Source organism: Chlorocebus sabaeus, chromosome 12 (genome assembly GCF_047675955.1).
Source record: "Chlorocebus sabaeus isolate Y175 chromosome 12, mChlSab1.0.hap1, whole genome shotgun sequence".
Classification (NCBI taxonomy): domain Eukaryota; kingdom Metazoa; phylum Chordata; class Mammalia; order Primates; family Cercopithecidae; genus Chlorocebus; species Chlorocebus sabaeus.
Window position 1 is genome coordinate 89,473,584 of NC_132915.1, and position 144,179 is coordinate 89,617,762.

The following is a 144,179-nucleotide window of genomic DNA, read 5'->3' on the forward strand; positions in this document are numbered from 1 at the left end:
AAACCATGTTAGCTTTGAAAAGCATGTTTTCACTGGCTATAAAGAAGGAAGTCTGAGAGATGTGCTCCAGGAAAGGAAGCAAACACTCAGCTCGTAAACTGCCTATGGAAGATATGTAGCAAGGATCCATGAGTGGCTTCTAGATGGTGACAGGTGTCCCTGCTGACAACTAGCAGGAATGACCACAAGAAAAGAAATTCTGCCAACAGCCAATGAACTCAGAAGAGAACACCGAGCCCCAAATGACAACCACAGCCCTAGAGGACCCCTTAATTTCAGTCTGATGAGATCCTGAGTGAAGTATCCAGTCACTCCACTTCTGGACATCTACAGAAGCAGTGAGACAATAAATATGCATATTTTAAGCAATTAAATGTGTGGGAATTTGTTGCATAGCAATAGAAAACTAATATACTCTATAAATAAAGTAGTTTTATCAAAATGTCTCTATAGTCTTCCCTTTCAATTCCAATATCACTTTCTCCGGTGGCAATAACTGCTGGTGCTAAACTATCTGGGGATTCCCATAATACATCCCAATCACTGATAATCCGTCTCATGTCTATTCATAAACACTTTCCAAACTAGAGAGGGAAAAAACACCCTCCCACCCGACTTGCAAAGCTCTTCCATCCAGCGACTTATTTTCTATATAAAGCCTTATCCTGTTGATGCAGTACATTCCATCTGGATAAACATAATTATTGGGGGTGGGGATGTGAAAATGAGTTTCCTTTGCCCCCACAGCTTGCTCCCAGTACAATGGTCTTCTGATCCAGTGACATCATTTTTTGAAGTGTGAATATACACTAATTATTTTCAAGACAGTGAGCTTAGTGAATATGAAAAATAGACTTTGGAGTCAAATAAGTTTGAGCCCAAACCTGTCATCACACATTTTGGGAAGATACACAGTAAGCCTTACTAGGAACCTCACATGCACCATTCTCAGTGTCCAAGTCTCAGTGTCCTTATTTGGCAAATGAGGAACCAACAATTTACCCAGAACTTATGTTTTGAGCATCTTCTCTGAACCAAATATCTAGTCTAATGGCAATGAATAGGTTACTCTCTTTTGGAGCATATAAGCTCATTAGGAAGTAATACTTACACTAAAAAGGTTGTTGTAATGATTAAATGAGATAAGCATTTAGCGTGGAGCCTGACAGCCTCATTCAGTGGGAGCCATGCTTGGAGGGGTTATACCTCCCAAAAGGAGCTATATGATTATTAATAACAGTATTTATTGAGTACTTACATCAGGTCAGGCATTTCTCAAACTTCTTTTCTGTGTATTAATTCATATAACCACCACAAAACATCCCAAGAGGTAGATATGATTATCATCCCCAGTAAGAAAAGAATTGATAAGTATCAGACTGAGGTATAAATACAGATCATTGGGCTCACAGGTCAATGCGTGTTACTATGATTTCTTAGTAATTCTCATTAGATGCCTTTAAAGAAAAAGGGATGACACAGGGTAGAGAGTTTTTGACTGTTTTTTGAATGTGAAAGTTTCCCAATACCCCAAATGCATATGCTTCTTGCATACCATGAATACCCCACACACAACAAATTCTAACCAAGTTACCACTATTGATCAAGGGTTACACAAAATGACATTAGTAGTAGTGCTTTTGGTTCTCATTGTTTTATTTGCATTTTTCATGCTTATAATGTTCCAGAAAGTTTGGTAAATTTTTCACAAATAGTATTTAGTTTAATAAATTAAACTGCACTCCAGCTTGGGTAACAGAGCAAGACTGTATCAAAACAAACAAACAAAAAAGGCACAGGGCTAGGTGTGGTGGCTCACGCCTGTAATCCTAGCACTTTGGGAGACCAAGGCAGGCAAATCACCTGAGGGTGGGAGTTCAAGACCAGCCTGGCCAACATGGAAAAACCCCATCTCTACTAATAATACAAAATTAGCTGAGCATGGTGGCAGATGCCTGTAATACCAGCTACTCGGGAGGCTGAGACAGGAGAACCCCTTGAACCTAGGAGGCAAAGGTTGCAGTGAGCCAAGATCGCGCCATTGCACTCCAGCCTGGGCAAAAAGAGCAAAACTCCATCTCAAAAAAATTAAATGAATAAAAGATAAAAAGCACAGAAGCAGAATGCTTGCAGCTTCATTAAAAACAAAACAAAACAAAACAAACAAAAAAAACCCTATAGTCTGTGTTAATTGTTGTGCTCTTCTGTGCTTAGCTAGTTTGCACTTTCTCAAACTATCCTGTGTAACACAGAGACCGCAGTCTCTTCCATTTGAGTGCTAAGTGACACTACACTGGCATATAAACACATTTTCTTTACACTTTCATTTTCAGGTTCACTATTTTGAGGAGGTATGGTTGGGATGTTATTTTAAAACAAGTATATATTTTTATCATTGTTTTAATTTACTTCTATTTTAATTAGCTTGAATTTAGCTGGTTAGTCTTTGTTTCAAACTATCACATGTTCATCAGTTTTTAATATCTCTTGGTTTCTCCCTAGTACTACCTCTTGTACACCTCTTGCCTGGGCCATTACTAATCCATCATGGAACTCTCCCTTGCAAAACGCAAAACAAAATCCTCAAGCAAAAACTACCAATCAATTAGATACGGCAAAGGAGATGAAACCTAAGTTTCAATCTCTACATAAGATGGTTGAAAGCCTTTTGTAGATTTTAGAGATAAAAGCATGTCTGTCCAATAGCAAGATGAAATAGAAAGAATTATCTAAATTCCAAATTAAGAATATCTTTACCTTTCTATGTTGAAGGTCAAGTGCTGCATATCCTGTATCATAATCTGTGTTTTATTACAGATGTCAGCAAAGAAAATTATGTACAGAGCCTGAGACCCTGCTGCTGCTTGTGTGAAATACATTTATGCAATTCAGACATTGTAGCTATCAAATCCTCTTTCGATAATATGTGGTCACTGAAAGCTTTACTAGGGACAGGTATACCAAGAATGTCTGTTTGATTTAACAATGAGAGGGTAAACAAAGCCATGGTTAATGAATTTAGTCATTGTTCTTCTGTGCTAGGACATTTGTTTGTATTAGATCTTGCTGATAATGACACTATTAAATAATCAGATCGGCCAGGTGCAGTGGCTCATGCCTGTAATCCCAGCACTTTGGGAGTCCAAGATGGGTGAATCATGAGGTCAGGAGTTCAAGACCAGCTTGACCAATATGATGAAACCCTGTCTCTACTAAAAATACAAAAAGTAGCTGCGTGTGGTGGTGCACACCTGTAGCCCCAGCTAGTTGGGAGGCTGAGGCAGGAGAATCAGTTGAAACTGGTAGGCAGAGGTTGCAGTCAGCCAAGATCACACTACTACACTCCAACCTGGGCAACAGAATGAGACTCTATCTAAAAAAAATCAATCAATCAATAAAAAATAATCAGATGATGATACAACCCAGCCATATACTTTTCCATGCTAATAATCTTGCAGGATCACTACACACTCCAGGGGGCTACAGCAACTTCAGACAGATTTTGAGAGGGAGTAATCAGACTTGTTATATCAATTAGCACTCTCTTGCCTGTAAATGACAGAAAACTCTTATGAAACTGAATGAAGCAAAAAAAGAAAAAAAAAAAAAGGCATTTCTTGCTTGATGGAACTGAAAAGTCAGAAGGTAGAACATTCTTCAGGTTTGTCTCCATGTCACATCCTGCCAGGACACATCCTGCCTCTCTTGGCTGTTTCTTTCTCTGGCTTGGCTTGCTCCTCAGGCCGACTTTCTCCATGCATAGCTCAAATGCCAATCTTAACTGCTCCCTAGAGTCCCAAACGAAATATTACGATTGTGTCCTACTGGCTGCGATAATGTTGTGTTCCCATCAATGGTTGCCCCTTATATTTCTCTCACACTTTGAACCCAGGGAATATCTCAACATTATCTCAACCAGAATAACTAAGAAAAAAAATGACCCTTCTGGAAAAAAGTGGCGTGATATTACCAGAAATATGAAAAAGAGATAAGTGCTATACATATCTACATCAATATCACACAACAAATGTCCACATCACCAGCCTCTTTGACCCTAATCAAATTTTTCCATTAGTTGCTCCTAGGCAAAGATATAAACAAATAATTTGAAATTTTAAATATGTTCTTTTAAATTTTCACCTTAAAAACATTAGGTGAAACTTGGGACAGTCATCTTCACCACTAGTTGGGTGATCCTCAGCAACATCTTAAACCAGTATCTTCATCTTCAACATGGAGATAATATTTTTCTTACATCTTTTTCAAGGTTGTTTTAGAATCCCAGAACACTTTATCAGAAAGATTCTTAAATACTGCTGAACCTTACACATTTTACAATTCAATGGTCACAGTTAATCTTGAAATGTTTTAATGATGTTATTAAACATTAGCAAAGATAGTGAAAAAAATGATTCTATTTTTTTAACTTTACTTGTGTAAATTCAAAAGCATCACAAATAACAGGAGAAAGTGAAAGTGATTAGGAAGGGAATGCTTAAAATGTTTTTTAACTACCTCTTTTCCTTGGATCAAGTAAACTACAGAGCATACTTCAGGTATCTATCTTTCAAAATACCAGTAAAACACTTAGCAGTAATCTGTATATGCCATTTTCCAACTCCTCCATTTAGAGATCAATTGGTTTTGTTAATGTACACAAATGGCTATTTTTAATCAATACATCATGGAATCTATGAAATCAGTGTGTAAAAGAAAAGAATCCAAAAATGCAGTCCAAAGGCTTGTGTTCTCTTCATGGCTTTTCCCCCTATTCAATAGTGTGACTCCATGATGGCTAGTTTTATGCATCAACTTGACTGGGCTATGGGGTGCCCAGATATTTGCTCAAATATTACTCTGGGTATTTCTATAAGAGTATTTTTGAACAAGATTATACTAAAATCATTAGACTGAATAAAATAGATTGTTGTCCCTAATATGGATACCCTCACCTAATCTGTTGAATGCCAAAATAGAACTAAAAGGCTGACCCTTTCTCCCCGTCTTTTCTTAGCAGGAAATAATTCCTCCCGCCTGACTGCTTTACAACTGAAACATTGACTTCTTCTTGCCTTCAGACTTGAACTGAAACATTAGCTCTCCTAGTTCTCAGCCTTTAGACTCAGTCTGCAGCTACATTTTCAGCCCAGTTTGTCAAATTATTCTACGGAATCTTGGGACTTCTTAGCTTCCATAATCACATGAGCCAATTCTTTATAATATCTATCTATCCATCTATCTATCAGTAATAGCTCTAGCTATTCTATTAGCTCTGTTTCTCTGGAGAACTCTCATACAGACCTAAGAAAGCTGTTTAATCTCTGTAGGCCTCTGTTTTGAGAAAATTTAGTGAAAGCATCTTGAAAGTACCTTTCATCTCTGATGACTGATGACTCCATGAGCTCTCGTGTGTACTTAGGACATAATTGCAGCATAGCTACCTGGTCTATTACACCCATGAGGTATAGATTCAGGACCCAATCCAGCACCAACTCTGCTGCTCAGGTCTCAGCTAAAGCAACAAAATCCCAGCTGAAATGTTGATCTATCTGATGCACTGCACCTAAGAAGCACAATGATCCACTTTCTGTCCTGCCAGGTTATCTCCCACCTTCTAAAATCTGATGGGTAAAAGCAATCACAAAGCTCCTAAGAGTCTATAGAGATAGTGGAGTTAGTACATGAAATTAGCTATATCGTAACAAAACATTACAAAATAGTTCAGTGTGGTTAGAAGACTTTCATATTTATAAAGCATAATCTTTGAAGCCAGATGAACTTGGATTTAAATCCCTCCTCTGCCATTATTCAATTGGTCTAGGTTATTTCACTTCTCCAAGTTGTATATGTAAAATCGGCCTCATATGTAAAATTGGCCCAATAATACTTAGCTTAGAGAACTGAGTAAGGATTTAAAATATTACTGCTTGGCATAGCATCTGACACACTTAATTCTTCATCCAGTGTATGACCAAAGCAGATGGTGTATTATGTCATTGTCAAGGAGATAAGGGTTCAGAAAGTGCCCTAGACCTCATGGTTTATATGTGGTAGATTTAGGATTGAAACCTAGAACCTAAGGCATTATTTAGCATGGGGTATGGATTCGGTCAATGTCTGCTGAGTGAAGGAAAGAAAAAAAAAATCAACACACCTAAGCTCACAAATACCTAATCTACATTTTTATCTCTTTGTTCCTACAGGCAGAGATATTAGTAAACTGTAACATATAGTGAGCAACCAGAATATACTTTCTGCTTGCTGAAACTACTCAAACAATGGAAAACATTCCCCTATTATATACAATGTTGTAATTTTTATCATATGCTATACCAGTGATTTTTATCATATACTATATAAAGAAAGTCAAGGAGGCACTTTTAAAAAAAAAGTTCACTCTACAAACAACAACAACAATAAAACTGGTAGCAGAAATGCACCTAGGAGCTAGAAAAAGCCCCAACAAGTGCTTTCTCTCTGGCTGTTTTCCCAAGCCCTTAATAAGTTTTCCAGGGTGGGACAACAGAGATCCCACTTGCTCTTCAAAGTCAAGGGGTTTCCTGAGAAAGGGATCCTTCATTTCCCATTGATATTCCATAGACAAGACTTGCTGCAAAATCCCGTGATCAATGAACTAAGATCGGTACTGGTTCCTTGCTCCTCTTACTGTTCTCACAAAAACGCGGCTTGTGAGCTGGGAAAAGGTAGAGAGATGCTTTTTTTCAACCCATTTTCAAGTGCTGGCCGCATGCATTATTTCCAAGACAGAATAGTTACGCTTGTTCATTGCTGGCTTAAACCTGGTTGAATATACTCCTGGAGAGCTGTGTTGATATTCTGCTGCTCTCTAGGTCTCTTGTGGAATGCAAACTGCATTTCTCTTCTGCAAACAAATACCTCTCAAGTTGTGAGCCTATTTAACCGTGCCCAAAATTCATTGCACAAACATCTGTCTCCTGGGAAAGTGCCGTCTATCTTAGATAAGACCAGTGGGTCTCAACTGCCTAATAAATGTTCACAGGTCTAGAACTTCACACAGGCCTCTACCAAAATGTAGGGGAAACTAAACCCCTCCTGGGGCTTCTGTGCTTTTAGAAATACAAGAAAACCTTTCCACATAATTGCCTTAAAATTTCAGGATTAACAGATTCAGTTGGGACTGTCTGGTTCTAGATCTTTGGTCTAGTCTAAAGACTTGGAATACAATGTTATTTTATTAGTAAATGAGGGGTCTCTGTTTTATTTTTATTTTTTTTTTTTGATTTTTGTTGTGGTTGACATTATTTTTTAACAGTGATCACCATTCTTCTTCAATTTAAACTGAATAATCCTCCATGCTTTAGTGAGCTTGCCAAATTTAGGATATGGTAGACTGAGCAAGGGTCTCTGCATTCATGCTGCACAAACTGAATGTCTTGGAATCCAGTGGCATTCTAACTCTTAAACATTGTTGATGGAAAAAGAAGGGCACTGGGCTTTTAATCTGGTCTGGCCCACTCTCTTCTCAGCTTTATTTATCTGAACAACCGGAGAAGTATTTGTGGGGCACTGAATCAGGAATTAGAGCTAAAATGATGTTTAGAGATGGGTTCTAAAATCTATTCCATCCCAATTTCAATCTGATGGTTGAATCTCAAGTATCAGAAATAAAATGGTTAAACTGATTAAAACTCTAAAACCGAGCTGGTATTACAGAGTATTCCCCAGGACACTGACATGGTTTTTGCCAGCCATGAGTAACCTTAGGAAAGTAACCCATCCACAGAAATGGAGAAAGCTGTCTCCTCTTGGACCAGCTCTTAGAAGTGGCAGCACCTAGCCCCACGTGGCTGTTGAACAACTGAAATGTGATAAGTCTGAATTGAGATATGCTGTATGTGTGAAACACACAACTTGTATTGCAGACAGAGTGTGGAAAGGAATGTTAAATGTCTATAATAATTTTTATATTGGTGATATGTTATAGTGATGTATTTTTGATATATGGGATTTAATAAAATGTGACTACAATTAATTTCATCTATTTCATTTTACTTTTTGTAATGTGGCTAAGACAAGCTCTTTGAACAGATTTGGGAAAAGGAATGGTCACATACATAAAAGTCGTTGAGAGTGGAAGGGAAGAGTCACTTAGTCATGACAATACAGAATGAGTAGAAGGCAAATAATAAACACTAAATAAACACTCTTATGTTTACTCTCACATTAATATCCAGAACGACTCTATGGTGGCATCAAAAATTGCATTCCCATGTGAAATACCATCTCACTGAGGCCAGTAACGTAGAGGTGCTGTGCTATAAGTATAGCCACAGAAGATGGTAAAATGGGGAGCATAAACACAGTTCTTTCCACTGTCAAACCTATGTTCTTTCTCCGATACCAAGCTGCACCTCTCTAAAATGTATTTACTTTACTGTAGCCAGTGGGCTGAAGATTTTCAGTCTGATTTTTCATCTTCTCTTCTTATCTCCTTTTACCTATCACTCTCAGGACTGCAAACAGGATTTAATATTGTTATTTTATTTGCAACAACCATTTCTGGTCCCTGCACTCCGCTTCATGCAGTACAAAAATAGTTTGCCCTTTGGGAAGAGAATGCTTGGGTCTGTTCACCTCCATGCCTATATCTGTGTTTATGAACCAGACAGGGTGGAGGGAGATAGCAAGTTGGCTAAATATGGCTCCAGGGGGAGTAAATTTCTGGCTGAGTTGATAATGGAAAATGGAGAATTTCATGTCCAGGTCAGTGACTGAATCTGGTCCACTCTTTCACTCTCTACTGTATGTGATTACTTGGTGGATAACAGCTGGGATTTGGGACTTCCCCCAAAGATTCCTTTATTCTCCAAGTGCTCTGCCTCCCTCCTTCTAGCCCATTTCCATGCCATTTTTTAGGCCTACTTTTCTCCAAAAGTCTCACCTCATTAATTGGAAATGAAAAGTTAATTCCCACTGACCTCACTTCTTCCCATACCTGAAATAAGAGAAAGAATGAAAAGCAAATGATGTAGAAACATGGGATTAAATGTCATCTCCTGTATTTTATAATATGATTACTAATATCATCATTAAATTGTATTAACTTAATAAAATATCTTTTGTGATTTGTTTTGCAAATGAAGACTCTAATCATATCTTGAGGATTTTTCTTTCTTTTTTTTTTTTTTTGAGATGGGGTTCTATTGCCAGGCTGGAGTGCAGTGGCGCGATCTCAGCTTACTGCAACCTCTGCTTCCCTGGTTCAAGTGATTCTGCCTCAGCCTCCTGAGTAGCTGGGACTACAGGCATGCACCACCGTGCCCAGCTGATTTTCGTATTTTTAGTAGAGACAAAATTTCACCATATTGGCCAGGATGGTCTCAATCTCTTGACCTCAGCCTCCCAAAGTGCTGGGATTACAAGCATGAGCCACTGAGCCTGGCCTATCTTGAAGGATTTTTTTAGTTAATGGTAGTAGATTGATTGGATACATTGTCCTTATATATCAGGCACGAAGTAACATTTTTCAAAGAGTGGGGACACAGTTGTACAAAGGCAAGTTAATTGAATCAGAATGAGGAGACTTGCATTTATACTGAACTCTCCTGTTTACCTTATATACAATTTTAGGTGTTTCTAGCCCATCTCAACCTCAGGTTCCTTATGTATAAAATCTGAATAATAGCTTGTGCTTTATTGAATTGTCATATGTCAACTTAAGAAGTCAGTTACCTATCCTGGTCTTCATTTATTTTATTCTACTTTATATTTGAGGAAAAAGGGTCTCCAAGGTGGGTAAACACACATTGTAGGGATGGAAAGATGATCTATTATGAATTTTGAGGAGAAAATATTAGAATTCTATTTCTGTATGCTTTTCATCCTTCAAAGTTTATTTTTCTTATGTATGTAGGTGATGACAAACATACTGTATGGATATAACAACACATAACATTTATGCATAAATTACATGTATAGAAAATATAGACTTACGATATTTTTAGTTCTAGGGATGCACTATCAGGAGTACCACCAAGATCACTGTTTTAAAATGACCCTCCACAATTTTTCTAACTTACAGTAGTTGAAGATGAGGAAGATGAAGAAAATTGAACTAAATTAATTATAATGCAAGGGCCTGCCTTAGAAGATAAATTTGAAAATTAACTAATCATATGGTTACTATGCATCTCTCTCTTTCTTACAGCATGAAAGACAGAAATATACTCTCTTTGCTCAAGATTCTGATCAAAGGAGGCTAGGAGATAAAATTCCAACTTCAGAGGCATTTTTGCAACTGTATATTAAATGTCTCTGTCCCTAATCTCTTGATCAAACCAGTCAAATAATCTAGGTTTTCGTAAACAACCCTCTGATGAAGATTCTATGACTTTTTTAACTAGTTCTGTACTCTGACTAGAGGCAGTGAAAGTTTAGTTTTTTAATTTTAAAATTTTGTTTTTAAGGTATACAAATATCAATGACATCGTGTTTGGTAATGAAATGACTTATATGTACAACTATAGAGTATTGATTAAATGAACTCATATACTACTCAACAGCATTTAAAATTGAGTTGCTGAAGAACATTTAATGTTTTAGGAAAAATTTTATAGTAAGTGGATAAACAAAACAATCTATAAGACAGCAGGTGTAATATGATCCCTTTCACAATGTATGAGATCTCCACATCTGCCCATGAGGGATTAACTGCTATGGGAATTCGCTTTTATAACTAGAAACCTAGACAACATTAAAGAAAAACAAATTGAAGACAACACTGAACAACAGGCAGTACAGGATTATAAGGTGTACACTGACTACCTCTGATTACTCTGAGAGGCACTTTTGAGGTAGTAGCACAACGAGATAGAACAGAATTGAAACCCAGAAATTTCCCAACTTGAGACAAAGATTGTAGTTTAGGGAGGCCAAGATAGCTAGAGTTTTCAGGGCAGAGTACAAGAGATAAAGAGGCCACACAAATATATCTAGAGATCTGTATAGAACTACTCTCAGGTGTGTAACTGAGTATGACCTATATAAGTGTGAGATAAAGTTAAATAAGACCAAAGAAAGGATTTCCAGGAGCAGTAGGCTGATTAATTTCTAGAGCTTATAGAGGGCTAGAAATAGTGCCTGTTTTTGCAAGCCAGAGCATAAAGAACTGCTAATATGTGAGGCAGTGGGCCAAATTCTGAGAATAGTATTGCCTTAAGAGTAGGATTAAATTAGTCTCAGCATAAATGCTGCTCTGGACCAGTCATAACAAAACTTTTTAAAAGCAAATCTTGAAATAAACTGTTTCCCAAGTATAGTAATGTATGGTATAGTATAGTAACGTGGGCCAGAACAAAGAAACATACTATATGAATACAAAATATTCAGCATACAATGATACATATTTACAATATCTAACATCCAATAAAAAAATTACTGGCATCCAAAAAAGCTAGCAACTATGATAACAACCAGAAAATAAAACAAATTAATAGAACCAGATTCATAATGTAAATAAGGAAATTTGAATGCAAGGGAACTTAAAACAACTCCTATAAATATATTCAATATGTTCAGAAAAATAGAAGAAACATGAACATGATGAGAGGAGAAATGGAATTTAAAAAGATGAAAATGGAAGTTATAGATACAAAAATACAGCATCTAAAATTTAAAAAATTGATAGTCACTGCCAAAGAAAAGATCAATGAACTTGAGACTCAGTAATGGGAATTCTCTAAAATGATGCAGAGGTGGGATAAAAGCAGGAAAAAAGTTAAATAGACTTCAGTAAGATCTGGAAAAAAATCAAGCAGATGAATGTGTGCATAATCAGAATATAAGCAGCAGGGTGATAGAAAAGTAAAAGAAATTTTTAAAAGTAGCTCATTTTTCCAAATGTGTATAAAACAGTACACTCAATAACCCCAAAGCATTGACAAACCCAAAGCAGAAGCAATTAAGGAACACTGCACCTAAGCCTATCATAATTCAACTGCTGAAAACCAGTGATAAAGAGTGTTCAGAGAAAAAGTCACATTTCTTCTAAAGGAACAAAGGTAAAAATTACAATACATAGCTTGTGAGAAACCATGAGGGTCAGAAGACAATGGAACCACATTTTTTAAAGTGCTGGAACCAAACTACCTTCAAGCAGGAATTCTATACCCAATAATAACATACTTTAAGACAAATTAAGTATTTTCAAATCAAGGAAAACTGAGATAATTTTTGTCAACAGATCTGCATTATGAGGAATGTTAAAGGAAATCTTTCCAATGTGAGGAGCACAATATCAAATAAAAATTTTGATACCCATAAAGGAATTAATTAAGAATATCCAAAAAATTATGTCTAGCCCCCTAAAAATATAAATAAAGTTAAAATGATAGAAAGTGTACAGAATATGTTCTCTGACACAATTGAATTGAATTAGAGCCAGAAAACACAAATGTACTTGAAAAAACTCTAATATTTGATATTAAACAACACACTTCTTAATAACTCATGGGTGTGAGAAGAAATAACAAAGGAGTTTAGAAAACTATTCGAATTGAATGAAGATAAAAAGGCAACATGAAAAAACTGTAAGATGTAGGTAAACCAGTGTTGAAAGAGAAATTTATAGTATTATATACTGACACTTAAATCTATGCTCTAATTTCTGTATGAAAATTAGAAAAAGAAAAGAAAATGAAATCTAAAATAAGTAGCAAAAAAAATACTTATGATAAAAATAGGGACTGAAAACCAGAAAGCAAGAAAACAATTGAGAAATTCAGTGAAATAAAAATCTGATTATTGGAAACGATCAATACAATTAAAGAAAGCTCGAATCAGATTTAACAAGAGGAAAAAGACACCACCATGAATAACAAAGACACTCTTATCAATCAAGAAATTACAAGAGTTTAGAAGATCCATCCCAGGAACCAAGGGTAAAGACGAGGCAATTATCATTTAGCAATATTCAACATCTATCAATGTTATTCACGATATTATTAGACTAATAAGAAAGCCCATGTGAGTATCTCAATCTATGTAGAATGCATGTTTGGAAAAGTTCAATACTTGTTCATAAAAGACTTTCAGTAAACTAAAAAAAAAAAAAGGAAAGGAAGAAGAAACTTTAATCTGATAAAGAGCGTTTATTCGAAAAACCTATTAGCTTATTTAATGGTAAAACAAACAAACAGACAGAATAAATTCCTCATAAGGCCAAAAATAGGGCAAGAATAATTTTTATTAGTCATTATTGCACTGGCAATCTTACAGTAATAAGACAAGAGCAAGAGTAATAAGAGCAACAACCCGAAACAGAAAAAAAAGATATACAGATTAGAAAACATTAATTACAATTGCCTTTATTTGTGGATAACAAGATTACTTATGTCCAAATTCCCCCCAAAATTTATTTCAAAGCTAGTAGAACTAAGAAGTGAGTTTAGCAAGACTGTGTGATACCAGATCAATGTATAAAAATAGATCTATTTCCCCATATACTATCAATGAACAATTAATAATTCAAATTTTAAAAAATATTATTTACCATGGCGCAAAAAAGCATGAACACGTAAAGGCAATGTAAAAAAACATGCTAGATCTGCATAATGAACACTAAAAAATATTGCCAAAAGAAAAAAAGGTGAGTAAATGGAGATATATACCATATTCACGAATCACAAAACTTAATATATTTAAGGTGTCAGTTCTCCCCAAACTAATCTGTACATTCACATAAATACCATTCAATATCCTTATAAGCATTCTTTGTGGAAATTTAAAAGTTGATTGTAAAATGCACATGAAAATGCAAACAACCTAAAATAACCAAAATAATTTTTTTAAATGACAAGTTGGAGGATTCAAATTACCTGACTGGAAGACTTTATTATTATATAAAGCTGTGGAATTATGACATAGTTATTTTGGCTTAAGAATAACTTACAGATCAACAAAACATAATAGACTATTAGAAATGGATTCAAACATAATTGGTCAATTGATTTGTGGCAAAGGATCCAAGGTAATCCAAGATAGAAAGGTATTATTCCTTTGAACAAATGGTGCTGGCACAATGATATAGCCACATATGTAGAAATGGATCTCAACCTTTAGCTTACACGAGCCACAGAAATTAAACTCCAGGTAGATCATATAATTAAATATAAAAGCTACAAACAATTCTAGAAGATAATATATAAGCAAGTCCTTGTAACCTTGGGTTAGGGAAAGAAGATTCCATTCATAGGATACCTAAAGCACCAACTATAAAGAATTTTCAAATAGGACCTCATCAATACTAAAATACTTTGTTCCTCAAAGGCATTGTAATTAAAATGAAAAGGCAAATTACAGATTAGGGAAATGTAAATGACAAGTATATATCTGATAAAGATCTTGTAAATAGCACATACACATAACCCATTATAAACTCCCTAACAAAACGATAAGCATCTAGATTATTTTAAAGCAAAAAAGGAGGGGAAAAAAGGGGAAGAATTCAAAGAGACACTTCACCAAAGAAGAGTATATAGATGGTAAATCAATAGAGGGAAAAAAAGATGGTCAACAACATTAATCATTAAGTACATACTAATTACAACCACAATGATGTACTTCTACTCACCCATTTAGAATGGCTACAATTGGAAAGAATGACAACAGCAAGTGTTGTTGAGAACATGGAGCAAATAGAACTCTCCTACATTGCTATTAGGAATGCAAAATAATACAATCACTTCGGAAAACAGTTGGCAATTTCTTATAAAGTTAAAATTTAACTCAGCATTTCTATTCCCAGATATTTACTCAAAAGAAAGAAAATCATAGGTCCACAGAAAGACTTGTAAAGGAATGTTAATAATAGCTTCATAACAATAACCAAAACTGGAAACAACCTAACTATCTAAGCGGTGAATGAATAAACAAATTGTATAACCATAAAGAAATGATCAGGAACCAACTACTGATATGTAATGACATGAATACATATCAAAAGCTTTTTGCTATGTGATAGAAGCCAGACACAAATAAGAACACACTGTTTGATTTCATTAACTCAAAATTCAGAAAACTGCAAACTCATGATAAAAGAAATCAGATTAGTGATTGCTTGGGGTCAGGGATGAGGAGAGATTTACTACAAAGGGTCACAAGGAATATTGGGGTAAAGAAAATGTTCTGTATCTTGATTGTGGTGGTTATGTGTACATATATTTGTCAAAACTCATTGAACTGCATACTTAAAACTGATGACAATTATTGTGTATAAATTACACCTCAACGAAGCTGGTTTTAAAAGATAAACATGTATATGTTTGCCCAGTGAAAGTCTAGGTGGAGATATACTACTTGTTAATACTAGTTATCTCTGTGTTTCAGGATTAGCTGTGATTTTTTTTTTTTTTTACTTCTTGCTGTTATTCATTTACTTATTTATATATTCAGAATATATTTGTTATTAGCTGTGATTTCGTTTTACTTCTTGCTGTTATTCATTTACTTATTTATATATTCAGAATATATCTGTTAATTAGTTCCAGACACTCTACAAATCATTGACGACACAATGGTTGGTGAGATAAACATAATTCCTGCTATCAAGTACTATATACACAAGCTATTTTCTCTTCTGTATTCCCTAATCTTTCTATAATGAACATGTTTTATATTGTCGTAGAAAGGAAGAAAATTCCTCATGACTATATGAATTATAGTGTCTTTTGATCCCCTTTTCCTACAAGTTTGCTTCTCTGATTCTCTACTCAGTGACTTTCATGATCAACAGCATATGTTCAGTGAACAGAGTGTATTCTGTAGGTCAAGCGCTGTCACCATGAAAAATAAGAAGAAATGAGAGTCTGACTGCTTCCCAATATGTGCTAGAGTAAACACATGACATACTTTAAATTTAACACTATATGAGTCGATGTGAATATTTTAAATAGTTACATTATTTATATAAGTAAACATCCTGTATACATAATCTATTTGAGTGAAAAAGAGAAGAAAAAAATGTGCTGGTATATTAGAATAAAATGTGCTACTATGTGAGTATGCTTGTTCTACTAATACAGTCATTATAAACTTCTCATAAAATCATAGACTATTTCAGCTAGATAAAGCCTTATCAATCATCTACTCTAATATTCTGATTTTATAGACTCATAATAATCTTTGAGAAGGAAGTGTAAAATTAGAATAATTGAGAATTATCTAAATCTATTGTGTCAGGCTTTAAAGGCCTTTGAAGACCACACTACTCATTATTGGAAAAGTCAGAAATAGAATCCAGGTATCTCAGGGACTCAAAATTTAGATTGCATCGATGGCTCAGGCTTTGGAATTTTGGATTTACCAAGGTTCTAAAGTACATGGCATGCACACTACCCCATAACCGCAACTGCTCCCATTGTCTCTGAAAGACATAATTCATCAATCATCATGCTTTCTGGCTAAATTCTGACACAACTTCAGAATCCTTCCTAGCAGTTCTTCTTCCACATACTACCAAGAGAGATCAAATACCTAAATTGAAACCCAAGTGAAACACATAAACACACAAGGAAACACACTCCTTTTGATACATACACAACCCATCATTTTGCCCAAGCAAGTCGTTCTTTTCCTGTCTGCATCTTACAGTCTTTACATGGAAAATGCAGGTGATAACTCCTACTCTAGCCTTGTTTAAAGACTAGATGAGACAATGTATGTGAAAGGACTTTGGAAGTTCTGACATTAAACAAGGGTAAATTTTCTCCTCTCTTCCCTGTCCTCCATTTCCCTCTACTCCAAAGTCTGTGTGGCTGTAGTGTAGTACAAGCTCATTTCTTCTGCCAAAAATCAGCTTGAGTTTTGATTTAGGACTAAAGGACAGTGAAAGGAATTTATTTTGGTTCCTTTTCATTTTAGGGCTCCCTTCCATTACATACCATTAAAAAAAGTAGCTATAAATATGGGAGCTGAATAAGATGCTCCCAGAGAGAATACTAATTGGAAAAAATAATGTCAGGTAGTTGGATGAAAAAGGTAGTAATTCCAAATCTCCCTGGCCATATTCCCTTACCAGTCTGACCAGGTGAACAATGATTTCCTCCAGCCACGAGCTGGGAGACACAAGGATCGAGTTGCTACTCTTTAAGTTACTCTCCTCCAACATAGATGATAGATATAAAAATCACTCTTGGATCCTGCGCACTGATATTTGTTGTAATTAAAGACTACTGAGTGAGTGTATCTCCAACCCCTCTTTTTCGCAAAGGTGATGCATTTGAGAATAATAGACTCCTGGGGCTACTGCTACGCACTCAGTTTTATGACTAAAATTGAACCTCGATGGGGAGGACCAAACACCAAACAACTGAACAAATTAACAAAACAACACAAGAGGCATATAGTGAAGAGTTGAAAGAGGAACAGTACTGCTGTAAAATATGACAAAAATAGAGAGGTAGGCAGAGCAGGCCCATTTGAGAAGATCCTTTTGAGCCAGGACAGGGGAGATTTGAAGGAGCCAGCTGACAGAAGAGCCTAAGAACAGGTTCTGGAAGCTGGAAGGAGCTGGATCCAGACAAAATCCCCAATGTGACTGAGGGCAGAGAGCACAGGCAGCAAAGGGGGTTGGCTGGGCAGTGTGAATGACAGATATCCACTATTTGAGATGAGGCGGAGCTATTATTTAAGTAGAGCCTCATACAAGATGGTAGGCATTTGGGTTTTATTCTTCTAAATTGTTATAGGCAGATTTAACACAGTTTCTAAAAGGTACGTGGACTTCACAGTCTTGGAAAGAAGGGATAGGAGAAGTGAGCTTTACAATAGATGCAAACTCTTGGTTCATATGGGAAACTGTAGTGAGAGTACAAACTCCTCTTCCAACATTGCTGGTTTGAACCCAACAGAGCTTCATGGGCTCCCAGTAATCACATGAAAATGTAGACATATAAATAAACATCATTCTCCTTCTCTTAACAAGGTCTGTGCTAGCTTTAGCAAGAGGCTTGGCTTAGCTTGGTGACGATTAATTGTAGCTGTTCAGAGGACGAGGCATGTTGTGAGTGAATTAATGTGCTTCAAGGGCCCTGTGTGTCTGACTTTTCATGTTGTCTAAATTTGTAACCTGTAAGACTGCATTTCCATAAGTTTTGAAATGCAATGTGTTCTGTGGTGCTCGGAATTCAATCAGGATGAAAAGAGCTTTAGAAAGTAAGATGTTATTATTGTATTTGCCTTCACATGAGAAAACAGTCAAAGGAAGACAAACAGAGGAGGGGAAAAAAAGATCCTGTATAGATTAGCACTCCCACACACCCTGCAACCCGGGGCAGGGGAGGGATGGGGGTGGGAGAGAAAAGAAGAAAAATCAGAAAATCTGGCATAAGAATAAACCTTATCAAAGACTGAACATGACAATCAGGCCTCTATGTGGAAAAAGTTTTACCTTTATGAACCCCAGAGAAGAAAATTATACTCACTAGAGGAAGAAAAAGAGTTATTAACAAATCAGTTATCTGATGCTTAAATAATACAGCTGCTAAAATGAGCCTTCCAAGTAAACCTACAGTGAAGCTAATTAGTTCAGCATTTTGCCAATAACCTCATCTCCCTTCCTTTCAGTTTAAAAAAATGATGGACTCAAACTATTAACACATAACACCAAGTATGTGATAAAATGAGTATTTTAAAGGAATAAATTTGACATGTTAGTCTTCAAATCTAACTGCTCTTTAAATGGTAGGTAAACTAAAAATTTTCATTAAGGATGCTGAGCAAATCCTTGTTCAGGAAATGACCCCAGAGTTCTAGGTCTGCCTCTACCATTTACTACCTGTGTGACCCTAGGCTAGTTATTTAACCTCCCTAAGCACTGGTTTTGCCATCTCTACTATGAGGATATTAATTTCTATCCAGCTTGTCTCATGGGATCTTGTGATGACCAGGATAATCAAAGGTGCAAATATTTTAAAGATGTTTAAGTTCAACATATATTCAATGACTATTTTACAAGACAGGAAATATAAAAACAAACGAGGTTAGATGCTAGACTTACGTTGTCAAATATGGTAGCCGCACGTCTCACGTAGTTATTGAGAGCTTGAAATATAGCCAGTGTGATAAGGAATTTGATGTTTAATTTTATTTGACTTTAAATATAGTTGCCCCTCAGTATCTGAAGGGGATTCCACCCTGAGGTACCAAAGTCCTCGGATGCTCACGTCACTTATATGGAATGGTGTAGTATTTACATATAACCTACACACATCCTCCAGTACACTTTAAATCACCTCTAGATTACTTATACCTAATACAATGCAAATGCTGTGGAAATAGTACTTGTACTGTATTATGTTTGTATTTTTATTGTTGAATTTTTATATCTTTTTCAAATATTTTGATCTGAATATTTTTAAAGTTAAAAGCTGATAATTAAGTTAATGGAACAATTTTAAGTATGTTTGGAAATCTTGGGTATATGAATCTATATTTTCAATTGTATAAGCTTTATAAAATCTAAATTCTGATCCAGTTATTTGATGGAAATTCAGCTTGAATTGACATATGTTTTAAGTATAAAATACACACTGGATTTTGCAAATTTAGTGTAACAAAAGGAAACTATTTTATTCATAATTTTTATTTTCATTACATATTAAAATAAGAGTATTTGGGATATAAAAGGTTAAATAAAATATTGTATAATAATTAATTTCACCTTTTTTCACTCCTTTTTAAAATGTTGTCACTATAAAATTTAGATGACCTATGTGGCTTATTTCATGTTTCTATTGGACAGCTCCTGGCTAGTCTATGGGATGAGACACTTAGTGAGCCAGGTTAAAATTGTAAATGTTTTCACAACCCCAGATAATACATCATCCCCACTGCCTGAAAGGAAATAGACTGGAGAGGATTAAGCATAAACTTGGCAGAAACTTGTATAGCGACAACATACTGCTGGAGTTTGAACCTATGACTTGAAAGCCCCTGTTTTCTTGTAACATCAGATCAATGCATGGAGCACACGATTGACTGATGCAAATGGAGAAGAATATGCTGATAGAGTTGTGGTCTGAGAACCACAGGACTGAGTGCCAAACCAGCCTTGCCACCAAATCTCTATTAATACCAGCCTGGGAACAGAACCTGCCTCTCCCTGAGCCTCAGTTCAAAGCTCTGTCTAATAAAGGTGATGCCCTGGAAAAATGTTTTACAAGCAAGATATATGCATCACTGGTAGAAACATAGTTGGTTTTAGGAGGTGCACAGAGAGGCTGTTTAACTATATATAGCTATTTATAAATAATAAGAATGTTATGATTTTAGCCAAATAGCTATATGCTTATTTTATATGGAGACAATATATAACATACACATCATGCTCACGTTTTCAAAGATATTGCTTTCCTTTGGAAATACACTGATTTAACTTTAGAAAGCAGAAAGATTGAAAGCAAATGATTCACTATGAATGTAACAATAGCTACCACAAAGATTGTGAACAGGGCATGGTGGCTCATTTTAGGAGGCCAAGGAAGGAGGATCACTTGAGGTCAGGAGTTCAAGGCCAGTCTGGGCAACATGGCAAGACCCCATCTCTACAAAAATTAAAGATTAACTGGGTATGGTGGCATGCACCTGTAGTCCCAGCTACTCAGGAGGCTGAGGTCGGAGGATCACTTGAGCCCCGGAGAAGGGAGAGGCTGCAGTGAGCTGTGTACAAGCCACTGTACTCTAGCCTGGATGACACAGCGAGACCTTTCTCAAAAAATGAAGAAAAAATATTGTGAGATAGTATGCAAGCACCTGAAATTTGGGAAACTGCTTTAGGAGATGTGCAAGACTTCTTTAAGCTCAGATATTTTAAAGTTACTTGATTCTCAGAGACAACTTCTCCCTTGGAAAGCAGTGTCTGTGAGACAAGGTGAAAAGCAATAGAAACTTTGCTTTATCAGTTGAAGGAGCAAAAAGTGTTACTGGATGCACCAGCTGATACAGGAAGGCATCCTGGATGTTACTTTTGGTTGGGCCCTGAAGAACGAGTAGAACCTAGACATATCAAGATGAAGCAGAAGAGAATGTTGGAAGTATGCTTTCCCAGCTCTGACACCCTGTGGCTTAAGAGCAAAGGTTCCGAGTCCAGTGAGCTCCAGGCACTTCCGAAAGCATATGTTTGTTTAAAAAGAACCAGGGTAACCAGTGCTGGTCTTCTGCTATTTAAATAACATCCAGCATTCCTACTGCAGGCAGATTCAGATCCCGGCACGATGAGTTCCAACTGTGCCTACTGGACACCTATTTACAAAGAAATTTAAACAGTAATCAGTGCCTCAGTGTCTGCACCCCACTAGCATGTCCTTGATGCAATTGTTATGCACTTTTCCAGGTCCTGAGTATAAATCAATTTTCATGACAGCAGGGTATAGTGAAAAGAGCCCTGGGCAGGAGGCAAGAATCCCAGGTCTTCTACTCTGCTCTCTTATCAATTAATGAAGTGACCTTTCCCTCCACACATATTCACTGGGCACCTGTTATGTGTCAAGTGTTGTGTTGAGCCCTGGATTAATCATGGTGAAGGGTAGGCTGGACCTGGTCCCTGGCTGGGTGCTGTACTTAATTTCTAGTCCGGAAGGAAAGCAATTTATTGGACCACTACAGAGTAAGTCACTGTCATTCCCTGGCTTGTTTCCCTTCCTCTGATACTGACAAGCTGTATTAGGTGTTCGATGAAGTGGACTCTTAGTCCAGTCATTCATTCATAAATACTTTTTTGGAGGTCGTACTATGTGCTAGACATTTTTCCAAGTTCTAGAGTTGAATTGTCCAATAAGGTAGCCACTAGCCACTGTAGCCACAGTTTGGTACACTGATATAAAGCTACTCTAAACTGAATTGTGCTGTAACTGGATTTCAAAAACTTTTTATGAACAAAGTAATATAAAATAGTTCATTAATACTGTTTACTATTGATTGGATGTTGAAAGGATAAAATTTTGATATATTTGTTCAAATAAAATGTTCAAATTTATGTACATGTATTTCTTTTTACTTTTTTAATGTGGCTACTAGAAAACTTAAAATTAAATGTATGACTCGCATTCTATGTCTATTGGACAGAGATGCTATAGAGATGTAGCAGTGAACAACAACAACAACAAAAAATCCCTCAAGGATGGAAGCCCATATATGCAGATGAGAAAAGGTACTGGGAATCATAGCTCCAATTATGCTTATAAAGTTATGCTGAATTTAAGCCCTTTGAGGCCAAGAGCAGTGCTTTGCTCATTTTGGTGTGTCCAGCCATTTGAGAAACACTGAAGTTGTCCCTGGCAGGGCCTCTTGTCAACAAACACACAATTACATCTGAGGGTCATGGAAAGACGTGAGAGTCCAGAAACTTGATTTTTGTTTCCTCTGAGACACTAACTGCCTTTGTGGCCTTGACAAAGTCACCCCAGCTCTGGGCAATATCCGTCTATCCATACATTAAAGGGATTCAACAACAGTGACTTCTAAGACACTTCATAAGTCTGGAATTCCGACACGGGAATGATGAAGCTCAGGCCTAAACTTTTCCATCAACTACAGATCAGGAGTTTGAGACCAGCCTAGCCAACCCCATTCTCTACTAAAAATACAAAAACTAGCCGGGTATGGTGACACACACCTCCAGTCCCAGTTACTTGGGAGGCTGAGGCAGAAGGATCCCTTGAACCTGGGAAGTAGAAGTTACAGTGACCTGAGATCGTGCAACTGCACTCCAGTCTAGGCTACAGAGTGCGACTTCACTTCAAAAAATGAAAAATAAATACCAGCCTTGAATTGCCTTCTGATTTATTAGACATTATTAGGCAACATTTCAAAAACCCCTTTTCCTGCCCAGAAGGGTATTTTCAGGAAAATTAGAATAATTGAGAATTATCTAAATCTATTGTGTCAGACTTTAAATTATGAACTCCCAGAGAAGGGAGAAAGATGCATTCTTCAAGTAAGGGCAAGAATTGCTGGTCTGCCATCAAAGCTTTCTGGTGGTCTCCTACTGACATTCTTTACGATATTTTAATTAGGATGATATCTCAGAGATCACAGAGAAAAGACAAGCAAAAATGCAGTCCTCAAGAAAATAACATTGGGTATGAACTGCAACTGAAGTACGGCTTTGGCAAACCAGGTGGCCGCCTGCAAGGCATGGTGTAGGGACTCCCAGGCAGGGCCAATTTCTGGGGCCAAATGGGCCATTCAGCAAGTGGCTTCATGTTCTTGGAAGGCCTCCTGTTTTGACATTTTCTACAAATAAAATTATACATTAAGGTGTGTGTGTGTGTGTGTGTGTGTGTGTGTAAAGAATTAATTTTGCCAGCCAGTAAGTAAGTTTACACATCCTAGATAGGTTATGATTTCAGTTTAGCACCATGTGAACCTTTATAACTTTGGAATATGGTCTCGGTCCCCTAGTATATCTCAGAGGTGCTAGTCCTAGAAGGATGACTTTTTCCACTTTTTTGGGGTACCCACAGGCTCACAGCTGACAGAGTCCTTCCAGGTGTGATCAAGACAATTAAACGCAAATAACATTGAAGGAGGAGCACAATGGTAATCCTGTATGAATGACATTTGAGTAGGCTGCAAAGAAGAGATTGAGAAATGATAAGAATCCAGGAACCTGGGTTGATTTTTTTGTGACCCTAAATGAGTCTGACTTTGAGACTTGGTTTAGTCATTTAAAAAATAGGGTTGGATTAAGTCTAAATTCCTTTTTAGTATCTTCAACCTTGAATACACATTAGAGTCACTGCAGGTAAAGTATTTAAAGCAGAACCAATTAGGGTTAGGTCACCAGTTCCTCTGGTGATTCAAATGTTAGGAACCCCTGCTCCAGGCAAACCAACATTTTCTGATGAATTAGTTGACTAGTATTAATAGCTAGGAGGTCATTCTAAGAAGGGGAAGCAGTGAACATAGGTTTCAGAGTAGGAAAGTGCCCTGTCTTAAAGAAACAGTGAACAAATTAACCGTGGCAGAGAGACAGTTCAAGGAAGGGCGATTTGGTAGAGAGATAATGAGAGCCACATATGTAATTTTACCTTTTCTAGCATCCACATTTTAAAAAGTAGAAACAAGCATGTAGAATTAATTATAATAATATATTTCATTTAAACCAATATACAGGTAAGCACATAATCAATAGATGTGATTTAATTTCGTGGGCATATTCAAAAAGTGAAAACAGGTTAACTTCATTTTAATGCTATATTATATTTAATCCAATATATCCAAAATAGTATCATTTCAACATACAAACAATTAAAAACTAATGAGACATTTTTACATTTTTTTTTTTCTATTTAGGTCTTCAGAATCAAATGTGTACTTTACACTCACATTACATTTCAATTTGAACCAACTACATATCAATTGCTGGATTAGTCACATGCACCTAGTGGTGACCACATTGGACAGCACAGATCTAGACCTTGTTATTCAAGTGTGGTTTGTGGACCACACCTTGGGTATCACCTGAGAGCTTGTTAGAAAGTCAGAATTTCAGTCTCCATCCCATACCTATTGAATCAGAATCTGCATTTTAACAAGATCTCTAGGTGTAATTTGTTTACACATTAAAGCTTGAAAAAGTCCTATCCTTTCCCATAGCAACTCTCAACTTTCACCTGTATTAGCATAACAGCCTCTTAACTCAATGCCTTAACCCCTTGGAGATCTGGCCACTGCCTACTTTACTGGCCAATTTACAACCAATTTACCCTCTAGTCATAATAAACCGCTCTCAGTGACTCAAGTCAGCATGTCCTCTTATACTTCTGAGCATTTGTACATGTTGTTTCTTCTAGGAATTCCCTCCATCTGCACACTCCCCCCCCTTCTCATGACTGAGTCCTAACTGAATTTCGGCTTTGATGTCATTGTCTGAGGGCAATTTCCATAACCCATCCTTCTTGATCCTCTCAACTTTTCCATTCCCTTGCATTTCTCGGTTTCATCATTTTCTGTTATGATTTAGAAATGTTAGTCCATTCTTTCTGCTAGAGGGAAGATCCATGATGATAGGGACATCATATGTCCTAGTCACTGCTCCATCCCAAGCACTCAGCACAGAGTTGGCACATAGGAGGTGGTGGGTTTCAATATGTTTTTGTTGGAAGGGATTGAGGAAAGAAGAAAGGCAGGAGGGCAAGAAGTGAGCAAAGGAAGGAAGATAGTTTCTTCCCAAATGTGAAGCCAAAATCATAGTTTCATTTAGAAAATTGTCTATTTAACACCGAGCATCTGAACCAAAGGATGCAGAAGAAAAGGGAATCAACATGGATCAAAAACTACTGCACCATGTACCTTAGAGACCACATCTGCTTGGGAGTCAGGCCATGCGGATTTAAGGGCCAATCATCTGGACAAGTCACTTCATATCTCCAAGCTTCAGTTCTCCCACCTATGAATAGGGATGATAATGCTTACATCAGGTAGCAGTTGTGAAAATTAAGTGAAAAGATGCATCTACAAGGCATCGTAAACCTCAAGTGCTATAAAACAAGAAAGAATTGTGGTTCTCTTCCCAGACATTGCAACCCCTCACCAGCTCCTCTCCAGGCACTGAGTTTCATTTTCCACTTGAGTTTAGAAGTCAAATATTTAGCTGTGCTAATGGGGTATTGGATCTTTTTATTATGGCCCCACCACTCAGTGTGTGCAGCTTTGCCGAGATAATAAAAGATGTTAGACCTGGTCTCGCAGCTGCTTAATGCAGAAATGCTATGGGAACACACCTGGGGTGCGGCTTCGAATGGAATCAATGGTGAAGTCAGCCATGTCCCCAGCAGAGATAAAAGCATTAATATGCTATTTCACCCTCAGCCTGCACTAGCATGATGTTGATTAAAATTATTTTCTGCAGTTTGACTTCTTGTTTTAATGAGAAAATTTGTAAAGGGGTGTGTGTGTGAGTCTGTGTGTGTCTGTGAGAGAGAGAGGTTTTAATAGGAGTTGGATTTGATACTTCTGCTTGATGTCTGGTCTCAGATCTAGTTTTGATGGCACACATTTTACAGTCCCATGGCTAGGATGGACCACAGGGAGGTAAAGTCCACTGCCGCTACCTCCCCGCATCACCTTCTGTGCTAGTACGTGTGTGCATTTGTGTGTGTGCATACCTGTTGTATTTCAGCCTGTTTTATTTGCAATAAAACAGAAATCCTCTGCTGCCCAGTTGATGTGTGTGCTAAGAAGAGGTACAGGTACAAGTGAGTGTGCCAGACCTCTATGTGGGTGCACATACACATAAAAACACATGTGAGAGGGTGTTGGATGCAAATGGGCATGGGTAGTAACTACTAAGGAGACTTATTTGATGAGGAAGAGGTGAATTATATACTACCTAATAGGAGGTGTGTGCATATATGGCATACCTTTATGTGTGAATCACAGTTCTAGGGTGGGAGGTCCTGTATGTGAAAAAAGTGGCCACTGGAAGGGAGGGGTGCATAAACATGGATTTACGCACAAGACTATGACCAGATTCTTCTCAAACATCACCCATAAATCAAACAAGGTGCTTGTGGCCCAATGCAGGACATAAGGCTATGAACAAGACAGCCAAGATCTCTGCCCATATAAAGCTTACAGTCTATGACAGGGTTTTCCGACAGTGGCACTATTGAATTTTTGACCAAATAATTGTTTGTTGAGGAGACTATTCTGTGTATCATAGGGTATTTAGCAATATCCTTGGTCTCTACCTAGGAATAGCATCTCTCAGTTGTGACTACCAAAAATGTCTCCAGACATTGCCAAATGTCCCTTGCAAGCAAAATTACACCATATGTTGACAATCACTGGTCTATGGGGAAAGATAGATATTAAACAAAAACAATCACAAGATATATTATATAAGCAACTTTGTGTGGTGAGAGAGGTGTGCAGGGAGCTATCACAGTGTATAACTAGGATAAGCTAGTCAGACCATCAGGGGTGAGGGGTTAGGAAAGGCCTCTGGGAGGATGGGATAAACAAATGGGGCATCAAAGATGAGTATGACTCAGCTGGGTGAAGTGAACGAGAACAAATGTTCCAGAAAGAGGGAACAGTAAGTGAAGAAAGGCCCTGACGGAGGAAGGAAGGAGCATGTCATTCAAAACAAAACCAGACAAACCACTAGGGGAGCCCTGTGTGGGTGGGGTGAATAGGAGCAGGGAAGGGAGAGAGATGAGACAAGCTCTTGGGGTGGGACCTAAGCTCTCTGTCACCAGAATAAGCCAGCAGAAAGTGGGTCAGAAGATGTGGGCATTGGATGGTGGCATGCTGCAGGTTACGGCGGTTCTGAGGAGACTCGGTCTCTGAAAAAATGTTGCGACTGTAGGAACAGAAATGCCAATGAAGCCTACAGGCCCTGCTTACACCTGAGGCCCCTGCTTAATGAGGGGAACTTAGGGCAGAATGGAGTCAGCCCCAGCTGGTCTTTGAGATCTTTTTGTGAGAGCAGGTGGTTGCAGTTTTACAGTAGAGAGCATTGCCACTTACCTTTGAGACACACCTGGGGCTCCAGCCATTACTCAGGCTCACCCACAGAACTGCACAACCCCCCACCATCTACACACATGCACTCAGTTACCCAACGTCACCTGCTTACAATTAACCAATAAATAATGGACAGCATAAAATACATCAAGGCCTTTCGCAATTGATATTCCCAAGGCTGCTTATTTGACTTACAGGTGATGCAGTGGAAGCTCTGAGACATGACAAACCCTGCCCATAGCGACAGAGTCAGGCCATGGGCATGGTGGAGATTTTAACAAAGGACTGGCTGACCTCAAGGTCACATGAGGTCATATGCCTCTCCCTCCCTGGGAAGAAGTGTGCATGTGCCATCTGCCATCAAGTCAGTCCCTTCTTTGTAAACTTGCAGCTGTTTCACAGAGCTTTACCACGATACTCACCCCAGTCCAGGCTCCATGACACCACAAGACTAGCCAGCAGCTTCCCTGCTTAAAATCAGTCCTCCTTCCATAGTGTTCAGGAAAATAAGGTTCCCTTAAGGCTCTCTTCTGCCATCTTTGCAGCCTCATTTCTGCAGCCTCATCTTGGCTGCTCTCAGAGAAACCATGCTGTCTTGCAACTTCCAGTCTTTGTATATGCTGTTTTCATCTCTAGGAATGCCCTGGCCCCCTTTCATCCTTTTCTTTAAAAACTCTTTCTTCTCTTTAAAAATTTAGCTCATCTATCACGTCCTGCAGAGCTTTCCTTGACCAACTCTGAGACATGCACACATACACACTATCCTTCTCTCCTTCCTCCCCAAGCCAAGTGAGTAGACTCTTACTGCCTGCCCAGTACCTGGTGCTTCCTCTACCCAAGCCCCTTGCATCCCAGATTGGAACTGTCCATTTATAAGGCTGTTTCTGTCATAACTCTAGTAGGTCCCCCAGGGCAACCTTTCTTCTCTGTATCCATAGCCTACAGTAGATGTTCAAGGTATACTTTTGTGTTCTGCTGCTACACATCCCTCTGAAAAGTGCCTTTACTGTCTTTATAAGCATGAACCTCCAAAGTAAATCACGCCAGGTCAGTAAATCATGCCTTGCTGAAATCATTAGGCCCCATTCAACAGAAAGCATGGCATGGCAGGTGAGGATTGGGGCAACAGGAGAAGGTATGAAGTGTGTGTTGCATTGGGGACCAGTGTTCATCGATACGTGATTAACAAAGCTTATCAGGAGGAGTCTGCTGACATTTGCTTCCTTTGATTTGTCCTCACACACTAGTACAGGAAGGTGTATAAGCCCATCCATCAGTTATGATTTCCAGGGAGAGGGAGCCACTGGAGCTTATGCAAGCCTGGGGACTTTCTTCAGGAATCCACAGTGGGGCCCCAGGGACTGTTGACTATCCCAGCTCAGAGATGGCAGAAAATATGGTGATGCGGACAACTCAGCCTTCTGAGGAGCACTCAAGTACTCTTCTATTAACCTGTTTAGTTAGTTTCTCTGTTTGCTTCCAATGAACCAAATTATTTCTGTCCTTCTGGTTTCAATTCTCAAAGGAGAAATCTGATGGATTCAGGTCACCCTACCAGGACAAGCTATTTCATGCTTCACTACCAGCCAATGAACTGATTCTTCTTATATCAAGTGACTATGCATAGTCCAATTAGTAAGTACATCTACCTACAAACAGAAGGGCACTATTCATGGGGCAGTTTTGTTTAGAAGGGGAGATTGGGCATAGCAGATACAATAACCAATGTGTTCCATAGCAGCCTGGTTAACCACATCAGATAAGGCAAGTTCAGTGAGTTGGAACCTAGAGTAGTCCCAACTATTGGAGTAGACACTGAGGACAAGAATTCCCATTTGGAAGGACATTTCTTCTAAAAGATAAAGTCACTAGAGGTTGTGGTGATATGCAATAGGATCAATGTAGGGGGCTTCGGGTTTATATTGTGAGGAATTTAGTGTTAAATGATCATGCGGCACTTGGTATGTTTGTTTTAAAACTGCTGTGGCCTGATAATATCTGAGTATCTTGAAAGTATAGATTATGTCTTATCCATTTTTACTTACCAAGGACCTAGAACAGAATCAATGGTAAAAATGAGTTTATTAAACTGAAATAAATTCCTTAATATCTGTTTAGGTCTACCCCCCAACTTTTATTTTGGGGGGGGCAGGGACAGAGTTTCCCCTGTCACCCACACTGGAGTGCAGTGGCGCACTCTTGGCTCTCTGCAACCTCTACCTCCCAGGTTCAAGCGATTCTCATTTCTCAGACTCCTGAGTAGCCGGGATTACAGGCATGTAACACCATGCCCAGCTAATTTTTGTATATTTAGTAGAGACGGAGTTTCACCATGTTGGCTAGGCTAGTCTCGAATTCCTGACCTCAAGTGATTGGCCCACCTTGGTCTCCCAAAGTGCTGGGATTACAGACATGAGCCACTGTGCCCAGCCTTGGTCTATCCTTTCTTTCACCAGCTGGCAAGCTCCTTGAAAGAGTGCTATGTCCTATTTATCCTGTTATCCCCCAATTAACCTAGCACAGGGCGTGACAAGTAGTGAGTGCTCAATAAATGCCTGTTGAGTATGTTTTTATAAAGCACACCACATACACAAGTCTCTCAGTTATTTCTTTTATTTTCTTTGAAGCTCCGTTTCTTTGTCTCTCTTTTTTTTAACTTTTAAGTTCAGGGGTACAAGTGCTTGTGAAATAGGTAAACTTGTGTCCTGGGGGTTTGTTGTACAGATTATTTCATCACCCAGGTATTAAGCCTAGTACCCATTACTTTTCCTCATCCTCTCCCTACACCCTCTGAAAGGCCCAGTGTGTTCTCAGTTATTTTTAACACCCCCAGATCTCCTATATATTCATGACAATATCAATTCTGATATCTGGAAATCATAACTGATGGATGGGCTTATACACCTTTCTGTACTAGTGTGTGAGGACAAATCAAAGGAGGTAAATGTCAACGGACTCCTCCTGATAAGCTTTGCCGATCACTTATCAATGAACACCGGTCCCCAATGCAACACACACTTCATACCTTCTGCTGCTTCCCCAACCCTCACCTGCCATGCCATGTTTTCTGTCAAATGGGGCCGAATGACATCAGCAAGGGACTGACCTGGCATTGACTCCAGAATTGATATTTTTGCTACACTTAAGAGTTTAGGTTTTATACTGTATAAGGTACAAATCCAGGTCTACTACTTACTAGCCATGTGACCTTGAACAAGTTATTCACTGTATCTGAGTCTCATTTTTAAAGTGGGAATAATAATATCTACCTTATAGGGTTGTGGTGTGTATTGAGAGGGTTAATACATAGTAAAGTGTTTACCCCAGTGCCTTACAGATAATAAATGCACACTAAATTTGTATCACACATATTTTGTTTCATGTACAAACACAATCTACAAATAGTTCCAAATATACATGCACAAATCCAGTAGTTATTTTTAACTCCAGATTTGTTTATCTGGAGTGGTTTCAAAACTTAATTCTTTGTTTCAAAACTCTCAGTCAATTGATAGCTTCCTCAGAAGAACCAACAAGTCCCAAGATATTGCTCATGAGCTGACACAGACCTTCTCACTCATGAGTAAAGGTCTTCTCTGCTTTCTTAATTCTTTTACAGCTTCTCCTGAATATTGATTGCCTGTGGCCGCCAGTGGACAATCTTCCAGGGACTCCTGCTCCACACTGCAAGTGTATATGTCATTTGGGCACTAAATCCAGCCACATGACTGCCCCTGCATCTGGCATGCCCTTCGTCCATCCTGACCCTAATGATATCCCAAATATTGGCCACCCTGGGAATAGTGATAGTGAAGAGAAGAAAAAGAATGACGACAGAGAAGAAAAATAACCTATGTTGAATTTTAAGCCAAGTTCTAAGCCCTGTGCTAATGGTTTCATAGAGATTAATAAGACATGGAGCTTTCCGTGTGGACCTCACAATGGGATCATGACATGGTAAGGATTTTGGAAAAAAGCCATGACACAGAAGACAGGACATTTTGTTCTACTGATAGGATCAGCTAAGACTTCCCAGGACGGCTGACACTTGATCTGGGCCTTCAAGGGTGATCCATGCATGTGATTAATCATTCATTTTGTCATTCATTAATTCATCCATCGATCAAGTATGAATTTTGTGTTGGGCTTTTGACTAAGCCCTGGGCATACAGAGATAACCAAACTTGATTCTATGCACCCATTCACACAGCCTGATGGTGGGGAGGGGAACACACAAATGACTATTGCGTACAGTATGACATAATGATGGCAGAAATTAGTCATATTCTAGGCGAAATTGGATAATTCATGGAAAACATACCTAAGTTTTCATGTGATGATTAAGGGAGATGTCATAGTAAAATATGAGTTAAATTAATAATAAAATAAGTCATTCACCAAGTACGTTTTTGTGCCAGGCATTGTGCTCCATACTTCACATGTATTAACTGACTGAATCCCCATAATAACCACAAAAGGTAGGGGACATTCTCTCCTTCATAAAAAGAAGACAACTGGAAACTCACAGAGGAGTTAAGCAATTTGTCGAAGACAGTAGGCAGGATGTGGGAAGTCAGTATACAGTGTATATCAAGAAGTCAGTATCAGATCTACTTGATACCAAAATTTTCCCTCTTAGCTGTTACTGATACTGCCTGTGTTTCCCTGAAACCCGGGGGAGATCCAAAGTAAAAGGAATTCTAGGGAGAAGGAATTTCACATACAAGGCAGAGACAGGTGGAGGAGTCCGCAGATTTGGAAACCCACTAATGAATGTTGCTGGTCGAGAAGGGGTTGGGTGGGAGTGAAAGCTGAAGGACATGACTCTGGAGACGGGGGGACAATGTAATAGGAGGCATTTTTTGCTACACTTAAGAGTTTAGGTTTTACACTGTATACCAGGTGGCATGGAAAGATTTTGAGTGAGAGCAAGATAAAACCAGATCTGGCCATGGAAATATGGACTGGGGCAGAGGCTAGGACCTTTGAATGCCAAGCATAGAAATGTTTGCAGTTATGTGTAAAAGTATTGGCAAGAGTTAAAAGAAACCCTCTTTTGCCTTTCTCTCTCTGCCTGTCAATCTAATCCATTGGAATGGAAGGTTTTTGAGTTTATTTGATTTCAGGAAATGATATATTCTTTATGTTTTTTTTTTTTCCTCTCTCTATCTTCATTCTCCCCCTGGACTGCATATCATTGCATGCAGTGGCCTGCAGGTTCTCGGTTTTCACTGAGAAATGTAAGTTTGGGTTGTTGGGCCTGTAAAACATGAAATTAACCAGTGTCATATCTTTCACGCCCTCCTCCCTGCTCACCCAGGAGCCCAAATTAAATTTCACACTGAACAATCTGAGCAGCTGCCATACTCCACAGACAACCAGCACAAGGTTTTGATGGCCTCAAGGTGGACGTCTCTGTCACCAGGCTCTGTATCAACTCTGGTGCCTCTGTCTTGATGGCAACATATAGCTGATTGTTGACTTGGTTTAAAGCTGCACGATCCATCCCTGAGTACCTGAGTGTTTGCATAGCCATTTACAGCTTGCAAAGCAGCATCCATGCCAGCCCTCAGAGCAGGGAATGTTATACACATCTTGAAGACTGGGAAACAAAGGCTTTGAGAGATAGCCAAGGCCACATAGTGAAGCCAACACACTCTCCACCAGGCCACTGGTCCTTTGAAGATGTGCGGTGACATCTTCAAATAGGAGGTTTGCAAAGCTAGCAAGGAAAAGCCTAATAAAAAGTCTGTCCCTTGGTAATTTCCTAAAAAGGGAAATTGTCACTATTTTCTCCTTCAACTTCTCGCTTGTTTTGGTCCCCATCATCTTTTCCAATTTTCTAAAAACCATGTAATCATTATTCCAATGGCCTTTGTAATCTCTCTCTTTCACTGGCTCTCCTGGGCTGGTGTTGCATGCTGGTGGCTGCACGGTTCTGAGGTCTCTGGGGCAGCCTCGCTTTCACAACTTTAGACATAACCCTGGTAAAAGCTCTCTGTTGCAGCCTGCCCCTTTGGTAGTTCTCTGTCTAGCCCCTGAGGCTTTCTGAGGAATCCTTTGAAATCTAGGTGGGGACAGCCATGCCTCTGAGCATACTGAACTCCTGAAGAGTTAGCACCATGTGGGCATCACCCCCATGTCTAGGTCTGGCTTAACAACACTTCTGAGACCCTGACTCTACCAATCTGTACTCTTCATCCTTAATCCTTTATCCAGAACATCCATCTGTTCAAGTCGTTTCCATCTCAGCCTCTGCTCAAATTTCCCATCTAAAAAATTGTATTTTCTTATCTTCATCATAATTAATCTCTCCCTATGCCACAGTCCTGTAATCTTCTTTTAATACATCTACTAAAAGTTTCCATGTATTTCACTCTGTAACCATGCAGCCCAAGGCCAGGGGCTTTCCTAGTTCATATTGGATCTCTATACAAAGCAATGTTTTGCATACAACAGTTACCGGTGTATGCTTTACTTGACACACCAAATAAAAACATATTACTGTGCTTCATCTTTCAGTGTCAGCTGAGTGAAAGGATCTAAACTGATTTAAGAGATTACCTTGGTATGGACAGTTAATCTCATGAATAAATCTGGCAAATGCATCTGATAGGCGCTAATTAGTAATATTACTCCCAGGCTTTGCTTACATTTTATGTTGCCTACAGCACAGTAAGTTGACAAACTTTGGGTGAAAGGAGGTTCCAGAGGGAGAAAAGAAGACAAACCTTTCTAGTGGTGAAGAATAATGATACTAAAAGGGATTTTTTAGTTTATCTAGTTTAAAATGTAATGCCTTCTACATTGTTCTTCCCCAAATAAATTTGTTTTCAACTGCTGTTTGAACTTCTTCTGAGGCAAGGAGGTCAGTGTATAATAAAGTATGCCCTTTCATAATGGAATCTCATTGTGAGACAAACTTCCTTAATCAAGACTAAATTTCCTTTTTTTTTTTTTTTTTTTTTTTTGAGATGGAGTATCGTTCTGTTGCCTAAGCTGGAGTGCAGTGGCAAGATCTCGGCTCACTGCAACCTCCACTTCCCAGGTTCAAGAGATTCTCCTCCCTCACCCTCCTGAGTAGCTGGGATTACAGGTTCCTGCCACCACACCTGGCTAATTTTTGTATTTTTTGATGGAGAGAGGGTTCCACCATGTTGGCCAGGCTGGTCTTGAACTCCTGACCTCAAGGGATCCACCCGCCTCGGCCTCCCAAAGCGCTGGGATTACAGGTGTGAGCCACCGTGCCCAGCTTGAATTTTTTCTTCCATACAATGGTCCTGGTTCTGCCCTCAGAAATTCCGTAGAACAAGCCTAAGTATTCCTTCCAGGACACACACTTCAAAATAGCTAAAGACAACTCTCAGGTTTTTCTCATTTTTTACTTTCTTTACTCCACCTATTCTACAGAAGTTTACATTGAGTTTCAGAGAGAAGAAAGAACTTCCCCAAGTGCTATGGTCTGAATGTCAATGTCTCCCCCAAATTCATACGTTGGAACCTAATATCTGGTATGATAGAGTTAAGAGGTAGGACCTTTGGGAAAAGATTAAGTCATGATGACTCTCCCCTCATGAGTGGGCTTAGTGCCCTTATAAAACAGGATTGAGCAAACTCCCTTGCTCTCTTGTCACATGAGGATTCAGTGAAAAGGTGCCATGTATGAGGAATAGGCCCTCACCAGACACTGAATCTATGGATACCTTGATCTTGGACTTCTCAGTCTCTGAACTGTGAGCAATATATTTATGTTGTTTTTAAATTACCCAGTCTCAGGTATATTGTTGTAGCCAGAGAAACAGATTAAGACACCAAGATAACAGAAAGTTTGAGCCAGAACCATTATTCTGGTAGCCTTTCCATTATACTATGAAGAGTGTGATGTTTTATGTGCCAAGTGCTCATTTGGCTAGGCTATATGATCAAGTACAGAATTAAACATTAATGTAAGTGCTTCTATGAAGGTATTTACTAGACGTGGTTAACATGTGCAATCAGTTGATTTCAAAGGAGAGTATTCTTCATAACCTGAGCCTCATGCAATTAGTTGAGAACTTTAAGAGCAAGACTAAGGTTTTTCAGAGAGAGGAAATCCAACAGTGAACTGAAGTTTCTATACAAGCATTTCCAGTCTGCTGGCTTTTCCTATGGTGGGGTGGGGGTGGGGGTGGGGGTGGAGAGAGAGAGAGATACGTGTGTGCGTGTGTGCATGTGTCTGTGTGAGAATGTGTGTCCTAGTGATTCGGCTTCTTTAGTCTGCTTTTGCTACTTCTGTACTTGAAGCCTGACTGATACAAGGAGCTTTACCTAAACACTTTGGTATATGGGGGAGGATTCCAGACCCCAAGACAGGACTGAAAGTGAAGACATTTATGGAAAGGGAGCCTTTGACTCCTCTCACCTGCTGCTATGGAAGAAGCTGCTCCTTCTAAGCCCAGGGCTGGCCATAGCCACACTGCTGGGACAGTGGCTGCCTTACATCAGAACAGAGTCCATGCACTCAAGAGGGTGCGCATAGGGGGAGCCAGGCCCTTCCCATGCTCTCAGGAGCCACTCTGGCTCCCTCACAAGCAGGCTTTTGGCTCTTCCTTCTGGCGCACCAGACTGCATCTGGGAGAAAGAGCAGGCCAGACTGCGTTTCTCCCCTAGGCTAATGAGATATATCAGATGCAGGTGACACTTGGGTCAGGCAAGCACCTGCTCTTCTGTGCCCTGAGGCTTTCTACTAACCTGGGAAGGAATTTGCTGCTGCAGCTTATGCTGGAAAGGTTAGCTGAGAATTCCTTGTAGTGGTGAAGACTTGGAATGCTTTTAAAACTGCCCCAGGACACCAGTAAGTGCAGAATTCACTGGGGATGGGGGTAGAGAGAGGAGGGAATCAGGATTCTGGAACCAGCTCTCTTGTTGTTGGGAGGAAGTTTAGTGGAGTAATAAGAATATTTTTGTATGTGTGTTGGGCTGCATAAGATATAATTTTGGATCTCTTACTCATTACTTTTGTGACTTCTCTGAAACTCAGTTTCCTTATTTGTGAAACAGGGATAAAAAAATGCAGCTTCTTCATAGGATTTCTGTAAGGGTTAATTAACGCAAGCAAACAAGCAAACTACCTCTAAACATGTATAACATGTAAATTTCCTGGCACATAAGTGCTCAATAAATGAGCAGATTGTTATTGCTGTCTTTTCATTCCCAAAACATTTGACTGAGGTTTCATTTGTTCCCAGCCATGATTAGAAATGATTGCCTTTAGCAGACAGGATAGTAATGAAGATCATAAGCGTTATCATCAAGCAAACTAGGGTCTCTCCCTCTGTATTAGGCCATTTGTGCACTGCTGAAAAGAAACACCTAAAGTGTTTCATTTATAAGAAAAGAGGTTTGTTAGGTTCATGGTTCTGCAGGCTATACAGAAAGCATAGCAACATCTACTTCTGGGGAGGCCTCAGGAGTCTTCCTTTTGCAGTGGAAGGCAAAGAGGGAGCAGGCATGTTACATGATGAAAGCGGGAGCAAGAGAGAGTGGGGTAGGTGCCATGCACTTTTAAACAACCAGATCTCACAGGAACTCAATCACTATCTTGAGTACAGCATCAAGGAGATGGTGCTTGTGATGGTTAATACTGAGTGTCAACTTGATTGGATTGAAAGGTGCAAAGTATTGATTGATCCTGGGTGTGTCTGTGAGAGTGTTGCCAAAGGAGATTAACATTTGAGTGAGTTGGCTGGGAAAGGCAGACCCACCCTTAATCTGGATGGGCACCATCTAATCAGCTGCCAGCACGGCCAGAATAAAAAGCAGTAAAAAGACTAGACTGGTTTAGCCTCCCAGTCTACATCTTTCTCCTGTGCTGGATGCTTCCTGCCCTCAAACATCAGACTCCAAGTTCTTCAGCTTTGGGACTCAGACTGGATTCCTTGCTCCTGAGCTTGCAGATGGCCCATGTGGGACCTTGTGATCATGTGAATGTAATACTCCTTAACCAACTCCTCTTTATATATACATCTATCCTATTAGTTCTGTCCCTCTAGAGAACCCTGACTAATACAGTGCTAAACTATTTATAAGAAATCCATCCCCATAATCCAATTGCCTCCCACCAGGCCCCACTTCCAACACTGGGGACTATATTTCAACATGAGGTATGAGTGGGGAAAATATCCAAACTATATCACCCTCTTTGTGACTCTGAGTAAGTAATCTTACTGTTGTCTCTGTTAGTCCCTAAGAATATAAGCATAATGATACCTAGGATGTTGACATAACATAATAGGCATAAGGATGGGCGCTAGAGTTGAGCTGCCAGAATTTGAATCCCAGTTCTGTTTCTCGATAGCAGTATGGCCTTAGAATCTCTCTTCACTGCAGTATCCTCATTTATAAACTGGAGATAATGATAGTGACTGTCTCACTGGGCTGTCATAGCGACTAAATGCGTTAACACACATAAAATACTTAGAAGAGTGCCTAGCTCTTAGTAAGAACCTGGTAAATGCCAACTATTCCCCCTTGTGCTTTGAGTAAGGATTAGATGAGATAGTACCTTTAAATATCTGGTACCCAGCAGGTGCACACTAAAATAATAGCGATTGCAGTGGTTGTTATTTCTTATAATATTGATAATAATAACAAGAACATCATCATATTTTGACTTCTGCAGGCCTGACACACTTTCTATAAGGTAAAGTTTATCCCCAAGTCTTCTGTTTTAAAGTCTTTTAACTTTCTAGAAGACTGATCTGGCTGAGTTTCAGCTCCATGTGACTTCTCTGTTAAAACATAAAGTCTTCAGTAACTTCCATCTACAAAATAAAATCCAACTTCTGAGCTTTTTGAACCTCAATGATCTCTTCCTCAATTGAGCGTTTCCAGCTTTATTTTCTAGTCTTATGCTACTCCTCATCTCTTCTCTGCTTTCATTGCACAGTCTGGGGGCCCCCGTCTGCATGCAGGGAGTTTGCGTCTTTTGATGGACCTGAGACTACAGTCGACATCAGATCATCCAGTCTGAAATGGTGTCAGCCTGGACAATGGAAGGATCATAATCATAACAGCAGCCAGGCATTGGGTTCCTGCTGTGTATCAGACCCTGTGCTAAGTACTTTACATGTAGTTGTTCCTTTCAATTTAATAGTCCCAGTGACTCTGTGAGGCAAGGATCGTTAGTATCTTTTCACAGATAAGGCATCCAGCACTCAGCCTGGTAAAATGACTTGCCCAAGGTGCTATGACTAGTTCGGGGCTGAGTTGCTGATGAGCTTGATTGTCTTATATCCCTTGCTGCTTATGCATTTTTTAAAACTTTTTATGTAAATACAACATATATAGAAAAGTGGAAATCTCATAAATGTGTAGCTTGATGGATTTTTATAAACTGAATAGATCTGTGCACTGAAATCAAGAAAGAGAACATGAACAGCACCCCAAAAATCTGTGTTATGATCCCTTCTAGTCACTATTTTTCTGATGGTGACCACTATTGCAATGTCCAATGATGGGCTATTTTTTCTGTTTTTATACTTCTCTGTATTTATTTTTCATTTTTGTACATTACACTTATGTAATTGAATCATTCTGTATGTATTCTTTTGTGCCTGAATTCTTTAGCACAACGTATATGTGTAAGACTTATCCATACTTTTGCTTTCAGTTTTAGGTCATTTATTCTCATTCTTATAAAATGTTTCACGTAGGGTGACTACAAATTCAGTGTTGGATGGATCTGACCATGTACAAAGCATCAACAGAGAAAATCTCTGAATCTGAGTAAAGGTCATAACACTTAACAAGTGAAAAAATAGGATGGATACTATGAATATAAGCAAGCTATAGATGTGTTAAAAAGTAAAAAGGGATGGGTCAAGCTAACACCCTTCAAGTTCAACACTTGATACATGTAGCATCATTTTTAAATTTTATGACATGATGTGAGATCTATGATCTTAACAAATTTTCAACTGCACAATACGTTCGTGTTAACATTAGGAGCTACCATGTTGTGAAGCAGATCTCTAGAGCTTATGCATCTTGCTTAACTGAAACTTTGTGTCTATCAATTGGTGACTGCCATTTCCCTGGAAATCACCACGCCGCTCTTTGATTCTATGAGTTTGACTATTTTAGATATATCATATCAATGTATTATATTAAAGACTGTGTCTAATTTGGAGCCCAGCAGCTCCTGCACATGAACATGAATTCTAAAATATTTCAGAGAACTTCTTTAGAAAGATATAGGCCCCAAATCAGGCAGGGAGTAAATCATTTACGCCCAAGAGTCAAAGATCCCCAACCCTGCTTACTACTCTGGTCTCACTGACTTTCTAACCTCCATGATCTGGACACTACCTATTTCCTTCTGAGCTGGACATGAGACCATGGGCCGCCTAAACACGTAGCTCATTCTACAAACATCCTGTTCAGTGGATTTTAAGTATCCCTTTAACTGTTTTGTTGTGTTAGTGTAGTTTCCAGTGTTCCAGATAGTGCTACCACAAACATCCTAGTACCCAGGAATGTATTTCTGACCTTACACGAACTATATCTCTGTATTCCATTTGATCTGAATATTGGAGCTTATGGAGACCAAGCTGCGTGCACATTCTCCTTCTAGCAAGCGGGAAAATGGGCATACACTTGCATGCAAGTTGTATTCCTTTATTGCGTCTGAGAAGGAGCAATCTCTGGAAGAAGTTAAACCTGGTGGCTAATTACTATCACAAGGATTCCCCTCAGTGTCAATTAGATTAAGCAGAAAAAGCCTGTTATGGCATTTGCCTACCTCTTAGACAGAGTCCTAAATTATCCCCATTTAACAGGTAAATTATGGTATCTTTTTTTACTGTTCACTCAACTGTAGGCCTATCAGAATGTACTTTTATTCAATAATGGGGACATTTCTCATTTGCAGAGTAGTTTATAATTTAGGAGACAGTGGTTACAAGGGTTTATATATGTAATATGCACACCCTTGCATGTTTTTATCCCTACCCCCTATGCTGATTTTACAGACTAGAAAACAGACTCAGAGGTGCACCTGTTGCCCAAGATTACAAGTCAGGCATTTTATGTAGTTCCAGTGGCCATAAGTGTCCTTTTAAAGACTAAAGCAAGGTACTTCAGCTTGCCTTTTGCCTACAACGAGATATTTATCTAGGTGCCTACATAATTCTGTGAACAAGGAGATTATCTGGTGATTCTTACCCTAAAGAAAAAAAAATGGGGCTCAAATCGTCTCTCTCATGCTACACAGAAATGTGGGTACGTCACCAGCCACCCAATTATCTCTCAGCAGCTATTTGTACACCAGGATGGCCCTATGACATCCTTAAAGAGCAAGTTAAAGGGAAACTCCAGGTATACAAACTACAGTCCATCAAAATTAGGCTGAACTACCTGATCCTACATCCTTGATTCCCCAAGTCCCATTACTTCTGGCACTTAGTTTTAGAAGCCACATTTCTCAACTTGAGCTTTCTTTCTTTTCTGAATCTTAGTAATTAATTGAGCTTTACTCTTGACTGTGCCCATGTCTCCCAAGTGATGTTCCACTACTCTGGTAAGCATCCAGGTTTGAGCTTTGCCATCCTCTACTCTTCTGCCTGTTAAGAGACTGGGGAATACTTTTTCTTTCTTTCTTTCTTTTCTTTTTTTTTCTTTTTTTTTTTTTTTTTTTTTTTTGGAGAGACAGAGTCTCACTCTGTCACCCAGGCTGGAGTGTAGTGGCACGATCTCGGCTCACTGCAAGCTTCACCTCCCGGGTTCACGCCATTCTCCTGCCAAGAGGCTGGGGAAGATTTGAGTCTCTTCCCTGTGAGAAAATTTCGGTTCTGCTTTCAACTATCACTTCTGTCTACACCTTTGGTGAAGTGTGTTGCCTTTCTGTTTGATGAGAGCAAAGGTTGATTTTCTAATTTTTCCAGTGGGATGACTGTGGTCTCCTTTCCATTTGGTATCTAAAACAGAAGATTTGCTCTTTGACCAAAAACTGGATTATTGACATCAAGGACTGGCAAACTTTTAAAATAAAAGGCCCAGATAGTAAATGTTTTAGGGTTTTTTGAGCCATTTGGTATCTGTTTCAGCAACACAACTCTGCTATTGTAGCATAAAAGCAATCATACAAAATATGTAAATGAATGAGTATGTTTGTGTCCCAATGAGATTTACAAAAACAGGCAGTAGACCAGACTTGGCTTGCATTGTTTTCAGACCCCTACTCTATAGGACCAATTCTGTTTAGAGAATCCTACTACCAATTTACCGCAAGCCAGAATAATCCAAAGCTTAGTTAGGACATCTGATATTTGACAGCAGGGTCACATGGCCATGTTAATGTCTCTTCACCTCACTCTCTCACATGATAGGTAGCAGACTGGGTCAATAAAACTTCAGTATGATTTTTCTACATTGATTTTAAAGGGAAAGAAATGCTTAAGGGCAATATAGGGTAAGGAGAAACTTAAGATGCTTTGAGCTGCAATGAGATATCTTGACTAAGTGGTTTACCCAAAAAGATTTCTATGATTCATATAATTAGACTAGAATCAGTTGACCTCAGGAATGTTAGGGTAGCTCTAAGCTTGTCTTCAAGGACACAGGGATTTATTTGCTCTGCCACCCTCACCATACTGGCTTCTCATTGGCTTCTCATCTGTCACCTCCTAGTTGCAAGATTGAGGTAGAACCTCCAAGTGTCACATAATCACAGGTCTGTGTCCAAAGTGTGAAGGGAGGGAATTGAGCAAAGGACTGTCCCCCTATGTAGATTTATATTTTATGATAAATTAAAATGTTCCCCCAAGAGTCCTCCGAAAAGACTTTGCCTCATAATAGCCAGAATTAGATGACATTCTCACCCCTAACCAGTCACTGGAAAAAAGAATAAGGATGGCTCAATGGTCTAGAACAATTACGATTCATCCTCTATGACTAAGTACATTCTTCTGGATGAAACTGGGTGTTGTATTCAAGGAAGCAGGGCAGGAGGAGGAAGCGGTATGGGGATGGCTGATGGGTAGACACCTAAGAGTTCAGACTACAAAGAATGAGAAAAATGCCAAAACCCTCTGTGAGGGTTGTGGCAATCAGGGTCTGCTGGGTGGTATGAGGGTGAGGTATTACCTTGAATTTGAGCTCTGGATAAAACATGATTCTCAGTCATAGTGGTTCTCAAACATTAGTATTCCCAGGAATCACCAGGGGCCTTTGTTGAAATGCAGTGTCCTAGACCCCTTCTCTAAGAATTTGGATTAAATAGTGCTAGAGTGGGCCAGGAATATGTTTTTGAACAAGTCCCCCAGGAGACGCTGATCTCCAGGAGATGAAGTAGGTAGCCTGCTGCTCACATTGTGGAAATCAATCACTGAATGATCTTGAAGCCTTGAGAGTGATGCACAGGATAGAAACAACAGTCAATTTAAACTTCCAGTTTTTCTTAAGAGCAAAGATGCAAATATGTAAATACTAGTGGCACAGAGCTTCCCTTTGTGCTAAGACAGAAGTAGGATTGGGCCTCTTTGACCACAAGACTATGAAGCCAAGATGCCTCCTATCAAGTTTATCTCCTAGTATGCATATATAGAGCTGCAAGGCTTCATATGAAATCAAGAGAATGTATGTAAACATAGTTTCTAAGCTATCTGATATTTCACATAGACTCCAGAGAAGCTTGAGTTTGATTCTTAATATTATGAATTTGGACAAGAGCCTAAACTTCTGAGCTTCAGTGTCTACTTAAGTGAAATAGAGAAAAATATTTTCTATGTCTTATAGGATGATATCTTAAAAATTAGTGAGAAAAAAGTATTCATGTAAGTAATTTATCATGGTGCTGGAAACCTCTAAATATTCAATAAATGCTAGCACTCATTACCATCTTTGTCTTCATTGTATTGGTAGTAGGGGTGATGGTTTTATTACTATTTACACATGTTTGTAGTTATTAAGGTTACCTTAGCAATTTTCTCATTTACAGATGTGAAATGGGTCCCAGCTATGCAAAATAACTTGCTAAATTTACTAAATTAGTTGGCTGAATTGAGTCTTGAGCCCAACTTGATTCTTGATTTTGTAATCAAGTTTTCTAATAATCTACATGCTAAATTCATAATGAGCAAATGTGACCCAGTTTCCTGGCACAAGTTAAGAAAGCACCCAACTCTAGGGAAGGCTGTTTTATTTCAGCCCCCACATTTTCCTCCTCTCTCTTCTCTCTCTCTCTCTCTCTCTCTCTCTCTCTCTCTCTCTCTCTGTCTCCCTCATCAGCTTGTGCCCTGACCATTATGCAGAGGCTTACTAGGGTAATTAAAGATGGGAGTCAAGGTGCTTATTGGTGGGACCAGGAGACAAGTCGATGTGGCTCAATCTGCTGGGAATTGACTGCAATCAATTTCTCCAATGACCTGTCCAAAGCTGTAGCTGTAAAACATTCAGTGGGCTGATCAATGGGGGCCTTGAGTGCAGCTGGAGGGAGAGACAAAGCAGTGGCAGCAGCCCAGGCAGTCTGCAATCAGTAGGCCAGCCCAAGTCCAAGGTCAGCCTCTGGATCCTCTTTCCATCTCTATACAGCTCCTGTCAGAAGTGTCAAAACAAGATGGGGCAGCTGAAAACACATGAGAAACATTCCTGGAAGCTCTGGAGAAAAGAAAGAAAACTCATTTGCTAAAGATAATAAAAATAATAATAATCTCATATTCATCATCATAACCATAATGGCAGTGGTTGTAATAATGACAGGGCACCTGATTTTATCTTCTGCTCTCTGAATGTGAAAGTACATCTCTATATCCAAATGAAAGTCATTTAAGGGCCATAGTTTTGCAGCAAATGGAATTCATCACATTTAATAAAATGCTAACTGATGCAGAGGAAGGAAGCCTGGTCTTTCTAGTTTTGTACATTTGTTCATTCAATAAAGAAATAGTCAAGCATTATGATGTTATAGCAACTAGTATGAATTGCATCTTGCACATAGTAGGTGCTAGTTTTTTAAATGTGTAAGGCACTGTGTTATACATTGTTTATAAACGAGAAATAAATAAAATGTTCTCCTTGCTCCCAAGAAGTTCACATTCTAAAAGTAGCATGAGTTTAAATGGGGTGTTATGGTGATAAAGATATGAATCAATTTATTAAGGAGGAAGAGGAAGGATGGATTAATTCTGATGGGGTTAAGAAGCGAAATGGATGGGGGGGTACCTTGAGCTCTGATTTGAAAATTCGGTATCATTTCTCTTGGTAGAAGAAAAAATTCAAAGCAGAGAGAAATGCACAAAGCTAAGAGGGTATACAGCAAATTTTCTGGGTGGCAAGTAGTCTATTGTGCTTACAATACTGGGTGCTTGAATAAAAAGTTACCAAAAAAATCTGGAAAAGTGGGTAGGAGCTTAGAAGATAAGGGTTCTTGTTTTATGCAAAAAAAATTATGTATTATCTTTGTTCATCCATTGACCAATAGAAACAGCTAAAATTTCTTCATAGAAGAATGTCCAGTTCTTTTCTGAAGTTGTATCTTTACAACAGAAGAGAGAGAAGTGAACAAATTATGAAGAACAGACAATAAGACAGAGGCTCAAAGAGCTTAACTAAAATGCTTAGAACATAGCAGGAAATGGTAGATTTTGTACCCAAGCATTTTGACTCAAATTCCATTGTTCTTTCTAATGCTTTATATCAGGGTGGTAGACAAGAGCACTGATTTTGGAATCAGAGAGATCTGGCTTAAATCCTGGTTCTGTCACTTTCAAGCTAAGTGACAATGGCAGGTCAATTAACCTTCTTGAGGTTCAATTTCTTCATCTATAAAATGGGAACAAAATGCCTCTCTAAAGGGTAGCTGTGAGAGTTGAATAAAATAATATATATATAAAGATTTTAGCAGATTTCCTTGGCATAGTATAAGATTTTGATAGATGTTACATGCCATTATTATTAATACTAACTTCAAATACCTTCTCCATGTTTCCTTTCTGAACCTTTCTTCCACTTCTTTTGACATCTCTTTGAATACTTTAGTACCTTGAATTAATTTTAGACATCATGATGGACTGTTATAAGAGTTATTTTGGTTTGGAGGGACTTTCCCCTTACCTTTCTGAATACACCACCAGCTGAATATCATATATCATATGAAGAAAGGTTAAGGGAGATGAGAAAATGTGGAAGAGCATGCAAATTGTCTTCGTGTATTTTAAAAGCTGCCATTCTTCAAACGAATGAGACTTAATACTGTTTGGCTTCAACTGTAAACATTTGGCTAGTAGGAAAAGTCACAGAGAAGTTTACTTTATTTTAATAAAGATAAGTTTAATGACTGAGGCTGCCTGCCAATCAAATGTGCTAAATTCTATGACAGTGAGTTCCCCATCACTGGAAAGATTCAAGTTGAGATTGATGACCGCAAATGATACTTTTTAGCTGAAGACTAAGTTAAAGTCCCTATGGCTCTTTTATTAAAACCATGGAATCATCAACTCAATGTAAATAATGTAACCCATCTATAAATGTGTTCGAGTTTATAAATGAGAGGTTTGATATAGTAGGGCATGCATACGGAAAGCTAGGGACCAAATTCAGTCTGAAGATGTATGTGTGTTTTCCAGACTAGTGGCAGACCATGTTATTTCCAGTTCACTCCAGTTCAAACCATTCCCTATTGTCTTACCCTGGTGAATATTATCTATTTGCTTTAACTGCCTGAGCTTGTATGATAAGAACCTAAAGTCAAGAGACTCAATTTTGTTCCCTGGCTCTGCCAGTGTTTTGCTCTGTTACTTTGGAAGTTGTTAACACAACTTCCCCATCTAAGCCTCAGCACCTCGTCTGTAAAATATGGGAGTTGGACTCAGTATCTAAGGTCTTTTTCTGCTCCACATTCTGAGATTTATTATCATCAGAGGAAAAGCTCACTCTAAAGACCTTTTTTTTTCTTCTGAAAAAAGCAGTGACTTTCTCTGAACTCCTAGAGAGCTGTGAATGCATGTTGTCATTTCTAAGAAATGTAATTTGTAATCATTAATAAAAACAGATAAATCTGCCATCAGTCTTCTTGGATTTTCCTGGTTTCCCAAGTTATTCCAAATAATTAAAATGAGGTGAAAATATCCAAATATTGCCAATGTGTTCTCTGTTGAGATAAATGCTTTGTGACATTTGGACTCAAAATAGCAAAAGTCCCCCTTTTTTTTTAACTGAAGCAATTTAACCAGTCAAGATTGGTTTGTTGGCATTACCACTTTTGTTACTGTTGTTCCCCTAGAGATACTAATAGTTAAAAATATGAGGGAAATGACCAAAAAAAGAAAAAAAAAAAAAAAGACAAATCTCAAAGACTAATAAAAAATTTGGGGCAGGGGAATGCAGTAACTGCCTGGGAACATGGGGCATGGATTCTGAAGCTTTATGTGTGAGGTTCTTTTGCTTTGAAGAGCAACTCAACTGTGTCGATGCAGTCTGTTTACTAATTGTTTGACTTTGGGTGCTCACCCTGCCCTCATTACAACAAAGTCCTTCTTATCTGATGAGATTGTGATCGGTAATTGTAGGTTAATGAAAAGTCAGTTAAAGCTGAAGTGGGCTAGAACACTCAAGACCAGTATACCAACTAAGAGTCTAACTTACAGAGGACATTACTCATATTTCCAAAGGAAATGGAAAGCATCCAGAAATTGATTCATTGAGGAGCCAAAGATGATTATGTTAAAGCAATTTAAAAACATAGAAACTCAAATAAATAAAGATACATGCCTAAATCCATTCAGAGACAATTAGTATTTTGGTATAAATCTATACATGTTGGTATAAATACTTTTGGTACAAATACAGACCTTTTTATTTGCAGATATTTTTGCTTATATAGTTTACATATGTAATACATAATATATTTTGTAATATATGTAAAGTAATGTAACGTATATAATATGACTGATATTTGAACAACGTGGGGGTTGGGGCACCTCACCACTGTGAAGTCAAAAATCCATGTATAACTTTGACTTTATCAAGACTTAACTACTAATAGCCTACTGTTGACCAGAAGCCTTACCAATAACAAAAACAGTCAATTTACACATATTTTGTATGTTATATGTATTATATATTATATTCTTACAATAAAGTAAGCTACAGAAAAGCAATGTTATTAAGAAAATCATAAAGAAAAGCAAATATGTTTACTACTCACTATGTGGCAGTGGATCATCATAAAAGTCTTCATTCTTGTATTCTTCACATTAAGTAGGCTACAGAGGAGGAAGAGGCAGAGTTGGTCTTGCTATCTCAGTGGTGCCAGAGATGGAACAGGTGGAGGAGTTGGAAGGGGAAGCAGAAGCAAGCACATTCAATGTAACTTTAATTGAAAAACATCCATGTAAAAGTGGACCCAGACAGTTCAAACTCATGACCCTACAGTTGAAGGGTCAACTGTATATGTAAACAGCTAATACAATTCAACTGCTTTATAACCTAAATTTCATTGTCATAAGTATCCTTTAATAGTACTAAATACAAATACATATTATAATTTTATCAGCAATTTTGTTTCCCCATTTCAAACCCCGGTTATTCCCAGTGTCACCTATGGCACACTTCTATTTTTTCAACATTTCTACAAAGGACCTACATTAATTTTATACTTTTAAGTACATAATTAATTACATAATTATATGCTTAAAATACAAAAACAGAAAAACTAAAAACACAAATGCACTAGTAAAAGAAAAGCATAATTAGAGATTAACAGTGTGTATTTGGAAATCAACCATTCCTGGCTTTCAAATTTCAAACTGCTCCTATGGACTGTGTGATATTGGACAAGTTAACTAACCCATCTGACTGAGCTTCAATCGCTCCATCAAAAATAAGGGAAACAAAATAAATCTCTGAGGGTTGTTGGAAGGATTACAGAAACTAACGTTTGTGCAGTGCTTTGCATAGACTGGGCACATAATGAGTAGTTAAATATATGGTAACATCATCATCAAGTTCAATGCTTTATCTGATTTTGAAAAAAAATATATGTTAAAGCAATTTTTTATATGGAAAAAAATTTCACTTTGTTTTCTGAAATTCCTATTAACAATACTTAGGAATGCCCCTTCACTCTTAGATGTAATGTGTAGGGATATTCCCTTCCATTTGGAGACTATACTTTTTCACAAATATAAGTAGCTATGACACTTTGAGTCCATGGTTGGTTAAGAACTATTTAGGATGACTTACAATAATATAAATTCAAACAAATAGCTGGGGACCCAATTTTGCTAATGTTCCTGCAAGGGAAGAATTGTTGCCCCTATATTTTATTTTTAACAAAATATATTTATATTTATTGACATATTATTAACAATATTATTCCACAATTCACCCAATTTAAGTACAAAATTTAATGGATTTTAATATATGCACAGGGTTGTGTAACCATTACCATGATCAATTTAAGAACATTTTCATCACCCCCAAAGAAAGCCCATACCTATTAGAAGTCACTCCTCATTTCCTCCATCATTTTGAGGAGCGGTTAGACTATTTTCCAAAGTGACTGTACCACTGTATATTTCCAACAGCAGTGTGTGAGGATTTCAATTTCTCCACATATTTGCCAGTATTTATTATATTTTAAAACTATAAACATCCTAGACTGTGTGAAGTGATATCTCATTTTGGTTTTAATTTGCACTTATTTAATGGTTAATGATGTTGAGCATCTTTTCTTGTGCTTATTGGCCATTTGTATATTTTCAATGGAGAAATGTAGATTTATATATTTCACCCACTTTTAAATTGGATTGTCTTTTAATAATTGAGTTGTAAGAGTTCCTTATGTATTCCAGATACAAACCCCTTATCAAACGTATGATTTGCAAGTATTTTCTCCATTCTGCAAATTGTCTCTTCACATTCTTCATGGTGTCCTCGGAAGCACAAAAAGTTTTAGTTTTGATGAAGTACAATTTATTTTGTCACTTGTGCCTTTAATGTTGTGTTTAAGACATTATTGACTAATCTAAGGTCACAAAGATTTACTCCTATGTTTTTTTCTAAGAGTTTTGTGGTTTCAGTTCTTATATTATGGCTATGATCTATTTTGGTTAATTTTTGTGTATGGTGAGAGGAAGGGGTCCAACTTCATTCCTTTCAATGTAGATATTCAGTCATCTTTGCATCATTTGTTGAAAGAAGTATTGTTTTCCCCTACTGAATTGTCTTGGCACCTTTGTCAAACATCAACTATCTAAAAATATGATGGTTTATTTCTGGGCTCTCTATCCATTTATCTATATTTTTATCCTTATGCCTGATAACTGTCAGTTTGTGTTAAGTTTTAATTTAGAACATTGAGTTCTCTAGTTTTTGTTTTTGTTTTTGTTTTTTTAATCTTTCAAGATTTTTTGCTATGCTGAGTCCCTTGCATTTCGGTATGTATGTTAAGATCAGCTTGTCAATTTCTGTTAAAAAGTCCAATGACATTTTGATAAGGATTGCCTTAAATCTTGATCAATAGATCAGCCTTAACACTACTAAGTCTTTGAACTGAAAGCATGTTTTGTCTTTTCATTTGTTTTTTTTTTAATTTGTTAATGTGTCATTATGTACTTATTTATGTACATATGGGTTTTGTTTTCATGGCTTAGTTTGGTCTTTTTATTCTCCCATTAAAATACAAGATCTATGAAATCAGAAATGGACCCATATTGTTCATTGCTTTTTCCTCAGCTTTCATCATAGATCCTGGTTCATAAAACATGTTCAATAAGTATTTGTGAATTCAATTATTTGGTAAGACAAGAGATACCTAAACTTTGCTCAGATAAAAAGTTATGAAATTCTCTTGTAGTTGTTTTCCAGGAATAGGAAGGCAGAAACTCTCATGAACTCAACTTCCAGACCTCATAGGAACTAAAATATTATCAGATGTTTGCTTCCTCTCTCTTGCTCTTTAGGGTTGCATAGCCTCCCATTCCTGCTTCTGCATATCCGTATGTGCTAGTTTCTTGTCTAAGAACCAGTTTCTTTAGATTAACCATAGTCCATCATAGCTACTCCAAAATGGTTGTTTTGATCATTGGCTTTTATAGCTTCAATGCCTATGGCTGAGTCCCTTTTTCAGGTTAGTGATTTTAAATTCTAGAGAGAGGAAGTTTGATTGCTCCAAATAGTCAGTGGTGCTTCTCTGGGCCAGTTCTGACCAACAGGGCAGGGCTAAACAATATGTAGAGAGGCTCTTTCTCTACTCTTGGTCTATAAACAGCTGAAGTTGAGAGATGACTGGCAGTTATATGACACGTTTTAAATTGGGGGTTTAAAATTTCAGTTTTTTATTTAAATAATCCATGTGAGTGAATGAATTCACATTCACAATTGCTACAAAGAGAATAAAATACCTAGGAATATGGCTAACAAGGGAAGTGAAGAACCTCTTCAAGGAAAACTATAACCCACTGCTCAAGGAAATAAGAGAGGACACAAACAAATGGAAAAACATTCCACCCTCTTAGATAGAAACAATCAATATTGTGAAATGGCCATACTGCTCAAAGTAATTTATAAATTCAATGCTATTCCCATCAAACTATCATTGACACTCTTCACAGAATTAGAAACAACAACAACAAAAACACTTTAAAATTCATATGGAACCAAAAAGCCCACATAGCCAAGACAATCCTAAACAAAAAGAACAAAGCTGAAGGCATCATGCTACCTGACTTCAAACTATACTACAAGGCTACAGTAACCAAAACAGCATGGCACTGGTATCAATACAGGCATATAGACCAATGGAACAGAAATAGAGACCTCAGAAATAAGACCACACATCTACAACCATTTGATCTTCAACAAACCTGACAAAAACAAGCAATGGGGAAAGGATTCCCTACTTAATACATGATGCTGGGAAAACTGGCTAGCCATATGCAGAAAACTAAAACTGGACCCCTTCCTTACATCTTATACAAAAATTCACTCAAGATGGATTAAAGACTTAAATGTAAAACTCAAAACCATAAAAACCCTAGAAGAAAACCTAGGTAATACCATTCACGACATAGGCATGGACAAAGATTTTATGATGAAATCACCAAAAGCAATTGCAACAAAAGCTAAAATTGACAAATGGGATCTGATTAAACTAAAGAGTTTCTGCACAGCAAAAGAAACTATCATCAGAGTGAACAGGCAGCCTACAAAATGGAAGGAAATTTTTACAATCTACCCTTCTGACAAAGGTCTTATATCCAGAATTTACAAGGAACTTAAACACATTTACAAGAAAAAAAACAGACAACCTCATCAAAAAGTGGGCAAAGGAGATGAACAGACACTTCTCAAAAGAAAACATTTGCACAGCCAACAAACATATCCAAAAAAGCTCAACATCACTGATTATTAGAGAAATGTAAATCAAAATCACAATGAGATACCATCTCATGCCAGTCAGAATGGCAATTATTAAAAAGTTAAGAAACAACAGATTCTGACGAGGCTGTGGAGAAATAGGAACACTTTTACACTGCTGGTGAGAATGTAAATTAGTTTGACCATTGTGGAAGACAATGTGGCGATTCCTCAAGGATCAAGAACCAGAAATACCATTTGACCTAACAATTTCATTACTGGGTATATACTCAAAGGATATAAATCATTCTATTATAAAGACACATGCACACATATGTTTATTGCAGCACTATTCACAATAGCAAAGACATGGAACCAACCCAAATGCCATCAATGATAGACTAAATAAAGAAAATGTTGTACATATACACCATGGAATACTACACAGCCATAAAAAGGAATGAGATCATGTCCTTTGCAGGGACATGGATGAAACTGGAAGCCATCATCCTCAGCAAACAAACAGAGGAACAGAAAACCAAACACTGCATGTTCTCACTCATAAGTGGGGGTTGAAGAATGAGAACACATGGACACAGGGAGGGCAACAACACATTTGAGAAACTGTTGGGAGATGGTGAGGAGAGAGGGAGCATCAGGACAAACAGCTAATGTGTGGGGGGTTTAAAACCTAGGTGACAAGTTGATAGGTGCAGCAAACCACCATGACCCATGTATACCTATGTAACAAACCAGCACATTCTGCACATGCATCCCCGGACTTAAAGTAAAAAAATCAAAAACAAATTAATAATAAAATAAATAAATAAATAAATAATCCATGTGAATGGCCAAGTTCACATGGATAGCAAGTGAGATTGGATTGCCAGGTCTTCTTGCTCCCAATATACATAGTTATTTTGGGCAGAAATGGCAATCAGAATATCCTGTCATTTGCCCTCAAGGTAGTACCCCTTTTAAAAAGGGGTTTAATGTACTGGGAATGTGTTTCTGTTTCATGGACTTCTGTTTCACGTACTGGGAATCTGGCTACCATCCAGTTATGGGACATTCAGCTCAGAGAAGGTCTCTTGCCTCCTGCTGCTAAGGAAATTGCATTATTGGATTTTTAAATAAACCATTGGCCAGAATATCTAAGAGCCTTTCTTGCAGACCTTGACAGGTTTATTTTTTTTTTAAATTAAAAATCCTGGGCCAGGGCTAAATGAAAATGTCTTCAGATTTGCAATCAGTGTTTATGTTTCATATTTGAAATGCACATTGAAAGCTGGAGTTTGATGTGACCTGATCCCGGGACTCCATTCAACAGACTGCTGACTTCTTTGAATTTAGGTGTTTTTGATGGGAACCGTCCTTGGTCATCACCAGGAGGCAGGGAAGACACCCAATTACCCCAGTGTGTGACGGTCATGGTCATTTTCTTTCTTCTTTCTCACAGACTGATTGCAGCTAGCCAGTCAAAATCCCCTACATAATTGAGAACACAAAGAGCATATGAAAGATCCGTAACTGTGTGTAAGACCTTCTTGCCCACTGATCTAAATCAGAGGAGAATATGAATGGGTCCACACACACTCCTATCACCAAGGGCATCAAAAAATGTCAGCACCAAAGCAGCATCTTCAGAAAATGCATGAATAAGGGGTCCAGTTTATATTTTCAAATGTGATAAATTGTTAGAATAAGGCTGTTAGTTCACATTAAAATAACAGGCACACACAGCAATGCTGTTAGGATTTTTCATAAAAACGTTTTGATTTTACACACGTACCTCACCAGCTGTCAAGAAGGTAATGCCTTAGGGCTTGAACTAACAAATGATTATCTTCCACTGTAGGAGGGTAAATAAAACCTAATGCATGTATTTACTTTATTTACTTGTTTATTAATACCAACAAGGATTAACACAGGATTCTGAACAGTATTATTTTTCTTTCCAGGTAAAAATTCAGTTTTTCATTTAAACTTAAGTTAGAATGTTAAAGCATGGTAAAAGTTTTGGAGGTTTCTCTCCACATATACTCCAATCTCAAACTTCATCACTGTACAAATTTGGGAAGTGAGACTCAGAATGAAGCAACTTACCTAAATCCCTCCAATTAGTAAATAACCAAGCTAATACCCAAATTCTCATCCTCTACCTCCATATCCATTCCTGTTTTTATTATCTGTGCCATCTCTGATTTAAATCATTTCCACTCAACAGAACTCAAGGGCTTGCTCAAGGCCAGGCCCAGGGCTGGAAACTGGCCACAAACAGATAGATGAAACATGGTTCTGGCTGTCCAGGAGATCATGATCTAGTAAAGACATAGAGAAATACTCATGACCTGATTGGAACAATAATTACAGGAGAAATTGAAAGCGTCATCAAAGAATTACTTCCCTGAAAACTGCTGGATCCAAACAATGTTTTTTTTCTTCTAGGTAATGTCTTTCCAACTTTCAAGGAAAAGATAACTCTTATACTTTATAAAGTCCTCCAGGAACAGAGAAGTGGAATAGCTATTTCATTTATGGTATGAACCCATCAAGAGTTGCCAAAAACAGTAGCAATAGACCTGAAGAGAAAGACTTTACAGGCTGTGTTTCCATCACGTAAACCAGCCCCAATCTGGGCAGTGCTGAACAGACAAGATGTGGAGCCCTGAACCAAGGTCAGCCAATCCATCGCCTGGGAGTAATGATCAGTCTCTCTTTTGAGCAGTTAGATATAAAACCAGAGAGAAGATAGTGGGTGTATATTGGATGTTAGCACTAAGAGGACAGGTATATGTTCAGCAGTCATTTGGCAGAAGAAAAATTCTTTTAAGAAAAAGAGGATGGAGACAAGGAGAGATTAGAGATTCAAGAAATGGAGGGAAACAAAATATCATATAGTATCACATGGCTCCTAAGAGCCAGAAAGTGGCTTTGGTTTCTCGTGGCTTCCTAGCTCCAGTTCTCATTAAACTGGGCTGTATCAGATTCCTGCTTCTACAGCATTGCCTGATGGTGTGCTTTCAGCAACAGCCTCTCTGCCACCCCGACCAGATGCATTCATTATTACTGTGCCATATTACAGAAGTCTCTATTCTTTGCAATAAAGATGGCTTTGCTTGAATTATAATGGCTGCAAATAAGAAAACAAAATTATCATTCTTTATAAAAATATATATTTTGATATCTAGAACACTCAATAGAATCAACTGAACAACTATTAAAACTAATAAGAGAGTGCAGCAAAGAGACTGGTTACAGGATAAATACACCAAAATAATAGCATTTTTCTTCACTGGCAATGACTAGTTGGGAAGTATGATTTTAAAATATCTTATTCACAATAGCAACAGAAAACATAAAATGCCTATAAATAGCTTTAACAAGAAATATGTAAGATGCTTATGAAGAAAACCACGAAACTTTACAGTGAAATATAAAAAATACTTGGCTAAATGGGAAGATAAACAGTGTTCCTGGGCAGAAGGCCCAATTATGTAAAGAGAGTAGTTTCTTCTAAATTAACTTACAGATTTATCAGATTTTCCACCTATCTTAACAGGACTTTTGAAAAACTTAACGAGGTAATTCTGAAATTCATCCACAATAATAACAGGTAAAAATAGCTGTCAGTTATAAAAATAATTATTAGAAATATTTACTGTCATATATTATACAGCAAAAATAATTTTAAAATAACATTATGTTTTTGGTGTAAAAATAGAAATTTAATACAACATTGAAATAATAACACAAATCTATTGAAGAAATATTATTAGATTGTTTTATTTATTTATTTTGAGACAGAGTCTTGCTGCGTTGCATAGGCTGGAGTGCAGTAGTGTGATCTTGGCTCACTGCAACCTTCGCCTCCTGGACTCAAGCAATCCTCCTGCCTCAGCCTCCTGAGTAGCTGAAACCCATCACCATGTCTGGCTAATTTTTGTATTTTTTCTAGAGATGGGGTTTCGTCATGTTGCCCAGGCTAGAAATATTATTTTAATACATGGTTATGAGCCCTTTTACCCAAAGATGAAGCCTTGGTTTGCAGAGAAACATTCCCCAATACTGTCTACTTGAAAGAATTACAGATTTATAAAAGAATTAAATGTAATATTTAAAAGCAAGAAGTAATATTGATAATTGATTATATTGAGGGGTAATTGGAAAGAGGGTACTTTTAATTTTAAAAAGTAAGAAATTATATAAAAAGAAAGATTAGATTTTACTATATGAAAATGTAAAGTAGCTTTACCTAAGCATCGAAGGTAAAATTGAAATACTATGGGGGAAAACTGGAAAATTTTTAAACAAATGTAACAGAATAAGAGTTATTCTTAACATATAACGAAAATTTATGCAACACATTCAGATTCCAACTGATAAACGGGCTATAAAATGCCATGCAGAGGCATTTACAAAAGAGGAAATACAAATGCTGAATAAACATATGTTTTAAAAAGGCAACCTCGCTAGCAATTAAATAAATGCAAATTAAAACAATGAGCTATTATCCTCACCTCTCAAATTAGCAAAACTAGAAAAAAAAATCTCCACACAGGGATCTCTGAGATAAGCACACTTCTCTGCTGCTGGGAATATAAATTTCTGCATCATTTGAAATAGCAGCTTACCAATTGTGTCTAAAGACAAATGCATTCAAATATTTTAAAGCAGTATTTCTATTTATAAGATGCAAAGAGGCCGGGTGCGGTGACTCACACCTGTAATCCCAGCACTTTGGGAGGCTGAGGTGGGCGGATATCACCTAAGGCCAGGAGTTCGAGACCAGCCTGGCCAACATAGTGGAACCCTGTCTCTAATAAAAACACAAAAATTAGTTGGGCATGGTGGCACATGCCTGTAATCCCAGCTACTCAGGAGACTGAGGTGGGAGAATAGTTTGAACCCGTGAGGCAGAGGTTGCAGTGAGCTGCGATTGCATCACACCACTGCACTCCAGCCTGGGCGACAGAGCAAGACTAGTCTCAAAAAAAGAAACAGAAACAAAAGGTGCAAAAATAATTTGTAACATAGACAAAATACTCAAATGTATACATTGCAGAGATTTGTTTGTGCACCACGTGTGCACATGTTTTAATAACAGTCTAATCAGAACCAAAAATATACTCAAATAAGAGTATTGATTAACTAAAATGGTGGTATATTTATATGATGGAAATTAGAGTACTCATTGTAAATTAGATTTGGGGAGGTTTTTTATTATAATAGCTTTATTGAGGTATAATTTTTGTAACATAAAATCTACCCATTATAAGTATGAAATTCAATTTTTTTAGTAAATTTATGGAGTTGGGCTACCACCAACACAATCTATTTTTATCATATTTATATCACCCGAAATATTTTCTTGTGGATTTTTGCAGTTAATTCCTCTTGCACCCTCAACCTACTGATTTGTTTCTTGTTTCTACAGAGTTGCCATTCTGGTTATTTCATACAAATGGAATTATATTCTATATGGTCTTGAAGGATTCTTAATTTTAAAAAATGTCTACATCAATACTGTATTTCCAAAATTATGAATATTCCTCCATATAAGTTACGATCTCAGGTAAGTTAACACAGCAACAAAACTTGATCAAATGCTAAACCATTGTGAGTGATTTTTTCCTGGGAGACAAAATTATAAAGGATTTTCAAAGCACCTTCTTTATATTTTTAAATACAGAAATTCTCTGTGTAAGAGAATATATACATATTAGTTTTATCCTAAGGAACAAGTAAGGGAGAAATGGGAAAAATCGTTTTCCTATAGTGGAACAAGTGCTTTGACCGAGGTCATTGCTTTGAGAGAACCACATCTGTCTTGAGAAGTCAGGAAGGAAACATTTAAATTGGAGCTTTCAAAAGTTGGTTTTGTGGGGGAAGTGTGGAAGGGCATTCTGAGCAGCACTAACTTCTCTAAGAAGAATATAAATTTAGAGAATTAAACACTACTATGAGAGATGCAAAGATAATGATAAATTATTTTCTAACTGGGGAGAAAAATATTTAAAAAAAAAAAACAAAACTGGTAGTTTATGCTAAGGGAGAAATGAGTAATTACCCAGTAAGCCATGAGATTTGGGGATGGATTTGAGATGTGGGAGGAACAAAGCAAAACCAGACTCAGGAAATAACAGAAATAACATTGATCTCCCAGTTTATTACTCTCCTCCCAGATTTCCAACCTATTCATGCGTGTGATCTCATCAACATTTTAATGTGCAATCCTTTGACCCTTTCTCCAATTCCTCTGTATTTCGCGCTCTCCACAAGCCATTCCAACAGGGACAAAAAGAATAAAATCACTGTTTATCCAACTCTGGAAACTCTGGGATCTCTCGTTCTCTCAACAGAACACCAGCTACTAAATTTAGGATAAAAATGCTGCTATGATTTCAAGACATTTGGCTTGTGCCTTTTTTGAAAACTTTCCATCTGAGAAGGGAAGGCAATTTTACGTAAAAGGTAACGGAGAAACTCATCAGGCCCAATTAGAAGCTGCCTTAATTCACTAGCAATCCCTATGTAAGACATTGTGTTTGTCTATGTAAGATATTGTGCTTGATGATACAGTATATGGGAAAGGAGGGATAACAAAGAATCCTCACTTCAATAAATTTATAATATAAATGACTGGGTCTCAAATTTGCCTCCCTGTGTAATCACCAGGGAAGCTTTAAAAAATACTGATGCTCAGATCACACTTCCTAGAAATTACAATTAATTTGGTTAAGGGTGTGGTCTGGGCATCAGGAATTTTAAAAGCTCCCCAGGTGATTCTAATGGACAGCCAAGTTTGGAAACTCCTATCTAAAGGAAGTGTAAGACAAAACATTTAATTGTAAAATAGCCTTGATCACATCACTTTCTGAATCAAATCCTTAAGAGCTTCTCTATTGCCTGTGGACACAAGTCCAAACTCTTATTTGCCATTCAAGGCCCTATTTAAGCCTATGTAACCTAGCACCTTCTAAATCTTATTCCCCTAAGTCTTCCCCACTGGAAGGTCACAGCATTCCTGACTCAGCTCCAGAAACAGGAAATAGGCTGATTTCTGCCAACTCAAACTGATTGCTACAGGATACCAGGGGAAGTGTGTTTTAAAAGATCCTGAGACTCCCACAATGTTTAACAGAAAAAAAAAAAAAAAATTGCCATGATCTATTAGTAATGTCTGCCATGGTTAGGGAATAGAAAAGGGCAGTCTGAGTGTTAGACATTTGCCATGCTGGCATTATTCCTTTGCTTCTCTGTGTCCTGGGTCTCAGAATGTCCTTTAGATCATCCTTCAAAGCATAGCACAGCAACCTTTCTTCCTTGAAGCCTTCCTATTGTCCTCCAAATTCTCCCTACCTTGGCTAAGAGGGTTCATCAAGCATTCCTCTGAATCTCCGTTAGCACTCTATTGTCACATTTTCTGTAGAAATCAATATCAGCTTTTGTGCATATGTCTCAAATACTTTAAAACATGGTTTTCAAACTTTCACTTGCATTAGATTCACCTGGGAATTTTGTTAAAAGACACCCAGAGTTTCTGATTCAGTAGCATGGGGGAAGGGCTCAAAAATGTGCACCTCTAACAAGATCTCAGAAGATGCTGAAGATACTGGCCTGAGTACCAAACTTTGAGAATGACCATTCTTTTGAATTCTAATATTTTAGAAGTCCTGTTGCAAATTTATCTTTATCTCTGCATTCCTTTTAGCAATACCCTGAACATAGCAGATACTTATTTCCATGGAATTAAACCACAGTAATCTAAGACAGATGGTAAGTGTGAAGTGATAGGTGCAGACATAGGACAGAAGAAATCATGCTGGTTTGGAATAATTTTTTAAAAATCGTAGATGACATTGTGTGTTGGACAGGTGTAGAATAGGTATGAATCCTGGCTCAGTATCTGGACCTGGGGTCACAGAGAAGAGGAAGCATTTTAGAAAGATGCCAGGGCTAATAACCTAGAGATATACTTAGTTACTGTCTTCATCATTATCAAGCAAGCAGCCTCTGAACTGACTGTGAATTTAGTACGCAGGAAGAGAGCCCTGAAATTGTGATCAAAGGTGAAAGGAGGCAAATGGGTAGCCAAAGGCAGGAGAAGCAATGAAGACAGGCTCCAGGAGGATTTTTTTATTTCGTATCTCTAGAAATATGTCTCCACTGGCTTTATTGAAAGCCACCCCAAGGCTGGTGGGGGAGGTGAGAACTGTTGGAAGATGAATGAGAGATGGCTCACTGGGAAAATGTCCCCAGCTCTCACCAGCCAGCTGGGTTTTAAAAGCCGTTTCAGCAATTGTTCGGAGCTGTCAGATGTCTCTGTCAGATCGATAGGTTACTGTGGAATTTGCCCAGACTGTTGCCCAATCAAAATGTAAATTCCAGATAAATTTAATACATAAACCAACTTGTCTTCTTCAAGCCATTTTGAAAGTCATGAAAAGTAATTTGACTTTTCCTCATGACTGTCATCCAGGAGACACATTTTCTGCCAGTGTTAAGCATTTATTTGGCCTCAAAACTCATTGTGAGTCCAGTGGAGGTAAGGAAGGTGTGGGGTATATATGTGAGTATAGTTTTATCATGCGTGTGCTTCATGGAGAGCTGGAAAGCGCAATTATTTGAGTGTCCTTTATGAGACATGTATTAATTAATATGAAGATGTATAGTGTCTATATGTGCATGAGGCTGATAGATTTGCTAGTGGGATGTGTGATTAAAAAGTCATGAACTTCCTATTTATGTCTCTCATGGGCAGTCTCATTTTCTAGAACATCCAAGATGTGTCTGGATGCATGACTATGTATATGCATGTTGCAACCTATCTTTTCCAACAAGAACCATAAATCTTTACATTGAAATAAAAGATTTATAGCCCAGCCAGGATGGCTCTGGGCCCTATGGGGAAGTATGCTTTAGAGACATGTCCTAATTTTTCACATTGAAAAAAGTCATAATGGGCAAAGCATGTAGGCAAGAGGTAAGTCTTTGAACTCAGGAATGTCTAAGTGGGGATTTTTCATTGAATCATTTATCCTGTGGTCATTATATTGCAGATGTCTCAGATGCCTTACTTCTATGCAATGCTAGTTTATAAAACACTTTCACATCCATTCTGCCATTTAATCCCCACAACGCTTCATTAAAGTAGCTGGATGGCCCTCATTTGACAGGTGAAGAAACTAAGGCCCAGCAGGCAAAGTGGCTTGACCAAAGCCATAGAATAAGGATAGAGCTAAGACTTGAACTCAGGTAAATATTCTCCATTGTACCAAAGATATCTTTTCTACTCTTCTCTGCTCTACTCTGTCCTTTTATGGAATGCTTCAGCTGGGCTTTTGTATTAGTTTTCTATAGCTGCCATAACAAAGTACAAACCTGGCAGCTAAAAACAATAAAAGTGTATTCTCTTACAGTTCTGAAGGCCAGAATTTTGATATGAGTCTTACTAGGCCGACATCAAGTTGTTGGTAGGGCTTTGTTCCTTCTGGAGGCTCTAGGGGAAAATCTGTTTCTTTGCTTCTAGTTTCTAGAGGCCACTTCCATTCCCTGGTTTGTGGCCTCCTTCCAAGCCTACAATGTCAGGTGAAGTCCTTCTCATGTGTCTATCCTTAGTTTTCTTCTGCCTCCTTCTTGCTTTGTATGGGCACTTCAAATTACGGGGCGGGGCCTCTCAGATAATATGATAATCTCCCTATCTTAAGCTGATCAGCAATCTGAATTCCATGTTCTGCCCTAGTTCCCTTTTGTCATTTAACGCAATGTATTCATAAATTCTGGAGATTAGGATGTAGACACCTTTGAGGAGCTAGTATTCTACCTACCACAGATAAATTGTTTCCTAGCATTCAGTAGGTTTAGCAATGAAAGACTAGCAGAAGATCAAAACGAGAAGAGACAGAGGTCCAGGTATTCATTTCCCCCACCCCTGGTTCTCTCTTTGTTGATCTGCATTTCTGCAGAAGCTGCATCCTTCTGTTAAAGCCACAGCTCTGTTCAAGGGCCCTTTCCTACAAAGATGGCTCTTTCAGGGTCCCTGCAATCTCTCTCCACCTTGTCCCATCAGGCCTGGAATGGTAACAGGATCCCTTTGTCTTTATCCTCAAGTTGCTTTATCATCTCTTAGTGGTTCCCTAATCCTCCACCACACCTTTGTCAGTAGTTCCTCCCTGAAGCCCTCTCCAGTCACTCCTTAAAGTGTGGAATCAGTTGTTAGCCAGACCCCTGGCTGATGAATGAAAGAAACATCTTCCAAATCCAGGTCTTTCCCCTACACCACATTTGACTAAATCAGTGGGAGAGCCGCCACTGCTACACAGCAATGAAGGCCATGATTATGTTTCAGTTATAATTGCAATTTTTCTCTCCTGTCCGGAGTACAAAATAAGGGCTAAACTGACCTCAATGGTTACTAATATTCTTACTTTAATTAGTGGAAGGGGCCCATTTTGGAAAGCCAAAGAGAGAACTCCTTCTGGTCCAAAGTGGTCCAAAACATAATAAGGAAAATACATTCCCTCCTCAGGTCTAGTAAATTTTTGAACCCAGAAATAGCCAAGCCTTCTGTTCACTTTATTCTCACTTCTCATTCAACTCTGCAAATAGCTGACTGTGTGACATCTAATAAACGCCAAATGCCTTACTCTGTGCTACAGGGCCTACCTCATGGGCTCTTATCTACCTCTTCGATCTGATGTCTGATCAGTCTCCATACCCCTAACCACTCCACCTCAACCAGCCTGGACTCTTTTTCATTCCTCTACCTGGAAGGACTGTTCTTACCTGAGGTCTTTGCCCTTGCTGTCTCTCTTCCTAGAATTTTCTGTATTTAGATGTTCAAATGGCTAACCCTTCTCAATGCTGGAGTCTTAGTTCAAATATCACCTCTATAGGAAGACTATTCCAGACCACACTAAACAACAACTCCATCACAGCACAAATTATTCAACATCATCTGAAATCACCTTTAAACATTTTCTTCATTTTCTATGTTTCGAATAGAACACATATTCCAAAAGATCAGTGGCCTTGTGGGTCTTGTTCATTGTGATATCTCCAGCCCCTAGAACTGTGCCTGGCACATGGTCAGAGTTGTTATTAAATTCTTAAATTTAATGATATTGGCTAACATGTATTCAAAACTTATGTGCCAGATATTCTTCTAACTGCTTTATGTGTATGTACTCATTTTAATTCTCTGTGGCAACATGATGAGGTTGATATTATTATTTTCCCCATCTTACAGATTAAAAAACTGCAGCTCCCAAGAATCATGAGTTTGGACATCCCCAGTTATAGATTACACAGCTGGTAAATAGCAGAGGAGGGTTTTGAATGCAGACAGTTAGCTACAGAGCCTGGGTATTAATCAGTATACTCTACTCTCTATCCCCTATACAAAGATGCGCTTTGGGTTTTCTGTGTATATTTTCTTCCCATTCTCACTCACTCTTCACCCTTTGAGGTCAAATCAAACATGACCTCCTGCATACATTTCTGTATCAAACCCTGATAGGATCCTTCCCTTTGGTGTCTTCCTATTTCACATTATATGCATGGCTGTTATGTATCAAATCATACCATAAACATGAGCTAATTTTGTATCTAACTGTTGATTCTTTTTTTTTTTTTTTTTTCCTGACACGGAGTTTCACTCTTGTTGCCCAGGCTAGAGTGCAATGGCGTGATCTTGGCTCACTGCAACCTCTGCCTCCCATGTTCAAGCGATTCTCCTGCTTCAGCCTCCCAAGTAGCTGGGATTACAGGCACCCACCACCACGCCCGGCTAATTTTTGTATTTTTTAGTAGAGATGGGGTTTCACCATGTTGGCCAGGCTGTTCTCGAACTCCTGACCTCTGGTGATCCACCCGTCTTGGCCTCCCAAAGTGCTGGGATTACAGGCGTGAGCCACCACGCCCAGCCTAATTGTTGATTCTTAAAGCCAGAAACCCTCATTTCATACCTCTAGTATTCAGCAGAGTGCATATTAAGCACTCAACAACTAGTGTATGTTAGACATGCTATATAAAGATGTATTGCTTCTAAGCCATACAACTTCATCCAAAGTTTTAGCCACTTTGCCCCAAAATTCTAAAGAATATTTGAATCAATACACTTAACAAGGAAAAGATGTGACAAGATGTGACAGGAGCTATATCATGGAGACTGACTCTGATGCCAGAACCCACAGGAGTCAGGGAGATGAACATAGGTCCAGAAAACTGGCTGCACTGGGATCTCTTGGCAGAGAGGAGAGTAATGTTATGGAGGCAGCAAAAGGGATTGAGATGTTGCTGTGAACTCAGCAACTCAGCAGCTCATCAAAGCCAAGTGGTGATCCCAAGCTGCAGCTGCAAGGCACATCCACCACTTCAGTCTGGCCTTCTGAAGCCCATTGTGCATGTGCCCATTCCCCACCTCCTAGCATTTGCTTCTACTGTTCCCACTGCCTGGTGTACCCTTTCTTCTCCAGGTCACCTAACCAAATACAGTTATTAATCTTTTGGATTTTTTCAAAAAGAAAATCAAATGTGTTAGGGATTAATTAGTGCAATTCAGAAATAATAGAGATGAAGAATAAGAACGTTAGAAAGAAAAGAGAGGAAGCTGCTGAATTGGGTGATCCACATTGCTTCTTTGCGAGAGGCAGTTTATTTTGTTTATCTAAGCAGTGGGTGATAAAAGCAACAGGAACGCATAAGAACCCTGCAGGAGTCATAGAGTTTGAGCTGGTACTAGAAACAGACAAATCAAATCAAACACAGGATTTGCTCAGAGATATTTAGGTTTTATAACCATTTAATCATCTAATTTAATAACAATAATAATAATCCTAATAATAACTATATGCAACCCATGTTATCAAAGTTATTGCAAGAAAAGTATCTGTTATTGTGAGCATGAAACCATCTAGTCCTAGGAATGGGATTTTCCCCATCACTGATAAATAAGTGTTTATTTGATAGTAGGAGGTTTCTCGAGAGCCCAATTGCCTTGATTTTGCAGGTCAGGCTGAGGTACTCATTCTGCATGGGGTTCAGCTTAAATTTTTCCTTCATCCAGGCTATTCCTATTCTCCTGTACCACTTTCCTGTCTCCAGAGAGGCATCTTTGGCATCAAACATCTAAATTAATGATTTGGGATATTTTCTAAATATTTATTGTGTACTTTTCTTTTCCACCAAGATTATAAACTTGCAGAAAGGCAGAACAACCTCTCTTGCAAGTCCTGAAAGTCCAGCTATAAAGTCCTGTACCCAGCTATAGGGATGGGTACAGACCTGACCTGCAATGATTGTAAGTTGAGTTGAATTAGAACGAACTTTGCCAAAAGGCTTTGCAGCATGTTGACAGACGTTGTGCAGGTATGTGAGGTAGGAGGGAAGGGGTGATGGGTCTCTCTGGTCAAATCCATTTGGAAAACACTGGGTTAAAGAAAGCTGGACAGGTTTTCTCCCTACAGGGCTCCTCTGTCCCTTTGATATGTAAATGTGCACTGTGGAACTCAAAGAGGGGGCTTTCCCGGGCAGTATTTCCAAAATGTGTTTGCAGCAGGAAGCCTTTATTTTATAGAGAAACTTACAAAATTAGTGTTCCACTGAACACACTTGGAAAACATTGAATTTAATTAAATAAATTATAGATTGAGAAGAAACCTTCAAGATTACTTTTGTTAATACCCTCAGTTTCCTCATATGAAAAATTGTGATGATAAAGCCAACTGCCCCAAAAACTTGCTATGAAGATTAAATACACGCATATATTTAGAGATACTTAATATATCAATAGATGTTTACAGTTATCATTCTATAGATGAAAATATAAGTTCCCACTGCATGTGGGTTCAGGGGTTCAGAGTCAAGGCTTTGGAGTCAGACCAGGGTGAAGCTGGCTTGCATGACCTTGGGCAGGTGACAACAACTCTTATCTTATCCCCCACATTCTCATCTGTAAAATGGGCTGATGATAACTAACTTTATGGAGTTGTTCTGAGGAGTAAAGAGGACAATGCAGGTAAAAGGCTTAGCTTGGAAACTGGTACTCAGTAGGCATAGCTCTTAGTTACACCAAACAATATTCATGCAGAGTTTCATTTGATTCAAGAGTTGCTAAGCCTTGATATGTATTAACACGTGATTGTGATCTTATTAAACATAACAGGTAGGTGTATTTTTAATCATATTTGACAGAAGATAAATTGAGGATAAAAAAGGTAAAACAACTCACCCAAGCTCACCTATGTAAGACATGAGGAAGTCAAAATTCAAATCTCAGCAGGCTGACTCCAAAGCCAGTGCTCTCAGCCACTGCCATTCTTCCTCTCTGCTGCATCCCACCCTGCTCCCCATCCACAGTGAACGACACTGGTTGAGTCTAGTACTCCTTTCCTGCTTGTTACTGCTGGCATGCTAAAGACAGGATGTGTTCTGCCAGGTGGCACCTTAAATGCTCCGGGGTCTTGATTATAGTTTCCTCATGTCTATGTAACTCAGTTCCTGCCCGTGCCCCAGTCTAAGAAGTGGGTAGGCCGATACTGAGGCCCCTGTCTTTATGTCTGTGTCTGAGCCTGACCAGCCAGGTAGAATCCAAAGTTAGGAGTCCTGCAAGTCCTCTCTGGAAGGGTCCAGTGATGAATTGAGGGTTGGAGATCTGGAGGACAGTGTTCTCCTGTCCCTGCCCAGGGAAGTTTGAGAACCTGGACATTCACAGAGTCAAGCTAACTTGGATACCCTCCAGGAAAAGCCACATGAGAGGGAGAAGAGCATACTTATCATCTCTTCCAAAGGAGGCTTGAGGCTGATCCTGGCTTAAACCTATGACACAAGCAATCATCATTTTTCCTTTCTGGATAAACTGAGGTTGAATTTGCCTTTGGGTTAATTTGTCTTTGGTCACTGAACCAACAAGTTGCAAAGCAGGACTTGAACTTGAATATCTTCATTCCAAACCCTGCTCTTTCCACATATCTCTGAACGTGCCCAACATACGAAGAGGGGTGAGATGGAAAGAACTACAGGTGGATTTAAGAACATATCCATCCAGAATGAGCTTTAATCTGTGGATGGGATGTAATGTACCTCCAGTTTAACTAACACCTGTGAGTCCAGAGATGCCCAGGTATGAAGCTGGGCCTACGGCCAGTTCTCTCTAGTTACAAGCTGGGACCAAAACATCCATTTCTTTTCCTCCGTAGGTGTCACCTGATGGTAACTGGGGTCATGTCAGCATTTCTAGGAGGCATATTTATGTAGTGCTTTTATCAAGCAAGGCCAGTGGCCACGATCCCATAGCAGGCCTGGGTCAGGCAATTGAAGCATTACATCATCTTGGTTGAGTTGTTTTGGAAAGTGGAGCCAGAAGAAAAGGAGAAAGGGGCCAGGATTAGGGGAAGGAAAAAGCTCATGTACTGAGCCAGCCAGTAGATGCTAGATTCTGGGCCAAGTGCCTCACAGACATTATCTGATTTAATCTTTACAAGTGTCCTAAAAAGCAGGCATTAAGCTCTAATTGTACAGATGAGGAGACTAGTCAGAAGGGTAAAAGAGCTTTGTCTGAGGCCTGTGGTTTCGCATATGTATGATACAGACCCAGATCTCTCTGACTTTGAAATCTGACCTCATTGCCCTATCTCTCTCTGCCTCTGTGTTTTCAGAGTCTAGTCTTGATCCTCCCATTTAACTTATACAGGCAAGCTTCTTCTCTTCTCTGAGCCTCTTATTTCGTATCCTAGAACAATAGTGCTTTCCTATTCTAGAGACTAGCAGGACATAAGGATAGGACATTTGAAAACATTTTCATCAATTAAACATGACTGTATACTATTGTTATAAATATAAATAGCAATTAAAAAGGGGATAACATATACACACAAATACACATACATATGCACATATGCAAACATATATACACACACACATAAATATACAAATAAAATTATTGCAGCCAATTCTTTCCTGAAGTTATTTATAAACCCCACATCACGGCTTGCTCTTTTTTTTTTTTCTGCCATGATGGTGCTTCCTGTATTTGCCTTTTTGGGAAAAATAATATAACTTTAATCATGTAAAACTTTACCTTGAAAGGATCTATTTAACATCTCGTTCAGCATCCTGGTCTCTAATTGCATAATTGAAAGATTTATCTTCATGGTTTTGTGCAAACTGTAGAGTATTTCATGTGCTTTTTTAGTTTTTTCTTCTAAAATCAAAGCCAAGGTCCCTAAGACCATAGTTCTCTACTGGCAGGGGTAGGAACATGGTCACTAGAGGTAGCCTGGGCCATTCACGGACACATTGTGTGATCATATTAGCTTTTGTATCAGACCAGTCTGGTGGCTATGTGCCAAAGGCAGATGTAGAAGCCAATTAGGAGTCTCTTGTTGTAACCAGGGCCGGAGGGGATGAGGGCTTAACCAGGGTGGTGGTGATGAAAATAGAAAATAGAGAATGGTTTCAAGACATTTTAAAGGTGGAATCAATGCAACTTGAATGGCTTGGATTTGGGGATGACTAGTGTCCCGGGGAACATGCTTTGAGATTCAATGTATTGAAAAAATTTGCATGATTATAGGGATAGAACCTAGTCATTTCATGAGAGTCACTAGAAGTTTCATTTAGATTAAACATGAAAAGACTCCCAATAATTAAAGCCATCCTATAGTGAAAAAACCTGTCTAGGTAGGTAATCGATTATTTGACTTTGGAAATGATCAAAAAGGGTCTAAGTTACAATTTCTATGAAATTTTATGAAAATGGCTTGGGTATCATCTTTCAGAAAAACAAGATTCAACATTTTAGGAAAGAATATCCGTAATAATTACAGCTGACTTATTTATCAACATAATAACTAACACTTATGAGGTGTCCATTGTTTGCCAGTTTCAAATGCTTAACACGGGTTAATTTTTTTAATCTTCACAATTACTCTATGCGGTGATACTAATATTATCCCCATCTTACCAATAAGGAAGTTGAGATACAGAAACATTAAGGTACTTATCCAAGGTGATATTGCTGATAAGTGCGTAGAAACAAGATAATGACTTAGGCAGTCTGGTTCCACCAGACACAACTTAAAAGTCTCAACAGCAGAAAGAAAATAGTTCAGTATGTTGTAGCACAGTCAGTCCTTTTCTTTTCTCTTCTTTTCTTTCTTTATTTTATTTTATTATTTTATTTTATTTTATTTCTTTTCTTTTCTTTGAGCAGGGTCTTGCTCTGTCACCCAGGCTGGAGTGTAGTGGCACAATCTCAGCTCACTGCAGCCTCTGCCTCCCATCCCAGGTTCAAGGGATTCCTGTACCTCAGCCTCCCAAGTAGCTGAGCTGCACATGTGCACCACCACACCTGGTTATTTTTTGTATTTTTAGTAGAGACAGGGTTTTGCCATGTTGGCAAGGCTGGTCTCGAACTCCTGACCTCAAGTGATTTGCTCACCTCAGCCTCCCAAAGTGCTGGGATTGCAGATGTGAGCCACCATGCCCGGTCAGCACAGCCATTTTCTAGAACAGTATTATGTTATTAAACCTAGCAATCATAAAAACTACAGAGTAACAATGAAGAAGAAGGTTTAGAAATAACTTACCCATATACCACAATTACCACTATGTACAAAACCCACAGAGATATACAGAAAACAAAATGGAAGGGAATGTTATGGTGAAAGGAATACAGATGATCTGTTTTCTTTTCAAAATTTTCCTCAAAATAGTAACACTACATCTATTCAGAAAACGTAGTTGTAATTCAAAGCAGATAAAATGCACTTACATGGAAAAAAGCTGGAAAGAGATTGGACTTCTAAGAACTTTTCCAATATAGAAATTCTATGATTCTGTTAGAGCAGGCTTTTTTATGGGCAAACTCGGTATCCAATATGAGTATGTGGATGAAGACAAATCTGTCATGAATGAAATGCGAAACCTCAAGTGAAAAACTTTTATTTTGATTCAACAGTCAATAATCCAAACTAAACACCAATAGATTAAGACAAATATGTTTCTGAGGCCTCACAATTCTGTATTATTAGTCACACATCCCCAACAAAGTTGCTAAACTTCCATAAACATGCTTTTAATGATCAGACAATATTTATCTAATGCATGCTATCTCTCACAGTAAGTTGAAATTAAATGCACCATTTACTGTGTCATGTCCCTTCATGGTTTCAATAATCCTCTATTTTCTTCCCTTTTGAGCTAGATAACAATTTGCAATGCAGCTGTGTAACATCTGGTAGCCAAGAAATACTGCTGGAGAGGTCTTCGGTCTCAGAGTTTGATGGGTCCTGATCAAACACAAACCATTTCTCATCAACTTTTCCTGGATGCCAAAATGCATCTCAGGAATATGTGTTTGGGAAATATCCACATGTCTGACATTTTCCCCACATCTTAGCTGAGGAATACCCCCACAGTAAGTCGATATACTTTATTGCAGAACAAAATAAGAGAATACATCTAGGTCTCACTGACTTTTTTCACTTACCAGCAACTACCTTACCCCAGAATAGTTGATCCAGGGGGAAGCACTGCTGTTTCTTAGGAAGGTCTATACAATTATGGTGAGATGGATAATAAATATCATTCTGCCTTGATTTGAAGACATTTCCAATTATAAGACATGCAACTTATTTAATAAGAGCTCCTTGGGGGAAAAAAAAAGAGAGAGAGAGAGAGAAGCACTGCATTAATGTATATGTCAATTGTGAGATATCCCAATTTCAGAAATGCTAAATAATAAAAAAGTATACCTCAAAATTTAGAAAATATAATAGCTGATATATCTAAATTGGCAACATGTGTCTGTGGTTGTTTTTTAAGTTTCTTTTATACTCAAAATGAAGTTGTGAGTTAGATATTTTGATCTCTCTTTTACAGATGAGGAAATTGAGTCTCAGAGGTTGAATCAATGGCAGAGAAGGGAATCGAACTAGCTCTTCCCAAGAAGGTCTTCACATCAGAGAGAGATTCTTCCCTCCAAGCACTAGAACCTGCCGGGAGGTGGAAGGGCACTAAACTTGGAGACACAACAAGCTGAGTTTCTTCTCAAGATTTGGCCCTAATAGAGGCAGTGTTAGGGCTAGAAGCTAGTTTGCATGATTCCACAGTTATCCACAGGGACTGATACTTAAAATTACATCCAGTGTTCAAAGTTCATAAATTACTGATAAAAACAGCCTGTTGAAATTTCATTGAATAATTGTCAGCTTAGTTCTCTGTCACTGCTCTAATGACAGCCACCAAGTACCTAACATGTCCCGTATGCTACATTCTTAACACTTTATACACATTGTGTTAGGTTATAGTCACAGTGAACCCATGAGGCAGGTGAATTGTTATAAGCACAAGGAACTTGAGGCACAAAGAAACTCACTCAAGATTCAGAATTCAAATCCAGATTTTTCTAATTCCACAGCAGGGCTTTTAATAACTAAAATAACTAAATAAATTGTTATCAGGACACAGAAGAAAAAAATACAAAAGGCAAAAACCTCTACTCCTAGAGATTTGAAATCCATTTGGTGAAGTAAGATTAAAACATATGGAACAATGAGAATAAAATTCCACCCATAAATATTATTACCCCATTTTGCAGATGAGTAAATAGAACCTAAGGCTGTAAAAATCAGTGAGATAGAATTCAAATCCAGGATTTTAAAGCTCTGCTCCAATTCTCTTTCTACCTTTACATTGCATCAGCCATGCCATTTCATTTTTGAGAAGGAAGCCAGGTCCAAATGATATTCAATAACTGTCCCAATATGAAAGGTTTATCAAACTTTGATGATGTGACTGCACCCGGTGATTTATGTCTGAAATTCCAAGGATGAGCTGTGACAACTGAAAGGCTCTGTCCTTTAGATCCTCATATTTCCTCCATCCTCATTGCTTCCTGTCTGGCACTCACTCACCCCTGATCATAAATATTGTCTGCCACTTTTATGATTATTGGTGGTTAGATATGATGAATTCTGATACTAGTCAACTGTGGAGGAGATATTAAATACATTAGCTAAATTTTCCTTAATGCCTCATCCAATATGAATCAATATTGGTTTAATAATTAACATGTTTAAACATTTTTATGTATATTTCATGATAGGATGATCTATGTTTATTTTATGAAAATGAAATATTTAGCTCCCTGCCACTGATGGTAAAGCCATTCCAACTTAGAGCTTTCTTTTTAGCTTGCTGTGGGGCCGTCGTTTCACATTCTGGGAGAACTGGCTGGTTCTCACCAACTGTGACCCGGTAGAGGATGCTGAGTTCATAATGAGAAGTTGAGAGCATTTGGAAAAAGAAAAGGCTTAATGCTGAATAGGGAGCTCTGAGAGGAGCCTGCTGGAATGGTGGTAGCAACTCTGACCCCTGACCCACCTCTGCTTCAATCCTACTGCCCCAGCTTTGCGTCAGTCCTCCTCTTCAGTCTGAAGGCATATACTGAGCATTGACTGTAAGTAGGATTCTACTCCCTCACTCAAGGAGAGGCATTATTGGAAGGTGGAGTGAAAACCATGATTTAGAACCATGGTTCTCACTTGGGGGCTATTTCTGGTCTCTCCCACCACTCCTTGGAGACGTTTGGCAATGCCCGGAGATATTTTGGTTGTCACAACTGGAAGATTGTTACTGAGTTCTGGTGAGCAGAGGCCAGGGATGCTGCTAAACATCTTACGCAGCACAAGACAGCCCCCCACCAGCAAAGAATAACCTAGTTTAAAATGTCAGTAGTGCCAAGGCTGAGAAACTCTGATTTACCATCAGACACCGGTAGGCTTGACCCCAGTTCTACCATGTGTTGTGTGAACTTGAAAAGTTTCTGGTCCTTGCTTTTCACATCTCTAAATTGGGGATAATATTTATTAAAGTGTCTTCTTTATGAAGCTAGATAAAAATTAAGTGAAAGACAAATATTAGAAGTCTAATGTTTGGCACTATTATGGACTGAAGGTTTGTATCCCCCGCCAAATTCATGCTGAAACCTAAGCCTCAATGTGATGGGATTAGGAGGTGGGGCTTTTAGGGGATGATTAGGTCATGAGAGTATAGCCTCATGAATGAGATTAGTGACAAAAAAAAAAAAAAAAAATTGCTCTCTCATCCTCATGTGAATACAAGGAGGAGACGACTGTCTGTTACCTGGAAGGGGGCCCTCACTAGCACCCGGTCATACTGGCACCGTGATCTCAGACTTTCAGCATGCAAAATTGTGAGAAATCAATTTCTGTTGTTTTCAAGACACTCAGTCCATGACTCTTTGTTAAAGCAGACTGAACTGAGACAGGCACCTAAGTTCAGCTACAGGATACTGGAAAACTATCCACGAGAGGTGAAAGGTAAATTTTTAAAAACATTCACTTTTTTAAAATTTCCTCCTTTATTTTATCTTCACTATGTAATTTTGAAGTTCCTTAGTATCTTAGTTTGAGACTAAGCTTCAAGAAGCCTTGGGAGCCTTCATTTTTTCTCCTGGGAATTTGCAACCACTACATGAACAAAGTAGCCTGCTGGGGAATGAGAGACCATGTAAGACAGAGATTAATTATCCCAGCTGACATCATTTTAACTGGCCTGCTAGTAGACCAGAGACCGTGATTGATCCCAGCAAAGACCAGAATAACTGTCTGCTGAGCCCACCGAAACTGCCAAATGGCATCATAAGCAAAATCATTGGTTGCTGTTTTGAGCTGCAGTGTTTAGAGGTGATTTGTTACACAGCAAAGACTAACTGATGCTGTAAGCTAGCACCAAGCACTAAGAGGCCACAAAAAAATTTACCCAGAAAGAAGGAGAGCATGTACCAAAATATCTGAAGGAAAGAGAGAGAGAGAGCAGAATTCCTATCAAACTCTAACTGTGACTAATTTCTTTTAAGAAGACCATGGATTCTCTCCTTAAAGGGTTAATAGCTTCTTTATATTTGCATCCAAAACATTTTTCCCATTCTTTTCATGTACCTCATCATCAGTATCGCCTGAAAACCTTGTCAATTGGACACCCTGTCATGGACCCCATGTTTTAGAGCTGTGCTACCTAACATAGGAGTCACTGGCCACATGTGGATATTTAAATTTAAATTAATTAATTAAAATGAAATAAAATGAAAAAAAATCAATTCCAAAGTTAACTAGCCACATTTGAAGTGCTCTGTAGTTACAAATGCCAGGTCATATCCATCATCACAGAAAGATGTACTCGGAGTGCTGCTTTAGAGAACCTCTCTCTGGTTCTTCTTCAGAGAAAGGAAGTGAGAACTATATGGGAATAAAGGGATAGCCAAACTTCCGGACCCTGCATCATGCCCAGAATGATCCACCCAGATGACTCCAAGTCCACTTGCAGAGTCCCATCCATGGATCTGGTGCCTTGAGAATGGGCTCAGCTGTTGATGTGCATGCCTCTAGGTATGAAGGGTGCCTGAAGGGTATGTCTTAGATGGAAGGGTGAATTTGAGGCCTGGGATTTCCACACACAAGCACATGGAGATCCTCTTGATGTAAGAAAAAGCTGGAGTAAACAGAGGAGGTAAGGGGGCTGCAGGCCAGGACCCTCTATTTCTAATCTTGCCTTAAGCCTCACAAATGTGAGGGGCAGGTCTGTTATCACCTGTATTATAGAGTTGATTAGTGATTATCTTTGTTTCTGTTTTAGCAAATTACCACAATCTTAATGGCTTCAACAATGCAAATTATTATCTTAAAGTTCTGGAAGTCAGAAGTCTGAAATGGGTGTCACTGGGCTAAAATCAAGGAGTCAGCAGGGCTGCATTTCTTTCTAGACATTCTAGAGAACGATCTCTTGCCTTGATCTTTCTAATTTCTGAAGGCCACCCACATACCTTGGTTTATGGCCCCTTCCTCCACCTTTAAAACCAGCAATGCCAGGTGAGTCTTTCTCATGCTACCCTCTCTCTGATTCTTTACTTTTGCTATTTTCTTCCTTTTAAGGATATTTGTGATTACATTGGCACCATCCAATAATCCAGGATAATTTCTCTATTTTAAAATCAGCAGATTAGCAACCTGAAGTCCTCTTTCCCATATAACCTAAGTATTCACAGGTTCTGGGTACTAGGATGTAGTCTTTCTGGGGGCCATTGTTCTTCCTGCCACAGTGATTTAAGAGTATCCTGTACTGTCAAGCACTTGTGGGTCAAGAACATATGTTCCTGACTTTAGCAATTCCACAGTCTGTGCCAAGCACTTTTATATGCAGACCTTATTTGAGCCTTACAGTATTGCATCTCTATCAAGCACCTGCAATATGTCAGCAGGATTTAATTGCCTGTGCAAGTAAGATACTATTATTTTTATTCCACAAATGAAAAATCTGAAACTAAGAAGAGGTTAAGTAACTTGTCTGAAGTCCATTTCCTTATAAAGTGCAGCATTGAAATTTGAACTCCGTTGTGCAACTATAAAACCTGGACCGTTGTCAGTATGCCAAGACCTTTGCATACATTATTCCAGTTAATCCACACAACATTAATAATAATGCATGCTCTTCATTGTACTCTTGCTACATGCCATGCATTTCATATATCTTATCTTTGATCTTTATGGCAATTTTACAAAATAGGCAATATCATCTCAATTTCTAGAATTAAAGAAAGCCAGACTTAGCAAACTTGAATGAATTATCTGAAGCTATTTTAGTTTCTATTATATGGCAGGCACTGTTCTAGGGGCTGGTGATACAACAGAGTAGCATGCATTCATTCTCATAGGACAGATAGATCATAATCCAATCAATAAATAAAGGAATTGATCATATGAGAGGTAATGAGTGCCGTGGGAAAACTATAAATTACAGTTTAAAGACAGTGTGTGCTACTTTTATATAGGATGGTTGACAAAGACCTCTCTGAAAGTCATTGTTGCACAGAGGCGTGGAAGAAATAAGAAACCAATATATACAAAATCATCTGGGATGAGAGCATGATAAGTAAAGAGAATGGCACAAGCTCAAGTTCTAAGGAGATAATGAGCTTGATGGGATCAAGGAACAGCAAGAAAGTGAATCTGGTGTGAGCTGCATGCAAGCATGGAGAATATTTTTTCCCAATGGAGTCCCAAGGGGTCCAGATGACACAGGGCAGCCCTGGTTATTGTCCAGTCAGAGTCACTTGTTTTACTCCAAATAAGATGGAAAGCTATTAATCAGAGGAAGATTTTGAGTAGGGAAATAACAACAATGGTTCATATTGTAAAAGAATTACTTGGATGCTAGGAGGAGAATAGAATAGACTGAGGGGGCAAGGGTGGCAGCATGGAGACCAGAGAGGAGACTGCTGCTCTTTTCCTGGAGAGCTGATGATAGCAGTAGTCATGAGAACTATGAGAGAAAAAGTAAAAAGAGACAAAGACGAGCCCAAAGTTCTGGTCTGAGGAACTGGAAGAATAGAGCTGGTATTTACTGCAAATGGAGCTGTCTCCATGAACCTGGGGTCTAGGGTACTTTTTTTAGACCATGGGAGGCATTATGTCATGTTTCTATGCTAATTGAGAAGGTTATCTGGAGAGGGGAAAAATGTGATTTAGGCAAGCCAGGATGATTTCTAGATTACTAAAGCAGTGACCTTGAGAGGAGGTTTGGCTGGGATGGAGAAAGGCAGAGATGATATCTACAGGCATGAACAATAATCTATAGAAACAGGAGGGAAAGAAAGTATAGAGGCCCAAATCCCAGTAGGCTGGCAATAGTGATAGGGTTTATAGTTGTTCTCATCAATTTTCTCGTGAAATAAGTAGCAACGTCTGAGCAAAGAGTGAGAGATGGAGGAGAGGTATTGGATAGGTGAGTGAAACAGAGAAGAAATCAAATAGTCATGGTGAAGGGATGATGAAAATGTGGTAGAATTTGAATCCAGGTTAATCAGGCTCCAACATCAGCAAACTCCTCATATACCATATGGTTTTGATTTTTCCTGTAAATATACTATTTCCAATTTGACAGATGAACAAAATGATTATTACAAGAGTTTATATGGCCTAAGTCTACTCAGCTTGTTACACTGCAAAACCCGATTTCAAACTAAAGGTTCAGACCACTAATTCACAGCCTAATGAACCTATTCACAATTCCTCCTGTAGGGAAACTGAAAACCATGGCAGATGATTCTCTGAAGGGGTAGTGAGGTGCTGAGTCCCTACCTCAAGCAGCCCCAAAATGTGGCAAATGAAAAACATTTTTCTGCACATTTCCTTGGATTTTCTCAGCTGCATTTTCCCCTAATACCATTGCCTGATCTCTTGTGTATTCAGCTCTCTTCTATACTCAGGTCAAGTTAAAGCAACAGATATAAGACTAGTTTTGACCTGCCCCTGTGAGTCAATGACATAAAGCAGAATATTTTTGTGCTGAGGGCTTTTGAAAAAGGGCTGAACTTTCCTGGAAAAGATCAGATCAAGATAGGACATCTGCTTTTACTTTTTTTTTCCTTGCTCGTGAGTCTATCCTTCCTTTTCTTTCCTTTCTTGATCCTGTGAGTTATGATTCATAGCTAAATGTGCCAGTTAATAAAAACTTTGGAACTGGGCACAGTGGCTCATGCCTGTAATCACAACACTTTGTAAGGCCAAGACAGGAGGATCACTTGAGCCCAGGAGTTTGAGACCACCCTGGGCCACAGAGTGAGACCCCATCTCTATAAAAAATTTAAAAATTAGCTGATGTGGTGGCAGTCGTAGCTACTCAGGAGACTGAGGCAGGAGGATCGCTTGAGCCCAGAGAGTTCAGGCTGCGGTGAATCAAAATCATGCCACTACCCTCCATCCTGGGTAACAAAGTGAGACCCTATCTAAACCACCCACCTCAACACACACACACACACACACACACACACACACACACTCACACACACAAACTTTGGATTCTGTATTAGGCTGTTCTTGCTTTGCTATGAAGAAATACGTGAGGTTGAGTAATTTATGAAGGAGAGAAATTTAATTGGCTCACAGTTCTGCAGGCTGTACAAGCACGACACCAACATCTGCTCAGTTTCTGGGGAGGCCTCCGGGAGGTCATGGCAGAAGGTAGCAAAGGAACAGGCATATCACGTGGCAAAAGCTGGAGCAAGAGAGGATGAAGGAGGTGCTACACACTTTTACACAACCAGATCTCCTGTGTATTCAGAGTGACAGCTCACTCATCACCAAGGGGATGGCCCAAACCATACATGAGTGATTCACCTCCATGATTCAAACACTTCTCAGCAGGCCCCACCTCCAACACTGGGGATTCCAACATGAAAACTGAGCAGGGACACGTATCCAAACTGTATCTCATTCCAAGAAATTTTCTCGTCACAATCTTTTTCAGGGTTGAAAGAGATCTTGCATATCACCATGCCCAGAATCACTTTCCTCAAATGAAGAGACTGAGACTAAAGAAAGGAAGTGACAGTAATTGCAGACCAGAAATAGTGGTTTCTTCACTTCCAACAAGGTCTGAAAGAAGGTTGTATGTTATTCAGACTTTAAAGTAACCCACAGAAAATGATACAGGATTCACAGTTTCCCAACCAGACTCCTCAACCCTAAAATGACATTTGCAAATAACATCAGGAAGAACATTTTTCCCCTTGTTTTTGATGTCTAATGTTTAAACTTTCTTTAAAGGTTGTATTCTAAAAAGGTTGAGTTCATGGAGGGTCAGTGACTCAGAGACAGACTTCAGGGCTATTTAAAACCAGCCCTGTTTTTGTGGCTTTTAGTGTCCCCACCACAAAGAGAATGGTGGGGTGGGCCCCACAGGAAACTGGCTGCAGTGAAGAGAAAGTGAGGAGCAGGACAGCACCTCCAACCATTTGGACAACCTCAGGATTTCAGTTATAGCCCCTCAGCTCACTGCCTCCCTGACCCACCTACAAACTTAACTGCATCTGCACTTGTTCCCTGCCTTCTCTCCTATTTCCGAACTTTGTGGTACCTAAGACTTTTTCCTTCTGCTCCATGTCTTTAAACTCATCTTTCTACACCTCCTGTAAGACTACATTTTCTCAAGTGGGTCTTTCATTTCTGAGATGTTTAACTCTCCTTTTCTACTTCTGCCTTCCTAACAATAATCACATCTATCTCCCATAGCAGCTCCTCAAGTATGCCATGTTCTCTCCACACCTCATCTTTTCTTAGTCCTTCAATGATGAGCATCTTGAAGAGTTTCTTTACCTTGACTATTTCTACATTCTTACTTTCCATTCATTTCCTAAGCCAATGGAATTGGAACTCTTCTTCCAAAATTTCACTCAATCTTCTCTTGCCAAGGTCACCAGTGATATCCTAATTTCAAGACCCACTGGATATTCTTATTTCTTACTTACTTTCTTATTTTCTAGATAGGGTGTCTGTACTATTTGCTATTGGTTACTTCTTCCTCAAAATGGACTTCTTTCCAGGATTCTCAGGCTCCTGCGAAGAATCTTTTTCATTTACTGACTTTGTAAATACTAAGGTTTCCCACGATTCTCTTTGACTATATCTTTTCCTTCAATATACTTTCCTTTTCCCTCCCTTATTTCTTTCCTTTCTCTGTCCTTCTTTTTCCTCCTCTTCTCTTTCCCCCTACTCTTTTCTCTTCTCATTCTACACTCTCTCTTGTGGCAATGTCACTCAAACTCAAGGCTTAACCTACACTCATAGTCTAACAATTCTAAACTTGCCATCTTCTTCTTAACCTTTTTCATAGCAATAAGCACAATTTTATGATCATCTATTAACAATCTCTGCTGTGCACCAGGAGATTTTTTATCAATCTCCTTAGGCCCACAATGCCACTGCTAACCTCGTCTTTAATACATGATATGGTCTGGCTCTGTGTCCCCACCCAAATCTCATTTTGAATTGCAATCTGAAATATAATCCCACACATTGCAGGGGGCACCTCATGGGAGGTGATTAGATCATAGAGGTAGTCCCCCCATGCTGTTATTGTGATAGTAAGTGAGTTCTCATGAGATCTGATGGTTTTGAAAGGGGCATTTCCTCCCTTTGGTCTGCACTTCTCCTTCCTGCTGCCATGTGAAGAAGGATGTGTTTGCTTCTCCTTCTGCCATTGATTGTGAGTTTCCTGAGGCCTCCCCAGCCATGCTGACCTATGAGTCAATTACATTTCTTTCCTTTATAAATTACCCAATCTTTGGTATGTCTTTATTAGCAGTGTGAGAATGGACTAGTACAGCACATGTAATTGTTTACCAAGTGCAGCTCTTGCTACCTCCTGATAGCAGTGTAGTCTGGTGGAACTATTAGGGAACTGCTCTGTAGACAGCTGTCCAGACTTCTAGATTGCAGGGGAGATATCTGATCTGCAGAGTACACACTGGGAATGATCCAAAAGAAAGGAGAACTAGAAGTAGGTGAAGTCACCTAAGAAAGACTCAGAACAAGAATTCAAAATCTAGGGGTACATGAATGGTTCCTCAAATGATATCTAAATTTTACATATTGGGTACATATGTACATTGTTTCAGATAATTCATAACTTTCATCAGATTTTCAAAGGTATCAGTGGATCACAAAATTCTAAATAACCCCTAGTTTAGGGCAAAGTTAATTTTTGTTTAATTATTAGATATATATGTATATACATATCAATATATATACACACACATATATAAAAATATGTATATATATTTGCACTTTTTCTATTGGGGATCTGCATCACTGATTCAATATTTGTCTTCTCCACTAGATGGCAAGCTCCAGGAGGGCAGGTTCTACATTATTTGTGATTGTATACTGAAACAGTGCACATAAAAAGTATTCTTCCCTAATTTCCTTCAGACCATCAATTCTCTTTCTTGGGCTTCAGTGACTTCATCTATAATGGTAGGTATTCATTTTTCACAATTTGTTTTTCTAAGCATCAACACTCTGGTACAGTGTTGGTCTTCATCACCACTATATCCACAGAGTCTTCTGAGCCTTAGTGCTGGATCTTCTAGTCACACAGAACAGGTGGGAAAAGATGGGAGTAATTATAATAAATTGTGATTGTGCTACAATAATGACATTAGAAGATGCTAAGGGAGAGGGGGTGGGGAACAGCCATATCTGGAGATGCAGGCATAACTTATCTCTAGAAAAGTCCTTGGACAAGTTCACATTAGGCTCAGAGCAGGATGGACATTGCCTCCTTTAGGTGACCCCCAGAACTAATCACACTGGCCATACTCAGGCAAGCTCATAGAACTCCTTTCTAATCATTTTAGAGGTCTTTTTTTTTCCTTCTCAATTTCAACTCAGGTCTCACAATTTATAAAAAAAGAAAATTACCTGACACCATAGTGTGTAATTTTCAAAACTACCTGTTCACCACAGCAAAGCAACAATGCCCAGCTCCCAAAGGAAGCATCATTCTCTCCTACATCCCCTTCCTTCCAACTTCATTGTGTGCTGTGCCACATGAAGGCCAGGAAGGAACAAACACACCAGAATTCAGCCCGCCTTATGGGTTTACTACCTCATCTGAACAGCAGCCATTTGAATGTCTATAAGCTTCTTTCATTTCTCCTCCTCATGGCCTTTGAGCTTTTCTTTCTTAAAATGATACTCTCATTTTTATTAAAAACAAGACTTGCAACTTCTTATATTTTTAGCCTGCACCACGTTTAAAGTAATAACTTCTCTACTTCTCCAGATTATTCCCTTCCTTTGTCCCCTATTAGTGTGATGTAGTTAAAACAAAGACAAAATCAAAACAAAGAATTTGGAATAAAAATCCTTACTTTTAAATTTCAGCTCTATATCCTGGTCAATCCATTTTTCTGTCTGCACCTTAGTTACCTCATATGTTAAATGAGCACAATAAGAGTGCTATTACACCTTTTCATAACACTTCTTTTGGTGAGATTTATATCCGAAATCATTGGACCAAGTGTGCTGTAAACTCTGAGATCCTCTATGTAAGTCACTAATTAGTATTATTTCTTTTAAACTTTATGGTCTATTTCATACCTTCAACTTTGGTGAGCACCTTCCTTTTTTAGGTCTTTATACCTTTTCCAATTTTAGAATTTTAATCGAGCTTCTCAAAATTTACTTCTCCATGTAGTGAAAATTTGTTTTTTGGTTAATCACATTTGTTATTCAAGGAAGCAATTCTATCTGACTAATTCTTTATTCAACAAACATTTATTGTGCATATAAAATGCGTAAGTTATGATCTTCGACTTGATACAATGCAGTTCCAACTCCTTCTATAACAGTGCCACCTGATGGTTCTGATGGTTATCCCACGTGTGAGTGCTCAAAGAAGTGAGGGAACCTACATGTCAGCTAATTTCTTGAGGAGGCAGCTTTAATTTTTAGGAAGTGATCCTGAGCTAATCTATATCTTCCTGCAATTTCCACCTATTGCACTATTCTAACATTCACTGTTCTCCTCTACAAGTGTTTGGATGTTTGCAGATCACTACCAAGATACTTTTCCCAACATTTTCTTTCTCCAGGCTAAGATTAAGAAGGTTCCCCAATGATTCTTTGTTTCTGATTTGATCTTCCTTTTCTTCTAGCCTCATGGTGGTTTGTCACCATCAAGTTTATGTTGTGATTGAACCACAAATTGCAGATGTGGTTGGACCATGGTTAACTAGAGTAGGGTTATCATTTTTCCCCCATCAAGCATGAAATAACTCTTAGTTCAGCCTGTAATAGCATTAGCACTTTTTGTTCCAGTCAGAGCTCATTGTTGACTCATGCCACTGCCATACTTAAATAGAAATACAACCTCAGACTTTAAACCTATCTTCTCTCCAAACCATATTTTCCTCATCTCTTATTTATAGAGTTGGAGTTTTAAATCCAAGTGAATACTTGATATTTGTCTTATTCAATTTTATCTTTTTAGATTTGATCCAGTGTTCTTATTAGTCAAAAAGTTGTTGAATCCTGATTATTATTCAGCGTACTGGTTGTTTTTCTGAACTTCATGCCATAGAAAATTCAATTAATAAACCTTCCATGTACTCCTACTCTTAGTTAGCACGTTGCAAATTATGGTTGCAAATGAAGTTTATATACAATGTAACTGCACCCTGGGCAATTATGTTATCTTTGTTACCTTTTTTATTTTTTGTTTTTTTGAGAGGGAATCTCGCTCTGTTGCCAGGCTGGAGTGCAGTGGTGGTATCTCGGCTCATTGCAACCTCTGACTCCCTGGTTCAAGTGATTCTCCTACTTCAGCCTCCCAAGTAGCTGGGATTACAGGCATGTGCCACCATGTCAGGCTAATTTTCATACTTTTAGTAGAGATGGAGTTTCACCATGTTGGCCAGGATGGTCTTGATCTCCTGACCTCGTGATCCACCTGCCTCAGCCTCCCAAAGTGCTGGGATTATAGGTGTGAGCCACCGCACCTGGCCTGTTACTTCTTTTTTAATCTTCAAAAACCACTACAGTGTATGAAGACTTGGTACTATGAAGCATACAAAAGATATCACATCTAGCATATAACCGGTGTTCAACAAATGCCTCTCAGGTGAACAAAACCAAGAAAGAGGTTTACCAAACCTAATTTAGAAAAAATATCAAGGAAACTACACAGAGAAAAAATAAGAGTATCCTCCATATAAAAGTTGATGAAAGGGAACACAAAGTTGTAAAGGTAAATTAAATTCTGAATGGAAGTCAAAAACCAGAAGGTGTAGCTGTATTCAAAATGAGACTAAGCACTCTAAAACTGAGAAGGTACATAAAATACTTTCCCTGAAGACAGGAGCAGGGTGATGGCTGATACTGATGGCCTTCTGAGGATGTTTCGATGAGCATGAGGAAGCAGCACACAGAAATAAAGCTTCCATCCCTTCAAAACACACACACACACACACACTCAGAGAGAGAGAGAGAGAGATATGAAGTAACTCCCCAGAGAACATCCACTGTGGGCCAGGCATTATGCTAAGTCTCATTAAAGTCTCCCCCAAACCTGCAAGAATGCTGAGGAAAAAAATAACAAAATAAAGAAAAAATAAAAATTAAAAATAAAATCTCCCCAAAACCCATTGAAGTTGATACTATGGTCATGTCCACTATATAAAAGATAAAACTGAAACTTAAAAGGTTACATAAATTGCTCTAGGTCACGTACACAGGAAAGATCAGATGTAGGACTTAAGCTTTGTTATATCACTACTGCGACTGTACACAAGTGTCTGTAGGTACTCTTACATAGTTTGAAACACTAGCTACAGTTAATCGATAGTTACTACAAGAGAAAGTACTGTCAGATCAAGACTCAAAGTACAATTCCCTAAAGACCAATAAAGAAACCCCTGTGAAGGCAGGTCTAGAGCCCTCAGATCCCTCTCCAAAGAGCCTAGTCTGGGTTTTCCGTTTGTGTAAGATATCTAGTTCCCCTTAGCATTTTTGTTTTCTCATGCCGGCCAGTTCTGGCATTTTATCTGTAGTCCACACACTAATGTTTACATTGAAAAATTAGGTTGACAACATCAAGTGCATAGCCTTGGTCATCCCCCAACCCCACATCCATTCAACTCTTAGCCAACTTAAGTGATTCGCTTATGATCTTTCACCTCACTACCTTATCTGAGTCAACCCACGTCTCCTTTGATTCTCTTACTTCAATGTTCAGGTCAGTCTAATGTCCGTGTCACAGAAAGAATGCTGGAATTCGGAGAAATAAAGAAGCAATGGGATGTGAGGACTGGAAAGCAAGCATTGAAGCAATGAGAATCTAAACATTCAATTGCCAGGCAATCAATAACCTCAGGCACCTTGCAGAAGAAGACGGTAAGTTTCCAGGAGGATAGTCCTGAAAGCCCTGCAGACACATCATTTATTCACCGAGTATTAATGGAGGACCCCCTATGTGTCCAGCACTTTGCTATTTACTGAGGGTACAAGAGTGTGCGAGTCGGAACCAATAGTTTACTGGCTACTGTGAATCAATGGGAAGCCTAGACACCAAAATCTTAGCACTAACTTTGCTAATGACACGTTATTGAGACACCCCACTTTCTTTTTTCTTTTCTTTTTTTTTTTTTTTGCAGATCACAGAACACAGAACTTTTATTAAGATGGAATCACTGCGAATTACATAGAGGCTACCAGCCTAAGCCAAAATCCATGAGGTTCATGTGAACTTACAGTTACACAAATAAGAAACAAATGGTAAATCCAAAACCATAAGGAAATATTCTGATGCCCAGAAGATGAAGTCTGGGGTGAATAAGTCCACACATTTATTTCAAGTTGTTAAAGAGTTTGTGGGCCACGCAATGGTCCCTTGCATACAAGAAGTCTAAGAGCTCCTCCATGCAATCCTCTTCTGTATGTGATCGAGAGGATACACGCTCATCACAGAGCTCTAGCCGCTCCCGGGCCTTTACACATTTCTCCAACTGCTCGCATTGCTCTCTCACTGTTGTTAGGGGATCCACTAATTCCTCCTCTTCCTCTTCCTCCTCCTCAGGATCTCCGGACTCGGTAAGCATCTTTCGCTCGTCCTCCAGTCCCATGTCTGGCTACGGTTCTAGATTCAACAAGAGCAGCAATAGTGGCACCTTATCCATTTCAGGATCAAGGACTTGAGACACCCCACTTTCTTCCAACTCAGTTTCCCATCTGCATAACATGTGGGTAAAAAATGCTAGACAATGCAGCAATTAAGGTCTCTTTCAAGGGCGGTGGCTGTTTTCCTGAAACAGTCAATATCTTAGATTCTTTGTTGGTGGCTTTTCTCAAGTTTGCCACTTGGATAGGGAGTGGGGAGGCTTCCTGCTGGAAAAGTTCTTTACCATTTTCATAATTGAGTTATGCACTCCCCTCTGTAGGTCTTTAATCTTCCAACATTTATCCCATCAGTTCTGTCTCTAGTGAGCCCTTATCCCAAGATGTTTGTCTATTAAATTAAGAGTTTTGCAGAAGGGTAGAGCCATTTAAAGGCTGTAAATCACTGGGCAGTCTTTTAGCTGCTCTCTGCTCAGAGCCCCACTGCATCATCCAGCACTCATCCTGCCACTGCCTCCCCTCGGGCCTTGGCTCTCAGAGACAGACAGCTCTGGAGCGTGCAACTGGCACAGACCTGCCTACTCCAAAACCTCCTCTATAGGGCCAGCCCGTCCTAGGGGTGAGTTGATGGAGAATTTATATGAGTCATTGATTAACCTTCAGGAATGTCAAGGGCAACTTGATGCTCTCACTGGTTCTTCTTTCACCTTTTTCCCTAGTGCTTTTCATGCAGCCAGACCCGTGCTCAAGACCCTAGTTTTAATAACTGTATCGCTTGATTACATTCCTGACCCTGACTTAAGATTCGAACCAGAATAACAGAAAACTAACACTCCTGGGACCCTAATTTTTTATAAACCAGATCTTGTATATAGCTTCTATCATTTATATTTTTGTCTTTTACCTGTAAGGTAAATGATATTATTATTCCCATATTATTGATAAAGAAACTGAGGCCAAGGCAGATTACATAAAGTGCCAAGTTTTTATGACAAGTTAATGATGGAGATGAGATTTTGAATCTGAAGCTGGTTTTCACCAAAGCCTGTGATATGCATTCAGTCATTCATAGGTGCTTTTTCTTTCTTTTCTTTTTAATTAATTTATATATATTTTTTGAGACGAAGGCTCGCTCTGTCACCCAGGCTGGAGTGTAGTGACCCCCGATCTCAGCTCACTGCAATCTCTGCCTCTCGGGTTCAAGTGATTCTCCTCTCTCAGGTTCCTGGGATCACAGGCGCCCACCACCATGCCCTGCTAATTTTTGTATGTTTAGTAGAGATGGGGTTTCACCATGTTGGCCAGGCTGGTTTTGAACTCCTGACCTCAGGTGATCTGGCCGCCTCAACCTCCCAAAGTGCTGGGATTACAGACGTGAGCCACCGTGCCTGGCCCATAGGTGCTTTTTGAATGACTACTGTCATGTGTCATGCAGGGTGCCATGCTAGTGTTGTTATGGTAACCAGAATACTTAAGATATCCACATCCTCTTGGAGGATACAGTCTGCCCTGCAGTAGTAAGCATCCCCTCAGGACATCAGAAGCATCGGTACCAGTTCTTTTTCCCTGTCTCTTCACTTGCTGATGAGATTTCTATTCCTGAACCTTCATGCTGTGGCCAGGGTGCTGTCACTTTCTAACTCTTGTCCTGTCCATCTATCTGGCTCTCAAGAAATTACCATAGACTCCCCAAGCCACACTCGCGGGGAGCCCTTGTTAAAGCATAGCATGGGCTAGCGGTAGACTGCCCAACGCTCTACTGCACGACGTGTCTTTCCTGCTGCTTCAGATTGTCTTCTCTTGTCCTTCCTCTCTAGTGCTTCCCCACTCCTGGGGAGGTTTTCAGGTCTTGCCCCAATGTCTGCTTGATTGTTTCAGTCTGTTGTATTCCACCTGCCTGCCTGTTTCATAATGTTTATCAGCCAAAATAAATAAAACAACGCACAATAATGAAACACAGGAACAAACCCTGGGGGTGTATTCTCCATATATATGACTCTTTTCTCAAGGACCTCCTGATCTCAGGCTGTCCCATGACACCTGCTTTCCTGGACTCCACCTAGGTTGACCTTCCTCTAAATGCCTCATGCCTCTCAATGAGCCTTCCCTGCTCCCGCTAATGATGAATCTCTCCAGCTTCAGGAGAAGCTGTCATCATATGTAAAAAATGACATGAAAGATTTACTTACAGTATGTAGAATGGGGATCACACAGGGGCCAGAAATCAGACAGGTTGATTCAAGTTCCAATTCTACCAGTTACCAGCTATGAGATATTGATCAGATCCCACATGCTCTCTGGGGACATTATTTCTTTACCTGTTAAATTGGAATATCAGAAGCTATAATGACTTTATAATGGGTCTATGTAGGTAGGCTGAACTACATTTCCCAGAATTCCCTTTTTATGTTTCTGGTTAGGCTGCACCATAAGGAAGAGCCCTGCAAAGTTCTGAAGGGTGGACCAGTAGCCATTTAATACCTCACATATGTTATTACTGACAAGCTGGCTCACCTAATTGACTTGAAGTAGCAGCTGGGCTTGCAACTGCTCTATTTTCCCCTGGGTCCTCCTTCAGCTTCTTCCACTGCTGGGTCAGGTGCTATGTTTAACTCTATGACAAGTTATATGTATGGTGTCTGTAGAATACCTACATCACCAAGCCAGAAGCAACAAGTTTCAGTCCATCCTCATGGGGTTTCAGCTGATGCTTGTGGATTGAGTCTGCCCTCAACCTCCAAGCTTTACATCTATCTTATCTTTCTGACTTCCAGCCCTTTGAGCTTTGAGCTCCATCTAGCATTTGATGCAGAGACAATGGACTTACAGACACACTTAACCAGTTCTCATAATTGCAAACGGCCAAAAGCCAGTAACAGGAATTTTATATATAGGTATAAGTTTGTGTGATGAACCTGTATTTGTTTGTGTGCATGTGTGTAATCAGTAGTTCTGATTCTCTGGTTGAACCCTGACTAGCGAAAAGACCATTTATTAAACTTTCAAGAAAAGTACGAAACTCAGGAGCATAAAAGAGTAACCATTAGCTCATGGATCTGCAGTTCAGCTGAGGGGACTCTTCTTCAGGCAGCATCTCTGTTGGTTACTTGGAGTGCCTGTGTTCCACTTGTGTTTGTTCTGGAGCCCAGGGACATCAGTTGCATGAGGAAAACTCTGCTCCTAAAGATGACAGAAGCTCTAGGGGACAAATCCCATTGAAAAAGCACATTTTAAGCCCCTGATTATATAATGTTTACTGACATCCCATTGGCCACATCAAATCACATGGCCAAGTTCAAAGTCAAGAGGCAGAGAGATGCACTTGCCTTTTGTGAGAGAAAGTACAAATGTGTATGGTGAAGGACATGGCTACAAAATGAAGAACGGGGGACTACACTTCCAAGAGAGTGGTTCAGAAAAGTATCCAGAAACCTGCTTCTGCCCCTTCCCAGCTATGCTGTAACTAGATAGGCTATGAATGAACTGAGCAATGACTCTTCCAATTCTGATTTTGCTACTAAGTAGCTGTGGGCTATTTAAAAAGTTAATTCATAACACTTTGTCTGAAAAATTGGAATAATAATGCTTAGCCTTGGAGTAAGACCAACTGGATTCAATCTTTTGATGATTCATTGATTTAGGAAGAATATGCAATTATAGAGTCATCAAAAGAATGGGAATAATCAGGGGTTTATTTCTTTCATTTGGTCATTTTAAAATTATTTCATTTTAAATACATTTTATGATACAATTTTAAAATTATAAGTAAAAATAAAAGACTACTTTCAAAGCCCTCACACCCAAGTTCATACCAATGCCCCCTCAAAGGAAATCATTGTTAAAATTTTGCTTATATATTTCCAAATATGTTCATGACTTTATATATATGCATGAATTACACACACATGATCATATTTTCTCATACTGTAGCTTGCTCTTTTACTTTGCTATGTCTTCGTTATCTTCTTATTTTAGTCTATGTAGATCTATTTCATCCTTTTAAAATCTGTCTCATATTCCAAAGTGTGAATCTACCAGAATATGTTTAACATTTGCTCTGTTAATGATCATGGAAATTCTTCTAGCTATGCCTTAACAAACCCAGTGTTGAAGTTTATACCTGTCTTTGTGTAATGTGAGAATGTTTTCTATAAGATAGACACCTAAGAAACTGCTGGGTCGAAGAGTATTCATGTTTTTGAAATTTTGATAGATAACTGCCACACTGCCTTCAAAAAAAATTAAAAAGAAGAAAGAAGAAAAGCCTGATCCAATTTACAAACTCACCAACATTATAGAGAAGTGCCATGTCTCCAAATGTTTCACAACACACAATGTCATCAATTTTTGAGATTTTTTTCTAATAACGGATTGGATGGTTGTCACAGGACTATTATGATGAATGATGTCAGTAGGCACAAGTAAAGAATATGAGTTCTTTTAATTTAGTAAAGAATACCATATTAGTCCATTCTCATACTGCTATAAAGACATACCTGAGACTGGGCAATTAGAAGAAAAGTGGTTTAATTTACTTACAGTTCCACAGGTTTTACAGGAAGCATGGCTGGGGAGGCCTTAGGAAACTTACAATCACGGTAGAAGGCAAAGGGGAATATTGGGGGAACCTACCCCCAATATTTCAATGTAGGTTCTTTCTATTTTCCGTAAGTGTCAGCCAGCTGTGAAATAACGAGAGACAGTACAAAGAGAGGAATTTTACAGCTGGGCCACTGGGGGTAACATCACATATCTGTAGGCCCATGATGCCTGCCTGAGCCTCAAACCACCAAGTTTTTATTAAGGGTTTTAAAAAGGGGAGGGGATGTAAGAACATGCTGTAGGTACAAAGATCATATGCTTCAAAGGGCAAAAAGCAGAACTACTAATAAGGGTCTAAAAAGGATCACATGCTTCTGAGGGAACAGGACAAAGGGCAAACGCAGAACTACTGATAAGGGTCCAACAAAGATCACAAGGCAAAGGACAAAAGCAGAACTACTGATAAGAGTTTATCAGTACAATACAGTAAAATATAGCGGTGCACGTATTGCCTTGATAAACATCTTAAACAACAGAAAACAGGGTTCGAGAGCAGAGAACTGGTCTGACCACAAATTTACCTGGGTGGAGTTTCCCAACACTGGTAAGCCTGAGGGTACTGCAGGACACCAGGGCTTATCTCAGTCCTTATCTCAACAGCACAAGACAGACATTCCCAGAGTGGCCATTAATAGACCTCCCCGCAAGGAATGCATTCCTTTCCCAGGGTATTAATTTTAACATTCCTTGCTAGGAAAAGAATTTAGCAATGTCTCTCCTACTTGCACGTCCATTATAGACTCTCGGCAAGAAGAAAAACTTGGCTCTTTTTGCCCGATCCTGCAGGCAATCAGAACTTATGGTTGTCTTCCCTTGTTCCCTAAAAATAGCTGTTATTCTGTTCTTTTTCAAGATGCACTGATTTCATATTGTTCAAACACGCACGTTTTACAATCAATTTGTATACTTAACACAATTATCATAGTGGTCCTGAGGTGACGTACATCCTCAGTTTACAAAGATAACAGGATTAAGAGATTAAAGACAGGCAGAAAAAATTATGAAAGTATTATTTGGGAACTGATAAATGTCCATGAAGTCTTCACAATTTATGTTCCTCTGCTGCAGCTCCAGCTGGTCCCTCCATTTGGGATCCCTGACTTCCCGCAACAGGGGAAGCAGGTATGTTTTCTCATGGACAGCAGGAGAGAGAGAGCACAGACAGAGATGCTACAAATTTTTTTATTTTTTATTTTTTTAGACCGAGTTTCACTCTTGTTGCCCCGGCTGGAGTTCAGCAGGATGATCTCCACTCACTGCAACTTCTGCCTCCTGGGTTCAAGCAATTCTCCTGCCTCATCCTCTTGAGTAGCTGGGATTACAGGCATGTGCCACCATGCCCAGCTAATTATGTATTTTTAGTAGAGACAGGGTTTCCAAATGTTGGTCAGGCTGGTCATGAACTCCCAACCTTAGATGATCCTGGTCACAAACTCCTAACCTCAGATGATCCACCCACCTCGGCCTCTCAAAGTGCTAGGATTACAGGTGTGAGCCATCACACCCAGCCTAAGTGCTACACACTTTTAAATGACTATATCTGGTGACAACTCGCTCACTATCACGCGAACAACAAGGGGGATGTCTGCCTCCATGAGTCAATCACCTCCCACCAGGTCTATCCTCCAATGATGGCAACTACAGTTCAACATGAGATTTAGGTGGGGATACAGAACCAAACCATATCAAATAATAAACTTAATCTCCTGAAGACTTAACAGTGTTCTCTTCACTATAGGGGCAAATTTTTTTGGTCTTAAATCCTTCACAATAAGTCTTTTTGTAGGCGATACAACTCAAACAGAGTAGAAACCCTACTGAGCCTGCAAGTAGCTCAGCTGTAGTAGGCAAGATGGTTCCCAGAAAGTGTCCATGCCCTAATCCCCAAAACCTGTGAATGTTACTGTACAAGACAAAAGAAAGATTGCAAATGTGATTGTGGTTAATAATCTTTAGATGGGGAGATTATCCTGCATAATACAGGTATGTTCAGTCTAACTGTGTGAATCCTTAAGAGCAGAAAACCTTTCCAAGCTGTGATCATAGAGAACCATGTTTACAGAAGAGTAATCAGGGAGATACTATGAAGATGGGGGAAAGGGTTATGAACCAAGGAGTGGGCAAAGACAGATGCTTCTGTAGAGCCTCCAGAGTGTAGTGCAGCCCTGCCAGTGTCTTGCTTTTAGCCCAGTGCGATCCATATCAGACTTCTCAACTACAGAACTGTAAGATAACAAATTTGTATTCTTTAAACCACTAAGTTTGGGCTAACTCATTACACTCACAACAGAAAATTAATCTAGTTACCCTCCTTGTTTGTGTTCTGAGGCAGAAAGGCAGTGATAATCTCCTTTAGGATTCTTCCTAATGAAATGTGGGTTAGCCTCCTGCCTACCCACTAAGTACAAGGAACTGACAAAACCATAGAACATTTGTTAGTATTGGCTGCAGGAATTAACCAAAGGTCAGTGTATACATGTTTGACAGGCATCATCTACTTGGCAGATACAGATGCAACATACAAGCCTGTTTGACTTAATGAAAACTATCATTTCAATTGTGCCTCAATTTTAATTTGTTTAATTGTGAATGGGGTTAGTTTTCCATGTATTAATTAGCCATTTTTTAATTTGCTGGCTTACAGCTTTCACTAATTAATCAAATGGATTGTTTGCCTTGTGATAATGACTGTAAAAACTATTTATATATTTTGTATTCAAACCTTTTGTCTGTTAAATTTGTTGTAACTATTTCTCTCACATATATATATATATATGTTTTATATATCTCTATATATTTCTATGTAGACATGTATAAATCATGTTCCGCATAACGACATTTTCATCAACAATGGACCAACAGTGGTCCTGTAAGATTATGATGGAACTGAAAAGCTCCTATTGCCCAGTGACATCTTAGCCATTGTAATGTCATTGTGCAATGCATTACTCAGGTATTTGTGGTGAACCTGGTGTAAGAAAACTTATATAAATGTAAAGCACATACAATTTTATACAGTACATAATACTTTATAATGATAATAAATGACTATGTTACTGGTTGATGTATTTACTGTTGTTATATTTTTAACCATATTTTAAAATGTCCTTCTACATCTTACATATATGTAAAGTTAATTGTAAAATTTCCTCAGGCAGGTCCTTCAAGAGGTATTCCAGAAGAAAGCATTGTTATAGGAGGTGACAGCTCCATGTGCATTATTCCCCCTGAAGACCTTCCAGTGGGACAAGATGTGGAGTAGGAAGACAGTGATAATAATGATCCTGACCCTATGTAGGACTAGATGAATGTGTATGTTTGTGTCTTAGTTTCTAACAAAAAATTTGAAAAGTGAAAAGCATTTAAAATAGAAAAAGTGTATAAAATAAGGATATAAAGAAAAATATTTTTGTACAGCCGTACAATGTGTTTGTGTTTTAAGCTACCTCTTTTACATTACTACAAAAAGAGTCAGAAAGTTCAGAAAGTTTAAAAGTTTCTGAAGTAGGAAAGTTACAGTAAACTAAAGTGAATTTATTATTGAAGAAATTCAAATATAAAAATAAATTGTGTAGCCTAAGTATATAGTGTTTATAAAGTTTATGGTAGTGTACAGTAATGTCCTACCTCTTCACATTCACTTTCCACTCCCTCATTAACTCACCCAGAACAACTTCCAGTTCTGCAAGCTCCATTTACGGTAAGTGCCTATACAGGTGTACCAATTTTTATCTTTTATGTTATATTTTACTGTACCTTTTCTATGGTAAGGTATGTTTAGATACACAGATACTTACCAGTGTGTTACAATTGCCTACAGTATTCAGTACAATAACATGCTGTACAGGTTTGTGGCCTAGGAACAATTGGCTATATCATATAGCCTAGAGGTGTAGTAGGCCACACTATCTAAGTTTGTGTAAGTATACTCTTTGAGATTCACGCAATGATAAAATCTCTCCTAATGATGCATTTCTCAGAATGTATCCCTACTGTTAATCAATGCAAATGTGTGTGCAACTCTCTCTCTCTCTTTTTCTCACACACACACACACACACACACATCGGTCAGTTTGTGTTTTTCTCTGTTTCTATTGGGTATTGTGACTTCTATAAGAAGGCTTTGGCAAACTAGGTTTATTTTTATGAATTACCTTCTACCTTATTCTACCATTATTCAGTTTATGACTTTATGCCTATACTTTGCTCTTTATACATCTGAAACTTATTTTTAAAATTATTTTAGAGTTTTTAAAAAATGTTAATTGACATAATAAATTTACATACTTATGTTGTACAGTGTGATATTTTGATGTGTGTATTCAATGTGTAACAATTAAATCAGAGTGATTAGCATGTGTATTACCTCAAACATTTATTTTGTGTGTGTGTGTGTTGGGGACATTCAAAATCCACTCTTCTAGATATTTGAAAATACACAACTAATTGCTGTTAATTAATGGCACCATATAGCACTATAGAACACTAGAAACTTTTCCTTCTATTTAGCTCTAATTTTGTGTCTGTTAACCAATCTCTGACTATTCACACCCTTGCCCAACTTTAGATGGACTAAGACAAGACTTAAATATGAGACCCCAAACTATGAGACTGTGGTAAACACTATTCTACTCTCTACTTCTATGAGACTAAATTTTTTAGCTTCTAAATATGAGAAATACGCGAGATATTTCTCTTTCTGTGCCTGACTTATTTCACTTAACATAATGTCTTCTAAGCTCCTCCATGTTGCTGTGAGTGACATGACAGAATTTTGTTCTTTTTTCTGGGTGAATAATATTCCATTGTGTATATAGATGACATTTTTTTATCCATTTACCTGTTGATAAACACTTAGGTTGATTATATATCTTGATTATTCTGAATAGTGCTGTGATAAACATAGGAGGGCAGGTATCTATTCAATATACTGATTTCCATTTGTTTTTGGCTATATTCCCAGTAGCGAGATTGAGATATCATATGGTAATTCTATCTCTAGTTTTCTGAGAAACCCTTCATACTATTTTTCATAATGACTGTATAAATTTATATTCCCACCAACAATATAGGGGTTCCCCTTTCTCTGCCATTCTAACTGAGATAAGATGTTACTCCATAGCGGTTTTGATTTGTATTTCTCTGATGATTAGTGATCTTGACCGTTTTTTCAGGTACCTGTTAGCTATTTGTATATGTTCTTTTAAAAGATGTCTATTCAGTTCATTTGCTCATTTTCAGATTGAATTATGTAGGAGTTTTTGTTTGTTTATTTGTTTGTTGCTATTGACTTGTTTTAGTTCTTTGTCTATTCTAGATATTAATCCCTTATTGGAAGAATAGTTTGCAAATGTTTTTCTCATTATTGAAGCTATTTCTTCACTCTGTTCATTGTTTCCTTTGTTGTGCAGAATATATATAATCCAATTTATCTATTTCTACTTTTGCTGCTGTGCTTGAGGTCTTCTCCGTAAAGTCTTAGTCCAGATTAATGTCCTGGAGGAACGCTCCTTTGTTTTCTTTTGGAAGTTTCATAGATTTGGGTCTCACATTTAAGCCTTGTCTTAGTCCATTTTGTGTTGCTATATAAGAACGCCCGAGACCGAGTACTTTTTTTTGGGAAAAAAAAAAAAAAAAAGGTTTATTTAGGTCATGGTTCTGAGGCTCATAAGTTCAAGGGCATGGCCCTGGCTTCTGGTGAGAGTTACTATGCTACATCACAACACAGCTGAGAGAGCATCAAAGGGAAAGTGGGCCTGTAGCAAGAGGGGAAAACCTGAGAGATGTCCTGGCATTATAACAACCCACTCTCATAGGAACGAATCCATTCTGATGAGAATTAATCCAGTCTTGTGAACTCTCTGCCATGAGAATAGCATCAAGTTATTTATGAGGAATTCAGTCCCACAACCCAAATACCTCCCACTAGGACCCTCAACGCTACTGTACTGATGATCGAATTTCAACATGAGTTTTTGTGGGGACAAACAAATTATATCCAATCATAGCAAGTCTTTAATCCATTGTTAGTTGATTTTTGCATAGGATGGGAGACAAAAGTCTAGTTTCATTTTTCTGCATATGGATATCGAGTTTTCCTATCAGGAGTTATTGAAGACATTATTGTTCACCCAGGGAATGTTCTTGGTGCCTTTGCTGAAAAGCAATTAGCTGTAAATCTGTGTATTTATTTTTGGGCTCTGTATTCTGTTCCATTGGCCTATATATCTGTTTTTATGCCAGTACTATGATCTCTTGATTATTATAGCTTTGTAGTACATTTTGAAGTTGGCAATGTGTTGCCTCCAGTTTTATTATTTTTGCTCAGGATCTTTTTGGCTTTTTGGAGTCTTTTGTGGTTCTGTACAAATTTTAGAATTTTTTTTTTCTATTTCTGTGAAGAATGTAATTGAGATTTTGATATGTTTTGCATTGACTATGTAGATTACACTTGGTGGCATGACCATTTTTACAATTTTAATTCTTCTAGTCCATGAACATGGGATATTTTTCTATTTTTTATGTCCTCTTCCATTTCTGTCAGCAGTGTTTCCTAGTTTTCCTTGTAGAGATCTTTCAACTTCTTGGTTAAATTTATCCCTAGGTTTTTGTTGTTGTTGTTTGTATTCATAGCTATTGTAAATAGGATTACTTTCTTGATTTCTTTTTCCACTAGTTTGTTGTTGGTGTATAGAAATGCTATTTGCTTTTAGTATGTTGATTTTGTATCCTGTAACTTGGCTAATTTTTAAATTTAGTTCTAAGAGTTTTTTTGCCAAAACTTTTAAGTTTTTCTTCATATAAGACAATGTCATCTGCAAATAGGGACAATTTGACTTCCTCCTTTCCAACTTGGATGCTCTTAATTTCTTTCTTTTGACTAATTGCTCTGTCTAGCACTTGAAACTTATTTTTTGAATATAATGTAAAATAGAACTCAAACTTTTTTCCACGTGAAAAGCTTTTACAAGAACTATTTAATGAATAACTCATCAATTTTGACCCTGACTAAAAATGCCATTTTTATAATGTACTACATCTTCAATATGCTATCATCACTTTCTTGATATCTCATTTTGATTTGCTATTTTATTGTGAATATTACATTAAAAAATTCACCTGTTTAATTATTTTCAGACCAGGTTGTAAGATTGTCTAATTTTTGTATTTTTGATAGAGACAAGGTTTCACCATGGTGCCAAGGCTGGTCTCAAACTCCTGGGCTCAAATGATTCACACACTTTTGCCGCCAAAAGTGTTGGGATTTTAGGGGTGAATCACCAAGCCTGGCTGTGAATACTACATTATTTATTTATCATGGAATTACGTGTTGAAGTTTACTTGGGAAAATCTCTTCTCATTGTTCTTCTCTTTCAAATGATTTTTTTATGACTCTCAGGCTTTTTTTTTTTTAATTTCCCAGTTAGATATTGCACCAAAGTCGTAATGCTTCATTATAAGAAACAAATAGCAACAACAACAAAAAACTTCTGACAAGTGAAAAAATAGGGAGATCCTGGAGATGAGTCAAAATGTAAGAAAAGAAACAGGCAAGGGGCAATTGTTTTTCTTTTTTCTTTTGTCTTTTAGTGGGAAGACAGTTTCCAGTTTTTGCATCACACAATAATCTGAAACTCCAATAATCTATAGTGTTTCTGGCCTAAGGAACCACAGTGTTGATTTGAGGCCAACTACAGGCACAGAAAAGTAAAAGGGGAACCTTGGAAAAAAGTCTCAAATTCTGTGCCTAAAAATTAACAAAATCTCTACTGACCCTTAAACCACACATATGTAAGGCAGATGGGAACAACTCACTTCAGGGTGGTGGAGAAGTGTTGAGCTGTGATTTGAACTGCTATGTAAGAGACTTTGTGATTTGAGATCATTTAGTTTTTTGCTTAAAAAAAATCAACACTCTACAGAGGAGTGGGATAACAAAATCCCAAATCGCCATAATATAATACTCACCATGTTCAGAAGACACACAACATTACTTGTTATTCAAAGAACCAGGCAAATGTTACCCATTCTCAGGAGAATGATAATCAATAAAGGTCAACCCTGAGATAACCCAAATATTGAAATTAACAAACAATGACTTTAAAGTAAGTATTATTACTATGCTCAATGAAGTAAAATATCATATGCTTGTAATGGAAAAAATATAAGAATTCTCAATAGAAGAATGGGATCTATAAGGAACCAAATAAATTTTTTAGAATCAGAAACGACAATGTAAAATATTTTTTAAAACACTGAATGGACTTAAAACCAGAATGAGTCATATGGTACATCTAGTTCTAGATCCTTGAGGAATCGCCATACTGTTTTCCATAATGGTTGAACTAGTTTACACTCCCACCAACAGTGTAAAAGTGTTCCTATTTCTCCACATCCTCTCCAGCACCTGTTGTTTCCTGACTTTTGAATGATCGCCATTCTAACTGGTGTGAGATGGTATCTCATTGTGGTTTTGATTTGCATTTCTCTGATGGCCAGTGATGATGAGCATTTTTTCATGTGTCTGTTGGCTGTATGAATGTCTTCTTTTGAGAAATGTCTGTTCATATCCTTTGCCCACTTTTGGATGGGGTTGTTTGTTTTTTTCTTGTAAATTTGTTTGAGTTCTTTGTAGGTTCTGGATATTAGCCCTTTGTCAGATGAGTAGATTGCAAAAATTTTCTCCCATTCTGTAGGTTGCCTGCTCACTCTGATGGTAGTTTCTTTTGCTGTGCAGAAGCTCTTTAGTTTGATGAGATCCCATTTGTCAATTTTGGCTTTTGCTGCCGTTGCTTTAGGGTTATAAATTATGCTGCTATAAGGACACATGCACACGTATGTTTATTGCAGCACTATTCACAATAGCAAAGACTTGGAATCAACCCAAATGTCCATCAGTGACAGATTGGATTAAGAAAATGTGGCACATATACACCATGGAATACTATGCAGCCATAAAAAAGGATGAGTTTGTGTCCTTTGTAGGGACATGGATGCAGCTGGAAACCATCATTCTTAGCAAACTATCACAAGAACAGAAAACCAAACACCGCATGTTCTCACTCGTAGGTGGGAACTGAACAATGAGATCACTTGGACTCGGGAAGGGGAACATCACACACCGGGGCCTATCATGGGGAGAGGGGAGGGGGGAGGGATTGCATTGGGAGTTATACCTGATGTAAATGACGAGTTGATGGGTGCAGCACACCAACATGGCACAAGTATACATATGTAGCAAACCTGCACGTTGTGCACATGTACCCTACAACTTGAAGTTTAATAATAATAAATAAATTAAAAAAAAAAAAAAAAAAAAAGAAAATGTGGCACATAAAAAAAAAAAAAAAAAAAAAAAAACCAGAATGAGGACAGCAAAGGAGCAAGTCAGTAAACATGGAGCTAAATCAAAAAAAATTATCAATTTGAAGAATAGAAAAAATATTGAAAATAATGGACAATATTAAAATGTCTAAATACATGTAATTATAATAGAAGATGGAGAAGAAAAAGACTGATGCAGAAAAAAATATCTGGGGAAATAAAGACCTCAAATTTCCCGATTTGGTGAAAAACATGAACTGACAGATTCAAGAATCTATAAGCAGGATAAATTTGAAAAAATTCATGCTCAAGTACATTAGAGTCAAATTTTAAAAAATGATAACGAGAAAATACTGAAAGTAGCTGGGTAACTATAGTCAATAATAACTTGATTGTATATTGTAAAATAACTCAAAGAACATAATTAATTTGTTTGTGACTCAAAGGATAAGTGCTTGTGGAGATGAATACCTCATTCTCCATGACGTGATTATTACACAGTGTATGCCTGTATCAAACATCTCATGTACCCCATAAATATAAACACCTATTATGTACCTATAAAATGTAAAATTTTTTAAATTTTAAAAGAGGAGAAAAAAGGGGAAAGAACTCAAAACAGCATACAGAATAACAGTTATGTGAATTGATCACTGACTTTTTATCAGATACTGCAAAAACCAGAAGATAGCTGGACAGCATCTTTAAGGTGATGAAAGAAAAAAAAAAAAAAAAAACTATGAATCTAGAATTTCGTATTATGCAAAAATAACCTTCAAAAATGGAGGCAAAAGTAAAACTATATTAAGATACTAAAATTAAAAGGTTATGTCACCAGCAGACCCATACTAAATCAAATAGCAAGAGATGATCTTCAGGCTAACGGGAAATGACATCAGAGAGAATGTGAGATCTTCAGAAATGAATAAAAAGCATTATGCATGGTAAACTTCTGTGCAAATATAAAAGGCTATTTTTCTCTTAACTCCTTAAAAATATATGACTATTTAAAGTAAAATTTAGAATGCTGCCAAGTGGAGATTGTAATATACGTTGTTTAATATATGTGATAACTGCAGTACAAAGGATGGAAGGGGAAATAATAAAGAAAGATCTTTAAAATTTCAGGTTTTCTATATTTTATGTTAAGTGGTACAATATTAACACTAAGTAGACTGCGAAAAGTTTAGAATAAATATTTTAATCCCTAGAGCTACTACTAGAATAATAATAATGCAAAGAAGTATAGCTGAAAACACAATAGATAAATTAAATGAAGCTCCACAAACACTCAAATAATTCAAAAAAGATCAGGAAAGGGGACAGAGAGTCAAAATCAGAAAGGACAAACAAAAACAAAGGATAAACGTGTTAGATTTAAATCTAACATTATCAATCTTAAATGTTAATGGAACAATCACTTCCATTAAAAGACAGATTATCAAAATTGCTAAAATAGTAAGACCCAATTATATGTTACCCATGAGAGATATATGATAAATATAAATGCACAGCTAGCTTGGAAGTAAATGGATTAAAAAGTTACACCATGCAAACAATAAGCATCAGAAAATGAGTAAGTTTTCATGAATATCAGATACAATAAACTTCAGGAAAATAGTATTTCCAGAGGTAAATAGGAATATTTAATAATGACAAAAAGATCAATTCATCAGCAAGACATAATAATCACAAATATCTGTTTGCCCTATAACAGATCTTTATATTACATGAAGCAAAAATGGACAGAAATCAAGAGAGAAATAAACAAATTCACAATCATAGCTGGAAATTGTAACACCCTTCTGTCACTAATGCTAGAACAACTAGTCAAAATTTCACCAGTAAAGGTATAGATGATCTGAAGAACAGTATCATCTTTCTTGACCTATTTGATATTTATAGAACACTATATCCAACAGTTGTCGAATGCACAGTTGTCATATTCTTTCCCAGTGCACAAGATAAAACATGTGCTTGGCCAAAAACAGCCTTAATACATTTAAAAGAGTTAAATAATACAGAGAATAGTCTCCGAATGCAATGGAATTAGTTTATAAATTAATAACAATTAAGATATCTAGAAGAAAAATGGAAACTACATAATACGGTAGTAAATAAGCCATGGATCATAAAATAAGTCAAAAAGGAAATTAGAAAACATTTTCTTCTGAATGAAAAGACTACATATCAAAATTTGTAGGATGCAGCTAAAGCTATGCTCAGAGGGGAAATTTATAGTTTCAAACACTTATATTAAAAAGGGACCAATGGCTAGAATTAATGACCTAAAGTACCACCTTAAAAAGCCAGGGGGAAAAAAAAAAACAGCAATATAAATCCAATTTAAATAGAAGAAAGGAAACATTAAAAAGTAGAAGAAAATGAAATGCAAAAATAAAGAAAATTAACAAAGTCAAAAGTTGGTTATTTTAAGATTAACAAAATTGATACACTCTCAACTAGATTGAGTAAAACAAAAAAACCCAAATCAAAAAAGAGCAAGAGCACAAATCACTAATATGAAGGATGAAGACGAGACTATCATCACAGATTAAATATAAAAATAATTATATATTTAAAATATTTAATAAAGATATTTTTAAAAATAACAGATATTATAAGCCACTTAATACCAACAAATTTGACCATTTCAAATCTATGGACAAATTCTTGAAATAATACAAGTGACCCAAATTGACAGAGATAAAACAGAAATATAAATTGCCAATTTTCAAGAATAAATCTGTTATCAGAGACCTTGCCACAAAGACCCATGCCTCAGAAATGTTTCCTTGGTGAATTCAAACAAATATTTAAGAAAGAAATAACAACAATATTATATAAAATATTTGAAAGTATAGAGGAAGAAGAAATACATCCCAATACATTTTATGAGACCAACGTAACATCTTATAGCAAAATTCACAAAGGCATTATCAAGAGAAAATTATAGACCAATTTGTTTCATGAACATTTACATGAAAATCTTTAACAAAGTATTAGCAAATCAAATACAGTATATTAAAAAGACAACTTATTTATTTATTTATCTATTTATTTTCGAGACAGAGTACTGCACTCTCCCCCAGGCTGGAGTGTATTGGCACCAACTTGGCTCACTGCAGCCACCACCTCCCAAGTTCAAGCCAATCTCCTGCTTCAGCCTCCAAAGTAGCTGAAATTGCAGACACGCATCACCACACCTGGCTAATTTTTGTATTTTTAGTAGACATGGGGTTTCACCATGTTGGCCAGGCTGGTCTTGAACTCCTAACCTCAGGTGATCCACCCATCTAGACCTCCCAAAGTGCTGGGATTACAGGCGTGAGCCACCATGCCTGGCCTTAAAAGAGAACTTATTGAAATGGGAGATGTTCCCTAATCCTGCTCACAGGGAGGGACGGGGTGTTGCTCACTTCTTCCATGCCTTGTTGCTCAGATTCCTATGCGGAACATGCAGGTTGGGGGAGTGTTTTTGGGCTCTGATGCCACAGCAGCGTCTAGGGTTGAGTGTTTACAGCTCCTGAAGCCCCAGTGGGAGTGTGTTGCAGTGCCGTTTTTCAGTTTTGCCATCTGTAGGTGGTTTGTGTTAATCAGCTCAACTAGAATCTTTGCCTTATTCGAAGGACTGAGGGATTTCTGTATTCTGGGTTCTTGCCCTAGTGTACCGGAAAAATCGGATCACACGTAGGCTTACAGGATGAATGCAACATTTTACTGAGTGGTGGAGGTAGCTCCCAGTGAGATGGATGGGAAGCCAGAAGGGGAATGGAGTAGGAAGATGGTCTTCCCTGGAGAGGGGCCACCCAGTGGCTGGACTCTCCTCTGATTGCCCGCAGAAGAATTCCTCTCAGAGTACCTGTCATTCTGCCGTTGGTGGCCTGCCAGTGTTTGCTAGTGTCTGTGGGTGTGTTCTGCTCTCTCGACAGCCGCTTGTGTGTGGTCCACTGTGGTTCCTGGTTTTTATGGGCACAGGATGGGGGGTGTGGTAGACCAAAAGGCAACTTTTTGGGCGTGAAGACAGATATGCTTGTCCTTATTTAGGTCTGTGGGCACAGGCCCAAGGCGGAGCCTTCACCAGGGACCCCACTGTTCTCTACCCAGCACTTCCCTGCCCTGCTCCCATATCATTATGACCATAAAGAGCTTATCCCATGAATGCAGCTTGGTTTTATATTCTCTGAATTGTTCATTTTAAAATGACTAATTTTATAGTATGCAAGTTTCACTTCAACAAAAAATGCATGTAATTCATCATATTAACAAAACTAAAACAATACAATCGTCTCAATAGATGCAGAAAAAACATTTACACAAAATCCAGCACTAAATAATGATAAGACTTCTCAGCAAATGAAGGATACAAGGAAACTTTTTCAAACAAATAAGGGGAATCTGTAAAACTTACAGATAACATCATCCTTTGTGGTATCATATTGTACTCTTTTCCCCTAAGATCAGGAGCAAGGCAAGGATTCCCACTTTCACCACTTCTACTCAACATCACACTAAAAATCCTAACCATTTGCAATAATAAGAAAAAGATGTCAGTGGCATACAAATTAGAAAGGAAGAAGCAAAACTGTCTATATGAAAATGACATATTTACCAAAAAAATCATGGAAAATCTAAAAAGCTACATAACAGATAATAAGTACGTTTACCAAAGTTGCAGAATACAAGATTTTGTTTAAAAAATTAACTGTAACCACTGTACATCTATTAGAATGGCCAAAATCCAGAACATAAACAACACCAACTGTTGGCAAGGATATGGAGTAATGGGAGCTCTCATTCACTTCTGATGGGAATAAAATGGTACAACCATTTTGGAGGATAATTTGGTGGTTTGTTGCAAAGCTAAACAGACTATTATGACACTATCCAGCAATTATATTCCTTGGTATTTACTCAAAGAATTTGAAAACTTGTGTCGGCACAAAAACCAATACATGGATGTTTATTAGCAGGTTCATTCACAATTGCCCAAACTTAGAAGTGATCAAGATGTCCTTCAGTAGGTGAAGGGATAAATAAACTGGTACTTCTAAACATTGGAATATCACTCAACATGAAAAAACAAACATACAAACAAACAAACAAAAAACACACAGAACTATCAAATCATGAAAAGACATGGAGGAAACTTAAATGCATATAATTAAGTGAAAGAAGGCAATCTGAAAAGGCTACATACCGTATTATTCCAAATGACATTCTGGAGAAGACAGAACTATGGTGACAGCATAAAGATCGGTGGTTGTCAGGGTCTAGGGGTGACAGGGATGAATAGGTGAAACGTAGAGAATTTATAGGGCAGTGAAAATATTCTGTATGATACTATAATGGTAAATACATGCCATTATACATTTGTCTAAACCCATAAAATGTACAATACCAAGAATTAGCCTAATATAAACTATGAACTCTGTGTGATAATAATTGTCAATATAGATTCAGGAATTGCCACGAATGTATCACTGTGTTTGGGAATGTCGATAATGGAAGAAGCTATGCATGTGTGAGGCCAAGGGGTATATGGGAAGTCTCTGTACCTTCTGCTCAATTTTGCTGTGAACATAAGACTTCCCTAAAAAATAAAATCTATTTTTAAAAGTAGTTTGTACGCTGTGAAAATTTATAGAGCTATATACACTTATAATTTTTGTAGTTTCTGTACATGTATACTTCATTTAAAAAATCAATTGTATTGTTATATACATAATTATGCAAACAATAAAGATATGAAATTTAAAGCAATTCCCTTTATAGTAGTATCAATGCGTAAAATACTTAGAAAAAAATTATCAATATATAAGCAAGACTTCTTATATAAGCAAGACTTCAAATACAAAATGTTGCTGAGAAAAATTTTAGAAGACCTAAATTATCAGGATCCCATGACACTGGCACTGTAATTCACACATAGATCAACACAATAGAGAGTTCAGAAATAGACCCAGACTTAAAGGGTCATTTGTTTGTTTTTTTTAACAAAGGCACCAGAGCAACTCAATGTTACAAAAAAAAAAAAAAAAAAAAAAAATTAAAAAGGTGGGGCATGCCCAAGATGGCCGAATAGGAACAGCTCCAACCTCCAGCTCCCAGCGTGAGCGACACAGAAGGCGGGTGATTTCCACATTTTCAACCGAGGTACCAGGTTCATCTCACTGGGTCGTGTTGGACAGTTGGTGCTGGTCTGCGGGTGCAGCCCAACCAGCGAGAGCTGAAGCAGGGCGAGGCATCGCCTCACCTGGGAAGCGCAAGGGAGAAGGGAATTCCTTTTCCTAGCCAAAGGAAATTGAGACACACCATACCTGGAAAATCGGGTAACTCCTACCCTAATACTGTGCTTTACCAAGGGTCTTAGCAAATGGCACACCAGGAGATTATATCCCACACCTGACCCAGAGTGTCCCACGCCCATGGAGCCTCCCTCATTGCTAGCACAACAGTCTGAGATCTAACTGCAAGGTCCCAGCAAGGCTGGGGGAGGGGCGCCCACAATTGCTGAGGCTTAAGTAGGTAAACAAAGCCGCCAGAAGCTCGAATTTGGTGGAGCCCATCACAGCTCAAGGAGGCCAGCCTACCTCTGTAGACTCCTCATCTGGGGACAAGTCATAGCTAAACAAAAAGCAGGAGAAACCTCAGCAGAGGTAAATGACCCTGTCTGACAGCATTGAAGAGAGCAGCAGATCTCCCAGCACAGAGGCTGAGATCTGAGAACAGACAGACTGCCTGCTCAAGTGGGTCCCTGACCCTTGAGTAGCCTAACTGGGCGACATCCCCCAATAGGTGCAGGCTGACACCTCACAACTAACAAGGTGGGGTACACCCCTGAGACGAGGCTTCCAGAGCAAGAATCAGACACCAACACTAGCTGTTCAACAATATTCTATCTTCTGCAGCCTCCGCTGCTGATACCCAGGCATACAGGGTCTGGAGTAGACCTCAAGCAAACTCCAACAGACCTACAGCTGAGGGTCCTGATTGTCAGAAGGAAAACTAACAAACAGAAAGGACACCCACACCAAAACCCCATCAGTACGTCACCATCATCAAAGACCAAAGGCAGATAAAACCACAAAGATGGGGAAAAAGCAGTGCAGAAAAACTGGAAATTCAAAAAATCAGAGCACATCTCCCCCTCCAAAAGAATGCAGCAATGAGCTGGACAGAGAATGACTGACGAGTCGAGAGAAGAAGGCTTCAGTTAATCAAACTTCTCAGAGCTAAAGAAGGAACTACGTAACCAGCACAAAGAAACTAAAAAGCTTGAAGAAAGATTTGACAAATGGATAACTAGAATAACCAACGTAGAGAAGTCCTTAAAAGAACTGATAGAGATGAAAACCATAACACGAGAACTACGTGACAAATGCACAAGCTTCAGTAACCGACTCGATCAACTGGAAGAAAGAGTATCAGCGATTGAGGATCAAATGAATGAAATGAAGCGAGAAGAGAAGTGTAGAGAAAAAAGAGTAAAAAGAAATGAACAAAGCCTCCAAGAAATATGGGATTATGTGAAAAGACCAAATCTATGTCTGATTGGTGTGCCTGAAAATGAGGGGGAAAATGGAACCAAGTTGGAAAACACTCTGCAGGGTATCATCCAGGAGAACTTCTCCAACCTAGTAAGGCAGGGCAACATTCAAATTCAGGAAAAACAGAGAACGCCACAAAGATACTCCTCAAGAAGAGCAACTCCAAGACACATAATTGACAGATTCACCAAAGTTGAAATGAAGGGAAAAATGTTAAGGGCAGCCAGAGAGAAAGGTCAGATTACACACAAAGGGAAGCCCATCAGACTAACAGCAGATCTCCCAGCAGAAACCCTCCAGGCCAGAAGAGAAAGGGGGCCAATATCCAACATTCTTAAAGAAAAGAATTTTAAACCCAGAATTTCATATCCAGCCAAACTAAGTTTCATAAGTCAAGGAGAAATAAAATCCTTTACAGACAAGCAAATACTTAGAGATTTTGTCATCACCAGGCCTGCCCTATAAGAGATCCTGAAGGAAGTGCTAAACATGGAAACGAACAACAGGTACCAGCCATTGCAAAAGCATGTCAAAATATAAAGTCCATCGATGCTAGGAAGAAACTGCATCAACTAACGAGCAAAATAACCAGCTAATATCATAATGACAGGATCAAGTTCACACATAACAATATTAACCTTAAATGTAAATGGACTAAATGGTCCAATTAAAAGACACAAATTGGCAAACTGGATAAAGAGTCAAGACCCATCAGTTTGCTGTGTTCAGGAGACCCATCTCACGTGCAGAGACACATATAGGCTCAAAATAAAGGGATGGAGGAAGATCTACCAAGCAAATGGAAAACAAAACAAAACAAAAAAAGCAGGGGTTGCAATCCTAGTCTCTGACAAAACAGACTTTAATCCATCAAAGATCAAAAGAGACAAAGAAGGCCATTACATAATGGTTAAGGGATCAATTCATCAGGAAGAGCTAACTATCCTAAATATATATGCACCCAATACAGGAGCACCCAGATTCATAAAGTAATCCTTAGAGACTTGCAAAGAGACTTAGACTCCCATACAATAATAATGGGAGACTTTAACACCCCACTGTCAACATTAGACAGATCAATGAAACAGAAAGTCAGCAAGGATATCCAGGAATTGAACTCAACTCTGCACCAAGTGGACCTAATAGATATCTACAGAACTCTCCACCCCAAATCAACAGAATATACATTCTTCTCAGCACCACATCACACTTATTCCAAAACTGACCACATAGTTGGAAGTAAAACACTCCTCAGCAAATGTAAAAGAACAGAAATTATAACAAAATGTCTCTAGGACCACAGTGCAGTCAAACTAGAACTCAGGACTAAGAAACTCAATCAAAACTGCTCAACTGCATGGAAATTGAACAACCTGCTCCTGAATGACTACTGGGTACATAACGAAATGAAGGCAGAAATAAAGATGTTCTTTGAAACCAATGAGAACAAAGATACAACATACCAGCATATCTGGGACACATTGAAAACAGTGTGTAGAGGAAAATTTATAGCACTAAATGCCCACAAGAGAAAGCAGGAACGATCTAAAATTGACACCCTAGCATCACAATTAAAAGAACTAGAGAAGCAAGAGCAAACACATTCAAAAGCTAGCAGAAGGCAAGAAATATCTAAGATCAGAGAGAACTGAAGGAGATAGAGACACAAAAAACCCTCCAAAAAATCAATGAATCCAGGAGCTGTTTTTTTGAAAAGATCAACAAAATTGATAGACTGCTAGCAAGAATAATAAAGAAGAAAAGAGAGAAGAATCAAATAGATGCAATAAAAAATGATAAAGGGGATATCACCACCGACCCCAAAGAAATACAAACTACCATCAGAGAATACTATAAACACCTCTATGCAAATAAACTAGAAAATCTAGAAGAAATGGATAATTTCCTGGACACTTACACTCTCCCAAGACTAAAACAGGAAGAAATTGAATCCCTGAATAGACCAATAGCAGGCTCTGAAATTGGAGCAATAATGAATAGCCTACCAACCAAAAAAAAGTCCAGGACCAGATGGAATCACAACCGAATTCTACCAGATGTACAAGGAGGAGTTGTTACCATTCCTTCTGAAACTATTCCAATCAATAGAAAAAGAGGGAATCCTCCCTAACTCATTTTATGAGGCCAACATCATCCTGATACCAAAGCCTGACAGAGATACAACAACAACAAAAAAGATTTTAGACCAATATCCCTGATGAACATTGATGCAAAAATTCTCAATAAAATACTGCCAAACCGAATCTAGCAGCACATCAAAAAGCTTATCCACCATGATCAAGTGGGCTTCATCCCTGGGATGAAAGGCTGGTTCAACATATACAAATCAATAAATGTAATCCAGCATATAAACAGAACCAAAGACAAAAACCATATGATTATCTCAATAGATGCAGAAAAGGACTTTGACAAAATTCAACAGCCCTTCACGCTAAAAACTCTCAATAAATTCGGTATTGATAAAACGTATCTCAAAATAATAAGAGCTATTTATGGCAAACCCACAGCCAATATCATACTGAATGGGCAAAAACTGGAAGCATTCCCTTTGAATACTGGCACAAGACAGGGATGCCCTCTCTCACCACTCCTATTCAACATAGTGTTGCAAGTTCTGGCCAGGGCAATCAGGCAAGAGAAAGAAATCAAGGGTGTTCAGTTAGGAAAAGAAGAAGTCAAATTGTCCCTCTTTGCAGATGACATGATTGTATATTTAGAAAACCCCATCATCTCAGCCCAAAATCTCCTTAAGCTGATAAGCAACTTCGGCAAAGTCTCATGATACAGAATCAACGTGCAAAAATCACAAGCATTCTTATACACCAGTAACTGACAAACCGACAGCCAAATCATGAATGAACTCGCATTCATAATAGCTTCAAAGAGAATAAAATACCTAGGAATCCAACTTACAAGGGATGTAAAGGACCTCTTCAAGGAGAACTGTAAACCATTGCTCAGTGAAATAAAAGAAGACACAAACAAATGGAAGAACATACCATGCTCATGGATAGGAAGAATCAATATCATGAAAATGGCCATACTGCCCAAGGTAATTTTTAGATTCAATGCCATGCCCATTAAGCTACCAATGACTTTCTTCACAGAATTGGAAAAAACTGCTTTAAAGTTCATGTGGAACCAAAAAAGAGCCCACATTGCCAAGACAATCCTAAGCCAAAAGAACAAAGCTGGAGATATCACGCTACCTGACTTCAAACTACACTACAAGGCTACAGTAACCAAAACAGCATAGTACTGGTACCAAAACAGAGATATAGACCAATGGAATAGAACAGAGCCCTCAGAAATAATACCACACATCTACAGCCATCTGATCTTTGACAAACCTGACAAAAATAAGAAATGGGGAAAGGATTCCCTATTTAATAAATAATGCTGGGAAAATTGGCTAGCCATAAGTAGAAAGCTGAAACTGGATCCTTTTCTTACTCCTTATATGAAAATTAATTCAAGATGGATCAGAGAGTTAAATGTTAGACCTAAAACCATCAAAACTCTAGAAGAAAACCTAGGTAATAACATGCAGGACACAGGCATGAGAAGGACTTCATGTCTAAAACACCAAAAGCAACAGCAACAAAAGCCAAAATTGACAAATGGGGTCTAATTAAACTGAAGAGCTTCTGCACAGCAAAAGAAACTACCATCAGAGTGAACAGGCAACCTACAGAACAGGAGAAAATTTTTGCAATCTACTCATCTAACAAAGGGCTAATATCCAGAACCTATAAAGAACTCAATCAAATTTACAAGAAAAAAACAAACGACTCCATGAAAAAGTAGGCAAAGAATATGAACAGACATTTCTCAAAAGAAGACACTCATACAGCCAACAGACACATGAAAAAATGCTGATCATCACTCGCCATCAGAGAAATGCAAACCAAAACCACAATGAGATACCATCTCACACCAGTTAGAATGGCAATCATTCAAAAGTCAGGAAACAACAGGTGCTGGAGAGGATGTGGAGAAATAGGAACACTTTTACACTGTTGGTGGGACTGTAAACTAGTTCAACCATTGTGGAAAACAGTGTGGTGATTCCTCAGGGATCTAGAACTAGAAATACCATTTGACCCAGTCATCCCATTACTGGGGATATACCCAAAGGATTATAAGTCATGCTGCTATAAAGACACTTGAACACGTATGTTTATTGTGGCACTATTCACAATGGCAATGACTTGGAATCAACCCAAATATCCATCAGTGACAGAGTGGATTAAGAAAATGTGGCACATATACACCATGGAATACTATGCAGCCATAAAAAAGGATGAGTTCATGTCCTTTGTAGGGACATGGATGCAGCTGGTAACCACCATTCTCAGCAAACTATCGCAAGAACAGAAAACCAAATACTGCATGTTCTCAGTCATAGGTGGGAATTGAACAATGAGATCACTTGGACACAGGAAGGGGAACATCACACACCGGGTCCTATTGCGTGTGGAGGGGAGGGATGGCATTAGGAGATATACCTAATTTAAATGACGAGTTAGTAGGTGCAGCACACCAACATGGCACATGAATACATATGTAACAAACCTGCACGTTGTGCACATGTACCCTAGAACATAAAGTATAACAATAATAAAAAAAGTTCTTATGCACAAATGGTGTTCATATGGGAAAAAAAAAAAGAATTGAATTTCAACCCTTACCTAAAATTCATTTGAGGTGAATTATAGACCTAAATATAAAAGCTAAAACCATAAAACTTTTGTGATTTAAAAGCATAGCTGATGATCTTCATTATTGGGGATAGACGCAGATATCTTAAACAGCTCATAAAAAATGTAACTATAAAAGACAAAACATGCTAATATGGCCTCCTCAAAATTAAAAAAAGTCCTTTCATCAAAAGACACCATTGAGAAAATGAATAGAAAAGTTATAGGCTGTGAGAAAATATTAATAAATATTCAATAAAGTACTATCTACCCTGGGTATATAAATAAGTCCTATAACTCAAACATAAAAAGTCCAACAACTCAATAAAAAGTAGGCAAAATATTTATACACTCTTTACAAAAGAAATATACAAATGACCAATAAGCACATCATAAAGTGCTTAATATTATCAGTCATCATACAAGTGCAAATTAAACCACAAGAAGATATAACTACACACCTAAGAAAATGGCCAAAATTAAATATACCAGTAACATTAGAAGTTGACAAGGATGTGGAACAATCAGAACTCTCTTATATTCTTGGTTATAAAGAATATAATCAAGGGGTATATATTATAAAATGGTACAACTACTTCAGGGAAAGTTCTGACAGATTCTGATAAATATAAATACATACTTACTTTGATCCAACAAATCCAATCATTCGAGAAATAAAAATATACATTCACACAATTTGTGCATGAATGTTCATGGAGGTCTCCTCCTCCTCCTCCTTCTCTTCCTTCTTCTTCTTACTAATAACAACAGAAATGTATTGCTCACAGTTCTGGAGGCTGGGAAGTAGAAACAACCTATATGCCCACCAACTGATGACTGAATAAATAAAACGTTGGCTGGGCATGATGGCTCATGCCTATAATCCCAGCACCTTGGGAGGCCCAGGTGGGTGGATCACTTGAGGTCAGGAGTTTGAGACCAGCCTGGGCAAAACAGCAAAACTATTAGTTTCTACTAAAAATACAAAAAAAAATACAAAAAAAAAAAAAAAAATTTTAGCTGTGTCTGGCAGCAGGCACCTGTAAATCCCAGCTACTCAGGAGGCTGAGGCAGGAGAATCCATTGAACCCAGGAGGCAGAGGTTGCAGTGAGGTGAGGTCATGCTACTGCATTCCAGCCTAGGTGACAGTGTGAGACTCCATCTCAAAAGAAGTGTATGCATGGACATATTTCTGGGGTTTCTGATACATGCTGCAACATGGATGAACCTTGGAGATACTATGCTAGATGAAAGATCTAGTAATAAAAGGTGACATATTGTATGATTTCATTTGTATGAAATGTCTAGAATAGGCAAGTCTATAGAGACAGAAAGTAGATTGTTGGTTTCCTAGTACTAGGTGGCGGAAAGAACATGCAGAGTGAGGATAGGAAGGGAAGTGACTGCTAATAGGAATGTTTTCTGGGGGAGTGATGAAAATATGAAATCAATTGTGGTGATGGTTTCATAGCTCTGTGAATACTATATGCTGCAAAACAATGAATTGTACATTTTAAATAGGTGAATTTTATGGTATATCTCAATAAAGTTGTGATTATACAAGTTGTCAAGGATAACATCTAGGTGGTGGGTATATGGTGTTTGCTGCCGTTATTTCAATTTTACTGTATATTTGAAAACTTTTAAAATAAAAAAATCCTAGAGAAGGTGTTGATTGCAATCGTGTGAATTTTAGAAATTCCCATGAAGAAAACTGATATCTGTATTTAGTCTTTGCAGCTAGAAATAGATTACTCACTGTTTAAGCACCTCTTCAGCATCATTGATAGCTATCTCAGGCTACTTCTGATGAGTGTGTGCCAGGACCCACAATTCCATCATTGCACAGCTCTGGATGTTATAAAGTTCTTCCTTACAAACTATTGAGACAAAAATCCTCATCACTACCTCATTAGAACTGGTTGTTAGCTTCTTGAAACTTCTTTCACATTTCATTCGATCGTATGGGAAGATAACAGTAATAAGGCTATCAGTTTCTAGTTTTTCAGGCTTTACCTGCCTGATCCTTCCAGCTGTTTTTTGTTTGTTTGTTTGTTTGTTTGTTTTGTTTTGCTTTGTTTTTTGTTTGTTTTTTGTTTGTTTGTTTTGCTTTGCTTTGCTTTGTTTTTTGCATGATTCTGAGACCCTTCACGATCTGGATGACCTTTTTTGAAAGTCTTTGATTTCCCCTAAACTCCCAAGTATAACAAAAATGGAACAGTATAGTCCAGGTAAGGTCTGATTAGCACAATAAATAAATTGTCTCCTTCCTTATCCGACAGCTTTTACTTCTGTTAACACAGTCTATAGTTACAATAGCTTTTCTACGTAACCATAGCTCACTGCTATAGAATTTAAAGCCCTTCAGTCTATTTCCATGCATTACGCTAACTATGGTATGCTTCTCTCTATACCTGAAATGACCTTTTATTAAAAACTCAAGGACATTCCTCAGCAAGTGTTTTCAGAATGCTAAGTGTCTCAATGCTTGGTTTAGTGGCCACCTACCTTTGAGAGAGCTGCTTTTCTGAATTTGCGTCATTTTCATGATGAATAAAGCATGGAGAATCACTCTCAGCTGGTAGCGATATTCATAGACTTCCCAGATTGGAAGAGACCTTAAAAGACTGTCTCATCCCTCCTCCTGTCACCAAGTATGATGATATCTACACTAATTCTCTTCAGAGAGAGGGCAGCAGCTGCCACCAATCTACCCAGATCTCTAGGCTGTCCCTCTGTGACCCAGTCTCAGGGTAGCATATTCCTGTTGATTAAGAGTTTTGAGAGCCTTGGATGAATGCAGTACTGAAATTAGCAGGAAGTAGTGGAAATAATTCGCCTGCACTCAGCGTCTTCTGCCGACAGCATCTGCCAAACGAGGGGAATTGCGGGCAGGCAGAGATGCTGTGCACTCCATGGGTGATGAGGGGGCTTGGAGCTCCCTGCACCATGGGCAGATAATTACTTACTCCCAGTCATCCACTTGGAGATGATTCTATGTATAGAACTCCACCTCACCACGTGGTGTCCATAGCCCACAGAGGAAAAGATTTTCCAAGGAAAGTAGGTCAGTGCAGTTCCTGGATAGAGAGGGTCACTTCACCTATTGTCTGGGTTCAGTTCCAAGACCTACAGTCTCTTACTGCTAAGAGGCTGAGATCTATAGTGCAGGGAGATTTAACTTGCTCTCTTGCTCTTAGTATTATACTCCTGTTAATTTCTTAGATTTTGCACTATTTTTGCCATATATAGTATCACAGAACTGAAGGTAAGATGTGAGTCATGAGATTCCAAAATTTGCCCGTGAGTTGTGAGATTCACAAAGCATTAGCTACCCCAAAATTTATATTAATAATTGTGGTAATTTTAACATATTTCCACCAATTTTTTAAGACTCCTCCCTCTGGGATATGAGGTTTCTTTCCCCACCCCTTGAATATAGGCTGAAATTAGTGATTTGCTTCTAACAAATGGAGTGTGGCAAGGGAAAACTGGGAACTTTACGATGGAGAGCTGGCAGACAATGCCTTGACCAAACAATTAAGGTTAACAGCAATGGTAACATTGATACTTCGTACCCAGAATTGGCTTCACAGATGTGTAACCTGTGCAGCCAGACAGCTCCATACTTGGTAAGGCCCGCACACTTGGTTTAATGCTCTGCTCTTGGCGTCTTGAAATCCTTAATAATTTTATCTTTGGACTTGTGTTCTATGAATGATGAGTGAAGTGTGATGGGAAAATGGAGCTTGTCTGTGAGCAGAGAGGATAATGTACAATTTGAATGTCTACTAGTCTTTGCCACCTGATTTACAAATAGCTAGGATGCCCACGAGCACAGGATTTCAGGGAGCCCGTGGTGCATGGAAGTTCAGCCCAAAGCAAGTACAAGGGAAATGTTAATACACTTAGTAACATCTATGACTTAGTAAGCAGGGACACTGACAGCACTTAGAAACCATACTTCCTTTCAAACAAAAATATTCGTTGAACAGAGAAGGAAAGCAGAGGTGTTCTCTGAAACATAAATCACCATGAAATCCTATCATATCCTTTTTTACCCATGTTACTTCCATGTTTCAGCTAATTATGCTGAAAATGATATAACAAAAGGAAAGTGAAATGTAGGACAACCAATGTTTCTTTGCTTTTCAGTCCTTTCTTATTCATCAATAAACTGCAGGTGGAGTGTTGGTAGAATATGTGCATATCAAGATGCAAAATAAAAAAACAGTTGAGTTCATTTTGTGCATCATCTCTGTTGTTTGGGTAAAAATGAGACACATTCATGTGCAAACTTCAAAATACTAATTGTGCAATTTTGGTGATTCTGCATATGAGTTAAATGCTCTTATATATGTACTTAAGGCTGTCATTGCACAATATAAAGATAAATAATAAAATTTGTTAATAATTTAAAATGTTATATTTTATTTAGAATAATATTAGATAGCAAATAAAAAACATCATGACAAGTTGAGAGATAAAAGCTTTATATATTATTATCTTTAATACTTTTTTTCTGCTTTTTGAACAAGTGGCTTTCCGTTTTTACTTTTACTGGTCCCTGCAAATTATGCAGCCAACCCTAGCTATACACCTAATACGATGCTATCTCCTCTTTGATAGACCTCCTCAAAATACTTAACTCTAGTATAACCATAAATATCTAATGAACCCAAACTGAGGGACATTCTCAAAACACATGAACAATATCCTTCAAATGTGTCAAGATCATGAGACACAAAAGAAAGACCAAAAAACCATCACAGATTGTAGATTAAGGAAATAAAATGATGTAATATAACAGGGTATTAGATTATGGAACAGAAAAAAATGACATTAGTTATTATAGAACAGAAAACAATGACATTAGTAAAAAAAAAAAAAAAAAAAAAACTGTTAAAATCCAAATAAAAGTCTTTGTTTTAGTTAATAGTATTGTACTCATGTTAGTTTCTTAGTTTTAATAAATGAATCATGGGCATTAAATTGTTAACGAGAAGTTGGGTGGCAAGTATACAGAAACTCTGTACTATCATTGCAATTCCTCTGTAAATCTAAAGTTATTTTAAAAGAACTTTTTTAAAAACGTTATTTTCAGGTCTACTATGTGCAGAAAACCACTATCAATGTGTTCATGTATGTATTCTCCTTTAATCCTGGTAACAGCATGATGCTGTATATGCATAAGCTCCATTTCACAATCAGGAGGAGGAAAACAAACTCAGAATGTCGAAGGAACCATCTGAAACTGTAAATATCTAAAGTAATGCAGCCTTAATCCCAAGTCTAATGATCTCTTTGTGCTCTGAACTTATTATTTATTTCTCATTGTCTCCCAAATAAAATCTGAAGTCATGGGTCTTGTAAACCCAGGTTTTCTTTATCTTGCTTTAGTTCCAGACTTAAATTATTTTCCACTGTATTGCTTCACACATGCAGCTTCCCAGTAAATTTAGCTCCTCTCTGATCAGTAGACACAGCTTGTATTTTCCCTGCTTTATGTTCACATTCACATTCCTCCTTCGCCTACCTTTCCCTTTCTTCTCTACCTGAAATGTCCACAAGCCCAAATCTCACTTGACCTTTATGATGCAGCTCTAGAGCTCCTTTCTCCTTTAAATCTTCCCTTCTCTTTCCTCTGGAAGTGGTCTCTCTCTCTCCCCTTAAATTTAATACCATGATGTGAATTCCATATGATTCAGAATAACAAAAATGATACCAACACGTGATATTAGTAAGCATTTACTAAGATCATGCATGTATAATCTCACTGAATACCCACAACTGTCCTCTAAAGTCAATATTATTGTTGTGTCTACTTTACAGATTAAAAACTGAGGTTTGTAGAATTTAAGCAAATTGCACAAGGTCACAGAGCTACCACTAATGATACCACAAAATTATATAATTTATGGATAACAGATTTTTACTTTAAAACATATATTTGACAAATAAAAACTATATATATTTAGTTTGTATACATTTATATATATTTATATTCATATATATTAATATAGTATTATATATATATTCGAGTTGTACAATGTGATAATTAGGCATACATGTACACTGTATAATCATGACCAGAACGAAATTAACACATCCATTGATACCCATAGTTACTGTTTTTGCTTTCTGTGTGTTTGTAGTAAGGACACTTTAAATCTTCTTATCAAATTTGAAGTAAACAATACAATATTATTAACAATAATCACCAAGTTTTACATTAAATCCTTATAACTTATTCCTCTTATAATTGGATGTTTGTATCCTTTGACCAACATCTCACCATTTTCCCCACCTTCTAGCCCCTGGCAACGACTGTTTTACTCTGTTTCTATTAGTTCAATGTTTTTAGATTCCTTAAAGGCCAACTAACTGACCAGCCATCTAATGCTTGGATTTTCTTTAGGGTATTAGAAGCCTGAGACCCTGAATGATGAAAATGGCTTCTCCAAGTTTACAAAACAAGTCAATCATAGAGATGAATTAAAACCCAACAATCCTAACACAGGGTTCTCTCTGACATGCCAGGCTGCAGTTTCACATATTTTTGTCTGTAAATATCTTCAGCCCATCAGAAGTGCTAGCAGACTATCATGGCAACTCAAAGATGAAGGCTTCCCACTGTCCTCAGGAGAGTGGAAACTGCCTGTGCTTGAGAGAATTTTTGACCTATAGCAATGGTATTCAATCTCTAGTACCCAGACCAGCAGCAGCAGCATCACCTGGCCACTTGCTTGAAATGCAAATTATTGAGTCCCACCCAAGACTCACTAAATTACGAACTCTGAGGTTTGGGGCCCAGGACTCTGCTTAATAAGCTTTCTGGGTAGTGACATTATTTGCTAAAGTTTGAGAACTACCATACTAGGGCAGATTCTGTGGCACAAATAGAAATGTATGTTACCAACAGCAACAACTCTGTGAGCCGTCTGAGCTACTGTAGTTGGATTTTTTGTTTCATGAGGCAACTGGTTTTCCTTTTCCTTAATAGACCACTTGTCCATTAGCATCTGAATTGAGAGAAACAGGTGAGAGGAACATTTCCAGCTGGAGCAGGGTCAGCATCTTGGCTTTAGCTGCCTCAAATCTATTCTTTCCCTTCCTCCTGGGTGAGACTTGCCATATGGGTGCTCAGTATAAAAAGGTTAATGCAGAAAATGTAAAGGATTCTTTTCATGGGTATGAGAAACAGTGCATTCCTCAGGATCTTGCTAATGCAGCGGTGCCTTGATCTTCCTACCCTGAAAGGGAAGATTGAATTATGTTTTTAAATCCTTTCTTCTTCTGTAATAAAATTGCATCCACATTTGGCTTTTGCAGTGTCTCCCTCTGTTGGTGGAGTCTCCTTCCCTGCCCCATTGACGTTGACGTTGTCTTGATAAATTGTCTGGACCAGTGGAATGTTGACAGATATAACATGAGTGGAAGCTTTAAATTTGTTTGTATATCATTTTTGTCTTCATCAGTTTAGGCTGATATGACAAATATACTATAGACTAGGTGGCTTAAATAGCAAACATTTATTTCTCATAGTTCTGTAAACTGGAAAGCTAAAGATCAAGGTACAGGCAGATCTAGTGCTTGGTAAGGCACTCTTCCTGATTTTCAGATGGCTGTCTTCTTGTATGATCACACGACAGAGTCAGAATAGAGAAGCAGCAAGCACTCTCATGACTATTTGTATAAGAGCACTAATTTTATCATGCGGCTCCACCCTCATTCTGTAATTACTTCTTCAAGGCCCCATCTTTAAATACCATCACAATGGGGATTAGGGTTTTAACATATGAATTTTAGAAGAATACAAAAATTCAGTCCATAGCATATATCATAATCCCATTAATCTCATAGAGCCACCATAAAAAGAGTATATCCCAGAAAGCCAAAGAGAGGTATGGGGCATATGGATCATAATTGAACCCAATTCTTAGCGTAAAGCTAAGCCCAAATGATCTCAGTGAAGCAGGACCAACTCAAGTCTTCATGAGCAAGAAAATAAATGTTTGTTGCAGGTCATTGAGCTTTTTACCAGCAGTAACTACTACGCTGAGAGAGTCTCAGGACCTACCAAAGATACGTACTGCAGCTGACCTTCACAAAAGAAGACAAATATAAGCAGTTCTGGGCCCTTCATAAGGAGGTCTTAGAATATGATCATAACAATTACCAAAGGGAATTCTGCTTCTGCTTAGGATATGTAAGTTCAAGACAGACCATTGTGTCCACAACTAAAACTAACAGAAAATAGGCTGGGTGCGGTAGCTCATTCCTGTAATCCAAGCACTTTGGAAGCCTGAGGCAGGCAGATCATTTGAGGTTAAGAGTGCAAGACCAGCCTGGTCAACAGATTGAAACCCTGTCTCCACCAAAAAATACAAAAATTAGCCGGGCGTGGTGGTACATGCCTATAATCCTAGCTCCTCAGGAGGCTGAGGCACGAGAATCACCTGAACCTGGGAGGCAGAGGTTGCAGTGAGCCGAGATCATGATACTACACTCCAGCCTGGGCAAAAGAGCAAGACCCTGTCTAAACAAACAAACAAACAAGCAAACAAAGCCGGGAAAAAAAAAAAAAAAAAGAACAGAAAATAGTATATAGGTTTCAAAGACATTAGTTAACTACAAACACAAAGAAATCTAAAAGAATTAAATTTCAGAGAGAGTGGAGCCTTTCTGTGTGAGCAGACAATAGTGTCTGCTTTCTTCCCTGGCAGTATCTGCCATGTCTACTCCTGAAAGGGTGGAAGACTATACCTTCCTTCCACAGACAGTCCTGTAGGGGTCAGGGATAAGCCAGCAAATCTTTTCAATCCATTGTTCCAGGCCATGTGAAAATTAAATTTGTGAGACTCCAACTCCAACAACACAGCACTAATTCTCCCCACCCACTGATTCTTCCCCACTGGACTTTGGCTAAGTGCATGGTCAAATTTTGGGAGGTGGAGGGCTGGGATGGAAAGAGAACAATTTCCTTTTATATTATGGTCCTCAGAGCTCAAAGTCCTCCTCGAGATGGGGGCTGGTAATAATTGCAAGACCTTATCTTGGCCATACACATTTGAAACAAGAGGTGAACTAAAAGTAAATAAAGCTGTAGCCCAGATGTGGCCTAACTCAACCCATGATTGAATCTAATTGAAGTCATCATTCCTTTACTCTGGTTTTCTGACTTAGTAAAGAGTTTGTCCCTCTGGAATAAACTAATATTTTCTCCAGTCCCTAAAGTTGTTTAAATCATAATATATGGCATGCAATAAAATTTCAAGTTATGCAAAGGAGCAGGAAACTGTTACCCATAAACAAGAGGGGAAAATAGCCAAAACAGCAGACCCATGCATGACCCATATATTAGAATTAGCAGATAATGGCCTCCAAAAAACTACTGTAAATATTAAAAGAACTTAGAAGAAAAAAAATAGATTAAAAAAAGAATTTGATAGAGAAACAGAATCTCTTATAACAGATCTGAATATACTCATTAAAACTAATAATTATATGGGACACATCTAACAACAGACCTGACACAGCCGAATAAAGGAACAATGAATTCAAAGACAAATCAATAGAAATTATCCAACCTGAAGCACACACAGAAAAAACAAAATGAAAAAGACACATGTAGGACAATAGCAAATGGTATAATTGGAGTCCCAGAAGGAGAGAATAGAACAGAAGAAATATTAAAAGAGATAATGTTGAAGGATTTCCCAAGATTTAGGAAATAGGCCAAACTATAGGTTCAAGAATATCTTGGAAACTCAATCAAACTGAAGATAATCCTAGCCAATCTCAAGGTGCCAGAGGTGATCACTGGGTATGTTAATTTCCCCTTGCACTGGAATCTGTCTTCCCTCCATTAAGTCCTATGGACTGACATCCAGACTTTACCACCTACTCTACTGGAACCCTCACTGTACTGAAGAGATCCAGCATGGGAGCTACCAATGCCACTGTGTTAGTTCATTTTGCATTGCTATAAAGGAATGCCTGAGGCTGGGTAATTTATAAAGAAAAGAGGCTTATTTGGCTCATGGTTCTGCAGGCTGCAAGCATGACACCAGCATCTGATTCTGGTGAGGCTTCAGGAAGTTACCAATTGTGATGGAAGATGAAGGGGGAGCTAGCATATCACATGGTTACAGAGGGAGCAAGAGAAAGAGGAAAGAGGTGCCAGGCTCTTTTAAACAACCAGATCTCATGTGAACACATAGAGTAAGAACTCACTCATTACCATAAGTACAGCACCAAGCCATTCATGAGGAGTCCACCCCCATGACTCAAACACCTCCCACTAGGCCCTACCTCCAACATTGGAGGTCACAATTCAATAGGAAATTTGGAGGAGATAAAACATCCAAACCATATCAATCTCTGCCACTGTCTAAGTCAGACTAATCTGAGCCCACATAAAGTCATCAAGGGAAGTGGTGTTTGGTTATTCTTTGAATAAAAATGCCACTTGTGTAGTAAACTGGATTCAGAGGCAATCCCTGCATAAATGGCCAGTGATCTCTAATTTGCCATGAAGCCAAGTTTTTGCCCAGTAGGAATACTTTTAATTAGCTAACTAAACTAATAGGATTAAAAAAATGAAAGAACTAGTTAATTCAAAACAAGAGAAAAACAAAGCATTAGATTTACAGGTGAAAAAAACTACATAATAAAGACACCATATAAGCCTAGAAGAAATAACCCATGGAGCCATCCCAGATTTCTAATTCATTCAATCTGTGCAAAATATAGAGCATGAAAGTTACATTTGCAAGGTACTACAACAAATGCTTCTAGAGTTTATCTTGTCTTTGCCAACATAAGCAAAGTTATGGGCCAGCTGCAACAAGCCCATCTGTTGACCCCATGGTTAGTCTCTGTCTGGGACCCAATTCTGCCATACATAGCCCACTGAAATGATCCTATGGCCTAAGGTTCCTATAACATCAGGAAGCTGCTCTGGAGCCCTCTTCTTCCCTTGCTCCATGCTGCAGGTCCTAATCATTGTGAACATACACACACGCACACACACACACACACAGCAACCTCATAAGCCATTTTTAGGTATGCCTGTTAGGCATTAATTCAAATGAACAAATATTAACTGAACACCAATGCTGCACAAACCACTGTACTACTTGAGGTAAGTACATACAATAAATAAATACTTCTTGTATGAAAAATCACATTCATCAATAGAGGAAGTCCAGGGAGCTTTGTTTTAAAGGATTCTGAAGTCTTTTCCAAACATTTTGGTAAGGAATGCTGTGATTGATTATCAATGTCTGCCTGGAGCAAGACATGAGGGAAAGGCAGGCAGAACATTGCATACTTACCATCCTAACTAAAGGAGATATAAACACATATTAAGGGATTTCTTGTCCCAAAGAAGCTCTTAATCTAGTGGAAAAGACAGACAAAGACATAAATAGCTAAACCACAAGGCACATAAGCCCACAGTGAAATATTAACAAACTTCTATGATGATATTTTGGAGAAAAAATGTACTTGACAGTGAGGATTGAGAAAAGTCTTGGAGAAGCAGCGAGATTTGAGCTGAGTTTTAAGTGGAATTAAATCATCTGTGAATTCAGGTGAAAGTTACAACTGAAAGAGGTTTTTGGATGTTTGGTTTTGTATTGTTCTTTTCTGTTTCAAATACAGCATTTCATTTTGGACTTTATGTGTTCTACACCCTTGCGTTATTAGAGTTGAGGAAGTTAATGTCAAGTGTCACTCCTGACTTCCTTCTCTAATATTTTAGGACATTTTGTGGCCCTCCAGCGATGCCAGGCATGTTCCCACTTTCAACCTATCGCTGAGCACTCCAGGGGTCTGAGATCCATTTCCAGGATTCATGGACAGAAGAAGATTCCCGTTGGCTCACAGTGTAGTCGTTGGTCATGCCATTGTGTGTCGATCACCTTCTTTGGAACACAAGATTTTCCTTCCCACAAAGCACATGAATACCTTTGAATGGAAATGATATCTATGAATTTAATTTGTCATTTTTTGCATCAGAGGCTGTCTTTCTGGTGAGATATAGGCGTGGGAGCCAAAAGAAGTTAAACTCGCCACTGTGTGCATTGGAACAGGTCATCCTTGAAACCGTGTAGGGTAAAGAGACTAGAGAGCATCTGTGTTCAGATTCTGTCTTCGCTTTGACCTGAGACATCCAGAAAAATCACATTTCCTCTGAGTTATTGTTTTATTATGTGCCCTTTGAAAACACTGGAGAAGACGATCTGTATGTGCTCCTCTGATATAAATTTCTGTGATGTCTATAAAAGGGATAGCTCTGGCTGGGCGCAGTGGCTCATGCCTGTAATCCCAGCACCTTGGGAGTCCAAGGTCAGTGGATCACGAGGTCAGGAATTTGAGACCAACCTGACCAACGTGGTGAAACTTCATCTCTACTAAAAATACAAAAATTAGCAATGCATGGTAGTGCATGCTGGTAATCCCAGCTACTCAGGAGGCTGAGGAAGGAGAATCACTTGAACCTGGGAGGCACAGGTTGCAGTGAACCGAGATTGCACCACTGCACTCCAGCCTGGGCAACAGAGCAAGACTCTGTCTCAAAAAAAAAAAAAAAAAAGAATGGGATAACTCTATCAGACAGTGAAGGGTATGGATATTTGGTTATGGAAGGGTATGGATAGAGGTTAAAATCAGACATCGTGAAGCTGCTTCAAGTCACCTTCCTTGTGTTGGTCATGAATTCTGTTATTTCTTTTAGAAGGGTTGAAGGCCTAAGCCATTCTCTCTGTTCTTTGCAAGGGAACTTAAGATCTGCAGAGTGTGAGCCACCCATATACTCATCGGTTGTAGGCAGTAGGCAGGAGAGAGATGAAATAAAAATATGCGGCTGGATCTGCACAGATGGCAGTCCCTGAATTAGCCACCTGTGATGGTAAGCATATGACTGACCGTAGAACAAAGAAAGGGTAAAAGAGAGCACCGTGCCTGCACATGGAATAAGTGACACAGTAACCCTGCTTACTGGTAAAAAGTATTGCAATGAATATCCTGGGCAGAACTAGGAAAGAAGTGAGCAGATGGGCAGAGGCACAGGAAGTCAGTTTCAAAACTTTCCCCCAAACTCATGAGATCCAGCCAGCAACTGCCTGAGAACTTGGCACATCAGGGCAACACTCAACAGTCATTTTCATTTGGAAAGCACAGAAAAAAATACAAGAAAAGCAATAACAACAACCAAAGCAAAGTAATATATGAATCATTTGAGAATAATTAAGTAGTAGTATTCTTTTGACTAATTATAAATGTATTTAGAGTTTAGAGAAGAAAGGTCAAATGAGCTGGAGAGATTAACAAAAGCCTCCTGGTTGAGACTGGATTTGAAGTGATCTTGAAGAATAGGAGGGGATATTAGAGAAAGTGGTAATAAGCTTTACAAGAGTAGGGGATAAGATCTGAATACATATATACACTGCTTCAACAGGAAAATACCGAGAGAATACATTTCAGGAAAGGTAAGAAAATAAGCAAAGGCACAGAACTGGGACTCAATGTGACTTGTTTGGGAAAGGGAAGAACAATTCCAATGTGACTGGTGAGCAGGGGACATGGGGAGGTGTCTGGAGGGATGAGGTGAAGTTAGGTTTTGGAGAACCTTCCAATTAGACAGTGAAGTTTGGACTTACCTGGAAGCCAACAGTAAGATTTATTGAAAGGCAATAGGGAACAGGGGAGTCACAATATAAGAGCAAGATTTTAAGAAAATAATTCTTATGGCTCATGAAAGAGGAATTGGCATTGATGGGCTGGCTAGGAGATTGCTGTAGAAATCCAGACAGAGGTATTGAAGATCTACATCACATGGTTAGAGGCTCAGAAATATCCATAAGCTGAATGGTTGAAGCCTGGATTGAAGAATGGCTGCAGAAATGGAGATAAAATGTCAACTCAGAGAGGCAATTTAAATGAATAGGTGTCACGTCTCAATGAAAAATTGGATACTCAAGTGAATAATTTTAAGAAATATCTCTCTAGATGTATATGTGTACCTTAAATGACTTCCTATATACTTTTCTCAAGGAAATGGTATATAATTCCAATTTGGAACTAGATTTCACTTTAGGTCTAATTCAAGCAACAAGGATTAAAACACCGACTACCTAATGCAAATTTTTGCTCCAGCCAATGGCTGGAACTCCAATGTAACCAGTGAGGAAGTTGTTCATGATGGCTCTCATCCAATCTGGCAGGCTCCATCACCTCAAAGTTTCCCAAAGAACTCACCAAATCTGGGTTACGGGAGAAGATAATTTGGAAAGAGGATGACCTTTTCAAGAGCTTTCCTAGATAGTGTATTGTCGCATTGAAACCTCACATCAACCCTATTGATATGACACACAGATCTTCCTGTTTAATGGCAAAGAAACAGTCACAGAAAGAAAGTGAGAATGAGACAGGGCCAGCCAGCCAGGTTGTGGATGCACAGAAGATCCAGTTCATCCTTCTCTAAACACATACTATTCCCTCTATACAATTCAGGGATTATGCTTTCAAACCCAGGGGCATATTCATTCTTTGATCTAAAGTGGCATGCTGTAAATAACTCTCTCTTTCCAAGTGCCCAGACACTAGTCTATAAATAAAAAGAAAAAAAAAAGACGTGACTAGGGAGTTCCCTGTAGGACAAGAGTCCTTTCTCTAGTGTGACTTGATCCAAAATAAAGTCTAAAAAGGAGCTTTTGTTCCAAAGGATGCTGTTAGAAATGTGCACCTCTTTTCTTCCAAGCTGCATATGCACCTATTCCTCAGTCACCTTTGTGCATTTCTTTCCTCAATGGATGCGTGTTCTGAACTCTGCCTTGATTGATTCCAGAGGATTTTATGTTTAGACTTAGCTCACAGCTGGACCCAGGGGACCTTGTCTTACTTCTCTTCTGGGGCATCATCTATTGACCTGTATCATCTGAAAGGCAGCAAATGTGGTGATGTTTTGAATGCAGCAAGACCATCTCTGCTGTCTCCATAATTTGCTTCAGCTGCCTATTTCCTCTTCCAAAGAATCCTAGGATGTAATCGCCATGACGTGGAGGAAGGAAGCAGTCAAAGTGGGCACAGAAACGTGGGCTACAGCACATTGCCAGTGCACTGACAAAGAGTGGAGCTGAATAAGAAAGCATATCTAAAGTTCCTCAGGACTTAGGAATGCTGAGCTTCTATCAGAACATGTGTCAGCTGCAGCTTGCCAGGGAGCTTACCAGGCCGAGGGGCAAAAATGCAATGGCTACTCCCTAAATGTAGGATGGAAAGGAAAATGTACACACCTTTGCTGGTGAGTGTGCATGGTGTGGGGGCTTAAGTGAGAACAGGGTTTGGGGAAAAATTAGGGTTTCACCAACAAATCTTCATCGATACCTTTGTGTTTGTCAGGATAATAGGCTAGTTGGTAAGGATATAGCAAAGAAGATAGAATTCATGTTGGAGACTAGCACTAATCATGTGATCACACAAATATCATAAACTGTGCTTAATGAAGGAAAAAATTCTATGAAGGTACGAGTGTGTATAAGAAGAAATTCTGATTTAGCTCGATCAGGGAGCTATTGCAGGCAGGAGGCGGCGGCAAGGCATGAGGAGAAAGTGTTCCAGTGTGTTCTAAGCCTAGTGTGCAAAATAAGGCCAGTGCAGCTGGGGGCCAGAGGGGATTAACCCAGGGCTGGAGAGGTGGGTGAGAATCAACTCAGGCAGGACTCTGTGGGCTACAATGAGCGTTCTGATACCTGATTGATGGAAAATTTACTTTGATCACTAATTATCGGGACCCTTGATGGGTTTTGGTGGATGGGTAAAGTGGTCAAATTTGTAGTTTTTAAAGATTATCCTGGCCATATGTAAGGAATGAGAATGCTGAAAGCTCACAAATGGGTAATCAGTACCTAATAAGATATAGTGAGATTGTCACCTTGTGGGCAAGATGAATAGGCAAAGGAGAGGGGTCAGTTTTTGTTCAGTATCTTTTATAGTCCAAGGACTGTGATAAGGATTTAGAGATTCTCATTTTATTTAATCTCCATAACCTCTCTATGATGTAGGTGGTATTTCTGTCCTTTTACAGATTAGGGAATACTTGCTTTAGACAAATTTATCCATTCATGCATCTATCCATGCATCTATGCATCCATCCATCCATTCATCCATCCACCAACTTATTTACTCACCCACCTAACCTAATATTTTACTGAGCACTACAATGAAGGTACCTTGTTAGGGACTGAGATTATATTGGTAAACAGGACGTGGTCCATACCCTCAATGAGCTCATAGTCTAGTGGAGATGCAAATAAGTAAATTGATGATTAAAGTTCAGTGGTGAAATTTCTGTAATGTGGTTAAACCCATAGTGCTTGGAAGAGCAAAATGAAAGCACCCAGCCCCATGTTGGTAGGTGAGAAACCTTACCCAAGGTCTCATAACCAGTGCCTTGAGTGTCAGAACCAAATCCCAAATCCATGTAGGGCTGCTTAATTCGAAACCAAAATGGTTTTCATTTTACCATTATGTAAAGTAATTATGCAAAGAATTACTTTGGATTTTTTGTAACTCTCTGAAAACATGTGACCCATGTTGATGAAATCCCACTGGAGTTTGGCTGCTATGAGTGGTGTGAGTAAGTGCAACCAAGGCTGGCAGACTTTGGCTACCCTCACCCCACCACTAGACTTGGCTAGAGCCAGACCACTCTGGAAGCCTTGAGCACTCGGGCCTCCATAAGCACCTGCCCAGGACAGGTCGTGCGTTTAATGAGCTCTGCTATGGCAGAGGGGCACCTGGCACCTCAGCCGATACAAACGGCCCCTCTGGCCAAACAAAAATGAAGTGCACAGGCTGCCAGCATTTTGGAGCATGAGAGAAAGCAATCTGGGTTGAGTGACAAAGAGCTATTAATTATAATCTCAGCTCGGGCCTTAGAGTAGTGAGAAGTGCTTCTGGAAATCACTTGTCTCAGAGAAAAAGAGAGTGCTGTCCTTCATTCTGTTCCAACCCAAGGGGCCACAGAGGCCTTGCAGGGCTGCATGAACACACACACACACACATACACAAACGCATACTCCCTCTCTCTCTCTCACACACACACACACACGCACAAAATGCTTTACTGAACACAAATTATGTGTCAAATATGACACTCGGTGTTTGCCTACATTATCTTAGCTCCTTCCTACAACAACAGCTCCATAGCATTTCTTAATCATTATATTCCCTATCAGTGGAATAAAAATATAGACTCCCCCCGCTTTGCCCTCCACTTAACTTTTCCAAACTCTGTGTTTTTAATTTTTAATTTTTATGACTACATAATAATTGTACATATTTAGGGGCTACGTGTGATATTTTCATATGTATACAACGTGTAATGATTAAATCTGAGTGACTGTGATATTCATCACCTCACATGTTCATGATTTCTTTGGTTGGGAATATTCCAAATCTTTTCTTCTAGCTATTTTGAAATATACAATAAATTATTGTTAACTATAGTTGCCCTATTTTGTTTTTGAACACTACAACTTATTTCTTCTATCTAACTGTATTTCTGTACCCATTAACCAACACTTCTTCATCCCCCCCTTCCCACTACCCTTCCCAGCTTCTAGTCACCACCATTCTATTCACTGCCTCTATGAAATCAATTTTTCTATCTCCAGACTATTTTCTGACTTTTAACAAGTTTATTAAAAAGGGTAAGTTACTTAGAAAACATACTATTTTGCATTGACATCTTTTTTCCCACTGTCATCCAAGGAAGGGAGCCAACATTTATGACTTGGGCTTGTGAAGGGAATTATGCTGCATCATCCCAGATGACCACAGGAAGGAGAAAAGTGGTCATTTATTTGGAGGGAGTGATGGAAAGAGTTTTACAGGAGTGGAGGAGACTGCCTAGAGAGGGGAAGTATCTGAGTAGCAGACACTGGCCTTGGAAATGAGAGTGTGCTGCCATGTCTGTGTGCAATGAGAAGAACCACTATGCAAAGCATCTCAGTGCCTTATGGGGTAGCTCTACCTTGGATCAACATCTGTAGTCAAAGGATTCAGCATACAGGGGGAAACTGCATCCCCTGCCATGAAATAAGGGCCTGTTCTCTACCTTATTCCTAAAATTTACTCTACCCTCAAGGAATAGAGAGGCAGTACTGGAAGGGGGAAACTCATGTACTTTATAAATATTTCCATAGACACTGCTCATAGGCCCACAAAACAAGCCCATCCCCTCATATACACAAAGTCACAATCATACGATCTCAGTAATATACACAGTGTTTCTATCATTCACTCATTTTTTAGTGACTGCAAACGCATGCGTATATGTGTGTGTGCATGTATATATGTGCATGTACATGTGTGCATCCGTGTGTGTATTAATTCAGGGGGCAAGGATGCCAGGGGGCCATCTGAATGATCCATTTAGGGCTGCACATGAAAGTAATAGACTTCTTAAAGAAACAAATCAACATTATTGAGTGACATAGAAAAAGGGAGGGAGAGGGCGAGAAAGAGAAATGGCCAGTAAGAGAAGCCTCTTTGATTAGGGGACAGGATGTCTTTCATCATGTGCAAAATCAAGGCCAGGCAGATGGGTGGCTGCCTGCCTGGCATGTTGGAAATCTCTTCTCCACCCCAAAGTCTCCCCTTAGTTATTCTTCAGCACCCTGGATCATTTCCCACAAGTCACTCTTTGAGCTTAGGGAAAAGTGCTTATGTTTTGGCAGGGGTGGGAGGGGAGATGTTTATGTATTAACTCTTTATCCATATAGTGAGTTAGTTACAATCTTGGCCTAGAGACAAGGTTGAATCCTGTTTGCACTACTAATTATCTGAATGATTTTGCCAACCTCTTGTACCTCTGTTGGTTGCTATCTTCTCATGTATAAAATGGTTTTTGTTCTTTTTTGTTTGTTTTTGTTATTGGTGTCATTTTCACACTACAGCATGGTGGAGAGGATTAAATGAGGAGATGCAAATGAAGTAGAGGTCTCATTCAATACTATTGTTGTCTTCACAAGCCATTGATCTCTTATGTAAGATGTAGTGGCAGAATGACCAGCTCTGTGACTGAAAATCACAGAAGATGAGCAATAGGATGAATACCTTTTGATGTGGAAGACGGAATGAGGAACTGCCAAGGGTGAGAGGATGTTTGTCAGGAAAAGCAGAGCTGAGTAGGGTCTGGAGTTGCTGGTGATGGGAGGGCAAACTCTCACACCTGTGTAGGTGTGGGGATGATGGTCCTGTAATAGCAACAGTTACTTTAGTCTCTTCAAACTTGATGGGAGGTCGGTCAAGTATCATCTGTCACCAGGACCGCCCTATTCCAAGTTCCTGCCAGAGCCCTATGTCTTGCAACCTGAGAGCTTGAACAGATTTCAGAGATTTAGTAGACCAATCCTCTTATGGTCCAGAAGAAAGCAGTGCAGATCAGAGAGGAAGGAAATGTGTCCAAAGTCACACAGCAGGTCAGCTCTGGAGTTAGGATTGGAACTCAGGTCATTGGATGACAATTAGAGTACCTTGCCTGCACTGTCTCAAATCAAATTCCAGGACCAGTCTGTGGTAGAGGGCTTTATCACCCCAGCTCCTTTGTATTGTAGCTTACCCTACCTGAAACTACCATTAGCTAACTATGGTCCTCAGGGGCACCCTGTTACTCTCTCTGCTTGTAAATTGGGTGGCTGATCTGGATGGTTTCAAAGGTCCCTTTGACTTTGATGGTCTGTGCTTTCCCGGCTCACGTGTTGTGGAAGCTGTCAGATGTCCGAGTAGGAGGAGGACGCAGCATGACAGGTGGTGTCCCTGACTCTGGAGGGGGACTTGTTAGAGCTGCCTCCTCTGATGAGGACGGGGAGGGTGGGAGCTGGCAGGAGGATCCACCTACTTTGGACAAAAGTTATGATTCACCAAGTGGAGGAAGGAAGGAGGGGGGCACATCAGCCAGTAGCATGGGACATTCCACAAAAGGTGTCTGTGATCTTCTAAGCTCTGAACCCCCAGGCCTTTACTGTGCACAAAAGGCTTGTAGCTGACTCAGGCAAATCCCAAAACTTTAATCCACAATGTTCTCATTGAGATTCAAGGAGAACACTATTTTTGTGATAAAGATATTTCAGGATGACTCAGCGAATTTTCGTGACTCAGTTCTCCATGGCATAGCCAGACAAGTCTTTCTAAAATAAAAAATTGGGTCATGGCATTTCCTAGCTGAAAACCTTTCAGGGACTTCCTCAATCCTTGCTGTGGCTTCCAGAGTCTGGTGAGATGTGGTCTTTGCCTGCTTCTCTGGCCTCCTCCTAACCCATACCTCCCCACTCGTTGCAACAGTCCACTTACAGTCATCCCATCCTTTTCTCAAAGGACGCAACTCATTCCTATTTCACTGCTTTTGTATGTTCTGTTCTTGCCACCAGGAATTTTGTTCTCCCCACTCCTTGACCATCTATCACTGATTTTTCTTTGGTCTTTGATTGTACGTCATTTTATCAGGAAAACTCTTCTTACCCTTTCTCACTCTAAATGGTGATCCTGTCTCTTATACTGGTTCACACTATTTTAACACAATCGTCGTCCTTTTGACACTTACCTAATTCGCAATTCTGTATTTATTTAGGCTTATTTGTTGCTCTCTTTCTCTCTCCCTCCTTATTATTTCCAAACCTCCTAAGACCAAGAAACATGTTTATTCTTCTCATTCCTGAAATGTCAGTCCTTAGCACAGTGCCTGGCAAGTAATGAACACTGAGGAATATTTTTTTGTTCGTTTTTTAAAAAAATAAATGTATAATCATTGAGTCCAAACATCAGGAATAACTGCCATAAAGTGCAGAATGTGCACAGTCTTTTCCAAAGGGCCTTTGGGGAACTTGTGCATTTAAGTAAATCAGTGCTTTTGTCAGCCTTCCTGGGGAAGAATCACTTTAGAGCCATGCAATGTCCAGAGTGCCACAAACAGCATCCAACTGAGTGGTTTCAAATTCTCTTTTAGTCATGAGCCTGTTTCTCAGCCAAAGCTGTGTCCAAACCCCAACTTATAAACCACATGAAATCAAAGGTCTCTGGCAAATGGAGGGGCTGGGGCAGAGGGGAAGGAATTTTTAGAATCTTTACTCTTCCCTAGTGGTGTACCTAGGGTGGCGCGGGAGGATGGTTCACTTTGGGGTGTAGGCAATAGGGGTATATTATCTGTAGAGAATTTAAAAACAATAATGTAATCAATAAACAACTAATATAAACCAATAATATTAACTAAAATTTGGTCTGTTTTTCAATAGGCAGTGCTAGACAATATCAATGATAAAATGTTCTTACCTGTCCCCCATCCCCTGCCAACACACATTCATTATTTGTATGCTTTGGATCCTCTGACTTTTCTCCATGAAATTCTCATCTAAAGCCCTCATTATAGAAGAAACTGACTTGATCAGACTGTAGGAGCTCCCATGTAGGGCAAGCCCAGAATGAGGGCATGCAAGCGGAATTAAGTCAACCTATGTTGAGGATGAGTTCAAAGTGCCTTAATGTTACCCTTCTGGGTATTCCCAGGACAGAGGCTTGTGTCTTTGAAAGACAGGATTGGATCAAAGTTAAGGGCAAGGACAGTGCAGCCAGACAGCCTGGATTCAAATCTTAGCTGTGTCCTTTACTAATGTGTTGAGCTTAGGTAACTTACTAGAGTTCTTTAAGCTTAAGTCTTCATTTACAAAAATGTAGAAAGGAAAGTGACCTATCTCTGAGTATTACTTTGATGATCAGAAAAGGTAATCGAGGTTAACTGTTTAGCAAGGGAGTAATCACTAGTACATGTGAACTATAGTCCTTGCTTGGGATTTATGTATCTGGTATCCTCTTTATTCTGATGCCTGGTTTCTGGCTGTTGGATAAAACACACAAGGTATCAGGGTATCTTTGACTCCAATATTTTATGGGAACCTCTCTCCATGTGGAGATACTACTTGGAGGGGGATGAATATACAAGATGTTGAGATCCACATGAATCCCAGGAATATCTGATGGAAACCATAAAAAAAATATGAAAACTTTCATCTTTCTACTTGGACTTGATAATCTAATGACTGAGTTCAAGGAGGAGGATTAGGACTGTTGCTGTGCTCTGGACAGAGCCAGAAGTGCTATCGTTAACAAAATAATAATGAAAAGTAGCTCTCTAGATTCCTCCTCTCCGGGCAGGGCATCTCTGGAAGAAAGGCAGCAGCCCCAGTCAGGGGTTTATAGATAAAATTCCCATCTCCCTGGAACAAAGCACCTGGGGGAAGGGGTAGCTGTGGATGCAGCTTCAGCAGACTTAAATGTTCATGCCTGCCGGCTTTGAAGAGAGCAGCGGATCTCCCAGTACAGCACTTGAGCTCTGCTAAGAGACAGACTGCCTCCTCAAGTGGGTCTCTGAACCCTGTGCCTCCTGACTGGGAGACACTTCCCAGCAGGGGTTGACAGACACCTCATACAACAGAACTCCAGCTGGCATCTGGCAGGTGCCCCTTTGGGACAAAGCTTCCAGAAGAAGGAACAGGCAGCAATCTTTGCTGTTCTGCAGCCTCCATTGGTGATACCCAGGCAAACAGGGTCTGGAGTGGACTCCAGCAAACTGCAGCAGACCTGCAGCAGAGGGGTCTGACTACTAGAAGGAAAACTAGCAAACAGAAAGGAATAGCATCAACATAAACAAAAAGGACGTCCACACAAAAACCCCATCTGAAAGTCACCAACATCAAAGACCAAAGGTAGATAAATCTATGAAGATGAGGAAAAACCAGTGCAAATAGGCTGAAAATTCCAAAAACCAGAACTCCTCTTCTCCTTCAAAGGATCACAACTCCTCACCGGCAAGGGAACAAAACTGGAAGGAGAATGAGTTTGATGAATTGACAGAACTAGGTTTCAGAAGGTGGGTAATAACAAACTCCTCCGAACTAAAGGAGCATGTTCTAACCTAATGCAAGGAAGCTAAGAACCTCAAAAAACGGTTAGAGGAGTTGCTAACTAGAATAACCAGGTTAGGGAAGAACATAAACGACCTGATGGAACTGAAAAAAAAACAGCATGAGAACTTCATGAAGCATACACAAATATCAATAGCCAAATCAATCAAGCGGAAGAAAGGATATCAGAGATTGAAGATCAACTTAACAAAATAAAGCATGAAGACAATATTAGAGAGAAAATAATGAAAAAAAAAAAATGAACAAATCCTCCATGAAATATGGGATAATGTGAAAAGATCAAACCTACATTTGATTAGTGTACCTGAAAGTGATGGGGAGAATAGAGCCAAGTTGGAAAACATTCTTCAAGATATTGGCGAGGAGAACTTCCCCAACCTAGCAAGACAGGCCAACATTCAAATTCAGGAACTACAGAGAACACCACAAAGATACTCCTCGAGAAGAGCAACCCCAAGACACATAATCATCAGATTCACCAAGGATGAAATCAAGGAAAAAATGTTAAGGGCAGCCAGACAGAAAGGTCAAGTTACCCACAAAGGGAAGCCCATCAGAATAACAGTGTATCTCTCTGCAGAAACCCTACAAGCCAGAAGAGAGTGGGAGCCAATATTCAAAATTCTCAAAGAAAAGAATTTTCAACCCAGGTTTTCGTATCCAGCCAAACTAAGTTTCATAAGTGAAGGAGAAATAAAATCCTTTACAGACAAGCAAATGCTTAGAGATTTTGTCACCACCAGGCTTGCCTTACAAGAGCTCCTGAAGGAAGTACTAAATATGGAAAGGAAAAACCAGTACCAGCCACTGAAAAAGCATACCGAATTGTAAAGACCATTGACACCATGAAGAAACTACATCAACTAATGGGTAAAATAACCAGCTAGCGTCATAATGACAGGCATCAAATTCACACATAACAATATTAACCTTAAATGTAAATGGGCTAAATGCCCCAATTAAAAGACACAGACTGGCAAATTGGATAAAGAACCAAGACCCATCAGTGTGCTGTATTCAGGAGACCCACCTCATATGCAAAGACACACATAGGCTCAAAATAAAGGGATGGAGGAATATTTACCAAGCAAACAGAAAGCAGAAAAAGCAGGGGTTGCAATCCTAGTCTCTGACAAAACAGACATTAGCCAACAAAGATCAAAAACAAAACAACAACAACAAAAAAAAAACAAAGAAGGGCATTACATAATAGTAAAGGAATCAATGCAACAAGAAGAGCTAACTATCCTAAATATATATGTACTTAATACAGGAGCACCCAGATTCATAAAGCAAGTCCTTAAAGACCTACAAAGAGACTTTGACTCCCACACAATAATAATTGGAGACTTTAACACCCCACTGTCAATATTTGATCAATGAGACAGAAAATTAACAAGGATATTCAGGACTTGAACTCGGCTCTGGACCAAGTGGACCTAATAGACACCTATAGAACTCTCCACCCCAAATCAACAGAATATACATTCTTCTCAGCACCACATTGCACTTATTCTAAAATTGACCACATAATTGGAAGTAAAACACTACTCAGCAAATGCAAAAGAATGGAAATCATAACAGTCTCTCAGACCACAGTACAATCAAATTAGAACTCAGGATTAAGAAATTCACTCAAAACTGCACAACTACATGGAAACTGAACAACTTGTTCCTGAATGACTACAGTGTAAATAATGAAATTAAGGAAGAAATAAATAAGTTATTTGAAACCACTGAGAACAAAGACACAATATACCAGAATCTCTGGGACACAACTAAAGCAGTGTGTAGAAGGAAATTTACAGCATCAAATGCCCACAGGGGAAAGTGGGAAAAATCTAAAATCAACACCCTAACATCACAATTAAAAGAAGTAGAGAAGCAAGAGCAAACAAATTCAAAAGCTAGCAGAAGACAAAAAATAACTAAGATTAGAGCAGAACTGAAAGAGATAGAGAAACGAAAAACTTTTCAAAAAAATCAATAATCCAGGAGCTTGTTTTTTGAAAACATTAACAAAATAGATAGACTGCTAGCCAGACTAATAAAGAAGAAAAGAGAGAAGAATCAAATAGACACAACAAAAAAATTGATGAAGGGGAGATCACCACCAATCCCACAGAAATACAAACTACCATCAGAAAATACTATAAATACCTCTATGCAAATAAACTAAAAAATGTAGAAGAAATAGATAACTTCCTAGACACATACACCCTCCCAAGACTAAACCAGGGAGAAGTCGAATCACTGAATAGACCAATAAAAAGTTCTGAAATTGAGGCAATAAATAATAGCCTACCAACCAAAAAAAAGCCCAGGACCAGAAGGATTCACAGCTGAATTCTACCACAGGTACAAAGAGGAGCTGATACCATTCCTTCTGAAACTATTCCAAGCAATAGAAAAAGAGGGAATCCTCCCTAACTCATTTTATGAGGCCAGCATCATCCTTATACAAAAAGCTGGCAGAGACACAACAAAAAAGAAAATTTCAGGCCAATGTCCCTGATGAACATCAACACGAAAATCCTCAATGAAATACTGGCAAACCAAATCCAGCAGCACATCAAAAAGCTTATCCACCACGATCAAGCTGGCTTCATCCCTGGGATGCAAGGCTGGTTCAACATATGCAAATCAGTAAACGTAATCTGTCACATAAAGAGAACCAATGACAAAAAACACATGATTATGTCAATAGATGCAGAAAAGGCCTTTGATAAAATTCAATAGCGCTTCATGCTAAAAACCCTCAATAAACTAGGTATTGATGGAATGTATTTCAAAATAATAAGAGCTATTTATGACAAACCCATGGCCAATATCATACTGAAGGGGCAAAAGCTGGAAGTATTCCCTTTGAAAGCTGGCACAAGACAAGGATCCCCTTGCTCGCCACTCCTATTCAACATGGTATTGGAAGTTCTGGCCAGGGCAATCAGGCAAGAGAAAGAAATAAAGCATATTGAAATAGGAAGAGAGGAAGTCAAATTGTCTCTGTTTGCAGATGACATGGCTGTATATTTAGAAAACCCCATCATCTCAGCCCAGAATCTCCTTAAGCTGATGAGCAACTTCAGCAAAGTCTCAGGATACAAAATCAATTTGCAAAAAGTCACAAGCATTCCTATACACCAACAACAGACAGAGAGTCCAATCATGAGTGAACTCCCATTCACAATTCCTGCAAAGAGAATAAAATACCCAAGAATCCAACTTACAAGGGATGTAAATGTCCTTTTCAAGGAGAACTACAAATCACTGCTCAAGGAAATAAGAGAGAACACAAACAAATGGAAAAACATTCCATGCTCAATGGGGAAAGCATTTCCTATTTAATAAACGTTGTTGGGAAAACTGGCTAGCCATATGCAAAAAACTGAAACTGGACCCCTTCCTTACACCATATACAAAAATTAACTCAAGATGGATTAAAGACTTAACGTAAGACCTAACACCATAAAAACTCTAGAAGGAAACCTAGGCAATACCATTCAGGACATAGGCATGGGAAAAGACTTCATGATTAAAATACCGAAAGTAATGGCAACAAATGCCAAAATTGACAAATGGGATCTAATTAAACTAAAGAGCTTATGCACAGCAAAATAAACTATCATAAGAGTGAATAGGCAACCTACAGAATGGGAGAAAATTTTTGCAATCTACCCATCTGAAAAAGGGCTAATATCCAGACTCTACGAAGAAATTAAAGAAATTTGCAAAAAAAAAAACCAAACAAACAAAAAAAACCCATCAAAAAGTGGGTGAAGGATATGAACACACACTTCTCAAAAGAAGACATTTATGCAGCCAGTAAACATATGATAAAAAAAGCTCATCATCATTGGTCATTAGAGAAATGCAAACCAAAATCACAATGAGTTACCATCTCACATCAGTTAGAATAGCGATCATTAAGAAGTCAGGAAACAACAGATACAGGGGAGGATGTGGAGAAATAGGAACGCTTTTACACTGTTGGTGGAAGTGTAAATTAGTTCAACCATTGTGGAAGACAGTGTAGCAATTCCTTAAGGATCTAGAACTAGAAATACCATTTGACTCAGCAATCCCATTACTGGGTATATACCCAAAGGATTATAAATCATTCTACTAGAAAGACACGTATGTTTATTGCAGCACTATTCACAACAGCAAATACTTAGAACCAACCCAAATGCCCATCAATGATAGACTAGATAAAGAAAATGTGGTACATATACACTGTGGAATACTATGCACCCATAAAAAAAGATGAGTTCATGTCCTTTGCAGGGGCATGGATGAAGCTGGAAACCATCATCCTCAACACACTAACACAGAAACAGAAAAGTAAACACCACATGTTTTCACTCATAAGTGGGAGTTGAAAATGAGAACACATGGACACAGGGAGGGGAACATTACACACTGGGGCCTCTTTGGGGGTTGGGGGGCTAGGGGAGAGAAAACATTAGGAGAAATACCTGATGTAGATGACGGGTTGATAGGTGCAGCAAACCACCATAGCACATGTATACCTATTTAACAAACCTGCACTTTCTGCACATATACCCCAGAACTTAAAGTGTAATAATTAAAAAAAAAAAAAAAAAGTCCAATGAAACCTCTATTCAAATCTATGCCACTAATTCTTGAAATGATGTTACTGTTGGTTTGGATAAAGTCATTTTATCCGTCCTTTAAAAAAAAAAATAATGAAAAGTAAAAGATTTTTAGAGTTAGGCTTGAGATACTGGTTTTTCTTCTTCCACAATTCTGGCAGGCCTCATGGGTTCCCTTGGACAATATTAATTTCCTCTTGTCTGTCTTACTTTAAGACTCCCAGTAAAGCCAGAGCACACTCAGCCTTTTAGAAACAGAAACACTGCATTGCACAGTATATCTTATTGATACATCTATGAGTTATATTTTTAAAGAGAGAAAAGGAGCCAGAAACCATTTACTGCATGCTACCAGGTGCCTGATGCTGTGTAAGACACTTCTTGTGTGGCATCTCATTTAATCCCTGTAATAATTCAAGATATTCCCATTTGTCCGACTGGAAAATTGATGCTCAAGAAGTAAAATAACTTGTCCAAGGTTATGCAGCTTAGAGGGAATAGAGTAAGTATCAGAACCCAGGTCCAAGAGACTCTGAAGTCTTTACTGTTTTCTCTATTGTACTGTGTTGTCCTTTTCAAACTTTACTTCTCAAGCATTAATTTATTCATTATAAAAACAGTCTTGGGAGGTAGAGAACATTGTGTCCATTTTAGAAAAGGAATCAGAACTTGAAAGGGATAAAAATGAGTGTCCCTTGTCACATAACAATTTTGAGGGCACAGCTGAGTATAAGAGGTGCAGTGTTTGTTAATAAAATACCTCCCTCCACTATGCCTGGGAGGATCTCAAATCCTTTGTAACTCCCTAGCATCTTTTATTTTATTTGTTTATTTATTTTATTTTTAAAAATTATACTTTTAAGTTCTAGGGTACATGTGCAGAATGTGTAGTTTTGTTACATAGGCATACACATGCCATGGTGGTTTGCTGCACCCATCAACCTATCACCTACGTTAGGTATTTATTCTAACGCTATCCCTCCCCTAACCCCTCACCCCCAGACAGGCCCCAGTGTGTGATGCTCCCCTCCCTGTGTCCATGTGTTCTCATTGTTCAACTCCCACCCTAGCATCTTTTCTAAGGGGGGCAGAGAAAAGACAAGGGAAGGTGAATAATTTTTAGAAGACCACACAGTAAAATGTTTCTCAGTCTTTCATCTGTAGGGCTGTGGAGAACCTCCTCTAATGGGCTCTGTTTCAAGGTTTTCAGAAACAAAAGCTTTGTTCTGGATCACTGTGGCACCAGATCTTGGGTGGAATGGAATTTTCCATTGATCGAGTGAAATTGACTTCTGAGTGACAACATCCTCCTACCTAGAACCTAAATTGAGTCCAGGATTCATGTTCCAGGCACTGTCATGAAATTCATGAGCCCTTGTCTCTGGGGACAGGACTGTCAAGCATGGTGTGGGCAGGTGACCATGCTGAAGCCCATCTCTGAGAACTGAAGGGTGATTTCTGCTCTGTTAGCAGAAAGGAGCACATGGAGAAACCCACTCATCCTGCAGGTCCTAGAACATATTAGTCATGATGATGACTACTGATGACTCTAAGCAATGCAAGATATAGCACAGAATGGTAGAGGGAAGAGAGCCTCTGAGATTGTACAGATCAGCTTCCTGATGAGGAAACTGAGGCCCAGAGTGCAATCATGACTCTTGGAACTGAGCGGTGTTCCTCTGACTTTTATGTGCGGTGTGGCTGTGTTACAACAAAGCCAGCTCAGCTCCTACTTATCACATGCACTTGCCACCTGGTCATTGCAATTGTATTTATTCATTCATAAGACAAATATGTAGAAAGTGCTTACACATACCAACACTGTCTTGGATTCAGGTATGCAATAGCAAATTAAAGACAGACCCTGATTTTCTGGAGCCTGGACTTCACAGATTCTTCTCAAATATTACCTCCTGAGTGAAGCCTTGTCAGGTCACTCCAGACATACATGGTTCATCTTTCCACATTTTTTTAGAGCATATAAGACCAGAAACTTAGTAATGCCTGACAAATATTTCTTGAATTATTTAATTAACTCAGCTAGTTAGTCATCCACAAACACTTATTCAGCATTTTCTATGTGCAAGGTCCTACCTTGGGGTTTATCATATGATGATTAGTATTATGATTCTCCGTATGCATGACTTGTCTTCTCAACTCTAACACAGACTCCTTGACAATGATAGGGACTACTCGTCACATGTCTATGTATATTGTACTTGAAGTTTACTGGGAGTTAAATATCTACTTAGTATATGCTATTAGAAGGAGAGAGGAAGACGGTCAGCCCTGTCAACTTTTTGAAGCTTTATAACAACAGAACATATGATCATTACCATTTCAAAGGCAAAGAAACTATAGATTTTGTAGGTAGGTCATACTAAGAATCAGAATTAGAACCAGGGACTTCTGAATATCAGTCTGAGACCTTTATTCTCTTTGGGTAAGACATAGGATGTTAGAGTAAATTCAGGAGAAAGAGCTCTCAGAACATTACCTGTAGAGTGAGGAATCCTAGCCACCTTCTGGACGGGTCATGGCAATTTTCGCTTCATGCATCAATGCCCTTGGCAATCCATTCTGGAACTGAAAAACCTTAATTTCCAGGAAGTCCCTCTTTATAGCCAACTGGAATCTCTCCATCTTGCTTTGAATTGGTTCTGACCTCCAGGGAAATGGAGCTTAATGACCTCAGAGTTTTTGTCTAACATAATGCTTAAGAGCACAGACTTTGGTATCAGACTGAACGTGGTTAACTTTCTTACATATTTAAGTTTCAGGTTTTTTCCTCTGCAAATTGCATCAGTGACAGCACTGACTCCTAGGTTTTTGTGAAGATTAAATAATATAATCTGCATAGGTTTCCTACCTCAGGACTAAGCCCATGAGAGTCCTCAACAAATGTTAGTTCCTGTGGCTGTTTGCTTACATGAACATAATCAGCCACTCAGCAAACCTTTCCTGAGGGTTGGTCCTATGCCAGGCATTGCACAGTGCTGGAGATTTGAGAATAACTAAGATCAAAATTCCTGTTCCTCAAAACTTGATGCTGTCACTGGAACCTGACATGTTCACAAGTTGTATTCATTGAGGCAGAATTAAACACAGCATAAATGGAATACTGGTGTTGCAGGATGCAGGGAAGAGAGCTTAATTGTAAGGGCAAATTTGAAGAGGGTGTGGCATTAGAGCTTCATTTTGAAGAATGAACAATGAAGAAGAGGAAGAAGGTTGAGGGAATGCGATGGGCAATGCTGAAGAACAGCCAAGCATTTTCAAGGAACGCCATGTTGTCTGATGCAGCTGGAGCACAAGAAGGGTAGACAGGTATAATGGAGAGTAGGACTGGAAAATGCAGGCTCACATCTGCTGCTAGGATGTTTCACTACCATGAAGAGTAGTCTGAACTTAGTTTTTTTAATGTCAGGCAGCCATTGTGAAGTTTTGAGAATGGATATGACATGATCTAACCCGAAACTGGATGAAGATTTTGAAGTCAGATGCACAAGGATGATTGGAAAGAAAAGACCCTGGCAGCAGGAAGGGCAGTGAAAAGCTCTGCAGTAGTCTGGACAGCAAGTATTACTCAATTTATTCCAGGGAATGCCCATAATTCCTTACCTTGGCCAACAATGTCTTGAATAATTTAGACTCTGACTACCTTCTCGTCTCCTTTCCTGCTGCTCTACCCCTTACTCACTATCCTCTAAACAGACTGGCCTCTGCTCTGATCCTATTGGTGCAAAAGTAACTGTGGTTTTTGCCATTAAAATTAATGGCAATTAATGGCAATTTTGTGGATAGAGAGCATATCAACCTACCAGGGACCTGGCATACTGCTGGCAAAAACCACAATTACTTTTGCATCAGCCTAATAGAATGCCCCCAGTGTACCTAAATCTCAGGATCTTTGCACTCGCTTTTCTCTCTGCCTGCCATATTCCTCTCCTAATCACCCATATGGCTCAGTTCCTTATTACACTCTGTTCTTACCTAGAGGTCACTAACCTGTCTAAAATGCCCCCTAGTCATTTTTAAGCCTCTCATCCTGGTTTATTTTTATTCACAAAACATATGCTACCTGTCACTATGGCATGTCCTTACTTGTTTATATTTTGGTTATCTGTTTTTTTTAAGGGTATGGAATTTATCACCTTCATTTATGCCTATATACTTAGTGCTTACCCATTAATTGTAGGGACTTGGTAAATATTTGTTTAATGAATGATTGAATGAATAATTTTCATTTACCCCTAAATCACAGCAGTTTCTCACTAGCTAAGGCATTTTTGTGGTGGGACAAAAACAGGAAATGGCTATTCTCCTAGGGAATCTTATGAAATGACCTGTAAAATGTGTGCACAAAGGTGAGCTCAGAGAGTTTACAGCACAAGGGAGGTGTCCCAGTGTGGTGAAATAAACACTTGCAGCCATAGCTTCTTGGGGCCAAAGGGGAGGTTGAGGATAAGATTTTGTGGATGGAGAGCATATCAACCTACTGGAGACCTAGCATACTACTGGCAAATATTAGCTATTCATAAAGATTTGATGCATTACTAAATGAATGGCACATTTTGTTGAGTTATTTCTAACGTTTTCATGCCTATTTTAAGAGGCAAGATAGAAAATAGGGAAAAATACTGTACCAGAAGGCCAGAGCAGAGCTGGGAGCAGTGAGAGGAGGAGTGAGGCAAGCACACGCTTTTATTTATGAAGCCTCATGTAGACCATTTTCCTCTCACAATGAGTAGTGCTCATATTATGTGGTGTTACAAATGCTGGAGCAACAATACCTTGTATTTATGGCGTGGCTGTCTCTGAGGGGCTCAGACCACTTTATAGACATGATCTCATTCATGCTGTCTCAGGTCTTCTATTCAATTACAGAATGGTTCATTGTTCTAAACGATGCTAACTATTTCTTTTAGATGCACTCTTAGAATTATCCATTCTCCTGTTATAGATTCAAAGATTTACAAATCATCACCAAATGGCTCCAGAATTGCTACCGCAGGAAAGGAGGTGGGTGGAAATGGAAATGTTCTGAATTTATAA

At 38.6% G+C, this 144,179-nt stretch overlaps 1 protein-coding gene and 1 long non-coding RNA gene across 2 annotated transcripts; both read right to left on the bottom strand.

Annotated features, from left to right (window-relative positions):
* Window positions 1-24,431: 24,431 nt before the first annotated feature.
* LOC140713089 (uncharacterized) lies at window positions 24,432-77,900 on the bottom strand. Its single transcript, XR_012094951.1, has 5 exons — window positions 77,815-77,900; window positions 70,340-70,498; window positions 69,623-69,752; window positions 47,693-47,750; window positions 24,432-25,429 (listed from the first exon to the last, which is right to left on the bottom strand). It is a non-coding gene; the product is annotated as an uncharacterized lncRNA (long non-coding RNA).
* Window positions 77,901-84,830: 6,930 nt separating this feature from the next.
* Window positions 84,831-85,395, bottom strand: LOC103218927 (cytochrome b-c1 complex subunit 6, mitochondrial). The gene has a single exon (XM_007968243.3). The coding sequence runs from the start codon at window positions 85,331-85,333 to the stop codon at window positions 85,058-85,060; it is 276 nt and encodes a 91-aa protein (XP_007966434.1). The 5' UTR covers window positions 85,334-85,395; the 3' UTR covers window positions 84,831-85,057.
* Between the last annotated feature and the right edge of the window lie 58,784 nt (window positions 85,396-144,179).

Coding starts and splice junctions, on each gene's coding strand:
- LOC103218927 (XM_007968243.3), bottom strand. CDS start 85,333: ATGGGACTGGAGGACGAGCGAAAGATGCTTACCGAGTCCGGAGATCCT.